Source organism: Hesperophylax consimilis, chromosome 31 (assembly GCF_061612785.1).
Source record: "Hesperophylax consimilis isolate HC1 chromosome 31, BYU_Hcon_1.0, whole genome shotgun sequence".
Taxonomy (NCBI): Eukaryota; Metazoa; Arthropoda; class Insecta; order Trichoptera; family Limnephilidae; genus Hesperophylax; species Hesperophylax consimilis.
This window is the reverse complement of record NC_142866.1, coordinates 10,258,599-10,402,777: the sequence shown is the minus strand read 5'-3', so window position 1 is coordinate 10,402,777 and position 144,179 is coordinate 10,258,599. Positions and strand designations below refer to the sequence as shown.

Sequence of the window (144,179 nt, the reverse complement as noted above, 5' to 3'; positions counted from 1 at the left end):
CAAAGTACTTTCTCAGTCTATTATATTTGTGTTAGGCCTATTGTGTCATTTACGGAACTCCTAATTTTTTTAAGAGGTTCCCAAAGTGTTCTATATGGATCCCCAGGGGTCGATATCGGCATGCTGGGGGTCTATGTCAGCGAGAAAAAAATTTGAAGTCCACGAGATTCAAATGGGGGTCCGCTCGTGTATACCCCTATTTGAATCTCGTGGACCCCCAAATTTTTATCTCGCTGACATAGACCCCCAGCATGCCGATATCGACCCCTGGGGGTCCATATAGAACACTTTGGGAACCTCTGGACTAGATGATCATTTGTGGAAAAGTGTGTGGAAGGGTTTAGTTGGAAGATTTAACCCGGATATAAAGTCGGAAATATAAATATATAATTTTTTTTATATTTTTTACTTTATATCCGGGTTAAAACCTTCAACTAAACCCTTCCACACACTTTTCCACAAATGATCATCTAGTCAATCAACATTATGCAAGTGCATTATATAAGCAAAATACATACAAAACAATACAAGAACAACACGTCAACTCACCAGAGATCAAATGGGAAAATAATTCACCGACTCCAGATATTTTCATATCAGAGGGTTCGGCTCGGTAGAACTTCTAACAGGGCCTATAAATCCTACTGATCCCTCAACATAAATATTTTAAAAATCTTTTGTTATCCTACATGTATTTAAAATTTATTTAATTGCCTATAAAATATTTAAAACTTAATAGGCAATTTCATTTGCATATTATTAAAAATTAGTAGAGTGGATAATATGAAGTAAATATATTAATATATAGTATTTATTGTTTTTTTCTGAAAGAATTATAAATATATTACATTACAATTCAGTTTATTTTTGTAATATTTATATTTTTGTAATACCTGCATCAACTGTAAAGCGCCCCTGAGGTGATATCTCACAAAAGCGGCGCTATACAAATTGTCCAATAAATAAATAAAATAAATAAGTAAAATGGTGTTTTAGTGCAATAGAGTGGTTTCCGTTACAGTTTGAATTTGGTGTCAGCATGTTTTCGATTTCTGGTTCTATGTTTTGGTTCCAGATTACTTATTTAGATTTAAAAGTTATAATATTGTTTTTGAGTTTTTAATGAGACTGTGATTACATTCATTTTGTATAGAATGGACAAAACAAAAGAAAGGTTTGTTTTCCGGGTGCAGCTCGGACATCAATCGCATGAAAGTGCTGTATGTGATAAGATTGTAGAAATAAGTAAAATTGAAAAAATCATTAAATTGATTGAACCATAGTTTCTTACATTTGTATCACTTTTTCACACAATTTTATCGAAAATAATGATCTTGCAGATCAGATTACCGGTTGCAGTTAGAAAATTGGACCAAGAAAGCCGATAAGCATCAATTTTAAGACGGGACAATACCCTAAAATAAAATCGGAATCTGAGCAACGTAAGTGAAGAAGCCGTGCACAAAAATTTGCGACGCGTGGCCCAGGCGTATTAGACAGGCCTACGGTTGAATTTGCTCTAGCAAATATCTAAAATAAAGAAATCTTAGCAAAATAAATGATAAGTAAGTCGCGTCAAAAAAAATTCGCTCTTGGCCTGGCGGGCATTCCTTAGTAGGCCTGAAAATTTTATGAAAAGTGTAATTGAAAACTCAGATGTTACTAAACGAATACCTCGAAAATATCTAATTCATCGCGTACAAAAATACAATCTGGTGCTTACCGCTAATTTTATACTTTAAAAAACATTTTATAAAATTTTCAAATCTTTTTAATGGTAATGTAATGTTTTTAAAAATTGTAAATTTTAAAAGTTTACATCCGTAGGGATCGGTGTAAAAAAATATATATTATTGTTACGAATTCATCGAAATTAATAAACATGTTAGAGTCTCATGTCGCCTTAACACTTTTTATTTAATTACTTAACAATCGCTTAACGATGTAATATCATAACGAATTACAAATATTAACTTAAGGCGATGCCATACGTAGTAATGCAAAATCATGTGTCTTTGGTTTGAAAATTTGGTCGCCTAGAAATATTTCAGATGCTTTAATTAAATAATGCGAGTAGAATACATCTTGGCCTTTGAAATAATCGAGTATTTTATATAAGTCTTTTTATAAGCTCAGAAAAAATAATGTAAAGGCCTATGAAAACTGCTTTAAAGTTCAAAATCTCCTACTTACGAACCCATTTTCGGTTATGATGTTATTGTATAATTTGGAAAATTAAGTTTTTTACAAAATGATCGGGAAAAAAATTAAATATTTATGCCTGAACATCCACAAAATAAAATAAAAGGCACTTTTTGGCCATGTTTTTTTTCTTGCATAAATCAAAACAGGCGGATGGTGTTAAGCGTGAATTTAAATCTTATCGCAATCTACGTAAGGGTTGTTATTGATCGCGGCTCAATTTAAAATATTACACGATGTTGTGCATCGCCTTAAGTGTTTCAGGTGAATCGCGGACATCCATCCCACAAAAAAAAATCTCGTCGACCGTAAAATAATTTGGAATTATCATATTGAAAAAAATTAAAATATGTATTAATTTGAGAACAGTTTCACAAAACTGATTTGAAATGATTATGGTGAGTTTTCCGGGTGTAGCTTGGACTTTAATCCCACGAAACCTAATAAAGTCTGGATGAGAATTGAATATTCTTGAAATGCAGCTGTTTATCCATATAAATAGATAACATTTATATATTATGTAAAGAATGTTGTCGCGGGTGGGTTTTTTTAAAACAAATCTTTGGTTTTCTTCCTAGATTGATGAAATTTTGCACACTTGACATTCAACATCGAAAAAGGTCCACTATACATGAAAAACTACCCAACCCCTCTTTTTGACCCAAATCGATGAAATTTTGCACACTTGACATTCAACATCGAAAAAGGTCCACTATACATGAAAAACTACCCAACCCCTCTTTTTGATACAAATCGATGAAATTTTGCACACTAGACATTCAAAATAATGGGAAAATTACTGTCTTCACCTGATTTCGAAAATACTCTGTGTGAAAATCCCGGAAAAGCAGGGGATTTCACCTAGTTTTGAAATAAAAAAATGAATGTGATAAACGCACATTTTTTAACCAATACTGTCTGACATCTAATAATAATACTATATTATGTAGAGTTTTCAGAATGTAGCTCGGAAATTGATCCGGTAAAGCCATGATGCATTTTTGTTCAACATATTACCACCAGTTATAGTTATGTAAATGTTAAGAATTGAAGCAGACACGTTTGTGAAGCACAGTTTTACATAGAATAGTTAGTTTTCGTGGTGCAGCTCGGACATTGATCCCACGCAACCATTACGGGCGATGTTTCAATCCGCCGGGGCCGGAATCGGATGCGCTCCTTCTGCGCAGCGATGACGTTATCGTAAAGTGAAAACAACGGCCCAGTAATTTGAGTGAAAATTCTCATTCGCCACGGGCCGCGTAGTCGCGCGGGGGGGTGGCCGGCATATGGGGGCCACCCCACCCCATCCACCCTGCTTCTTCAGGGCTGGCAGCCGACTGCCAACTGCAGTATATCGAAATTTGACTTTATGACAAGACGTTGACGGTCAATATATATAAATACACATATTATTTTCATATATGTTTTAATTTAAACGACTCTAGCCGTGTTTTAGTTAGACATATCACAAACATTTCTTCTACAACTTTTTCATTCTAAAATTTTTCAGCCTTTAAAAGCCTAGCTATTTACTTTCCACCATGAGCTAAAGAGCTTTGAAAAGCTTATGAATCAGTTGCGAAGCAATTAATTAATAAGTAAAATGGTTTTCAGTACGCGGTTATTACGTATAAACAAGTTTTGTTAAAACAATAATTTAGCATCGTTTACGAACTAAGAGTGAATCGTTTTGGAATTCAATCACATTTTTGATGATTTATTTTTAATGATTTTATAATTGTATCTCTTATTTTCTACCCTCTTGGGGTGACTTTCAACTGATAAATAAACCTGCGAAAAAATTCGCCATCGATCGTAATGTCCATCTTTGGAAACGCAGCACCCCTACTTTCTATACGGCCATAAAATATACAATATATACACACCGCTGGAATACAGCCTTCGGAGGGAAAGCGAAAGTGGCGTGGGGGGAAATGGGGCGGGGGGGATACAGAGTAAGGGGGAGGGGGATGTGGAAGGGGGGAAGGAAGGCGGGGGGGCGTATTTAGGTTGCCGTGATGGACTTAGCATTTCTCTCGGACCAGGAGGGGCCGCCCTACGGCCGCCCGCTGCGTGCGGGGGGCAGAGGGGAGGCGGGGGGGACGCGTGCCCGGAATGGCGATTCTACAGCATCCCCCGGAAGCGTAAGGGAGGTTCGTAACTTTAAATTCATTTTGAATATTGATTTCAAATTTAAATTTTGTACAGTTCTTTTGGGAGAGGAATCAGCCAACACAAAAGTGTGGCGAGACAGCAGGCGTGTAGCCAAATCAAACATGCATTTGTATCACTGACCGGTAAGGCCATATTAAAATAAATAAAATATGATTCGTTAGAAAATATATAAGGCTACAAGTAATAATCCCGAGAAACTAATTCTGTCTTCAAAAATACAAAATATATCGTGAAGTTTTTTAACACCTAAACATATTATCATATTTACCATTCGAAATGCTGTAATGATATTAGGCTTCAACTGATGCTTTGAGTATCTAAGGTGACTTACACATATATATTTTTTCGTTTTTCTTTTACAACACTCAAAATTTCGAATAATAAATAAAATTTCTCTTATCGAAGATTGACCGTGACCAATCTTCACCCTAAAAGCTGCAGCCCGAAATTACTCATCTATAACGCTGCCTTCATGCCATTCACATAGATTTCAATTTTTATTTTTCATTCTGCAGTAGTATAGACAATACCGTGCATATAAATTACTTCAGAAGTCGCTTAGATTTTTTAGACTTGCAAAATGATCTAAATGATTTATTTAATAATCAAGAGTTAATGTTTTTCCGATGCATTTTCCTTACGAGACGCCCTTTGGTCCGCCCCCTACTCTCCGCCTCTTCCTTCCACCCCCGCTCTAAAATGTATTTGTTGCCACATCCGACTAGGAAATTCTACGCTAAACTAAATTATATCAATTATTTTACTAACGCTCCAAACTATATTATCATCCGTTATAATGAAACGGTAAGGGATTTATTGTAGAGTCGGTGTGTGGGTAACCAGTAATCGTATTCACTGCTCCCTGGATATAATACTACCTAAGTTTTGTATAGATGTAGAGGTACCTTTAATATCTGGAGCGATTCTCTCTATTGGGATATATTTTTTCACCTCTAAGACCTTAGATTCTCGTTGATGCAGCCATGTTCAATATTACACGAGATTGTGAATATTTCAATAAAAATGTACAAATGTTAACTAAAAAGATCGATACATTAAATATCTAAAGCGTTTCTTATCATCTATATAATATATCTTCTTAATATGTCGATAAACTTATTGCTATTGATCTAATTTAGTGAATTTAAAAAGATATGTGAGTTTGTTCGAAGTGAAAATTTTAACGCTTGTTTTATTATTGGGTTAAGATAAAAGGTTTTCTAATTCTGTATATCACATATTTGGATTAATTAGCAAGTCAGCGAAAGGTCAGTGACCCTTAACAAAACATTGGTACAGAACGGAAAACTATTTTATAATTGCGGTTGAAACAAGAACTGACGAACTATTTGTAAATTAATTTATGTACATTTTTAAATCCTATGCATACGTAATATAGACGACTGCATGGATAAGTGTGTAGAATTTTAAGTTGCCTTTTATACCTTTCATTGATTGCGTGTGAGGTGGAGTGTTATCACATCGGCAAGTGTGCAATATTTTCGCTCCTAATTTCATGTTTTTTATTAAATTCCAACTATCCGCCGGCCGTCCGAATACGCAATACGAAAATTTGAAATTTCGGCCCAAAACGTATTTTGAAATTGGAATACGCCTTCGAATCGGAATTTTCAATTCGCAATTCGAATAGAAATACCCTGCCGGAAGGTAATTCGGAGCATGCACCCCCTTCGCCCCCTCTTGGGGGGCGGTCACCCCTCCCCCCCAACCCACTCTCCAGCCCCCACTCTTCTCTTGTCACAGTCTTGGTTCTACTATACTCTACACTTTCCCCTCATCTATGTACAGCATCAGAGTGACCCCTTTCGCAAAGTACAGTCGATCTATAGCTACAAGGGGCTTAAGGAAAAAGTGAAAGTTTTATATTATTTTATAAACTTTAAATAATATATAAATACGTAAATATAAACGACGGCCTCCATGGTCGAGGGGTAAGGCGTTCGAATCCCGGCGTGCGTAAGTAAATTTATTTACCTTATTTCAAAATGTATTCATCAAAAATAATATAAAGTAGAAATACTTTGGTGTAAGACCACCATTCCACAAATGGCAGATCTGAATATTCAAGTTCCCCACTACATTTAACTTCACAACTTACCCCATAGTCTCACTGGCTTCAGACTGTTGGGAGCAGTTGGGACTCTGGTGCAGTATTCACACGATGCATTGACGACATACGTGGTCACGCAACTTAAAATCCTCGGCTTTATGTATATTTTTAGTTTAATTAATATGTAACATAATTCCGGCACTTTCCAGAGTGGGTAGATACTCCCAGTATCGCCCTGGTGATTTCACCAAAGCGATACCGCCACCATCATTCAGAATCAAAAAGTTGCTTAAAATGGTATTAGCCGTATTTAATGACCATATCTGAATATCCAGGTACTTCCACACCTTCCGCTTCCCATCCCCTTCTCTAACCCACTCACTTCAGACTCCCAACATACCCCGATTGGCATTGCCGTAGTCTCACTACTCTCGGGCTCCAGACAGTTGGGAGCAGTTAAGCAGTAATCACTTAAGGCGATGCACTACGTCGTATAATATTTTAAACTGAGCCGCTATCAATAACAACCTTTACGTAGATGGCGATAAGGTTTAAATTCCCGCTTAACACCATCCGCCTGTTTTGATTTATGCAAGAAATAAACATGGCCAAAAAGTGCCTTTATTTTATTTTGTGGATGTTCATTGTTCAGGCATAAATATTTAATTTTTTTCTGATCATTTTATAAATAACTTAATTTGCCACATTATACAATAAAATCATAACCGAAAATGGGTTTGTAAGTAGGAGATTTTGAACTTTAAATCAGTTTTCATAGGCCTTATAAATTATTTTTTTCTGGGCTTATAAAAAGATTTATCTAAAAAATATTCGATTATTTTAAAGGCCAAGATGTATTCTACTCGCAGTATTTAATTAAAGCACCTGAAACATTTCTAACGACCAAATTTTCAAACCAAAAACACATGATTTTGCATTACTACGTATGGCATCGCCTTAAAAACATATCATGGTGGGTAATTTAGTAATATTGGCAAAAAGTCATGAACATAAAAGACATGAACCTTATTATCTTTTCGATTAAGTACGTAAAAATGTACCAAGATATTTTAAGACACGATTATACTTATAAAATAATATTTCCCATGATGTAAAATGATACACTGATACGCGCTGGAACACTCAACATTCTTCTTTATCTTCTGGGACACCATCACGCTGTTTTCCACTGGTATGCGTTGGAACACTCAACCTTCTTCTTCATCTTCTGGGACACCATCACGCTGTTTTCCACTGGTATGCGTTGGAACACTCAACCTTCTTTTTCATCTTCTGGGACACCATCACGCTGTTTTCCACTGGTATGCGTTGGAACACTCAACCTTCTTCTTCATCTCCTGACCCATCATCTCGCTGTTTTCCACTGGAATGCGCTTTGTTTCTTATATTAGAAATTCGTGAATATTTCAGTATAGATTGGAAGAGCGGTTTTCAAACTTTTTAAAGGCAAAAATTTGAATAGAACTTTCACAGAACTTGAAAATTAACTTTGAAATTCGATGAGTTGTTCAAATGCTTTGAAACAACTGACTCAACCTACTTCTTCTGTAAAATCATACTCATTGCTTGCTTTTTTTCATAAAGTAAATAAAACATATGTTTCTAACCGGTCGGTGGCCGAGTTGACATCGCGCTTGGGTCCCTCTCAGGCGTAATGTGTTCAATTCCAATTGGCTAAGTCCTAATAAGCAACATTTTCAGCTTACTGTGGTGGTAGTAGGAGATTTAAAATATTGTCAGGTTATTCGTAACCCGGCAATATTTGTCTTTCTTAAAAAAAAAATGTAATTATTGATATCTCGCTACCTCCAGTTTGAAACACGTTCGATTAGAAAACTTGATTGTTGAAAAAATTGTGGATTTATAACATAATTGATTAAAAAAATATTTTTATGTTTTTTATTTTTATTTTAGCGACTGTATAAAACATTGTACAGAACTTAAGTATAGTTATGGTATGTCTTAGTTCTTCTAACTAGTGTGTCCTGTACTGAGGCGGACTAATTACCTAACTAACTAACTAACCATCACTCCGTTTCCCCGCAGGAAAATCACCACATCGCGGTACCTAGCAGTCAATATTTAGTACTCAGTCGATCAGTCACGTTCAAGTGCCCTGTTGCAACCACGCTGCGCTATCTCGCTCCCGCAACGGTCCGCAGGTACCTACAAGCGTATCCGGCTTCACCCGCGGTTCGAGCTCATAATCATCTAGGTCCACCGTGATTTTGGCTTACTTCACACTGTTGTACCAGGAAGTCTAATGGTCTTCGCAAGTGATGAACACCACCTGCAAGTCCAGTCTCCACCGATGCGGTGTCGAGACACCTACCTCATCGCCGTGATCACGAACCCCGGATTTACATACCACCGTGATGTAACCTACATGCATCCCATCGTCATTTGAGTCAGCAACAATTACTGCTTCTCTGTTTGGACTATGTAATTTGACTGACAATAAAGTCGCTGCTAGGATACCACACACATTTTTCATTCTCGTCCCCTTACCACATCTCCAAATAGTTATTCAAGTATTAAGTTTCAAGTGGAACACCTTTCTCGACGAAATGCGACTGTACTTACGCGTTTTGAACGAGGAAGACCGAGAATGTACGTAAATACGTTATACGGCCCTACCCGTAGGTACTAGGTACTCCTATATACGTTCTCACGTACCCCCTCCGAGGTACTTGCGTATGTAAGTAACGCGGCCGCCGGCCTATTTCACTAGGTAGCTACTGTACTACACACTAACTTTATGTTATTTGAACATGCCCTACGTGGACGGGTCGGAATAGCTATTTCGTCCCGAATAATGTCAAATTGTATCCTTGCACCGTATAATGAAGAATTTCAGCGCGAGATTATTATTCTTGGATATGTAGTGCTCAGTGTTATTTGTAGTGTAGTTGCTTATTTCGCACAGTGTACGACGTTTTGAATTACGGGACGCCCCATGTTAATGCGCGATCTTACGGACGTTGTAACGTTTTAATTAAAATGTCTGTAATTCTTCAATTTAGTCTGGACATTTGTGTTCATTTTTATTAACATAATTAACAATTTACGATTTTTGTACCTTAATGGGTCTTAAAAAATTGAATTGATTGAGAGGTTGTCAATGTATCAATTTCTGACCAAGAACTACAATTTTCAAAAGAAATAGTTTTTTTTAAATATGTCCACATTTGAATTTGAATGAATACAAATCGGGGTAGCGTAAATTGATTCACTTTTCGACATCCGATCGAGCTGACAATGCAATCTATCAGCGGTGGCAAGTACGTACACACACGCGTATAAATACACATTTTTCTAAATTTGGACGATATAACAGCAGTTAATATGCGAAATAAATGTCGGTCCTATACGATCGGCATCTGGCAAGTTCGGTAGCACTGTTGACTCTGGTCTATGGAGGCAAGATTCATTCTTCAGCTAATCAATTCATTTTTAAGTCTTAAAAGACATTTTAAAATAGATGTTTGGAGTAAAAAAAAATTATGGGTTGATTTAAAATGTGTTTTGGTAATAATAATAATTGATAATATTTTATTTGGTTGCTTGGTAATGTTTTCTAATTATGTACTTTTACTAGAGAATCTATAATGCCGTCACAAGTAAAAACACATTAACTCCTTGAGACTCTCGAGGGGAGTACCGTGTTTTTATTTATGACGGCAGTATAAACCCCAAGGAAATTCGATACAGATTTTATTACAAAGAAATTCTACGTCTGAAAAGTGAGTAAGTAAGTCGAAAATTGAGATGATTTTCTGGTCAATCTATTCCACTGCTACCCGACCATTCTACCAACTCTTTTTTTGCATTTCTTCTTTGTGTTTGAAAATTCGAAAATTAAATATAAGATTTTTGTACTTATTTAATTTCACAAAAACTTTTTCCTTCAAATTAGTTAAGAAATCACATTGCTTGGTAAAAGAGCTAAGTATTTAAAGAAATCCCTGATGCGTATGTTTGGTGAAACCCGCTTGCAGACTATTTAGTATTTCCGATAACAATGGACCTCACGTCCAAATAAGTATGTTTCTAATTTTATCTTATTAATATTTATAAGAAGTTATTTAAATACTTAGTTAATAAAAACGAAGATATCACATCATTGCTGATCCTTTAACCCGTCGTGTGTCGACATTAAATTTAAACAGCTGATTTTCGAATTAACTTTCTTGATTTATGCAGAATGGTGTTTTTCTAAATTGTATCGACTTGATTATATTTTATTAAAAAAATAGAATATAATTTAACGCAATTATTTTTTCTCATTAAATAACTACCAATATACTTATAATCAGAAAATATTGTTTTTTATCTTGCTTATCGGCTACTGCGGCGCACTACATATTAAAACGGCCACCATCTCGAACCGGAACCGGAACGTAACAAAAAAAATTACAGACAGAAAATGCCAAATGATCGACATAAATCAGGACTTCGCTACGCTCAGGCAATTAAGATATCTTAATAGAGCCGACAGAGCGCATATGTTGAATAAGCTTAAATAAAGGACTATTCGGTGGTTTGTACATGTGGTGTGAATAAACGAAGATCTTAGTGTTAAGAGAAAATATTTAGAAAAAGTATATAAGTGAAGGAGTAGGGAAGGAAAGTATACGGGTAATATTAAAGGTTGTCTGAGAAAGTCTGCATATCACTAATTCAAATCTATTAAAAAAATTATGTTTATAAAGTAGGTAAATTCATACATAATAAATAATATTTCCTGTTATTGTCAAAAAATCTAGAGTTTTGATTTTAAACCAGAAATCATAGAATTTAGAAATACATTGCATTTACTAATAATCTTTGAAATGCGAAACACTTAATCTTACAAAGTTTATGTACCAAAAATATTATAAAAGTTATCCCGTTGAGTTCGGACAGAATGAAATAATATCTGCACGTGTTTCTGCTGCACGGTATTTTTAAATTGATTACATCGACAAGACACTTCACGTGTAGCCTTTTTGCTTCGTAAATTGCGTAAGCACCTATTATTCAAAATATATTATACAGTATTTTAAAATCACAGTCTACTTGTCTAGAGTGGAAGATACTCTCAGAATCGCCGCAGGTTTGATGACCAGATCTGATTAGCTAGGTATTTCCCAACCTTCATCTTTTCTTCTTTATGGGAAGTATGGTGTGCTCGGAATGAACCATCTACGGGTCAGAAGGGATGTACACATCGCTACACATTTCTTCAGATTGATTCGTGTATTGTTTGAAACCTCGACTGCTATGGAGAGCATTCAGTTTTATGTTCTCAATGTTTACCTCCGTCAGTGATAGCAAAGACTGTTCTATCCCCAGCCTACAGGCTATCTTGCTTATGGTAATGTCGGTGGGTATAATCGGTAATCTTATTGTTGAATCAATTCGGATATCGACATTCTTAGCATCAATTAAGTTGCATTTAAAAAGCAAGCTCTTTACCACAAGTATAGTTGATATATCCATTGTTTATATTTGTGTATATTCCTTTAAGGGTGTATTTAAAAAGACCTAAAATGAACAATTTTGTATCTTTTTTTAAATGATAAACTAATTTAATCGAATTGAATTTATTTTCACATCTCATTTCGTTTTCCACTATTTTTACGTAAATAAATAATATGTACATTTTACTTTACATATATCTGAAATTATTCTTAATTTTTCTCATATATCGCTTTACAAACGTCCGAATTTTTTAAATTATATGTTAAAATGCATTACAATTATTTTACAAGCAATAATTATTCGCCTGAAACACTCATCCACATTGAAAAATCTCCTGATAAAAGATACATGACGCCAACGGGACTTGAACCCGTGTCCTTTCGATTTCCAGTCGACAGCTCTGACCACTGAGCTATGGCGGCTTATCTCTTATCCGCGAAATAATTCAATATATACTAGTGTTTCATTCAACAATCACTGCTTGTTACATTTTTTCACCTGAAAACAACCAACTTTATTTTATATGAGAAAAGCATTGTTAAGTGCTAACTCTCTCACTAGATGGCGTCGAGACAAATTGTCTACATTTTTAGGTGAAATACTAGAACTTGTCAAATATTATTTTTATTTTTTTTGTAAACTAATGTTTAAGACAAGATTTTTTATTCATAGCACAAAGGGTAACAATTATTTTACAAGCAATAATTGTTACTCTTTGTGCTATGCATAAAAAATCTTGTCTTAAACATTAGTTTACCAAAAAAATAATAATAAATGCATTACACTTTAAATTCTTGCTCCACATATTTTTCAGCAAAGAGCAAACGGATTCCGCTTGGTCTTCCCAGCGCATAGCTTCAATCGGCCAATTTCATGATAAGTAGGTACAGGACTGGGTACCGGGTGTAGCGTAAGTTGTGCGTCCAGTCGCCAGCGAGGAATGCGAATATTTCTCCTCCATAATATGTGACGAAGGAATGTGCAGTGCATAGTGGCACAGGACTGAAATAAAAATAGGACACTGAGACCACGTTTTTAAGTTTGATTTTGAATTTAAACAAAAAAAATCTGAACCATTAACCAGGCATATGCTGACGTTAAACTTTCACCATTCGTCAGTTTATTATATTTTGATTTTCGCGAAATGTTTTTTTTTTGTACATTGAACCGTCTTACAAGACAATGGGTCTTACCAGACAATTTTTAAATAAAAGTAGTACTTAGTACTTACTTGCAGAGATATAGTGTTTTTGGTGGTGTCTATCAGCTACTGCGGCGCACAACATACGAAAGGTTAAAACGGGCACCATATGAAAACGGAACCGGAACGTAACAAACAAATTTATTTAGAAATGCAGAACCCTCGAGTGGTCAGAATTCAAACAGGACTTCAATACGCTCAATCAAATATGATGTATATTATTTGACTTGAGTTTTTTTTAAAGGCTGAATAACATCATAGAACATCATATTTTTTTATTATTTTTTTTTTATTTCATTTTATTAACGCCTAGAAGGCTTTAACATATACATGTTATGGGTTTTGTTGTTCAGTAGCATTATAAAATATTTTAATTACATAGCATAATAAATTGAGTATGAACTTACATAACAATGTGTAGGGTTATTGTTATGGTGTTATTATTTTATAAACATAAGCAAGCAAAGTTTATTGTACAAAGTACGTCGGTTGAATATTTTACAGAACATAGGTTAAACTAATACATAAACTTGAGAAAAATATAACAGATATAGGTAGGTAGTTAAGTAGATACAATTCAAGTATATAGTTACGGTGTTATTGGAATTTGGACAATGAGTTCGATAAGTTTATATAAATATAGTGTAGTTACAAGAGTACAATAATGTAAGTAGGTAATACACACAAGACAAGTAAGTTTGTTATTATTATTATAAAGATAAACACTACAGTTTGTTGTGAACCATCTTTGTAATCATCAATCTTTATTTTGCCCGATTGGGAATTTTACAAAACAAAGCTTAGTTAATGAAACAATAAAATATGCGTTTGAAAAAAAATTATGAATCTGTTACAAACATTCTAGTATACTGTATTTTAGTTTGTATACTGATTGGTGATGATAAACATCAATTGAGCTATACTTATTACCGAGTATGTGAAGTCTTTGAATAGGTGAGTTTTGAAAATAATTGTTAGCAGATATGGGAACATTATATAGAGCGGTCTGTCGAGTGTCGCGCGTAGGTACACGGAGCGATATAAGACTCGTCAAATCAATGGCGTCCAGTCTGCCATTCGAAATTTTGAAAAGAGATACTAAGTCGCACACTGTGCGTCTCAATGATAAATCGGTTAAATTTAGTAAGTTCATGAGGAAAGTGTAATTAAGATATTCGTTTGGAATTCCTAATTTATAATTAATAAATCGCAGAAATTTATGTTGCACTCTTTCAATTTTTAATTGGTGAATCTTATAAAATGGAGACCAGATTGTTGAGTTATACTCTAGATTACTTCTAACTAAACCAGTGAATAGCAGTTTGAAGGAATTTATTAATTTAAAATCTTTCGTTGTCCTTAATATAAAACCCAAACATTTCATGGCCTTGTTGGTTATTTCGTTTATATGAGGAACAAATGTTAGTTGCCTGTCAAAAATAATACCAAGATCCTTAATATTCTCAACTCTTTTTAGGAAAATGTTGTTGATGCTATATTGATGCGTAATGGGATTTTTGATTCGGGAAAAATTTATCGTTTGACATTTATCAATATTGAGAAATAGTTCATTGTGGGTGCACCACTCTTGTAGCCTCACAAGATTAAATTGTAGTACGTAACAGTCATGAATATTTGTAATGGTTTTATAAATTTTGAGATCATCTGCAAATAAGAGAATCATGACTCCATCAAAAACCGTAGTTATATCATTGATAAACAATAAAAATAGTACTGGTCCTAAATGAGACCCCTGTGGGACGCCGGTAAAGACTTCGAACTGGTGTGAATAGTGTGAGTTGAGTTTAACACATATTTTTCTTTTATGCAGATAACTCTCAAACCATCTCAAAATATTCCCTGTTATTCCAAGGGCACTAAGTTTATGTATGAGAATTTTATGTGAGACTTTGTCGAATGCCTTACTAAAGTCAGTATACACTACGTCTGTTTGAAGACGCTTTTGCATTGTATTAAATAGGTATTCCTGATAGATCATCAAGTTTGTAAAAGTAGATCTTTTTGCCATGAAACCATGTTGACGATGTGAAATAACTTTGTTAATCTCAGGCGAGAGTTTAGAAAGCAGAGCAGATTCAAATAGTTTAGGGATTGACGATTGGATACATATAGGTCTATAGTTAGAGATATCTGATCTATTTCCTTTCTTAAAGATTGGAAATAGAAAACTGGTTTTCCATTTTTGTGGAAAGGTACCAATTTTTAGAGACAAGTTAAAAAGTTTAGTTAGAGGTAATGTTAAAACTGATAAGCATTTTGATAAGAAAATTGGAGGAATGTTATCGGGACCGGCCGATTTATTAATATCAAGGGATTTTAATTTAGTTCTTATATCGCTTTCTTTGAATATACATTGACATATACATATTATATGTTTATAAAGGAATATGGACTTAAAATAGTGATTTGCTTGAAAATATATTTATAAGAATGTTTTCCGAAGAATTTATGACCGCAACCGACATCTTGAAGACAAAACTAGTGATTGTTTTCTATGAACTTTTGCACCTTGAATTGTGGTCTCTCTAAGATTTTTATATTTGTAGCTCCTTATAATTATAAACATAATTTTTAGCATTATAGTTTTAACTAGGAGATAATTATTATTAAAATTATTTAACTTTCTTTGCGAACCTTTGAAATTCCCAGCCACGCCTTAATGGGTCTTAAAAAATTGAATTGATTGAGAGGTTGTCAATGTATCAATTTCTGACCAAGAACTACAATTTTCAAAAGAAATAGTTTTTTTTAAATATGTCCACATTTGAATTTGAATGAATACAAATCGGGGTAGCGTAAATTGATTCACTTTTCGACATCCGATCGAGCTGACAATGCAATCTATCAGCGGTGGCAAGTACGTACACACACGCGTATAAATACACATTTTTCTAAATTTGGACGATATAACAGCAGTTAATATGCGAAATAAATGTCGGTCCTATACGATCGGCATCTGGCAAGTTCGGTAGCACTGTTGACTCTGGTCTATGGAGGCAAGATTCATTCTTCAGCTAATCAATTCATTTTTAAGTCTTAAAAGACATTTTAAAATAGATGTTTGGAGTAAAAAAAATTATGGGTTGATTTAAAATGTGTTTTGGTAATAATAATAATTGATAATATTTTATTTGGTTGCTTGGTAATGTTTTCTAATTATGTACTTTTACTAGAGAATCTATAATGCCGTCACAAGTAAAAACACATTAACTCCTTGAGACTCTCGAGGGGAGTACCGTGTTTTTATTTATGACGGCAGTATAAACCCCAAGGAAATTCGATACAGATTTTATTACAAAGAAATTCTACGTCTGAAAAGTGAGTAAGTAAGTCGAAAATTGAGATGATTTTCTGGTCAATCTATTCCACTGCTACCCGACCATTCTACCAACTCTTTTTTTGCATTTCTTCTTTGTGTTTGAAAATTCGAAAATTAAATATAAGATTTTTGTACTTATTTAATTTCACAAAAACTTTTTCCTTCAAATTAGTTAAGAAATCACATTGCTTGGTAAAAGAGCTAAGTATTTAAAGAAATCCCTGATGCGTATGTTTGGTGAAACCCGCTTGCAGACTATTTAGTATTTCCGATAACAATGGACCTCACGTCCAAATAAGTATGTTTCTAATTTTATCTTATTAATATTTATAAGAAGTTATTTAAATACTTAGTTAATAAAAACGAAGATATCACATCATTGCTGATCCTTTAACCCGTCGTGTGTCGACATTAAATTTAAACAGCTGATTTTCGAATTAACTTTCTTGATTTATGCAGAATGGTGTTTTTCTAAATTGTATCGACTTGATTATATTTTATTAAAAAAATAGAATATAATTTAACGCAATTATTTTTTCTCATTAAATAACTACCAATATACTTATAATCAGAAAATATTGTTTTTTATCTTGCTTTGAAGAAAATTGGAGGAATGTTATCGGGACCGGCCGATTTATTAATATCAAGGGATTTTAATTTAGTTCTAATATCGCTTTCTTTGAATATACATTGACATATACATATTATATGTTTATAAAGGAATATGGACTTAAAATAGTGATTTGCTTGAAAATATATTTATAAGAATGTTTTCCGAAGAATTTATGACCGCAACCGACATCTTGAAGACAAAACTAGTGATTGTTTTCTATGAACTTTTGCACCTTGAATTGTGGTCTCTCTAAGATTTTTATATTTGTAGCTCCTTATATTATAAACATAATTTTTAGCATTATAGTTTTAACTAGGAGATAATTATTATTAAAATTATTTAACTTTCTTTGCGAACCTTTGAAATTCCCAGCCACGCCACAATAAATATTTTAAAGTTTTGCTTGCCGCTTATTGAAAACGGAGACCTGCATTATTCGCAAAGGAATTGGAGAACTAGTGCTGAAGAAAATACTGGAAGGAAAATCTAATATGGAAAGGAATATTAGGTAAATGATTCAACGAGCGTTATCATCCATTCTTTAGTGCGGACAATGTTAGTAATGATGCTTCTCAAATACTTGTACTTACTTACTGCAAGTATGCTACAATAAATAAAATGTCCCGCGCTTTTCAGTTTATTGGCACCTTTACTTTTTTGGCTTTAAAAATTAAAATTTGTTTTCCTTCTAACATTGTAAGATTATTTTTATGGCATCAAATCCTGGGGTCAATTGCATGCCCATAAATGCATTATCGATTTTTCATCACAGGAAAGCAGAAGTTAAGAGCGGTAAATTTCTCGGCTCTCTTGGCCTTGTATAAAATATTTTCGTTCTATCACAAAACGCACAGACTTTAAAAGTTTACAAGGAAAGCTTTACTAGGATTGCATGAACTACCGTAGGTAAAATAATATCATTGGTTCATTTTAGGTGTTCTACTGAAAAACTATTAGTTTTCATCAAAGAAATTCGTAAAAATTCATTCCAGGATCGCAGAAGTTACCATCGGTGAATGACTTGCTTGCATCCAGGACGGTCGTCTTCAATTCCCTAAAGATCCACAAAGAACTACGTGAAAAATTATACCAGGAGTGCAGAAGTTGGCATCGGTGAAATTTCTCGATTGCATTCAAGGTGCAGTCGTTTAACCCTGATATTGCTGCACTCAGGACTTGGTCGTATCAGAGTTGCATATAGGGTTCATGAAAAGTTTTACACTAAGAGAACAGGAAGATGGACGGGTTAAATGTCAACTAAAAACGAGGAAGTCCTTTCTGTATAGCTTGTATTTAAAGGAGTCGACGAAATCGTACAAAGCTTGTACCAGGAGTGAATATGTATGAATGGATGAAATGTATGTAATAATATGCAAGAAAGGTTATTTTATAACCTAATGTAATGACGTTAGTATTTCTAAGATGTTTACTCTTAATTTATTGATTTATTCCTCGTCTTAAACATTAAAGGCCTTACTAATAAACGTGTTTTGACAATGCATCAATTTTGTGTAAATGGATGATTATCGGTTGTGTTAAATTTAAAACACGTTTATTTGGAAGGGGGTAAATCTTTTCTAGTTAAACTATTAGATTTCATTATTAATGTTCTAGCATTATTTGTTTTCATTAATTGTTTAATTAACACAGTGCAACATTTTAAAGTACAAAACTCTTTTGCCAATGGTAATGAATAATGAATGAAACCCTAGTAATTATTATTTAAAGACTTTTTGAATGTGGTAGAAAGTCTTTCTTTCTTTCTTTCTACCCTGATAAAACAACCGGACTAGAAGATTTAACGATTTAGTAAGAAAATCCAATCCCTGCGTAATTTCAATCCATCTGCAGTGAGACTAGTAAAGCCTTTTAACTAGTTCGCTTAGATCTCAAGAAAGTTCCTTGTTGTTCGTGGGCGCTTGAAGGCGCGACAATTTCATTCGTACACTATTAGTCCCCGAGCAAGGGATGCTTACAAAATAGTTTCAATACATAGAAAATGTATTTCCACGATACAAACCTGTTAAGGCCTATTTATTTGTATTGGAAAATTGAATTTGCTCGATATAAATATGTAATATATTCATTGGAGTACTCGACCAGCATAATATAGGGGTTTTTTGGTAATTCAAAAAAATATGTGTGTATGTTACCAATTTTAACGAAGTGAGAACATTTTTTATTTACTTATCGTGTTTTATTCATACAAAACTCAAAATAATCGAAGCGAACAAAATATTGGACAAAACAAATTTAATTATTTTTCGTAAGATTCTTTAAGAGACAAGATTTTTTAATGATATAAATAAATGATCATTTATAATTTTGTTGTAAATCTTCCGAGAAAAAATACACGCCGCTAACAGGAATTGAATCTGCAGGCTTCTGATTGCCGGTCAGGAGCTCTATATAAATAATATTATTCAAATGATTGGTATTATTCTTACAATAATCATTAGAGTGTCTGCGGTGGTGTAGTTTTGTTTTTATTTTTCATTTTAGGAAATTGACAGTTAAAATTTTATCATTTTTTACAAGTCTTGTAAAACATTAAACAAATCATGGATTTTCAAATTCTATTTTTTTTTAATGTAGTCTTCTTTTATAATAACACCTAAACTTACATAAAACACAAAATTGATTATTATAAAAGTAAGGCAGAATATAACATTAATTAATTTCAATAAAGAATTATTTAAAATAATGACAACAAAAACTTTTATTGCAGTTTTATTCCGAGATTGATAATTTTTAGCACACTTAGGACGGGTTGCTTCGGAGAATTTGAACAATTCATCAAATTTCAACGTTCATTTCCGGGTTCTGTGAAAGTTCTATTCAAGTTGTGTTATTATATCATTATAGGCTAGTTGCTTGACAGAACTGAAATAAAAACAGAACTTGAAAAAATCTTTCACAGAGCATGAAAATGAACGTTGAAATTTGATGAATTGTTCAAATTCTCCGAAACAACCCGTCCTTAATCTTTACATCCGGAAGAATATCACAATCTATATGAGATTTTTAAAAAACCAGCCCATCCCCTTTTCCCGCCCTATTTTGTTACTTCTTCAAGAAATTTGTTAAACTTGACATTAAAATAAGAAAAAAATATATTTATTTCTGATTTAAGAAAAAAATCTTCGTTAAGCCCGGGTATCGCTGGGGACTTCAGTTAGTACGAAAATATTGAATGACGAAGACCGAGACTGATGTATAAATGTGAATGAGGCAAGGAGTGTGTGCCAATACCGAGTGGTTTGGCGGTCCGTCCTCTCTGCCTACTTCTGCGGAGAAAGGGCGCGATAGTTAGTTAATTTGTGAGATCTGCATTGAATACTTAATACTCACTTTTCCATTATTTTTATAAAATTTGATTCAGAATTTGTACATCGTGATATATATTTATAAATATTTCGAAAAAAAAACTAAATAAAATATTCATATTATCCATACTACTAAATTTGTACGGTATGTAAATGAAATCCTCAGCACGGGAGATCCCAGTGAAGATACCACTATCCACCTAAAAAAGAAGATAATAAAACATTTATTATTATATTTAAAAGTTCTGCCTTCCTTATTTTTATCATTACCTAACTTTTAACAAAAGTTTAAGATAATGTTAAGATAATTCCAGATAAATCTGTGAAATACTTTTCACCAATTGAAAGTAATTCTCAAGATTGAGTGATTAAAATTTCGTGATTTTTCGTGGGTGGGTAGCCAATATATCATATATACTAAGTGTGGAGGCACAAAGGCCCGGATTTTCTGTAGCGTTCTCTACTTTACATGTGTGGGTATGCATGTCCTATGTACGTGCCGACCATACCTGTATTTTGAATTCAAATTCAAACCTATATTATTATAGTAACGCCTTTAGTTTGGTAACAATTAATCGACTGACAAGCCTACATCTGTGCGTGCGAGATGTAAGGACCAACGAGACAAGTTGACAAACCCCGCGCTATTAATTCTCAAAACCACACAAAAAGGTATCAAGAGTTAGTAAGAAACCAGCATTAATGCGAAAGGTTTGATTGAACATTTATAAAATTTTCTTTTACTGTTTGAATCTATCTCAGTGGGGACCAAACACAAGATTCATATGTAGAGTGAAAAGGGGATGGGAAAACCGCTGGTTAAACTATGGACACCTAGGAAAAGGGTACAAAACATAATTTTGATTTGAGTAATTTAGCATTAAAATGGATGATTTTTTGGTGTGGTGCCTCTGTTTCTTACAACCGATATCAGATTTGAATACTGGTCCATATATACACAATGGACACGCGTATGCAAAATCACAGATAACAAATTTCGTAGAAGGGTTCTAGCCCCTTCCCTCCCTCTGCACCTCCTCCCCCCCCCCAATAGATTGTGAGAGCTAATGGTGACCATTTGATTCACCCCTTCCCGGCACTATTCTGCTTTATAGTCGCTTAGTAAAATAACAGGCCTTTTACGGCCTATTCGGGCCACTGTCCGGAGTCGAACGGAATCGGTGGTCACCGCGAGGACCCCGACTATCGCCTTGAATATTTTAAACCAAATTAGAATCCTAAAGGCCGAAGGATGAATACCCACGAACATTGAAAATACGACAAACTTAAAATGTAGGCAGAGTTTGATACACTTATGTCAGCCAAAGAAAAGACTAACAAACAAAATGTTTTATAAATCGCCAATTTATTATATTTATATCGAGTTTCAGTTCGATCTAATGTTGGTAAGTGGGTTAATTTTCGCTTCCAAGATTTGCATTAATTTACTACCGAAAATTAAAGGTAAATTCAAATAAATGTATTTAAAGAACAGATTTCCAAATAAAATTGGAAAAGCGTGTTTAAGGAATTAAATGTAACAACTCCGGTTTAATTTCTGTGATTTTAAAAATCGAAACTGATTTTTTGAATGATCAGCCACGCTATAAAGTTGGTTCCAAATTATTTTATTTACCCCAGTTTTTAGTTGCATAGCTTCATAACCATAACTGACCTATTCACATAACTTTAACAATACCAAATATTCATATATTTATTAAAAAAATTATGATATTAGTTAAATAATGTAACTAGTAATTTGTTTGCCTTTATTATAAATATCAAAACATTACAAATAATTTTCGTTCTAATGGAAAAATTTTTGAATTTTGAACATGAATCATGAACACACGTTCCGACATCAGATGATATGATTTATTGAAAGTTTATAAGGAAGCCTGTTAATTCATTCATAGGGCCTGCAAAACAGTTTTTAACCGAAATAATCAATATTCTTATATAATTTTTTATAACTTTTTCTTTTTAACTTATTTTGAAGGTTATACTTATAACTACGAGTATAAAGTTTATACTGTAATATAACAAAGAAGAAGAAGATAATACTATTAAATCTAAACAAAATATGAATCAGTAGAAGACAAGTAAAAATGTCAAGGTATCCCATATAAATAAAAATCGCATATGTTTATCCAATCCAAGAATTCATCACCTTGCAAACAAATATTGTAAACTTATCGACATATTTGGTGTTAATAACTTTGAGAGTTTCAAAAGGCAACTAATTTTAGACCTTTTTGCTAGTTATTAACTTGTAATATTTATTAGCTTTAAAAAAGATCTTGTTTTCATACTTTGATTTACTAAACCATACTATTTTCTAAATACCTTATGAGTAAATTATATTTAGCTATTTTATTAATGTACATGTTACACTTAAATACATATACTGTCAACTTACTATGTAAAAGCCCGATAGGGCGTTAATAAATAATAAATAATAAATAAAAAATAAAAAAATACACTATCTAGGTTATAAACCAATTTCATTAGAAACATTGTTTCCATTTAAAAAGATAGATGCCAAAAATATATGAAAAATTAGTAATAAGATAATATTGTTCACTCTGAATTTGAAATATGACGTTTAATAAATAAGTCCCAATTGTTAAGATTCCTGTCCCGGTAAGAAAAGAGATCCTAGGTTCCTAGATCCCTAGTTGTGACCGTTTTACTATTTCATGTTTTGATTAGATTTATTAGTATTATCTTCTTCTTCAATGATTTATTCTTAATAAATTAACAACAGTCATATATCTCTTTGAATTAATTATATTAAATATGTGATGTAAATATTAATTACATCGATGTACGAGTCCCTTAAAGTTTTGCGTATATAATATAATATTTAACGCGCTGTAGAATTCTAGTTTTATATTACGTGTCAGGTTTCAGAGGTGGGTATTATTTACAATTAAATTAGTACCTTTCGCCCCTTTAATTAATTTGATTAATATTAATATGGCCCGGCAAGGCGGCGTAACCCACCGACTGCGGACCCTTTGTAACGATCGATTACTTTCAACCAATATTATATCTTAAGTTATATCTGAGTCGAGGTGTACCTACCTACAACTAGTACCTACCCGCCGACATCAACTTGAGGAGAGTCGTGATTTCGGTGGTGAACATCTTTATTTGGGTAGGTATTACTTTAGGGTTGATGCATATGTACGAAGCGATTTGATGTGAAACATCTTTTGACCCGCCTAGGGGGGTAAAACCGAATCTTGCGTAGCAAGCTCGGCACGGGACGACGCTCTTGCACGGAACGACGCTTCAATCGGCCAGCCTCGGAACTCTTCGGTTCTTTCCGCCAGGCCGCTAAAACTCTGTGCGGTATCTATAATTTCTTCTATCCTCACTAAAATTGACAAATGAATCTATTCTAAATGTTGATAAATTTTTGATTTTTGTTGTATTTATTTGTGTACATTTTAATAATATTAAATAATAGTTTTGCTATCTTAAATATAAATAATTCATAGTGATTTATTTTAGGGGTATTATACCGTGTTGCGCTACCTCCTTCTTTAGCCAACGTTTCGGACAGCATTCCAGTGTCTATCATCAGTGCAGATGTGTAAGATGTGTTCACACTGATGAACACTAAAATGCTGTACGCAAACGTTGGCCAGAGAAGGAGGTATCACAACACGGCATAATATCCCAAAAATTAATCTCTATAATACTTTTGGGCATGAAAATCGTGAATCAATGCATGATTTAAATACTTGATTACTTTCATTTTCACTTCCTGCAATAAAATTCGATATCGATGTTTCACGTCTGTCAGACATCGCGTGACGGCTATTTAAAAAAATAATATTTATTGTTTTTAATATTGTATTTATTATTTTATATTGCATTTATATATAAGTCGGTACCTAATCACTTCAGGTACATTGGGCAAAGAATTGTGATTTTAGCGGTGAGTGATTTTAGCAGTGATTAATTATAATAATTATTTTCCAAATAAATTAAATACGTGTACTGACCAATAATACACCGTCCTGTGTGATTTACGATTGATTAGAAGACTACCTGCTTGTCTAAAGGCGAAGAAGTCGTCAAATCAATTTTTGTGGGCAACTTCGGTTTTTGGATGGATTGTGGAAATTATGTAGGCTGGTGGAACAGGATCAGGAAATGAAGTGGATGTGGAATAACCTTCCAACCGATATCTCGAATGACCGCTTTTGTAATATTAGTAGAGCAGCGCTGACTTACGGTATGTTAAAAAAAAAACAAAATTTGACACAAGATCTTCAGAAAATTATAATTTCAGGATTCGAAACATTTTTGAAACCACTTTTCCTTCAGTAATCAAAAACGATTTGAAATTCTTCCATGTCTAATGTTATATTGCTTTCTTGTGGATAGATACAATCCAATAGATACATTGGAGCAAAATAATCAATTTTCCTTGAAGTTCTTCCTATTGTCTCTTTATCCTATTGTCTATTATCTCTTTATCCTCTCAATATATTCTTACGGTACTCGAAATGCACATGTTAATATTGTAAGAGTAAGAACGATGGAAGGATTTTCACATCTACGACATTTGCTTAAAGTTTTTCAAGATCTTCCTGCCTGCATAATATTAAAAACTTCAAATGATAACGCAGTCCAACGATCTGCGCAAATAGAGTAAGTACTGTTACTGTGTATAGTTAGGTCATATCGCGCCCAGTCAATCCTCCGAAGTCAGTAGTTAGATATTGCCCTAATGCCGATAACAATGTAGCTTGGGCCGCATACGCGAATATGTATGCGCGTACATGTTTCCATTTCAATTTCACTGGCGATTTCCTTGAAGTCTCCCCTCCCCCGAGGGGGTGGTCGGGGGAACGGACGGGGGGCCAAGGGGGGAGCACATTAACATACGCGCTGGCCTACGGACGTACAATGCATACAGTCACATGTAAGTCTCTTCTGGTATGGACATCCACCCCCTCCCCCCGCCCCGCCACCTCCAAGTACTCCCCCCCGAAAAGCCCTAGCGGACAAACTAAGCACGCATCCGGTGGGGGAAGGGTTGAGGGGAGAAAGGACGCAAGCATCGCAGGGCTGTAGCGGAAGCTGAGGAAATCTTAAATTCAAATATGAATTTGCATACTCGTATTTACATGTTCAAAAAATTTCACTCTCTCTCTGTAAATGGAAATGAACACAAATTATTAGATACGCAGGATCTCTTTTCTTAACGTTATGCAAAACTGCTAAGTACGGACCCCACTTATTATTACATCCTGTATGCTGTGCGTTGTGTGTAGCTACATACTGTTTATTTACATTCTGTTAGGCAAGTAAATTGTGGCCAGTTCCTACGATAAGCACTTAGATATTATTATTTATATTTAATGCGAAGGCAGCATTCTGCTGATGCGCTCCTATCTGGTACCACAGTAACATTGAGAGTAATTAAGTTGTTTTAATTATTAAATAAGTCAATCCTATCTTCTCTCCAAATAAGAATCCAATCGAGATTCAAAATTGGCTTACATTAGTAGCATCAATGGTTGTGGAAGTTTGTTCCATACTTTCACTACTCTATTTAGATACAAATGGTGTTTTTTTTCGTTAGGTAGATTAAACATTAGTTCCATAGTTTATTTAAGAAAAAATTTCTGAGATATCACCTAAATTAATAAAATTTAGCAAATTTTTTTTTCTAACCTTTCTTTAAGTTTGCCTTGTGAACGTTGGGTTAACCCTTTCAGCCCCAGGATTTATTCAAATTAACACGAACTTTGTGATTTTTTTTACCGTAACTTTATAGATCAATAATAATAATAATGTAATCACTACTGATTTAGAAAAGCCGGTTTTTTTTCCTATAGCGTGCAGTCTTCTCTGTGGCGTTTATTTTTTCCAATCGATTGCAATGCTTATTCCCGCTACGAAAAACCGTAAATATTTTGACAGCTGCTGATTATGCGTTAGATTAAATTATATTAAAGAATTATATATATTTTACACATTTTCGACTAGCGACTTTTTAAAGATTTTTTCATCGAATATTTCTTAATTTTAGAATGAAGTTTAGTTAAAATGTTATTTGTTTAAAATCCTAGGGATTATCAGTACATTGTAAATGAATATTTTGGTGTTTGGTTTGTTTTACCTTACTATTCAAAAAAATTCCCCCTCACTTCAAGCCAAATTAACGATCACTGTTGTGTATATGTTTTTATATTTTTAAAACAAATTGTTATTTTTTATTGTTATCACTGTTGTCATTGTAAAATAAGTTTTTATCTTTTTTTGATATTTTTTATGTGAAAAGTTGCCATCGACAAACTACTGAAAAGTAGTTTATTGGAACTTTTCAGTTTTTTTTCTGTATTTTATTTTATTATTTACTGTAATATATATTTTTGTTTTGCTTTCTTTAAATAAAAAAAAAAATAAATAAATAAAAAAAAAACGTAGAATTATTTAATAAAATAAAAAAATTTAATACAAAAAAAATTATGAAATTCTGATGTCATCAATGATTATCAAGCATTTCATATTTTATATATGTGGAAACAATAATGTGGGTATAAAAGGGTTAAGAATTTTTCCTAATTTTCAAAAAGGTTAATTATCTAATTTCCACTTAATTCGACTCGATTGCTCACTGTGAGGTCACAATAATCATTAACAGTATCAGATTTTTAATGAATTTGCTGAAAATATCATGGTCGTTATATTATAATTTCTGTTCATCTCCAATCATCCAAAATACTACTTTCGGTTGTGTGTCTGTCTGTAACTCCAGTTTAGTGAACTCTAGAATTCGGTTTTATTTTGAATTAAAGTTTTATATAATTGGAACTGACTGTAATAAACCTACGTTTCGAAAATTACCTACCTGTAATATAATATTAGATTTGTTTTTGTATAAATTTATTTAGAAGATACTTGAAGTACCTAGGTACATATAAAAATGTTTTAAAAAACCTTAAAATATTACCATAAAATATTTCTTAAAATTAATTTTGAAAAGTCGTATTCGTGATGTTTCAAGGAACTGCACTTGTAAGATTCATGCAATAATAAATTATCAATAAACCATTATAATAAAGTTATGTATTATGTAGGTATATATTATTTAATTATCGTATTATTAAATTCTAATTATAAAAAAATAATTACCATCGTTGCTTAAATATTCAAAATTATTTATACGGAAAAACCTTTTAAAAAAAAACTTGAGAATATAACGGTGTATGATATCACTTATCCGCATTTTGAAGTAAAATTGAATAATTTAAAGGAGATACCAATTTGGTGAGAATTCGCTTCCAAGGAACGTGTCATCTCCACTCCGCCCGAGTCCAGGGCATATCATCTGCGTACGAGGGGCGGGGGGTGGCGGGGGAGCACCCCTGGTCAGGCCACCCTTAGGCTTCCTTCTCTAGCTTACCCCCCCGATCAATACCCCATATATGTACGACTTTATGTAAAAGTTTAGACGTGCCTGCGTACGCAGAATACGCACGCACCGTATAGGAAGAGAACTCAGAACACCCCCCCATTAAACATACTGCCCCTCAGCCCAGGGGGGGATACTCGACGACACGGACCACGGAACGCGAGCCCGACCGTCCACCCCCTCCCCCCACCCACTCCCCCGACCGCCACCCCCAGAGAAGGAGGCAAAACAAGGAATTACAAAATTCAGTTAACAACGTGCGACGGACCGCCGGCCGTCTCAAAACGCCAAGTTAATCGAAGCGCCCGCGCCCAGCCCACATACATACATCCACACATAATATCTCATCACTAAATTATATTACTAAATCAAGATATTATACCCTTTTGCAAATGTTTCATGTAGTTAACTAAATATTGAATTATTTGAAAATAAATTATTACAAACACACATAGTAAATATAAAAAAAATAATATCAGAAAATAAAAATTAATTGTTTTAAATACTTATTTATTTTTGGCCCGTTAAAAAGGCTTTTACATGCACATGTGTATAGTTTACACAATATTATCATAAACACTGCAGGAGATATGAACATATTCAAAATTATATACAAGAAAGAACAAAAAAATTATGTACTAATAGTAGGTAATAAGATAAAAGTATCAACACAATTCGACACCTTCAACCAACGAACCAACGCTCATTTGCACATCCAGAGTTAAAGAGTTTCACCAAGTAAATCAAAACTCTACTGCAGATTAAAACAACTTTATTAAAGTCAGCCTATGTAGTACTGTTGATAATTAAAATACAATTTATTAAACTTAAGAGTATGACATAAACTGTGTCTTAACTTTTTATCTTTGCGTCATTCTTATTACTTACTTACTTACTACTATTAATTAAAGGACGAACTTTAGATAGGTTCAATCATATTACATACTAAGATGTAAGTTACTTTTACGGACGCCAAATGTAATAAAATAATACTCCTAGACTTGAGACATCGAAAGAAAAATAAATAAATCCATCACCAATTTTTCCCTTGTCTTCATTCTCACCTGAGATGTGTCATCTTTTTTTGTATTGACATCAATTTAAAAAAATCACCCGTATGAAAATATTCACAATAAATATTAATACATAGCCACATTCGAACATATACCAAAGTGATTTTAAATATTTAAGACTTAAAATATATTTCTCTTATTTTTTCAACTTTAAAAAATAATTGTCATATCAAAGAAAGAAAAGGTAAAGAATAGCAAATATGGAAATATTATAAAAAAACTTTCATATTTAGTCCCTCTGATATCTGCCGAACCCTACGTGGACGTGTCACGAGTCACCCGCTTAGGGCCGAAAAAAGGTAGAAAATAATGATATTCGAATTCACCACCAAATTCGCCGCATTTTCAAAACATCAACAAACTTATCAATAATTTATTTGAAATACATTTCACAAACTCTTTATCTACCATTGAATGAAGTCGCTGTGAGTTTGAATAAAAATTCCTGGAACGCAATTTTTTCGATAAACGAAAAATTTATTAAGATAATGGATGAAAATATTATTTTATCAACTTCGTAATATTGTTTTATTTTATGGAGAGGGTAATGTTTTTCGACTTTTGAATTTTTTTATTTTTTCATAAACTATGTATCAACAATGCAAAATCTATGGATAACAAAATGCCAGACTGAATTTAAACAATTTAATGACAGTCGCACTGCAAGAAACCGTCGAAGATAAATACGAATAATCGGTTCAAGAATAGGAAAAGAGAATCATTAAGTGCTTATTTTTAAAATGGTACAAATTATTCAAGCACAATTTTTATTTACACTAACCCCACACAAGAGGTCCTTCTTTCATGGTCTATGTCATCTTTTGGGATATTTGTCTTACTAGTCTTTTTTAATGAAATGAAGGAGAGGAAGCTCTGGGAAAGTACAAGGTTTGGGTAGGAATCCAGGGGTCATAGATATTGTGCCTAAGAGTGACGGACATATGAACATAGCAAGGCAATGGGTCGAGAGACCAGTTGGAAAGGTCAAAGGGTCTGCCCAAAAGATCTGGCACGCCACGCAGCTGATAAGCAGGCGCATTCTGAACACACCTCACCCGATGAACCCGGCCCCCCTTGCTAAGTCACCAAACGTAGCGAACCACTTGGGATGACCTATGGCAGGGATGTTGGTTATCCAATATACATGGTTCCCGGGGCGGCGGTAAACAAACCCGCCTCCCAAATGAGGAAGATTCTAACAAATGTCACATCGACAAAGTCACGAGAAGATAATCAATTATTTATCTAATTGCATGGTCAAATCTGAAAAACTTACATGGTAAAATAATATACTTTTCTTCTTAGAACGACCACAAAAAACATATATTTTTTAAATATATAGGTATAGGTACTAAAAGTTATGTTTGTATGTCAATAAGCGACTTTTTGATTAATGTATTTATTTAAGTTATAATAAATACACTTCACGTGGTCTAATGTAAACATAGAAACGTTTTTATGATTTAATTTACCCTTTGCTTATTTCGAATACTTACGAGGTACATCGTATTTTTTAGATTTTCCTTGAATATGCTAAATCTAGTTACATTTTTAATTTCACTAGGAACACAACGTGCTTACTATAAGCAATTCTGCTAATATTTTCTTTCTGTCTTGTATGTGTGTGTGGAAGTCTTTATTTAAACTGACCTTTAATAATAAGCCACATAGCTTTTAAAATTTGTTTTTGTTCTCCTTAAATATTGTGTCAAAGGAAGATATAGCGTTTTGTCTTCTATGTAAGTACCCAACATCATCAACGTTTTATTTTCAAAGAAGACTCAGTAAATTAATAGCAAAAGGGATTGACACAAGAGAGAATAGTTGTGTTCGCTCTAACGGCTTTTTTTTTAATCTGCCCAAAGAAATGAAGAGTAAACATGACTCTAAACAAAAGACATCACCCATTCAACGTGAGAATCATCTCATTCAAAGTGCATCTCCTCCATTCGCCGGCAACCGTTGGTCTATGCATCATAACTTTTTTTGATTTCTTTTATCGTTGCTTGCCGCACAAAAGGAACTTTATTAACATATGTGCACACCACAACGACAAATACATACCATCTGCAATTTAAAAAATACTACTTTTCGTGTTTAACTTTAAAAGGTATAATAAAATGAATCAATTTGATTTATTAAAAAAAAATTGACAACTGGCTTCTTGGAATAACATTTTCATTAATGGATAAAAGTCACATCTAAAAATATGTATCAGAAATATTAAAATATGTATCAAGTTCCAGTTAGATGTAGGTACAAAAATATAAATCAAGTGATAGTTAGATATAGGTATAAAAATGTTTCTATGGCCAAAGCATCGCCAAGGTAGATATTATGGTTATAAAAATGTTTTTTGTTAGTTTATCTTATTGCCGCCTGCGAAGAAAAGTTTTTAAATAAATGTATAAATTTTAAGTCTTTCATATTAAAGGTACATTTTACCCGAGAAAATAATAATATTTACTTAAATTTACGAATAACTGATAAATTTATATTCGTTCAATGAAAATATCAATTCCAAAAAACTATATTCAGAAACGTGTTTTGATAAGATTACTTCTTCTACTTCCATTATTGCATTTATTTCAACTGGAAGATGGCTTGTTGCGATGTTAGATTAGAAATGAAATATTTTGAAGGTATCTTGAAAAATGCTTTTTGCCAAGCGTCAAATCACATCCTCACTAATAGCATTGGAGTTGCGAGGGGTAACCGCACGCGGTGGCAAAGTGTACGCGGCGATGTTTGCGACAAATGCACGCACGTTTCTCCTGCGCTTATTCCACAATTCTGTAGTGCTTTAAGTCGCCTTGAATGCATTGTTGTTTACACTGAACCCTACGCAGAAAATAAAAATGACCGGTAAATTAATTTCAATCACACTTTTTTCGCATTTGTTATCTTTATAATATAATCAATTGTGTCAGAATGGTGTGTTCTATGACATTTTTAGCACAATCCGCACTAACGCGTACCCATATCAGCAGAAGGAGTGCAATACAGGAGTACATGAATGTATTCTAACTAAGTCCTATTGTATTCGAAAAAATTCAAAAATAGTTGTGACGAATTTTTGGACGGAACGTTCTCAAACAATGCACACAATTAAGCAGAACCCCAAGGAAAACAATAAATTAAAATATTATTAGATTAGGCCGAATTTTTGATATTTTTGCAGTCTCAAGTAATTCGACAGCCCCTATGTTCCTCAGCTCTCACTAGGCTAAGAAGAGGACAAAACAGATTAATTTTATTTGTAACTTAATTGAATTAGTAGTAGTGGATGTTTATGGGTTAAAAATCTACGTGACTGGTACTGTGAAGATTGCTTTGATTATAACCAACAGCCGATAGGAAATAGAAAAATAAAAGGAGGTGTTGTTACGACTCGGTTTCGCCTTATATTAACCATATATTCATGACAAAACACCTCATGATATAATATGATAATTTTATAATATTTGAACCACCAAGGGAACTCAATATTATGTTAACATATTGCAATATTTTTGATTGTCTATTTTTCTTTTCGTTTTAGAGAGCTATATTTCTTTAAAATTATATTTGATACGTATTTTTTACAAATGCATAAATATTAACAGCCTTGCCAAGAAACGTGTTTTAAATTTAACACAACTGATAAACAATTCTTTATGATGGGAAAAAATTAATCTAAAAGCTACAGAAGACATAAATAATCTAAAAATATGGTTTCACAATAACCTCTTGTCGTTAAATAGTGATAAAACATATGTCATTCCTTTCGAAATTAACACTAACATTGTACCTCCAAATCTTCAAATATTCTTACATAATCATTCTCTCGCACAACACGATACTAATCACTGCCAACAAAAATGTTCACTTCTGAAAATAGCGGATAAAATTACATATCTTGGAATAATCATAGATAAAAACCTAAAATGGAAAGATCACATCGACCATACAATAAAAAGAGTTAGGAAGTTAATTCATATATTCTTACGGATACGAAACTTTTTATCAACGAAAAACCTATACTCAATATACTACGCATTAGTACAGTCTATTCTTCAGTATGCCATTATCAGTTGGGGAGCAGCTTACAAAACTAATCTGACCCCCATAGAAATTGTTCAAAAACTAATAATAAAAATTATACTAAAAAAACCTCCAGACTTCCCAACTGACAGCATATTCGAAGAATTCAAAGTTCCAACATTTAAAAACTTATTTATAAAAAATTCAATTATACAAATTATAAAAGAAAAAGATAAATACGCATTTATAACTGAAAATCGTACTAGACTTAAACATGTATTTGTGTGCCCCAAATTAAACACTTCTTTTGCACAACACCATTATACTCACCAAGGAAAATTCTTTTTCAATAAACTACCAATAGAAATCAGAAGCATTAGGAACAAAATTCAATTGTTGAACTCCATCAAAAAGTATTTTAGAGAATGTCACACTAAAAATCTTACTTGTTTTTCTTCTTACTGAATACATATATGTTTACATATTTTAGTTAACGGGTCTGATTGCCATGTGTCTATATTACCTACACATACATATATATTGAAATACATGATTATAGTAAATAGTAATTATAATTATATGAAATGTATTAACTGTATTAACTGCATTGTATTAACTGTACACGTGACTTTATTTGTACATAATATGTGAAATGTTAACTCTTCTTCCATCCACAAGCCAAGGCTTTTAATGGAAGACCAGTAAAATTATAATATAAAAAATGTAACTAACTAAAAAAATAATAAAAAAAAAAAAAAAACAGAAGTTTTTTTTTTTTTTAAACATCAACACTAAAAAAAAAAAATATTACGGCTGTTTATCAGTTTTGTAAAATTTAAATCACAGTGTTTAACACAGTGTAGCATAAATTAAACACATATTGGGAAATAATAAAATGAATTTTAATTTTTACAATACAGCAGAGAAAAATATGAAGCAGTTGTGTAATTTTTTGTGCGTTTTGTATTTTTTACAATACAGTACAGAAAAATACGTGGCAATTATGTAATTTTTACAATACAACAGAAAAATAAACGAAGCGATTGTTCAATTTTTACAATTCAGTACAGAAACATATGAGGCAGTTTTGTAATTTTTACTATGCAGCACAAAAAATACAAGACAGTTTTGTTATTTTTATAATACCTACCGCAGAGAAAAACAAGATGATTTTTTGGTGCAAATTTCATATTTTTATTAATAATTTTTTTGTATACTCTTAAACATTAGTAAATAAAGAAAACACGAGGTTTGTGTAAAATAGAAAAAGACATAGTGGTGATTACCGTGATGATCTTTGAATTATTTTAAGAATATTTTACTACCCCTGATCCGGATGGAAGGTAAAAAATCTCTTTGCGCCCGAAACAAAGACCTCGGAAGTATTAAGGGGGTGAGTCAGGTAGGTGAAGCAGCCCCTAGATTATTATTACTATCCGCCGGCTTTATCATTAGCCTTTCTGCCATAGGGGTGGTACATCGATGGTTAAATCCCATCCAACGGCCGAAGGGAGCTTTTTACAAGTTCGAATAAAACAATGTAAATGGCACACAAAAGTCTCAACTGCTCCAAACCGTTTGGAGCCAGTGGTACTTTGGCATCCCCAATTAGGTATGGTGAGAGGCTGAAGGTAGTGGGGATGGGAAGGAGATGGGGATTAGGAAGGTGTAGAAGCACTTTGTTATTGAGATCTTGTCACCAAACACAGCTAAAGCCATTACAACAACTTTTCGATTCTGAATGGTGATGTTTCACCAAGGCGATACTAAGAGTGCTCCACTCTAGAACGTTCCGCAAATATTATAAATATTATTTTTAATGAATGCAAAACACAAATTAATTAAACAAAATTTACCTGCACACCTGGGATTTGAACCCGTTTAACTTCGCTAACGTACTACCTATTTATATGACTATTCTATTTTTGATTTATATTTTAATTTTATGTTTAGGTACCTGCCTAATATTTTTTATCTTATTTTTATCTTATTTCCATTTGTATAATTTTTTACTTTATTTTATTGTTTCCCTGTTTTACTGCATTTCATGTAATATGGCAGACTGGGATTGCACTATCATCCCAGTCCTGCTGGATTAAAACTTAAATAAATAAAAAATAAGATACTTAACTACTATTATTGTTTTAAAATAAACAACACCACTATTTCTAACATAACAGAACCCAACATTATATTTAGTTTCGTTTTCTATTTACTTAAAAATTTAACCATCAGAATTCATTGGAAAGCAGCAACAACAATACACCCTAATATTTAATGATAAAACCAAGATTTAGTATGCTAGCGCAGCAACTGAATTTCATTAACCTATAATTCCCCTTGTCCTGTTCGGATCATTGTCCCATCGCTTCGATAAGACGCCTCCGGGAGTCTGCCCTGATCAATTTCAGCGGCCTCCGTCCTTCGTAGGCCCGGCCTGTCCTCGCACGGCCTCTGTATTCGAGTCTACTGCTTTGTCTGGGGCTACCAACAGAATTGTATGTAGATAATCTTAGTAGAAGTCCAAACCACCTCACCTGCGATTTTATTATGAATAATTGCAGGGATTCAATGCTAAGTACGTCTCGGATAGTCGAGTTTCAAGCAGACGCATATAATCATAATCCCCAGTAGAATAAAAATTATTCCAACCACAACATATAACTAACTAACTTGCAAATCAACACGACATTTTCCGAAGAAGTAGCAGAAACGATGGAAAACAACACACATCTGTCTGAAAAAAATTGCTAGCAGAACCACGAATTAAGGGAAAGGAATGAAGCAACCGCAAACAACTATCTTAATTCCTTTCTTTTTCACAATTTTTCGTTCTGACAGAATAACTGACAGTAAGTATATTTACTGTTAGTTATGCACCCCGCCCATTTTGTTTAATTTGCAGAACTACATTTATTTATTTAAATCAAAAAATTTCATATGTAATGATTTTATTTTTAATATTTTAGTTTTTTATTATTGTGATAGTTGTTTCTACGATTGGGGCCATTATCAAACCGTTAGTAATAATAATTAAAACAAACTAATTTTCGATTCAAATTTAAAAAAATTGAATACTTTGAAAAGAAGCCAGAATCCCATTGATTCTGCATGCACCTATTATCGGTCCAAACGAAACAAGATATTAGTAATCTCAACCGTTTGATAATGGCCTAATAGTAATAACATTATTAAATTTGATTTACTTACAAGTAAATAAATAATAAGTTTTGCTAGTCAAATACATATTTAATTAAAATAAATCACTTTGTTACAGTTGAGGGGAACCACTGCTTTCCCGACCTGTTATAAGTAACAAATGGTTATTCCTTCAAGGCTGGCCTGCTACAACGACTCTAATTTTTAACCACATCTATGTATTTCAATTTCGATTTTATTTTGTGAATGATTGAATGCAAATCTTGGAAGTGGAAATCAACCAACTTCCCGACATCCGATCGAACTGAAACTCGAAGGATGGACTCGTTGTCGATGACAATGAGTCTATATATGTCGAAATCTGTCTTATACCGAGGGACGAATCACATTTAGGAAAGTGAATTCTGATCAAAACCTTGTTCTGTAGTAACTAACGCCCAGCATAAATTTTTCTTTTCCTTTCCTAAACACGCTCATTAAATAATATAAATATATATTATTAAAATAAATACTGGAAAGTCCAATTATGTCCAATTTTCCAATTATGTCCTAAATCCTGTATATAAATTTCGCTAATAAATAATTAGTTAATGTTAATTGAGTGTCAATCTCAAGTGACCTACCAGGTAAGTATGGTACAGTATATTATCTCCAACTTTATACTATTAGTAATAACATAGGTCATTGTAGAAATGTATTATATATTTACACATCCTTGAGGTGATTTTACGAAAAAACGGCGCTATAAAAATCGTCCAAATATTAGTATTATTATTGCATTCTATCATATTGGTAGATGGTGGTAATCATGCATTCACACGCAGACGTATGCCAATTTCTCTGAAATTTGATGACATGTAAAACAGTTAGTATCCGAAATAAATGTCGGCCCTACCCAATCGAGATTTGGCTTAGCCCTGATTAGGAAGGTTCAATACTCAGTAAACATTTTTTTTTTTTTTAAATCCATCTATTAGTAAAAATAGATATGCTATAGTCAATAAATTGTTTTTAACGGTTTATTTTATTATAATAAATGAAATTACATTAATATACAAACACGACTATATAATATCAAGTATAAGCAAAGCAGGAATTAGTAACCGTGCATGTAGATTAGTATTTATACACTAGTGAACAGTAATGAAATTTTAGCAGAAAACAAACTTTGAACAACTCTGGGTTGAAGCAGGTACGAGATATACATAAAACTATAAAAATGGTGGTTACTGGTACATTTCAGTTAAGTGTAAAAAACTATGTATAGTTATTACATATGTATAGTGTATAGTTATTAATATTCCTATGTAAAAACCCTTAAAAAAGGGGTTGATAAATAAATAATATATTACTATAATATGTATTTATCAATATTTATATATATGATAAAACTATCGTAAAATTTCTTGTTTTCATATTATATAGATAATAAGATAAAATGTGATTCATAAATCTTGAAATCTACTCCAAAATCGTCGCCACTTACATTTAATATGTATCGCCAATAATAACACGTAACATGTGACGATAATATAATCATATATTATATTGTAGAAACATAGTATAAAAAATCTTGAAATCTACTCCAAAATCGTCGCCACTTACATTTAATATGTATCACCAATAAGAACACGTAACATTTGACGATAATATACTCATATATTATATTGTAGAAACATAGTATAAAAATCTTGAAATCTACTCCAAAATCGTCGCCACTTACATTTAATATGTATCGCCAATAATAACACGTAACATGTGACGATAACATACTCATATATTATATTGTATAAAAATATACGTCCAAATAAACAAAGGTCGCTGTTTCAATTCCAGAGTGGAAAATGATGTATTAATACATATATGTATTCAGAAATGAAATGTTGCGTGAAATGGTTTTAGCCGTCTTTGGTGACCAGATATGAATAGCCAGATACTCCCCCACCTTCCTCTTCCCTATCTCCTTTCCCTACCTATAACCTTCAGCCGCATAACATACCCCAATTGGGGATGCCGTAGTCTCGCTGGATCCATACAGTCGGGACTCTTGTGCGGTATTCATATATTTTTTTTAAAAACATGTAACGTCGTAGTTCAAAGAGCTTGATACATAACTCGATCATTTGGCTTTTCATAATTTCATCTGTCCATAAATTTGTTTATTACGTTCCGGTTCCGGTTCAAGATGGTGGCCGTTCGGTAAAGTTTATTTTTGAAATTGTTAAACCGCCGTGTTTATTAAGTAAGCACACAATGTACACTATATGTACACAATATTACTTGTGTGTGTGTTTTAAAAGATAAATATTTTCCGTTTGGTTAATTTTGTTCACAAATAAAGTTCGTGAAATCCGTTGGCTCTAACGTCTTCAGATCGTGAAGCAAACTCATCCAAGTGTCCCTCGCGCATATAATAGGGGAAGAGCGACTATACTGTCACTTCGCTCTTTATTTAGTACGGACAATGCACTCTTCAAAGGGGGATATCTCATGCCTAAAGGGGAAGGGTCCTTATTTCGAGCTAAAACAAATTAGTGCAGAATAAAGCACCTATGGACTCAAATGATCGCAATATTTAACAACTGTTGTTTCACCGAAACAGATGCGGGACTTTTTTTTAATCAAGTGAATTGAATGGAATTGCTTTCCCATGAGATTTTTAGACATTATTAAGGGGTCGTAGGTATTTTCAGTCGTGGAGTTGAAGAAGCCTTTGTTTGAGATAACTGTAATATCGTATGGACCGAATAGGTGCTTGCAGGTTATTCGATGCGATTCTATTCAAAGTATTCAATGATTTTTTTTTGTTTTGTTAGTACGTTTGTTTATTTTTAATTATTATTTTAACTGTCATCATGAAATTGTGACCGAATAAATCTAAATAAATTGTCCGTCTTTAAATTTGTGTGCACGTTCCGTTTCCGATTCAGATACAAGATAGCGGTCGTTTTAAAGGTTCAAAAAAATCTTATCATCGGCAAATGGCCGTGTTTATTTATTTTTCGAATTTATTTTTTTTCTCAATATAATGCCTTAAGGCCCCGTAGTAAGCGTTCAAAGATTGTTTGAAAGGGAGATATGTAAATACGAATGTTAGAGGGAACGCGCTAAAATAATAAAAAAACGATAATAATTTAGCGAAAATTGTGAAAATATTTAATAAAACACGACTCGATTGAAATAGAGCAAAAATCACTAGAAAAATGTTTTATTTGCATGTTGCATTTCATACCTACAACATATTAAATAACAGAATAAAACGTGTTTTTAATAATTTTCGGAGCTTATTTTGCGATTTTTTTCTATCGAAGGAATTTTTTGTTATCTTCAAAATAACTTTTTTTTTGGAACTCAAAAACTTAAAGAGCTATAAATCGGTAGACATTGCGTATGCGAGGGGCTTGAGAAAGTTAAAAAAAAACGTAAAGAGTCATAAATCGGTAGACATTGCGTATGCGAGGGGCTTAAGAAAGTTAAAAAAAACTTAAAGAGTCATAATTCGGTAGACATTGGGTATGCGAGGGGCTTAAGAAAGTTTAAAAAAATTCTAATTGTTATTGGACAGATTGCATAATTATTATTTGATTTAAATAAAAAGAATGATGCATAAAATACGTGTTTCATAATTCAGTAGCTATTTATTATACGTATTTGTACCTACTTACAAATCTTAAAATTTCAGAGGAAATTTGGTGTTAATTTATAAAATAGGGGTAAATTAAAAACATTATTATTTGGACACGAGTTTAAATAGGTAGGTACTACAACAAATGTATTATCCATTAATTTGTCCCAATAGATCTACTTTGAAAATTGTGGAATGTAACTACTTCACAAATGTATATGTTTAGTTGCAACCTGATTATTTATGGCAATACATTTGATTCCTCGATCTAGTTTTTGTTCGTAATAGGTTATTTGTACTGTTTTTTTAAAGTTAAAGTTAAATACGGTAACGCTTTTTAAAGTTTAAAATTACGATAATGAAGGTATTTTTATATGTTTACGAATAAACTTTCTATGGCGATTTAAAACGTTTTCGACTTGCCGCCAAAACGACATGTTCGTTTTTATTCGTGAATTCGGCAGCGTTGACGTCACCCGGGGCAACGTTGGTGACAGCCGTCTTACCAGACATTGGCGTTTTCTATGTCATAATGACGTTGTATCCAGTTGGAACCGTTTTGGAAGGTGTGGTTTTTCAGATCACTAATTACGAATGTTAATATTAAAATTACACATTTTTAGTACAATGATCTTAATCAGAAAAATAAACTTTAAATCTTCCTCATTATTTTAACGGTATTTATTTATATATTTGTGAAAATACTCCATTAACCTGTCCGACAAACCGTTCATGCGCTACTAGCATTGGAATTTCGCCCTAGCTAGAAGTTTTGATATACGATTTAAACATGTATGTCATGAGAAAGTGCTTTTAAAAAAAAATTTTGAACAGAATCGCTTACACTTGAAACACTTTACACATAGATTCCTAGATTCCTACGTAACCCTCATACATAACCTTTCCCAAAACTTCCTCTTCCTCCTTTCCTTAAAAAAGTCCCTCCATACAACATACCAAAAGATGAAATAGGCCCTGATAAAAATAATTTTCCTCAGGGCCTCCTTTGTGGGGTTAATTAATTTTTATTTGACTCTTAATATTTTTATTTTTCTGTGTCTTATTCTGTATCAAGTTTCGCTTGGTTTATTAGTATTACCTATCTTCTTCTTCAACGATATATTACATTTATGCGAGTGCATGTAACGTAGATTATTCGTGATTTTTCACGCACTAGGTATCTTATAATCGTATCCATATGTTAAACGTAAAAACTTGAACTTGTTGACAGGAGCAAAAAACATCGAGCACGGAAATATGAAAGAGTATTTCCATTTGGGGATTATTATAAACATTTAATTCTCAGTGAGAGTAATTATTAAAAATAACATAACTAGGAACTATTACATAAAAAATAAATATTATATGGATATTTACTTCTTTTAAATGTTCTAGTGTAAACATAAAACAAAATCAGTCTTACAAAAAATGTGTTTCATATTTCACACAACTACAGACAAACAACTGCTTATGCAAAAAATTAAAACGTTTCCATTATTACAGATGCATGGGTTTTACAAAGTTTACGGTTTTTGGGGTCATTTATAAGCATTCATATTTGTCAAAATGCCAAAACTATTAGAAGCCTAGGTAGGTGATTACTGTAATCATTAATATTTGGATGATTTGTTTTTTTTTGTATAGCGCAGTTTTTATTAAAAAAATAATCTCATGTGGTAGAACTGTTAGGTGTTAGGTATTATCAGTGCTTGACAAACTGCCTTGGAAGTTGAGCGGTTGCTTGTAACGGAGAAAAAAAAGGATTATAGCGTTGGTTCCTTATTTAAATTCGATAAACTGTTTGTTATTTCAGTTCCATTTTTTTCAATCAAAATGAATTTTGAAGGTTATGCCCAGTTCAGACAGAGCGATTTTAGTTGAACGATTTTTATTGAACAATTTAAGTCGAACCGATAGTGTTAATCAAAATGGCGTCAAGTAAAGTTATCGCTGCGTGCGTCCCTATGATTTTGGACCTTTTATTTGAAATATGAAAAAGCGCAAAAAACTTCGTATGTAGGCCCAGAGGCGGATTTGCCCTTAGGCCTATGTAGGCCCGGGCCTAGGGCGGCCAGATATTAGGGGCGGCCAATCGTGACAAAAAAGTCACAGATGATAACAAGAAATTACTTCCTAAGTACCTAAATATTCTACGTACGAAATAGCGATATGCAAGAGCGTGTTCACACACAGCACACAGCGCGCCCCAACGAATACATCCATACATGAATACATCCCTCCAACTGCGGTGCAAGGCGATGGGTCAAGATATTCCGGCTGGAAAGGTCAAAAGGCCTCCCTCACCCAGTCTCTCTCGATCCGGCCCGCCACGCAGCAGGTGGGCAGACGTATCCGCCGCCAAGACCTGGACAAATCTCACCCCATGAACCATGAATGATAATGGCAGGAAAATTAAAACGGTTTTGACCCTAGGAACTTACTGAAAAGTTTGGATACTCCTGGTCAATATGATGGGTACTGAGAAAGGGGCGGCTACATGGTCTGGGGCCTAGGGCGGCCAATACTGCAAATCCGCCTCTGTGTAGGCCAGAAAATGGAATATAAGGAGAAAAGAGTTGGGTGCTTCTAACACTATATTGAGATGGCGTTAGAAGATACCGAAGGGTATCGCAATCATTTGCGAATTTCGGAAGAACAATTTGATGTACTGTTGTCTAAGATTGAAGAAAAAATCCGAAAATAGGACACAGTTATGCGAGCGGCTGTCCCTTCAAAAACTTAGTTACAAATTATGCTAAGAAACCTGGCAACGGGGGATTCTTTTTCAAGTCTGGCTTATATGCACAGAGTTCCAAAAAATACGATATCATTCTTTATAAAAGAAGTGCAAAAGGTGATCCACTAAATTGTGTTATGAAGGTAAAAATATATATTTTTTAAAAACATTCAGAGACGTATTATTTAACCCTTCGTCAAGCGCACCCATGGGCAAACCAAAATCGGGCGCACCCGGCCTAAGAGGCCACCCATATATTTTTAGCCCCTACCTTCCATTATATTAATTCTAATACAAAATACTTGTTGGGTAGTCTTTACTGGGATCTGTAGAAAGGAATTAAACCAAATATAACACAAAATAACCAATTTATTAAACATTACCAACCATAAACTTAAATAATCAAAATAAACCATTTTAAAAAAACAGTGTTCAAAATAATTGGTCCGAGCTCCATAAAAGTAATAAAAGTTTTAAAGTAATAAAAAATTAATGGTTAGGTAAGTGGTAGTCTCTACTGACTGCAGCCGTAGCCAGATACGGACGCTGAGACTCCCAAATCAGCAACCGAAAAACAAGTTTGGCACAGCGCGTTTACGTGGAGTAAACAGATCTATTGATGACAACCTAAACATTCGTAATTCGTCATCCTCCTAAATCCTAATACAAACACGCATATTATACACTTTCGCCTTTTGGGAGGTGTTGTAGGGGATATTGGGGTTTTTCACGTTCCTCGTAGGGCAAAAAACTTTTCAAGCGAATTTGCAGCTGAATCGGCATTCCACTTGTATTCGCCGAGCTAGTTGTCTGATGTCGCTCTCATCGCCTAAATCTTCAACCAAAGCTAGATCTTCAGAAGCATCATCATCGAGAAGAAACTTCACTATATCATCAACATCATTGGGTTGATAGATATAAAATGCCTGAAAAGAGGAAAACTTATAATTCAATCGGGCGTACTCTGCCTGAAAGGCCAGGGTCCAATACAGCACTTATTTCTCAAGATACTGACCAACTTCATACAGAACAGGCATATTTGAGTATATTGAACAACGGCAAATAAAAATATCCTGAAAAAACTCACCATCAAATTGTGATGCAATCGAGCGCAGGCGGCTTGTGAAGCCAGGGAATGTGTACATGAGCTGCGTAAAGACCGACGACTGACTGAAGACGGGCGGCGTGTCTGAACGCCGTGTCTGGGCGTCGTGTCTGACTGAAGACGGGCGACGGTCCCTAAAGTTAGACGAGTAAAATGAGAGAAAGGGCGGGGGGCCGAATTTGAGAATTGGAGAGGAAAAAAATGTCTTTTTTTGGCCTCTGAGGCCGACTGCGTCCGACGGAGGGTTAATAATAATAACTAAACCAAAGTTACAGTATAATATTATCAATTAATATTATTAATTGCAGTGTCACGGGTATTCTTATTTTGTAAACTTCTTGCTTTTGATCCCAAAGATAGGAATGGCTTTAGTATAGGTCCATAAATCTGAACATCATATCATCCGACCACTTAATACATTTTTTAATTGAAGTAGATGTCATGATGGTAGGTACTAGGTACGATTAAATAAACCACTCACTAGGAACGTCTTACGTATACTTTCGACCGTAAGGAACTAAAAATGGCAAGCGACTTGAAACATATGTTCACACGTTTTGATTCGGCAGGAAAATCGAACGATGACTCATACTTGAATAACATAATTAGACGGGCTTTTAACTTTCGTCGCTCAACTATATACATAAATAGACTGGACCACACTTACAATACTCGTTTTACGTTAAATGAAGGACTAATTGTACCTAAGCATTTAAACAAATATGGACAAAGAACACTGGACAACATGATACCTAGGTGCTTAAATATGTTACCTGCTAAAATAAAAAAATGTACAAATGTAAAAACAAATATTATGTTGAAAAATTGGATCGCTGAAAGAAATAGTTTGTATTAGAGTCTAATACAAACTATAGTTAGATACTATCACTGTTGTGTATATGTTTTTATATTTTTAAAACAAATTGTTATTTTTATTGTTATCACTGTTGTCATTAAGTAAAATAAGTTTTTATCTTTTTTAAATATTTTTTTATGTGAAAAGTTGCCATCGACAAACTACTGAAAAGTAGTTTATTGGAACTTTTCTATTTTTTCTGTATTTTTATTTTATTATTTACTGTAATATGTATTTTTTGTCTTGCTTTCTTTAAATAAATAAAAAAAATAAATAAAAAAAAACTAAAAACTTGATCAACTCTGTTGAAAGGTTGTTCACGTTTGTCGATTAGCTTTCAAGTGTTATTCAACACAGATTTGATCAACTAAAATCGGTCTGTGTGAATTGGGTATTAGAAATAAATGGATCTTTAAAGAAAGGGATAAAAGTGCAACGGAATTCGACAAGTTTATCTTAAATTATAAATAAAAGCTAACGTAAATCATTTTTTTTTCAAACCAGGATTTTTATTTAAAAAAAAAAAATTATTTTTCCCCTGAAATATCGTTTCAGGGGTAAAAAGGGGTAATCATTTTTGGGATATGGCATCACTGTTTATTGCCCGGAAGAGGCTTGTTTATGTTTATTTGTGACAGTGACAGCGCGGTGACAGCCGCTGTCAGTTTCGAGTTTCAAATTATTATAGGCAAATCTTTTGAAGATAACCGGACGCTATAGAACTTCCACTCAGTTTTAGTTCCAATCGGAACTAGTATCATGGATCTTCATAACCCAAATAGTATCACCGTGAAGGTAGAATCAGGGACTCACGGAGAAGACATGGCGTTCACGGACATAGACACAGATCTTCAAGGTGTTAAGAAGGAATTTTTGGAAAACACCGAGAACATCGGTCACGTTGTTGGTAAGCACAGTGTTGAGCGCCCCGGATATTAATCGTCAACAGTTAATCCAATGTAAATTGTCGATGTTATTGACAATATTGAGACTTCCCATTGACGGGAATGATGTGTATTTTGATTGAGCGCATAGATGACGTAGACAAGCGCCATTGACAAAGTGGAATGATCGTTTTGCTGAGCAATTGATAATCGTTTATTCAATTGCTCTATCTATTCTTCTACCCTTTGGAATTCAATTTAATCGCGGAACAAGATTTGTTTTACTTATTGTAAAGAGTTATGGAAAGTAAAATCAAAAAATTATCATGTGTTTCCGCAGTCGTACACAAAGTAACTGGAGCGAAAATATTGTCAGGTCGATTGATGCTCTGTTCATCGGACCCCAATGTACAATGACAATTGACATTGATCGTTTCCAAGCCCTTTTTTTCCGTGCTCTGTTTAGTTACTTCTAAACACGTCCAGATTATTGAAATATGACTTTGTTTTAACTTAATTAGTACAATAAACAACTGGTCGGGGTAGATGGAAAAATATGCAAAATATGATATTAGGTTCTTAGTTTGAATTGTTTAAATAATTTTTGTGTAGTTATTTGGATTGAAATAGAACCTTTCGTCAAATGTCACATCATACTAACAATACAAAAACATTGCATCAAAACGATAAAAACACAGGAAATTTAGAACTTTGAAAAATAATGGAATGTTAGTGCATCTTTTACTATCTCCCACGGTGTTTTAATCATTTCTGCATATTAAGATTGAAGCAGGATTCTTGAATTTTACCCACGTTTTCAAATAATTTTATTTGAATTTTCTCAATCCAGATAGTATCACCATCAAGATAGAACCAGGGACTCACAAAGGACACAAAATTGAAATAGCATGTACAGAGATGGACATTGACCGTCAGGATGTTAAGAAGGAATGTTTAGAACACACCGAGAAGATTGGTCATACAGGTTGGTAAGCACAAAGTTTAAAAATTATGGATTTAATGCTTAGAATGGTACTTCTTATACTTATCGTAATGACAGATAGGTCAAAATATGCCCTAAGCTTTTACATTATTTTACTTTGAATGGCTACATGAGATACCTAGGTATAGATCTGTTGCTTCTGTGCCTGATGGTGTGTACTGCTTTCGAGATCAATACGCAATAGGATTCAATTGAAATCGATAAAGTTTTATTTATTTTTTCAGAAATGCAGTACGAGAACGAATATAACAAATATGACGAACCAGAAAAAAAATCACCCAAGAACATCAGAGATGAAGATACGGTTCATTCAACATATCCTACTTACACCTCGCCAAATTGTTCTAGTTTGCAAGATCCTCATTTAAATAAACACCAACCGACTCATAGTAGAGAAAAATCTTTCTCTTGTTCGATATGCAACTCTTCATTTTCTCGAAAAGCTCATTTACATGGGCACATGCTGACTCATGGTGGAATAAAACCGTTCTCATGTTCCGCCTGTAACTCTTCATTTTCACAAAAGTCGCATTTACGGAGCCACTTTCTGATTCACAGTGGAATAAAACCATTCCCTTGTTCCGACTGCAACTCTACATTTTCACGAATGTCACATTTACGGAGACATATGCTGACCCACACTGGAGAAAAACCATTCCCATGTTCCAACTGCAATTCTTCATTTACGCAGAACTCACATTTAAAGATACACCAGCTGACTCACAGTACAGTTAAACCATTCTCATGTTCCGACTGTAAATCTTCATTTTCGTTGAAGTCTGTTTTACAGAGACACATGCTAACTCATAAAGGAATTAAACCTTTCCCGTGCGCCGATTGCACATCTTCATTTTCACTGAAGTCACATTTACTCAGTCATATTCTGACTCACAGTAAAGATAGACCATTCTCATGTTCCGAATGCGACTCCTCATTTTCACGGAAGTCAGTTTTACAAAGGCACAAGCTTATTCACAGTGGAGTAAAAGCATTCTCTTGTCCCCACTGTAACTCTTCATTTTCACAAAAGTCACATTTACAGAGCCACTTTCTGACCCACAGTGGAGAAAAACCATTCTCGTGTTCCAACTGCGGTGCATTATTTTCACTAAAAACACATTTACGGAGGCATATGCTGACTCACAATGGCATCAAATCTTCGGCATTGTAACATTTAGTTTAGTTATGCTTTAAAAAAAAAATAGCATTGATCTATTGTTGTAACTAAATAGCACACTAGGCTCCATCTCAGGTTTGTGGTAAGAATTGCATTATCATCTTATTTCTACAGAAAAGGTTTTAGTAAATAATATATATTATTAGGTAATTTCAATCACTGCATTTACAAAACTAAGTTTTTTTAAAGGTACTCAACAAATAGACCGGTCAGTGGTTGAGTGGGCATAGCGCTTGGGTCTCACCCGAGCGTCGCGTGTTCGATTCCTCGGCTGGCTAAGTCCTCCATCACAACACAAGCAACATTTTCGGCTTTCTGTGATGGTAGTAGGAGATTTTCAAACATTGTTGGGTTATTCGTAACCCGGGAATGTAGTCTTTCTTTTAAAAAAAAAAAAAAAAAAAAATATAGCATGAAAAAAATTTTGCATGAAAAAAAAAGACATATAAATTATAAAAAAAACTCCTACTGAAAATATAACTGTCTAATCAAAAACATAAATTTAATAAAGGTGTTCTACAGAATATCTCAATAAATGTTGTTTTTCTTTATAAAATCAATAATTCCCTTATGGACAGCCCTGCATTATTCCAATCGATTTCATTTCATGTTCCTAAAAGAATCACACCAACTGAAAATATCTTTCACTGCAACTATAATGTCAATACAAATTCGTTTATAAACTCCCTCACACCAAGCATACACAGCTTAGATAACCAACTTACAAAAAACCATGATGAAATGTGATTTTTTGTACCGTTACCAGAGATGCTGCTCTCATCCCTAGCGGCAAGGAAGGGAGTGAACTTCTCGACAAACTCATCAATCCTCTAGCTCTGCAATTTGGATCTTTGATAACACCACTTTACCTATTGTTATTTAAAATGTGAATACAATGTAATTTAAAATGTGAATACAATGTAATTTAAAATGTTAATACGATGTAATTTAAAATGTGAATACGATGTAATTTAAAATGTGAATACAATGTAATTTAAAATGTGAATACGATGTAATTTAAAATGTGAATACAATGTAATTTAAAATGTTAATACGATGTAATTTAAAATGTGAATACGATGTAATTTAAAATGTGAATACGATGTAATTTAAAATGTGAATACGATGTAATTTAAAATGTGAATACAATGTAATATTTAATTATAAATATTTATAGAGTTTTATTCATAGCTATCACTAGTTATTTAATAAATGTAGACAACATTATCATCTGCATGTTATTTGATTACAATGTGGTTATTTTAATTTAATTTTAATGGTGACATCGTATGACATACTTTTTTCTGACAATGCCAAAAATTATAATTGGGATGATCTGTAGATATTACTTACAATCTGTCGATTTAATTTGGCCAATCAGTGGCTGGGTTGACAATGCGTCTGATTACCACCCAGGCATCAAGAGTTCAATTCGTCAGCTGGCCTAGTCCTCCTCAACCACAAGCCAAATTTACGCATGATGGTATTTGGAGATTACCAAATATTGTCAGGTTATTCGTAGAATTTTCATCTTTAAACAAAAATGAGTGGCAAATTTGCATAAAACGTTTTGAGCGACTGCTTGCCATAATGTTTTAAATTTATAGAACCTAAAAATATGGATAAATATCGAAATCTAGGTGAATTCATTAGCTTTAAACCGCAGTAAGCAGTTCATATAGTTCCATATTAATTATATATAAGTATATATATATAACTAATCGTTCAAGTGGAATATTTAATTGTATAATTTATCATATTATATACATACTGCGTTTTTCGTGGAAATGCTGCTTCTATATTATAATAATAATATTTGGATGATTTATATAGCGCGGTTTTTTTGCAAAATCACCTCAAGGGCGCTGTAAAAATATATAATACACATTTACAATGATCAAATCACCTTGAGGGCGATGTAAAAATATATAATACACATCTACAATGATCTACTAACTATATATAGAGATAATATACAGTACCATACTTACCTGATAGGTCACTTAAGATTAACATTTAATTAACATTAACTAATTGTTTATTAGCGAAATTTAAATACAGGATTTAGGACATAATTGGAAAATTTTATGTAATTGAACTTTCTCTCAGGAATGGTATATTTAATTTAAGGGTATGACAGCTTAAAAATGCAAGTTTTTAGTTTAGACCGAAAGAAAGGTAAGTTCACTTAGAGAAAGGTAAGTTTTTAATCTGTTGGACTTGTTATGGATCTTAGTTCCGGAGGGAGTTTATTCCGAGCCTTCAGCCCAGATGCTTAGAAAACGCGATCACCAAACTTAGTATTTGGCTTGCGCTTAGGTTCCATCAGTCTGCCTACAGCTGCTGATGTTGCTGATCTAAGAGTTGACTACTTCAGACTAGTGTTTTTAAAAGGTGGGGCCATTTCATTGATGGATTTAAACACCATCCAGCACAATTTGTACTGGATTCTTTCAGGGCACTTGAGCCAGTGAAGATTACGAAGGTGTCCTGAAATGTGCAAATATTTAGAAACCCCGGTTATGAGCCGTGCTGCTGCATTAAACACTGATTGAAGTTTGTCAATTTGATATTTTGGAAGGCCACATTAAATTCCATCGCAGTAATCAAGACGTGAGACTACGTAAGAGTTGATAAGTAGTTTTGTTGTTTCTGTAGGAAGGTTTCTTCGGAAAGACTTGAGTTGTGAAAAAAACCAGTGCTAACAGTCCTATTTATTTGACTTTTAAACGAAAAGTCCGAATCTACATTGACACTGAGAAGTTTGACTGTTGTTTTTAGGATGATATCGCTGAGAAAATACAAATAGAAACTATGCATTACGATATGTATCCATTAGAACTTTGTAGATCGATATTTTTTATTGTATTATCTACGTAATATTCCAAATTTAATTATGTAATTATTATGTATTTGTTTCATGTGTACACGAAGCATAATATAACATGTGTGTTTTCATTAAAATATTTCAAAATTGTTTTTTTTACATATGTTTTAATATCTCTACATAATATAATATTTGGTTGTCTACAACTGTTTGTATTTATTCACCTTAAACCGGCTACAAACTAGGTTTTTGTGGCTTAAAATTTGATGACAAGTGGAGCGGCCGGGCGGGTATTTATTTTTAAAATCCTTCAGCCAAGAAACGAAAATAACAAGGCAACCAAATTTAAGTACTTGAAACAACATACAAGCGGAGCATTAAATAAATAAAATAAAATCGACTAAACAGAGTAGGAAGAGAAAATATTCAAACAGCCTTCACTACAATATTCCGGTTATCTCACCTTTAGAACCATTCGCAAATACGGTGTATGTAATTCGCCATGAAAAGGGATCTATACTACCTGTTTTATGAAAACTTCCATTGAACGGAGTCGCAGCCCTTTGAAGTGATTAACAGTCTTTTTTCAGAATCCAAATCCTGAAAATATTTTCTGTTTGCAACTACCATTATTTTGCTAAGTTCTGATACTATTTTGCTACATATTTCATCATGCTCCTACCGTAACACACACTGAATCCTTGAGTAAAAGAAAAGAGTAGACTATCGCACTCAACTACACCAATCTTTCTTACAATATTTACGAAGTTGGATTAATTATTTGCGAAATAGTTTATATCGCAAACTATAACAGCCTTAAGTACATACTAATAAATTTTAAATTTTACACAACTGTTAAACAACCATTTATGTTTCTATAAATGGTTTTTAATGTTAGAAAAACCCACAGAAAAGAATGAATGGTTTATTCTAATCTAGTTTTTCTTTCTGTGTGTTTATCTAAATACATATTTATGTTTCAATCAAACATACTAATTTCGGTTGACGAGGATGTGCGTTACTCCTATGTGAAATTTTTCACATTCAATGAACTAAAATTTGCTTTGAATATAAGTAGTATTATCAAAATTGTTAGTGCTTACGTGAAGAATAATTCAGGCAAGCGATACCTACAGTATAATATTTAAACATAATTTTTTTTTTTCTATATTAGAATTATAATATCCTGTGATATTTCACCGGTCTGCGCTAGTAATTTATAAAAGATAACATTGTATTTTGGAATTAATTACTTGGGTAGTGGCAAAATATATTTATTATAAATATTTATACATATAACATTGTATTACATCGGTGAAATACATTTTTTGACTAAGGCCCTTCATACACAGGAATACTTAAAAGCTATGTGAGTGCGATGCAACCAACCACAAGTCGCCTACTGATATGCTACATTTAAAGCTGGTTTCAGTACACGGCGCACTGAAGACAATTTCGTTCTTCTTTATTATTAGAAGCATAAAAAACAATCGAAAAGAACAACAAAATAAATATTAATTATGGGGCAGTCGTCTAATGATGTAAAATTAACTTTTTTTTCCAACCTCAATCCAACTCCGCTAAATCCCTTCTTACATATTCTGGTAAATTATAGTTTTATAAAAATGGATATTTTCCCACCCCCTGAACAAATTTAACATTCAAATCATGCTCAGACACCATTTCTGTCAAACAAGTAGTAGATTCGTATGCAGCTAGCGTAGCGTGCTACCAGCACTGTCAGTAGCTTGCAACTGATGTCAAACCCGTTTTCGTAGCGTCGTGTTATGTACGAACACTGGCAAAATAGTATGGCAGATACACTCAAGTCGCTTGTAAGTATCTCCATGTAAGAATGGCCTAAGATTCAGCTGCTGACAAAAATACCAATTATTATAGTCAATGACAATTTGGATAAAGTTTTCTTTGATTGACCTCCAAATTTGGCTAATATTTTTTTGTTACAAATATAATACATACTAGAATAATATTAAAAGTTAATAATTTATCAAGAAAACATAAACCTCAATTTTTATTTTAATTTGTGTTAAATTTCTCTATTATTTTCTTACCCCTAATTCTAAGAATTAAAATGCGGAAGCAATGAAATCTGCATTTTGAACTAGCAATAATGGTTATACATAATTATATGCTTCTATTATTTTAAGTATACATTTCAGTTAATAAGGTGAATAAACATAAAATAAAGTGCATATGAAAACATGCTACTGTACATTACACACAGGTAGAATGAAATATTCATTACGAAAATTCTGATAATATTATTCTGCACCAACTATGAATTCACAATCTGCGTTCAAACATTACTTCATTATAATTCATGAAAAGAATACTGTTAATCCTAAAACAACATAATATTAAAATTTGCTGAACTCAAAGCCTATTTGATGGGCAACGTTGCTGGGTGGACTTAAAAAGAAAATTTAAATATTGTATTTGCAGACTCATGAACAATATGGAGATCTATGATAAGAAATGTTTCTTAACTTTTCCAAAATATCAATTAATTTTATCACAAAATGAAAATCTAAAGAAAATTATGTATGTACAATGTACTTATTAACACAATTCATATTTTCAGCGAATAATAGTACAAATATTAAATATTTTGAGCTAGCATAAAGAATATTTGGAGTGCACAAGCGAGTTATAATTATGAATACATATTTACAACGAAATCAATAAGTCACTAGGTTCTGTCAGTGTTAATACATACATAAGTTCATATTTAGAATCTAGCTAAGTTACTGAAATTCTTGCTGAAAATTCAATAATATGAGGGTGATTTGAAAAGTTTCCGGCCTCATCGACATAAAGTTCGTAAACATAAACTAAAAAAACTCTAGAAAAAAATTTCTATCACCGTCCGATAGATGGTCTTGACATGTGTAAACTGTACAAATTTCAAGTCATTCTGATCATTACTTTTTCTATGGCAATCTCCCAAAGTTGTCACATCGCAATGATAAAATTCCTTCATTTGAATGGAAAGAAGACTCAGGAAATAATCTATGTGTTAGACTCTGTACATGGTGACGCCTTCCCTACATTCACAATGGTCATTTACATTTACACTGGGTGGCCAAATATAAACGTGGTTGTACGATCATTTTAGACGAGGAACATTCCAGGCGCCCGAAAACCGCTACAACTGACAAAATGGTCGATTTAGTTCATCAAACTGTGATGGAAGATCGTCGATTGACTGTTAAGGATATCGCTGAGGCATGTGCGATATCCTCTGAACGAGTACACAAGATTTGCTGTGCTTGTTGACGATCGATCAAAAGAACATACGGACAGACATGTCCCGGGAGTGTCTTAGACTCAATCAATAAAATCCAGTTACAGGAGACTATGTCAAGAAATAAAATTTGTTTTGTTTCGAAATATGTGTTTTTTCTTAAAAGAGGTTGGAAATTTTTGAAATTACCCTCGTACTTCAAGTGTTATAATCAGAAAGAATGATAATATTAACACGCATATAACTAAATTGAATTATCGAGTTCATTCAAATGTTTAGGAATGTCTGGTATCAAATGAAAATAATATTACAATATGACATCAAACATATGCATTAAAATTATAATCAAGCAGTTTTACAATACTTTTGATTCCCAATACCATACCTACTAATTATGTCTTTATGTTGATCCTAATAGAAATAGACAAATTCATTTTAAATTTTCAAACAATATGTTTTTATTGGATGATAAACATAATATGTACACAAAAATCCAAATATGTACACATTTTTACAGTTTCATTTTCAACAACATTTTATAACCAACATGATTTACTGATGAGGAGGTAATTATTATTTTTAACGATGAGTTTAAAATTACAATATTTTTATTCGACATAATCGTTGAATGTACTGAAACAATGATTTAACTTCTAAGCTAAACCGTTGTTAGACAGATCTATATAATGTTTTGAAATGTTAACTAATCCTTAATACAAACTTAATTAAACATAGACAACAGCAAGGCCATCTATGCTTCCTACATAAATAAACTATTAAGTTCTTCCAAGAGATTAATTTATATGCTGCGCTCTTGTGACAAGTTGTCAAACATTATTTGAACCAGCGCTAGAATGAAATATCTCTTTTATAAAAGCAATTCAAACTAATGTTGTAAATAATATACTTACTATTAAAACAGTACATAGCTTAAACAATAAAAATAAATAATGACTTTATATAATTATATTATGTACAAGTAACGCAAAAGGGCTATTTATAAATTAAAGATGATGTCCTACCATAAGTTGACATCTCCAAACTAAAGAACAAAGCGTTAGCTACCGTTAACCTCAAATGTTACTTTCAATGTTTATCATCTCATACATTCCTGTCTCTCTGTATCATATTCATTCCTTCCATAGCCCAGTGGTTTATGCGTATAAAAAAAATGGTTATGGTTCCAAAGTGAAGAAATTATCATTATTTACAGCGCCTTTGAGTTGATTTTGCACAAAAACGATGCTATACAAATCATCCAAATATTATTTATTTATTTTTTCAATTAATTCATTGACACCAGAACTCAGGGCAATTCCCCATAAATATAAATATGTTTCTTTTGTGGTTTTTAATCAATGATTTAAATCAATTAAAATCATTGATTTAAATTTTAAAATAGTGTATAAATAATCTATGTATTTCAGAATTTAATATTGATAAGAGACTGGTGGTGATTTTATAATTTGCTATTATGAGGTACTAATTCATAAAAAGTACATGCCATTATCCCAATATCAAAGCATTCTGAAGATGTTAGAAGCTGAACCAAACAATTGCAATTCTCCCCACTTTGGAATTGAGTATTGTTGCAGTGTTATGTTAAAATAAAACATTGGTAGTTCCTAAAACGGCTGCAACATTATCGTGGGGTGGGAGTGAGGGATCGCCTCGCAGCCTCCACTTTCTCATCACACAGCGTCCTGATCTGCTTTATTGGTTTTATCAGATACACCGGGACGTCGTCATCTCGCCTCTGTTGACAAAACAAAAACAAAACATCCATAAAGTAAAAACCAATGAAAATAAAATAAATATACAGACATACATGCCAAAATAACAAAAATATAAAATAAATTATGAAGCAACGCAATTTATAGACATTTGAACCATATTGCAGAAAGTTGTGGGTAGTGTATATAGAAGAATGACATGGATGAAACTGTGGATTTTAAAAAGATTAGATTAGAAAGAATTGTATACGCAACGCCCTGGCCTGACCAACGCTTTTGACAACTCAGCTCCTAACCGATCTTATGATTATGTTCATTATTGTTTATAATAGTTGAAGTTTAAGTTTAGACTTACGGAATTCAATAGTAATTTCATGATAAAGTGAATGAATAAAAATCTTTACATCGATCCAATAATAATAACAAGCATTAATGAAACATATTATTTTAAATATCATCAGTGTTATAAAACATTAATTGCAAATGGAATCGCAAAAATAACATTTATTTTTTTTGTTAACCTTTCCCTTACTGTGATAAAAAAATCCACACGTTCCGGTGCTGTATAGTCAATACACATCTCAAAATAAGCGATTTAATATAGGAAAAATATGAATATTCATAGTTAATCGCTTATGTTTACTATATTTTATATCAAAAGTGATAATAATTGTAATTTAATTGCTGAAAACATGAAAAAACCATCGGCAGATGCTAAACAAACGTGCAAGGAGTCCTTATCTAACGACGGACCACGACCGACTGCCTGCGGGTGCTTGATGGACGCTGTGCGCACACACACAGCTATGCAGTTGTAGGTATCGATGGTCTAAATACAATTGCGGACGTGTGGATTTCTCATGTTACCACATAGTGAACTAAACAGGACATTAATAGCGTGTCATTTCCTCGCACACTCTTCGCGTAGCAGCGTCACACGGTTGATTGTATTGGTGTATTTTTTCCCGATTTTTAACAAAACTATCTGATTTTTTAATTGAATTTGAAAACTATGTAAAATATTATTTTTTTAATTCAGTGCATAAATGTATAACAGAGGAATACCTAAAATCTGAACCCAGGATTTATTATATCTATAGAGTTATTAAAGTTATTAGAAGCAATGTGTAGTAAATACACACCATAGATAAGGAAAGGTTAAAAATTACTTAGAAGATATGTTGAATCTTGAGAAAAGATAAAAATAATTAGATTACGCACTATGCAATTTTAACAAATATTGGTACATACAAACAAGCAATATAGTATGCAGTTTATATTATAAGTAGCTGTACTTTGTTATACATAATAATATTTAATATTAATTATTCTAAAGATAAACACTACAGTCGCCGAGCAAAACACAGTGAAGATTGTTTATTGTTTCACAAACAAATTAATGTAAATAAACTTTTTAATATATAACAACGCACTCATCTGTAATACAAACTTAATGTGTACTCGCTAGCATTTCTTAATGCACTGAGAAAAATCAGTAATTTCCTACCAATTTCTTAAAATTGGCATTAAATATTAAATTGCTAATCTCTAGAGTCCAATATCGCATGACATTGCTGGGTTAGACAGAACCTTGTTGTTCCAAGGACAAGATAAGTTGTGACATTTTTTTTTAATATATACATATACCCTAAAATGAAAGCTGAAATCAAAAGAATGATACCACAAAATCAACTCCAAATGTGATGTAGATTCACCAGCTTCACGCTTGGAGTGTGAGTTTATGGATACAGTGTACTATAAAGAAAAGCGTATGTAGTTGGGTTTATTTTTTATACAAATCTACAATTTTATTCTGAGATTTTGTTGATAAAATTTTGAAGAGGTAATGTGATTATTTCGTGAAATCATCCACCACCCATTTCCGATGGAAAAGTTGAACATTGAAGACAATATTAACAATTTTTAAATGAATGCAACAGAAAAAGATATGGTCGCATCTAGGTCCTAGATGTGACCGTTCTGTTTTTTTTTTTTCAAATTTTCGTTTAAAATAATTTAATATTGTTCGCTAATATTGTATTTCAACTTGAGGTTAAGTTTCAACTCCTCAAGTTATTCGGATAATAAACATGTTATATTATACAGGGTGGAACGAAAGTCCTCACTCGATTTCCCAAAGCTGGCAAACTTTATTTGTAAATAAAAATAATTATTAAAGTACAATTATTCCAAATCTGTGGGGAGTATAGTGATCCATGGTTTGTCCTCGTGTATTTTCTTCTGTTTACTTAACAAGTGTCAGAGTCGGGATGACATAAGTAAAAATTTAACACTGCCGTCTATATTTCTATGACTTGTTTCTTAGACAGTGTTAAATATATTTTGGTCTGACTAGAAGTGAATTACAATATTTGATTCGCTACAGTAAATTGTATAAATCGCACATAAAAAGTATGGACACAATAATCTCTTAGTTTTACCCTGTTTTGGCGCTACCATACTTTTATGTTTTAAATCGTTACCTGGAAAAGGCACTCTCCTTCGAAATCTAGGAACTGATGCTTCCTTGCCCTCAGTAATAATCCAACCAGCTTGTCATTGATGCGGGTGTAAATCTGAAATCAGTATTTAAATCTAATTAATTTCCAAACAAAGGCGGGAAATCAACAATTTTAGTTAATGAATATTTTCAATATCCCAATCGTTCTACATTAATAAATTGTGACCATTTTACTAACAATATTTTCGGATAGACAATGTAAAAATTTGACATAGTTCTGGGAATTTTTGAACATGAAATTGAATTTGAAATTATTATATTATATCATTCTTTTACTAGAGGTTTTATCCTCATTTTTTATCCTTTTTTTCTTTTTTTAACACAACCACTATGCTAAAGCTAACAATAAAAAAAAAATTGGCGGTGAATCTGTTGACGAAAAAATGAATTTAAAAAATCTTCGGTGAAATTTTCTTGCATCGCCATTCAATTATTGCTTTTTCCATTGTTTTACTAATGGATTGTGTTTTTAGTATACCCAACTTATTATTCACCATAGGGTTTCAATTGCAAATAAATATACATTGACATATAAAAATAAAACAGTCTTAAATGACAGACATATGATATAAAGAAAAATGATTCCAACGAATCTAAAATGGTTGGAATGTTTGGCATTTGGCAATAAATGATTTTCAATAATCATTTTCAAATTTATACCTGAACTTGAAAGACAAAACGCAGCTTAGCTACGGCTAAATAGCAATGTACGCCACTGCAATACATAATTATAATTCTTTAAAGTTGTTGAGAATAAAAGAAGTTAAAGATTGCTTTCTCATCAAAAGATCAAATCTTTAAGAGAATTCCACTCAGAACAAATAGGAAATTGCACTAAATAATAAAAATAAATATTACATCAAATAAGGGTCCAAAAGCGATGACTCGAATCTGGTCGTCTACGATCTCTCCATACTGGTTGATGACCTCGCACAGTTCGAGCATCTCCTTGCAGACGTGTGAGAAGGCCTTCACTCCGCGCGCCTCACTGGCAGAACCGGGGGCGGGTCTGGAATGGTTAAATTAACCAGTAAGTATACAATATCCTATACAAAATAAGAGATTAGACAAAAGAAAAGCAAAATGATTCGATAGAATATGACTAATTGAAACATTAGTTCTAGATTTCTCTGGGAAAGACAAATTAAATGCTGACATTGAATGTTGACTGAGCGTAGCAAAGTCCTGTTTCAACTCAACCACTTTGCATTTCATCTGTTTGTGTATTATATAATTTTTTTTGTGTATTCCAGAACTTCACCCAAAATGACCCAAGACTCAAAACGCATCGAGCATGCCTAATTATGGAGGCAACAGAAACCTACAAAATCCCATTAACATTAAAAAAGAGGACGAGCTAAGCTTGATAGTTTTTGGTATCCAGCAATTGATGGCTACCAAAACTAAATGCTGAAAACCTTTTTAAATGAACTAATTGTACTGAAATACCAGGCCTTAGAGGATAGAAGTGTGCAACACGGAATCGCATCTATGAGAAATACTGTATTTCTCATACGTTCGTAGTATCCTTGAATATGTATCACAAGTGTGGAACCCAGGCTATACAATACATAAAAATAGAATTGAAAGTGTTCAAAATAGATTTTTAAGGTACCTTAACTTCCGCTCTTTCCGATCTCATATTAGTAATGAAGACTCTGCAAAGTACTTCAATATACTTGCCGAAGAAATAAAGCAGATTCGGTAATGTTATTCAAAATTATACATAACTTAATCGATAGTAGTGGTCTTTTTCAACGCCTATTATTCCATGTTCCTAATCGCAACAGCAGACAGTCGCTTACATTTAATCTCCCTTTTTGAAAGAGCAATTCCAAACAATACTCATTTATTTACAGATCCACACATTCAATTAACTTAAATTATTACCATATTGACATTTTTAACTCGACTTTATGCAACATAAAACAAAAACAAGAATTCACTAATCAACATAACTCAAACTAGAAGTTCAATCCCTAATCCCCCTTTGCCTCTTAATCATAATCCTATGTTTTCTCCTTTTCCTCCCCCCCCCCCCCCCCACCCCCCGCTTTATGTTCATATTTTGTATCTAAACAAAAAATTAATTTAAGAAAACACTTCTATACATTGTACTATTCATCAGTGGAAATTTCATAATTGGCATAATTAATTATATAATTATTGTATTGTTGTATAATTACAGATTTGCTATCAACTTTTCCTAAAATATATAAATAAATAAATACATATGTGCAAACTTCACCACCATCTTGTATTACATATCTACCATGATTATGGACAGTGTAATGCTGTCCGAAATGTTAGCTAAAGAAGGAGGTAGCATAACATGGCATAATACCGGGAAAAGAAATCACAATAAAACTTTTGGCCGTGAAAATCTCGAATCATAAGTAGTATTATTATTATTATTATTTAATAAATCAATCCTTTCTTATCTCCAAACGACAATCCAATCGAGCTTAAATTGATTTATATTTGTAGTATCGATGAATGTCGTAGAAGTTTGTTCTATGCTTCCACTACTCTATTTGAAAGGAAATGTTTTCTAGGATTGGATGTAAAAATCGTTTTGTTCATTTTTTTTAGTGTCCACAGAAATTTATATTTGTATTGGTGGTGAATATTTCTTGAAAACCGGGGCAATTATATAGTATAATGTCCAGATAAAATTATCAAAGTCTTAATTAAGTCACGCCTTTCTCTTATTTCTTTTAATGTTGGTAATTTTAGTTCTTCGAGTATATCTTCATATTGCTGGTCTTTCAAAGCCCTTGGTATTTTTGTGAATCATCTCTGTACGCCTGCAAGTATGTATATACATAGTTAAGAAAACTTTAGTTGCCAATATATTTTGGTAAGAAAGAATGAATGTTTTGGAAACACCAAATTGTTTTTTATTGGCAACGGAAGTAAATGTGTTAAAGTATATCAGTCAAGTAACATGATGAACTTACTTTCCGTAATCTTCTCTGCTGAACTTGGGTTTGAGGAGTCCCTTTCCACCGGTGGCGTCGGAGAAGGGGTTGAGCAACTGTCCCTCCTTGTGCTGTGCCACGGCAGTGTTGAAGCGCGCCACCTTGTCCTTCAGGGAGGAGTCCTGGAAACACAAGTACAAACAATCAATCACAAATATCTCCTCATAATAAGCCTTCCTAGGCAGGTGAGTCCTAGAACCACACTGCCAACGCGAGTCACAGACAGTATTTATAGTATATAGTTTAAGTCTAGATATCAGAAGACACTGTACGGATTTAGAGTTTTGTATTGACTTGAGGATCTGCAAACAGTGAGTACTGGTGATATGATGGTGGTTTCTTTTTCGACTAAATGGTTATATGACAAAGGGAACAAGGATAAGAACTATACTAATGTTGTACAGTCTACAGTTCCCAAGCTGTTAATTAAATCAAAATATAAATATTACAAATATGAAAATATAAAATGCAGATAGTTGCCTTTTAAATTAAGGAGAAGCGGAAGGATTTTTTTTTTTAAATTGCTTTGAGCGTGGCCAGCGATTCCAAATATTTACCATATGAATCCTATAATTTCTATACCCGCTATGTATATCCGATTTTTTGACAAAATGATCTGAGTATGACATCTTGTTCACATTTTTGCGAGCAACAAGAGGAGCCTAAAATTGAGTTTCAAAACCCTCCTTATCATGACCAAAAACCATGTTAAAACTGCGAGTGAGAAACCAAATCCGCTATATCATACAGAAAGTCACTATCAAAACCCGCTATATCGGATTCAACGAATCACAAGCAGTTATTTTGCCAAAATACAATATGGCTGCCGCTCTGACGCCACGCTCGTATGTCAAAATGATCTACGCGTGAGTTTCTAAACCCGCCATGTCGCCTCAGTTGACTTTCAAAATCACGAAGTGAGTATCAAAATCCGCTATATCCATTTTATTTATCGAAATTACTTAATTATTGCTAGACATATATAGAAAAATAAAAGCTTTTCGAAATTTTATTACTCCAATTCATTATATAAAAAATTTTAATGCATTTACTTATGTACGCTAGAGATGTGACAGTTTTTTGCGGTTTTCTCCAATTCAATGAAAGTTGATATAGCGGGTATAGAAATTACACGACTCATATATACAATTCATTTACATTTCGCTCCCTGCAATTTGATAGTTGTCTCAAAAAAATACTAGCACCATTTTGAATGCTTCTGTTTAGAATAGGTAACCATGTAATGCAACATATACTATTTTAGAAGCTTGCAAGATTGGGGACAGTTAATCAGTTAAACACATCAGCTGAACAGTTGAAGACGTAAATTGTTACAACGTTGGTGGACAGTGTTGATTATAGAATTGTTGTATTGTATAATTTCAGGTGCTACTTTACTTACAAAATTCTAAGGTTCATTGGAGTGGCTTCATATCAACGTATCGTTAATTTCACTTTATACGCCTTTCGAGAAAATGTTTAACTATTCAAATCTGTCCTTCATTTTGACTTTTGAGATTCTGGTTGCGATAATAAGCAGCTTGTTATAAATGGCTTTCGTCATTTATGATACCAAACAGAAACTTCAATTATTATTTAGATAAGTAGATCCGGAATTATAACTTTTAACTTTCCTAGAAATATTTTATTTTATTTTCAAGGCAGAAACAGAAACTAATCAGAAACGCAAATTTTTGCGCACAGGCCGTTTTCACGGCACGTACAAATATTCTAAGGGAATGAATTAATTTTTAAAAGATTATTTATGCTATCCACTTTCAAGATGTAACAATGGCGATCATGGCAATGGTGATAAAACTATTATCTATTTGTACACAAATTTAGTATGTATTATTATTGTCGGCAGCAACAGCCATTGAGCCATAGCTGTCAGCTGTCAAATTAGTCAAATACATAGATAATATAGATATACCATTCACGTCAAATGGTCGAATATGACAAATCATAGATAAGCCGGCGGCTCACGGATACATCGATGACGGTTCAGACGTTTCAATTTTAGTTAGTCAACTTTTTTTGAACCACAGGACTTCTAGGAAAAACTTGATCAACTTTGTTAAAAGAAGGTTCACATGTCAATTTACTTGTAAGTTTCGAGTTGATCAGCAAAATCGAAACTTTTGTGCCGCTAATTTATTTATTTATTTATTTATTTATTTATTAAACGCCATAAAAGGCTTTTACAGTAATGTGAAACATTGGATTATAAGTACACAGTTCAGGGCTGTCAGAGACTTGACAATTAGAAATAGCATTTTTCATTAAAATAATACATCCACAAGCAGTTTTTATTGATGCTATACATATACATTTCACATATATGTATATATGTGGAATGTATATGTATAGAACACCATATATATGTTACACATAAAGAAGAACACAACAGTCAGTATGATGCAGTACAAACAGACATTTAACATTTCACAAACATATCAATTACATTCATAACCAAGTATTTTTGCCTTGATGCAAGACGGTGAGGTTTTGAAAATATCAAAAAGGTCTGTATACGTGTTGGCAGTGCGGTGAAAACGCGCCAACGGTGAATGATACAAATAGTTAGTGCTATGATTGTCACTGTGGAAGAGATGGTGGAGTCGAGTTGATTTAACAGGGACACGAAAATTTATAACACTTAACATTTGAGGGCAGTCTATGAGATTGTTCAGTAATTTAAAAAGTATAAGAATGTCATTAATAGTTCGCCGGGTAGAAAGAAGTGGTAGATTTAGACCAGACATTAATGTATTATAGCAGATATCAATTACAGGCTGTTTCAATTTGAATTGAACGTATCGAAGAAATTTTCTTTGTACTTTCTCCAAGCGGTGTAAGTTACAGGTATAAATCGGAGACCATACAGGAGATGCATATTCTAGGTGCGATCTCACAAGAGAGCAGTAGAGTAATTAATTGACTCAATGTTTTGAAAAGTCCTTGTGTTACGCATTACAAAACCTAGAATTTGCATGGCCTTATTGGAAATTGTTTCCCAGTGACGATCAAAGGTAAGTTTTCTGTCAAAAATAACACCAAGGTCTTTGATAAATGGTACTAATGCAATTTCATTATTGTTAATTGAATACGATATGGTTATTGGAGTCCGTGAACGGTAAAAACACATGTGGAAACACTTTTTTACGTTTAGGAATAATTTGTTTATTTCACACCAGCTAGCAAGTCTATCTATATTATGCTGAAGGATAAGTGCATCATTTAAACATTTTATAATCTTAAAAAGCTTTAGGTCATCTGCAAATAGAATGAATTTGACATTTTCGAAACATAAAGATAAATCATTTATAAACAATACGAAGAGAAGTGGGCCCAGATGAGAGCCTTGAGGAACTCCAGATGTTACTTTAAATTTATATGAGACTTTATTATTTAATTTTACCATCAGTTCGCGGTTACAGAGGTAACTATTCAACCATTTTAGGAATGATCCATGTATACCAAGGGCTTGCAGTTTCGCGAGAAGGATATTAATATTTACTTTATCAAAGGCTTTTGAAAAGTCAGTATATATTGAATCTACTTGTGCACGAGACGTGAAAGCTTCACAGATATAGTGTTCATACAATAGAAGATTGGTTGTGGTAGACCGACCGGTCACAAAACCATGCTGTTCTGGAGTAATAATATGCCTAAACTTAACAGCAATTTTATCTAAGACAATACTTTCAAACATTTTCGGGGTGGTAGACAGTATGCAAATTGGTCTATAATTTAAAACACAATTTTTATCACCTGATTTAAATACAGGTGTCAAGTGATTAAGTTTCCAAGGATCAGGATATATTCCAGTTTGAAGTGACAGATTGAATATGTGTTGAAGTGGAGCTGCTATAAACTGAGCGCATTCCTTTATGAATACCGGTGGAATTTTGTCAGAACCTGACCCTTTCTTACAATCTAGAGATCTGATCTTTGTATTAACATCATCCAGAGAAATGTGGCATGTTGATATGTCAGTTACATTGGTGTATTTAAATTCAGGTATAGTTACATTATCATTTTTCTGTACATAAACACTTGAGAAATGATCAGCAAAGAGGTCAACTATTTCTTGATCACTGTCAGCATGTTTTCGCCCTGAATACATTGATCGAGGACAGCCGTTGTTGTCTTTAAGAGAATTCACATAATTCCAAAAATGTTTTGGATTTGACTTGATAGTCTGCTCTACATCTGTAATATAATCTGAATAGCATTTTTTAGATAGACTTTTACATTTATTTCGTAAAACAGAAAAAATTTTATAGCAGTCAGTGGAGTTATCGGATTTAAAGTTAATGTGGGCAATTTTTTTACATTGAATGAGTTTTTTTAGTTCAGTACTAACCCATTTTGGGTAACAGTCGTTACGTTTTACAATAGAAGTTGGTATGCAATTTTCAATAGTATCATAAAGGTTTGAGTTGAACACATTTGTTGCTTCTTCTACGTTTGTAGACATAAAAATGCGGGACCAATTGAGCGAAGAATAATAATAGCGATGATAATTTTTTAATGCGCTTGACTGAAGCGTGCGGTTATTTATGCTATATTTTTCCTAAATATGGTAAAAAATGCTATCTATATACGTAATAGGCAATAATAACGTATATTATATATTATTACTATTTTAACACAAAACTCTATTTTTCGAAAATATTCTTCCCTTCTAGAAAACATACATACTCTTCCTTCATGATTCTACCAGTGCCAAGTTCTAACTAACCAAATGTATTATCAGAGCAAATTATAAAAATAAAACAAATTAAATGAAAAAAAAACAATTTTCAGTTAAAATTGATGAAAAATATGATAATTAATGACAAACAGTAGTTCATTATATTCAGCTTGTCTGAATAGAATGTTATTTTAGAGGGTGTCTCGGTTTTTGACTTCGCACGTACACAGTATAAAAACGGTTGGCATCTTAAAATGTATAAAATGTTATGTAGGTTTTTTAATGCGCGCAAAACATCTTATTAATACATTTTAAACACAAAGTAATTGAGATTAAATACCGTCACACCGTGTCAGACAGGAGTTCTGACGTCTTTTACCCAGCACAGTTAGATATAATATCCACAAACATGCGCATGTTATCATCGGGCATGAACGAATTTTTGGACGTAAATAAATGGACACTAAGAATCTCTAAAATAATGTAAACATCATAATATTTTGTCTCGCACAAACGGGCTTCTTGTTTTTGTAGAGATCTATTCTCGCGCGACTTACGTGGGTGTCTACGTGTCTATGTGCCTACATTACCAAGAAATAATAAAAACATTTCTAAGTAAGGTGTGAGATAAACAAGTTTTTTGTTCAGCTTTACTTTAAAAGTCTTGATGGCAACACCGGTGCTGGTGGCCAGTTATAGCGATTCAGACGTTTCAATTTCAGTTGTTTTAATCAAGTTTTTTTTTTTAAATCTTGTCGGTCAATAAAAGTTGGTGGACTAAAATTGAAACGTCTGAATTGCTATTTGCCGCCAATTTGTTATTCTTATTGGCTAGTTCAGACGTTTCAAATTTCAACTCGACACTGCATATTGACAAGTCCGAATTTTATTTCAACAAAGTTGATCAAGTTTTTTATTATAAATCTTGACGTTCAATATAAGTTGATCAACTGATATTGAAATAACTAAATCCACTGATGTGACGAAAGTTGGACTATAAAAGTTTCAATTAAAATTAATTGTTTTTAAAAATGCTCCCCAAAAACATCGAAAACATAATTAAATAACATTCTCCCGCACTCCGAATTTCTAAAGATTTATTACTCTTGAAAAATTTATAACACTCTTGATAAGTTTTAAAGTTCCTAAAAAATAAAAGATAATATCTATAAATTTGTGGGGCCGGCCGGAACGGGAATTATACAAAATTTCCTCGATAGAAAAACATCGGAAAGTGTGCCTCGAAAATTATTAAAAAAATATTTTGTTCTGTTATTTAACTTGTTAGGTATAAGTCTGAAAAAATTACAGTGTATCTTTAAATGCAACTTAGGCATCTGTCGACAGAATTTCGCTCTTCTTTCGAGTTCACAATTTTCGTTAAAATATTATTGTTTTTTTTTTAAATGAACACTCTAACATTCGTGTTTACCCCTTTTCAAATCATCTTCTTCTTCTTTTTGAACGCTTTCTACGGAGCATTGAGTTAACAGTTAAAGTGTAAGACAACAATATATAATAAACAAAAAAAACATTTTGTAATAAAAACACATAAATTTGTTTTTGACCACTATTGTTTTATTTTCACTCTACCGGTTTCGAAAGAACCCTTCCTTCGTCAGGAGAATATTAAAAACTGACAGTTTTTACAGTTTTTAATATTCTCCTGACGAAGGAAGGGTTCTTCCGTAACCGGTAGAGTGAAAATAAAACAATAGTGGTCAAAAACAAATTTATGTGTTTTTATTATAAATTATGATGAGCCACGAAGTGAATGCTTTTTACAATTAAAACATTTTGTGTTCCGTGTGAAGATATAAAACAATATAGAACGAACAGTAAAAAAAATGTGAAGCTTCTGTAATATTTTTAACTATAAGTTCAAACTAATTTGAATAAAAGCGATATTCTATTTATAAAAATTATGCAATAGTAGGTACCGAGGTACACCACTTTCAAAACTTGACTAACCTAACTTTTCAACTCAGAGAAAATCTCTGAAAATTGATATTTTTCTCTGTACGACGCCAATCTGAAACAGCGGCAAAACTTATTTCTGTAATCTTTTACCATTGCTGGCCACGCTTCACGAGAAGATTTTTTGAAATAACACTTCAATTCAACTTGATCTCTATAAAACCCAACTAATTATATACAGGAGAATGAAAAAAAAACTACATATAAAATTACAAATACATTGAAAATTTGCTTTTGCACTAGCCAATTTTTTTTACATCGTGATTTATTTTTGGGATCTTATGCCGTCTTGTGCAATCTCCTTCTTTAGCCAACGCTTTGGACGGCGTTACAGCATTACCGTACCTCCGAAGTTTTCGTAAAGATGGGCCTAATATATTGGAAATGTCAAAAGTTGGAGGTATAATGAATTAATTCAAATCTTGGAAGCGAAACTTCCCGACATCCGATCGAGCAGCACCAACTCAGCAGGTTTCGATGTCAATGTCGATGACATCTCGGTAACATGACGCGTTGTCGATGACAATTCATTCTATTATTTTATTTTTCATCTTCATTATTTTTCATCTTTTTTTGTGGGAGTTCTTTGGACTTACGCTATTTAGAGAAAACCTCCATTGCCGATAATGATTTTATTGATTATGTTTTCCAATGATGAAGGCAGGCCGTCTGCCCATTAATTGATTAAATATAACTTATGTAAGTATGCGTAGGTAGATACACTTAACTGCGATACTGATTAGATAGGGTTTATCCGTGCAATAGATAGAGAATAACATAATATTTGATAAAATTACTTTCCACAATAAAGGGTAACTTTTATAATTTCGAGTATATCCGTGTCGTACTTGCAGGAATATTACTTGTATATTTGTACTAGGTATTGCATACATAAAGAACTAGAGGTGTATATCTCTACATAATTAATTTATAAGTATTTTCTTTCTCCACACATAAGGTGCTGAGGAAAATATTTCCGTCTGGGCTAATGTCACCTTTGAGAATGCTGTGTGTAAGGTCTTTTATTTGAAGGGGAAGGAGTGGACATGGCTCTTGGATAGACCCAGTTGTAGGAGAAATTAAAAACAGATGCCGGACAGTTGTGAGATGAGAAGGCTGACAGAGATATTAAAAGAAGGGTAAATGCAGGTAACTCCATTAATGGAGGACGCAGATGACGCTAACATGAAATGTCCAAGGAAGCGAAGCCAGCAGACTACAATGAAGTGCTGGTATCTACCCTGATGTATGAGTATGGCAGTGAGGCCTGGAACTGGCAGACAAAGGATGAAAGTAGATAGAATGCCGTAGAAATGAGATCCCTGAGGCGTATGACTTGTAAAAACATATATGATCGTGTTAGAAATGTGGAGATTCGCAAATGGTTTGGGCATATAGACTATACAGTTCATTTTTGTTGAAGGGCAAATTAAGAATTTCTGGCCCCCGAAAAGCGATAATTTTGCCCATTTCATGCTTCATTTTTGCTAGACAGCGCACTCACTTTTTTGAGGTTATGAAAACGTGATTGCGCGGAAAAAAAAGACCGCGCTGTTGAAAATTTACGTTAAAAACGCGGTAAATAAATGTTGGAAGCTTAATCAGAAGTCGTAATAACATAATATTTTCATGGAAAATATTTCACCGTAACATTTGATGAAAAAAATCGTAAATGGAGGTGATCGGATCATTGAAATTTTAAAATATCTGTGTTCAGTTAAGTTTGAACATCGTAGATAGATTTGTTTGTAATTATCGACTAGGCACTAATTCGCCTTTGAGGTAGAGGTGAGGCGTATTTATCGTACCCAGTAAAAGTACCGGGTATTTCCATGCGATACTTTGTACTTGTGACAGATCTCTAAAATACCTGGTTCCAAAATACTCATGAGTATTTTATACCGGGACTAAATATTTTTAATAGGTAGGTACTTTTACCAGGTATTTTTGACAAGTATTTTTAGTAGGTATTTTTGATGGGTATTTTCAGTAGGTATTTTCGATGGGTATTTTTGATGGGTATTTTTAGTAGGTATTTTTGAAGGGTATTTTGGATGGGTATTTTTGATGGGTATTTCTAGTAGGTATTTCTGGTAGGTATTTTCGATGGGTATTTTCGTTGGGTATTTTTAGTAGGCATTTATGATAGGTATTTTCTTGACCTGATATTTTTTGGAAATGGAATTCCGTAGCTACCCCCCCCCCCCCATGGAATTGTTCAGCGAATTTCTGTAACAACCCCCCCCCCCATGGATTTCAAAATTTTGTGGGGAGTACTTAGTTTATTTTTTGTGGGGAATAATGATTTTCAGAAATTCTGTAACAACCCCCCCCCCCACGGATAATAAAACGGGGAATCAAGCTCCCATAGAATATTTGTGGGGAATATGTGGGCAGAATTTATGCGAGTTCATTAGAATTACTTATTATGAATTAATACTTTTGAGTATTTTGTCACCGGTATTTTTTTGTAACTGTACTCATTGTACCCAGTAACGAAAAGTACTCATAGGACCCACCTCTACTTTGAGGTGCGTCAACATCGCAAGAATGGTAGTTACTTAGAATAATAATATTCTCGGGTAATGTTGCCAGATGGACGGTTTCGGAATGGCGAAATCAGGTACGAAGTTCTTGAATTTCAAAATGTCTTCATGACAAACACCACTGTAACAAGTTACTACAATTGGTTTTACTAGAAGTGCTATCTATAATGCTATGTATTCATACGCTAGCCAAACTGCCGAGCTGAACCTAAAGTGTCAGCTACACTACTCGCTTCGACGCTTCGACGAAGTCCTCGACGAAGTTAGCCGAAGTTCGAAGTGCGTGCCCACACACTCGTGCAACTTCGCGAGTAACGCTTCGAGTCCTTTGACTCGGGCGCATTTACCGACAACAATCGGAAGTCGGGCGAAGCGAAGCGAAGTTGCCCGAAGCGAAGTGAAGTTCGTGCCCACACTATCGTATTCGGTCAACTTCGATCAACTTCGCGAGTAGTGTAGCTGGGCTTTCAACTTATGGGAAATGAACGAAGTATTCGAAAATGGCGCGAAACGCCGCTTGCAATTGCTTCGTTACTTTCCCTATTTCGTAGCTCGGTTCGGAAATATATACGTACCATTACGATTAACAAATTTGCTGTTTCTATGTGACGTTTCGCAATCATTTTAACAATCATAATATGCATCAATACACACAATCCCAAGATCGTGTGTTGTGTCGTAGATACCGTAGGTAGGTATAATAGGTAGGTATTATAGGTATCGTAGATAGGTATCATATGAAGGTACTGTATATGCATCAATACACATAATCTCAAGAGCGTGTGTTGTGTTGGTACTGTATGTGAAGGTAGGAACTGTAGGTGTAGTTAGGTACCTTAGGTTTTACCTAAAATATTTAATTTTCGGAGCCGAAAAGTAGCCGATATGGGTATCATGCTACGCGTGTAGAACTACACAATCCGATTGACTAACTACTAAATTGAATAGCCTTGCTTCATCCACATTCAAACATCAGATCATAAATACAACAGTAAGCACACACCCCTTGCTTCATCCTCATTCAAACATCAAATCAAAAATATAAAAGTAGGAACACACCTCTTGCTTCATCCACATTCTAAAATTATATCACACACCATTTTTTAAACCAATTAGTTGCCTGCAACGGGCAAACATCCAAATTAAATACCAAAACCCATATTATTTTTGTTTTTACATCAGTTTACATAAATATTTTAGTTGCCGGAAACGGGCAAATACCGAGTGGGAAAGTAAAAATAACACAATGTCCACACTAAATCCATTTTTAACTGTGAACATGAATATGCACGGTGAGAAAGAAAGCAATGCAAATAATAACAATTATCAGCCGTGGGAAATGATGCATCTATAATAATGCAAAGGCTTCGTTCAATGTATAATTATGGCCAGGGCCTTATAAAATAACCCATGCAATCGATATTCCAACCGGTAGACAAAATAACCTTTTGTCTTTCCTTTTCTACATATCTTATTTTCGCTATGTATTTATTTTGTATCGTAAGCCGTGTACAGGGTTTTCCAATAAGAGGTGTTAGTTTGATATTCAATCGTAAAAGATCAATGGTTTCGTTGCTTGTGTGGCACGTAGCGCCGTCTTGTTGAAAATATACGTTGTCCAGATCAATACCATCCAATTCCGGCCATAAAAAATCATTAATCATCTCTTAATAGCACAATCCATTCACCGTAACTGTTGCTCCAGCCTCATTTTCGAAAAAGTAAGGTCCAATGACTCCACCGGACCATAAACCGCACCAAACAGTCACACGTTGAGGATAAAGAAGCTTTTCAACAATAACTTTTGGGTTTTCCGAGCCCCAGATGCGACAATTTTGCTTGTTGACGAAGCCACCGAGGTGGAAATGGGCCTCATCACTCAAAATGATTTGCGTTTGATTCACTCAAGTGAATTTTAATAATTTCAGTGCGTTGTTGAAGCGTGTATTGTTCCATTTTTATTGCATGAAAATAAAACTTTTGAACACCTTAAGTAAACAAAGGAAAATATTAGCAGGCGTTCCTCAAGATTCCATATTAGGCCCAATTTTATATATTATTTATGTATCTTTTATCAAGTACATTTTTAAACATGTAAAACACTTTGTATATGCGGACGATACTGCATTGGTGATTTCTCGCAGTGATTTGCAATTATGTATTGAACTATTACAAAAAGATTACATTGAACTTTTGAAATGGTCTCACGACTCTGGTTTAATTATAAATGCCAAAAAAACTAAATTGATACATATTAGATCACCCAATGCTAAGGCAAATATTATTACACCTGAAATAAAGACACACACTTCAAATTGCCTACATGTTGGTATTCCTGCAATATGTAAATGTGAAAATATTGAACTGGTCACAGAGTATGTATATTTAGGTATTATTATTGATTGTTTTTTCAAATGGGACTTACAAATAAATCAAGTCTGTGAACGTCTGAGATCTATTGTTAATAGATTATATCAATTAAAAATCGATGTTCCAATACGTACACTTAGAATAATTTATTTATCACTAGCTGAATCTATTATAAGGTATGGAATCACAGCTTGGGGACTTTCATGTACAACAAATATAAACCATGTTCAATCAGTTCAAAATTCACTAGTTAAATTATTAGCTCATAATAGTTTATACGAACAAAGGCATAATGTTCCATACCTTTATCAGAATCTAAAAATTTTCTCAGTAAGATCAATTCTGTGGTATGAAATTATATTTCAGCATATGAATAGCCCTATATACATAAATAGACTGGACCACACTTACAATACTCGTTTTACGTTAAATGAAGGACTAATTGTACCTAAGCATTTAAACAAATATCTACAAAGAACACTGGACTAAATGATACCTAGTTGCTTAAATATGTTACCTGCTGAAATAAAAAAAATGTACAAATGTAAAAACAAATATTTTAATGTTGAAAAATTGGCTCGCTTAAAAGAAATAGTTTGTATTAGAGTCTAATACAAACTATTGGTAGATACTATCACTGTCGTCTGTCGTGTATATGTTTTTATATTTTTAAAAAAAATTGTAATTTTTTATTTTTATCACTTTTGTCATTAAGTAAAATAAGTTTTATCTTTTTTTAATATTTTTTATGTGAAAAGTTGCCATCGACAAACTACTGAAAAGTAGTTTATTGGAACTGTTCTGTTTTTTTTTCTTATTTTATTTTATTATTTACTGTAATATATATTTTTGTCTTGCTTTCTTTAAATAAAAAAAAATTAAATAAAATGGCGTAGTTTCTACTTGTCATATGTCAAAAAATGACAGCTTCAAAAGTAACATCTACCGAAATAGCGGGCTATTCAAAATAACACCTCTTATTGGAAAACCCTGTATTTGTCCAATTACCACTTAATAATAAAATATTTTTTTACATATCATATTTATATACCCGTGTTCAATAAGGTATTATCACTGTTTTTTTTTAATTCTTCAAAATAAATTACTTTAGTTAAAACATGTTTTATTTTATTATATATTTATATATTATATATTGACCATAAATTTTCTATGACGATTTAAAATGTGCCATTTTCTTTGTATGTTCGTTTTTATTCGTGAATTCGGCGGCGTTGACGTTGACGACAGCCGTCTTACCAGCCAGTGGCGTTTTCTATGTCATTATGACGTTGTAGCCAGTTGGAATCATTTCGGAATGTGCCATTTTTGAACGTTTTTAAAATCAATAATTACGGATGAAAATAATAAAATAACACATTTTTAGTACGATGATCAGAATCAGAAAAAATAAACTTCCACACAATTTTAACGGTATTCATAGTTATTACACATTATTGTATTTCAATACTGATGTTTTAGCATACGTTTTTTTTAAATATCTTATACATTTGAATTTATTACAATGGTTTTTAAAATCCATGCATTATTGATTATTGTATGTTGTGCACTAAAAATGCAATTTTGATAAATATTCCATTAAATACCCTGTTAAATTTTATGTTCTATTTCTAAATGTTGATAAAAATAACAATTTCGCAAACGATAAAATATGGTCGCTTTGAGTTAAGAATATACTTTTCTACTGATGGAGGAAGGTAAATTTGTGGCTTCTCGTTATATGTGTACTCTTGTTGTATGATTAATATTGTAAACATGTTACTATTTTCCAATTATTATATAAAATGTAAAACACGAAATGAGAAACATTCTTTAGATTTCTACCCACCCCTCCTACCCTTTTCCTTCCTAAAAATTTCTCTCCTTCCTCCCCAAAAAATACCCCACACAGCATCCCCAAATATGACAAAGGCCTCGAGGGATTTTTTTTCCTCAGGCCCACCTGTGTGAAGCTAATGAAAAAAAGAAGATAATGTTAAGTATATCAACAGCCCTTGAATTGATTTTTCACGACAAAAATAAAAAGTGCTCTACAAATTATCAAATTATTTTTTAGAGATAAAAGGTATTCAAGTCGATGCCTGTAGAAGTTTTTGATAGAGTGCATGATTTAGACATATCTTAAAATATAAAAATCACGTGTCACTGTGTTATCACACGCTAATCTCCGAAACCGCCGAACCGATTTTAATGAAATTTTATGTATGATTAGTTCCAGTTTTAAATATAGTATATTGAAATTTTGAACCCGATAGGTGGCGCTGTTGTCAAGATCTAAAAGAAAAAAAAATTAAACGAATTTAATTTTTTTTTCAGATTTCTCATCCAAAAATAGATACAACCACAAATTTTAACTTCAATATACAGATGGCGGTCTGTGGCAGGACAACGTCTACCCAAGCCTACTAGTAGAATTAGACAATTCTTTCATGTTTATTTCCGTCAAGAGCGATACAAATAAAAATGTAAACAATGTTTGATTTTTTAAAATTTACTAACTTTTTATATTATTAATCATTATAATTAACAAAATAGAAAATTCCAAATAAACTTGAAAGTTACAATAACTGAATTAAATTTAAGTTAATTTACACTTCGTTCTAGATTGAAAGGAAAAACACGATTATCACCAAGTTCACGAGTAGAAAGAATGATATGACATTACACAGAAACGTTAAGCAAAATGGAATCTCTAAATTAGGTAGTTAAGATATTATATATGCCGGTTTATTATTAATCCATGATAAAGTTACCAAAAAACAAAGACAAGGGAAGAAATTTTACCCAAAATGATATATTTTTATTTTTGCCTTTTGTGCCAATTCAAGTGTCAAGGGTCAAGGTCAGCATCTATTGCACTGTTAACCAATTAAGTTCCCATTGAAAATCTATTTCGGCTAAGTATTGTTCATATTGCTCTATTTGGAGCAATAATGGTTTTATATGGTGATTGTGGTTTTCTGGATTTTTTAAAAAGAAATCTTCTAATAAAGAAATCATCTTTCCAATTTTCATCAGCTTGCATGGATAGAGTAGTTACAGTGGAAAGAGTAACACCGGTCCTTTGACCGATGCAAAATTATAACCGGTTCGCTGATCGAAGTTTTAATCTAACAACCGGTTGGCGCGAACCGGAATGAATATCTGCATTGCCTACCCGGTTCCCTTTTTAAAGAAATCTGGAACACCAGTTTTAACTGGACTACAATCTTATTTATGAAATATAAATAGATATTACTGTTCTAATAACCGTTTACTTAAAACTGTATCATACATAAAAGTAGTCTAATTATCAAGAAATTTTCGTTCGGATAAAACGAAGAAAATGGTCACCGCCCGCCATTGTTGTCATTTTGTCAACACGTGACTGATTTATTTTGTGAATTTCTTTTGACGTCTTGATGATGCTTCAATCAATGACAGTACCTACTTCTTAATTAAAAACGCAGTTCAGTATGCAATTTGCTTGAGGGCCAATAAATCACAGCAGACATTTTAAATTCCGATCGAATGATCTCTCTAGAAATCTGCCAGATAACTAAACGAACTGGCAATGTGTTCAATACCTTCATATTATTATTTACGTAGGCCAAATTGTATGAGTTCTTGAGATCAATATTAGGAAAATTAACTTAGGAAGGTAGGAACTTATTATATTCATGCGAAACAATATTGGTCGCGAGATAAGACAAGTTTGTGAAAGGCAATGCAACGTTTGCAGCAATTAAGACGAGACAATACCCTTAAATAAAGTCAGAATCTTAACGACGTAAGTGAAGCAGACGTGCACTGGTGTATTGGACAGACCTGCGGTTGAATTTGCCATATCAAATATCTAAAATAAAGTGAGAATCTTAACGACATAAGTGATAAAGTCGTGTAAAAACAATATTCAGCAATAAAGCAGGCCTAGAAAATCTATCTCTTCTTGGGGTTATTTTAATTATTTTTTATGAACGTATTACTAAAATTTCTAATGTTTTTAGAGGGATTCCTCGAAAATCTGGTGCTTACCGCTAATTTTATTTTATTCATTTTACTTTAACCATTTTACATAAAATATTTTAATGGTGAGGTCCTGTTTTTATCAATCTTAAGTATAAATAACTTACATCCCTCTAGAAAAATTAGAGATTATAGTAATACGTTCATCAGAAATAATTAAAACGTGAGCGTCGAGCGAACCCCGTTATTAAAGCACTATGTCGCCTTAATATCGCCCGAAAATTATCCCCAATCGAAGTCATTGATAAATATTCTTACTGTGAAAAAGCATATCAGCGATGTTTAACTCTTTCGCAAACTGTCCGGACCGATGAAAAGTCGGTAGGTATGTATGTATCAAACTCCTGGTTGAGTAAGACGGTTGATTAGCAGTCGGACGGACTGAGTTAGAAACTCACACTTCTTTGTCTTAATTATAAATCTTATGGTTAACATGAAAATACTGAAATTTACAAAATTTACTTCAAAATTTACAAGAAAAAACATAGAATATTAATATGTAAAAATTAATTAGTCATTTGTAAACTTTAATGTACAAATTACTAAAATAAAATTAATTAAAAATTAAAAACGATGCTCAAAGAGATTAAGGACGGGTTGTTTCGGAGAATTTGAACAATTCATCAAATTTCAACGTTCATTTTCGGGTTCTGTGAAAGTATTATTCAAGTTCTGTTATTATATCATTATAGGCTAGTTGCTTGACAAAACTGATATAAAAACAGAATATCTAAAATCTTTCGCAGAACTTGAAAATGAACGTTGAAATTTGATGAATTGTTCAAATTCTCCGAAACAACCCGTCCTAAGTGTTTTTGCATTGTTTTTAAATATAAGGTAAACTCCAGCAAGAATTGTAATTATTTTAGAAATTTTACCAATTGTTTATTTATACGAAAATACAACAACAAAAACGGCCGCATTATGTTCGCGAATCAACCAATATTATTGCTCTTTTCAATCTTACCATGTACCGACCCGAATCAATACACATGGCGATCGGCTAACGTTGTTTACCCAAATATGTAATTATTTTTGCAACAAATTCGCAGGAACGTATGAAAAGTAAATTCGCATACACATTCGAGGTAAAATTTAAAAATATTTTCACTTAATTTGAAAATGATTTATGTGCCCAGCGTGAAAAACTAACCCAGCGAGTGCCAAACGTCTTGATAAATGGATTATTTCCTGCTGAATGATTTACTTCGCACTTGAGATGTTGAATGGTATTTTTTAATGTATTCACGCTCACTCTACCTCGTTTTGGTCACACCGTAAACTCGAGATAGATTCGCAATTTGTTTATCAAAACATTTGACTAAAAGGAAGCAATAATTATCGGATGGATTGCGAATACCTCATAAATTTGCAGCTATCGTGACAAATGATTTGTAGGAAGTCAAATTCCTATCTGGCAGCCATGTTTGTATCTGGGACATCTACATACCTACGTCATGCAATTATCTATTTAAGATATAGTATTAATTGTGATGTAACGTCTTCCAGGGCAAAATCTTTCTTTGTTTGAATGTTAGAATATTAGTAAGTTCTAACACCAATTTACGGTCTGCAAAAATAAAAGATGCATAAATAAGGGCACAAGTTTACCGAATTTCTGTTGAAATTTATCGTTTTCCGGAAAATTATTTTTAATTAATCTCTTCTTTAATGAAATTTTTAACCTCTTTATTTTGAATTGATTTGAAAATTAATAATGCTCCTCCAGGAATAAGAAGCTATCGAAAGATGAATTTGCACGGAGAAAACTTACTGATATTAAATATTGTTAATTTATTAAAAATCTAGTCAAATTATTCTTTTTCCTGTTGAAAATGGGACTGCGGGCCTATAACGAATGAATTGAAAGAGTTCCTAACAAAGTATCAGTAAAAAGCAAATATTTTATGAGGAACTCGTTTTCATATAAATACCAATATTGTTACCGACATACTTAAATTGTAGAATTCAGTCTAGTATTTGGAAAATAACACGTGCTCTTGATATATTCTGAATGACCAATGTTTATCAGGAAGTTAGCATGTTGGCACTTTTTTAACAGGATCGTTTTTATCCGTGTGGATTTGAAAGAATTCCGGAACTTGTGTGAATTTTTCCTTGGATCAATTATTTATGGTCTCTCAGGTTTATCCTTCGTATTGGTATTAAAATAAATATAATTTTATATCAACATTAATTTTGAATGAAAAAAGTATCCCGGAATGAAACATTGAAGGAAATGCGCATTAAATTAATACATATTAGCGAAATAACGCAAATGAAATGCGCTTAAAACGTACCGGCCCCGTGTGTTAAATTAGGTAAGAATATACCGCACTCCTTTAGCTACACATCTTGACCATCATTGACCTTTTAAACGGGTTGCGTAAAGGTATCTATACAGGCGCGTCGCGGTTCAGTGCAATCTCCAAGGCCAGAGCATTGTTTTAGGGGTGGCTAAAGGGTAAACAATAGGTCAGAATAACCATGGTAGGTACAAACTATCACAATACATTCCTAGTAATTAGTACCCACGTTTAATGTCATAATGTTGGTTAAGAGAAGGGAAACAAACCATCATGTGAGTAGGGCATGGTGAACAGGAGCGGGCCCGGCGTAGCATGGGGTCGGGGGCCACGGCAGTGGGGAGCTCCAGCCGGGGGCACAAATAGGCATCGTTGGGGGGTGTCACCACACACGCTATTTCATTCCCGTTCTGCATCTTGATTCAATTCACAATTCCGACAAATTCCCAACAAAGACGCACAACAAACAAAGCCTCGAATGTCTATTCAACTGCCTGAACCAATCTGTGAAATTGCACAGTCACGCGGATCCCCACAAAATACTATCAAGGAGATGTGGCTATAATTCGCACAAATTCCGAACAAAAGCTGCTTCGTTCACCGCGACAGAACTGGATCGAATGAAGCCGAACAGCGCGCGCGGAGCTTCTTGAAGTTTGATAGCACAAAGTTCACACCGGCGAATCACAATAATAGTACCGACTGCGACTCCTGCAATGTATCCGTCGCCGGGCTTCGGTGATAGTGTTAAGTGGTAAGTGATAAGCTTGCTGCTCCCCGGGGACTGCACGTATTCTCAGCGCGGTCTTCACACATCCACTGATCACTGGTCGCCTTCAGAAATATCACTTTGTATTGTTTTCGTTCTCACCATCAGCGCCCGGTGACTAACGTGGGTGAGACTTCCCTGAACCCGTTGCGTCACATCCGAGAGTGACCGGGACGTGTTTACAGAAAGGTAAATTTAGCCAGGGCTGAACGGGGACGCACGAAATACTCGGTGGTCATTATTCACGCGATTCAAAATCTCCCACTTCTCAGACGATACTCATAATATTATCTAGCTTCCCACTTACTGGCTTTACTCAATATGTTGACAAGGTAAGCTCACCGTTACCAGTTACGGTCGATTTATTTATAGTTTAAACGTTGGCACTCTGCACAAAGCGATTTCCGCCATGCACTGGCTAACTGATAATGGCTAGGCGATACGTCTGATAATACAAGTTCATTGGTGGAGGTCAGCTTCCTTGGCGGCGCGTCACCGGACTTCTAGGAAGTCATTAGTTCTGTCATTTGAATAGTTCTGAATATAGGGCAGACGGGCAGGAGTGTGCAATTTCCAATCTAACACATAATAACCGCATAATATCCAAGACCATTATTTCATCAATCAAAACTGCAGATATCCAGAACTGGGACGAATGAAATACACGAGAACCACAACGAATCAAATACGATAATAACAGTTCTAAAATATTTAATTTATTGTTTAATTAAATTGTTTCAATAAACATTGTTAAGAGAACGTAAACGAAATCGATAAATAACACTTTCTAGAGTAAAATTCAACAATTATTTTAAAATTCAGTTCATTTGGCAATGAGATTTTTTTCTCTGTCTTGGCAGCGCACGCGGTTCCATTATTTTTGTGCATTTAAGCGCGGATTAGCGGCAGGTGATTATTGTGTAATAAGTTTCTTACGAAGACGTAAAAATTTCTAAAGCCTTGAAGAAGTGCGGAGTTTCCACTTGGTGAGATCTCAATCTGATTGCTTCTCACGCAATACAATGGTAAAATCATATTGTAATCCGTGTGAACAGTTGGCCGGAATCTTTTACTTTCAAATATGTTCAACTCAATTTCTTTTCAGATATTGTATAACTGTTATTACTTTAAAAAATTCTCCAAATGGATTCATTATTTATAAAAATAACAATAAATAAAAATCGGATATGTTTATCCGGGACACAATCTAGATTACAAACCAATTTCATTGGAAACTTTGTGATTGTTTACAAAGGTAGCTGCAAAAAATATGGGAAAAATTAGTTGAAAGATGATATTGTTAATTCTGAATTTGAAATATGAGATCGGCAAATATGACGTTTAATAAATAGGTCCCAATGGTCGAGTGGTTTAAGACGCCTGTTCCTGTAAAACAAGAGATCCTGTGTTTGATTATTGGTTGTGACCGTTATGTTTTTTTATGTATTCGCATTATCTTCTTCTTCAATAATAATTATTTTTTTATCTTAGTTAGTTTTAGTATCTAAAAAAGGCATACATCGGGAAGTCAACGTCTGGCTGTCAGAGAGTATATTTATATAGCTACCTGTATACATACATATTTTATCAATTTTTATTGCTTGCTAGAGTAATTCCGATGAGTTACAAAACTCATTGTAGGACAAGAGGAACTTACAATACGTAGATGGGAGTTAATAGGTACAATTTTAATTTTCTAATGGTCATAAGTGTATTACTTATCTAGCTTTACATTACAGGTTCGTCCGATAAATAAGAATTTAATTTATTTTATACCTTTTTGTGGTTTGAGGTGTTATTTTGATATTCAATCGTAAAAGATCAATGGTTTCCTTGCTTGTGTGGCACGTAGCGCCGTCTTGTTGAAAGTAAACGCTGTCCAGATAACTCTTGAGTTTTCCGAGCCCCAGATGCGACAATTTTGCTTGTTGACGAAGCCACCGAGGTGGAAATGGGCCTCATCATTCAAGATGATTTGCATTTGATTCACTCAAGTGAATTTTAATAATTTCAATGCGTTGTTGAAGCGTGTATCGTTCCATTTTTATTATATTCTATAGTTTCTACTTGTCAAATGTCAAAAAATGACAGCTTCAAAAGTAACATCTACCGAAATAGCGGGCTTTTCAAAATAACACCTCTTATTGGAAAACCCTATATAAAGACAGATTTTGACTTTTCTCGGAAACCCTTGTTTTTGGGCGATCTATTATGACTTCTTCATAAATAAACTGCGGGATGAGCTCATACGGAAAAAAAATATTAATGCTAATTTATTAAGCCACCGCATTCCCAATTTCTACCGATTTATAACATATTTTACTTTAACTCTTTAAGTTTTTAAGTAAAAAAAAAGTTATTTTCGAAGATACTATCTATACATTTGTAATGTCGTAACGGTAATTCTATGAAATTCCCTCGATAGAAAAAAAAACCCAAAATTAATATCCGAAATTTATTAAACACACTTTTGTTCTGCTATTTAATATGTCAACTAACTAAATAACTAACCATCACGCCGTTTCCCGAAGGGGTAGGCAGAGAGGACGAACCGCCAAACAACTCGGTCTTGGCACACACTCCTTTCCTCATACACATTCATACATCGTCTCATACATACTCTTCTATTATTCTGACTCTTGATATGGCCTGACTCAGGTATCTGATTCACTTGGTCGTGCCATGACTTCCTCGCGCGTCCCCGACTTCTGCTACCATTCACATTTGCATCGTAGGTATATTCTCCTTACACTACTTTCTTCGCTCATTTGCTATACATTCCCAAACCATCTGAGCGTTGTTAATATTTTGAAGGTCCGAAAAGACTCATTTGAAATATTAAATATTTTCACCAGTTTTGCATAATTATTTTCTTTTTTATATTAGCGTGCTCCCTCTAACATTCGTATTTATAATATATATCCCCCTTTCAAACCATCTTTAATCTACGGGACTTTAAGAATCTCTTCAATTTATTTAAAATTCCTTACCAATGAATTATACAGGGTGTATCGGCAATAATAATAATAATTGGCTAATTTATATAGCGCCGTTTTCGTGAGAAATCACCTCAAGGGCAAGTACCCGACAAACTTTAACCAGCTATTCCTCAGCACATTTGGAGTAAAAAATGTTATGGGCGCTTGCTGTCCGGTAACATTTTTTTTCCATTAAAAACAAAAAATAAATAAAAAATCCACACTCCGTCACTGTCATTTGCATTGTTTATCGTGTTTAACAGCTGTTATTAGCAAGTGTGTCAAAAAGTGTCCTCGCTCTTTCGTACACACTAAATAATAATAGTTAAAAATGAGACGAATGGTGCCGTGCCATTTCGTTGTGATTGTAAAAGCGCGCCAACGTAGGTACGTACGTACATTATTCAACGAAACTCGAACAAAATATTGCCAGACGGGTTTTCAAACTTTGACAAAGGATAAAACATTGGTGACATGTGATGAAAATATGAATAATACATTTTTTATTAAAAAAAAATGTTACCGGACAGCAAAGTACCCATAACATTTTTTACTCCAAATGTGATAAGGAATAGCTGGTTAAAGTTTGTCGGGTACGTGCCGATACACCCTGTATATCACACGTGTTTATGAATATCCGAATATTTTTGAATTACAATGAAATTTACTTCTATCGTCACGATAAATTATCAAGGCAAATCGATAAAATATTCTTAAAATTAATGTTTTATTAATAAGGCCTGTAATATATATTTTATTGACAAGACTCCATCCCTGACAAGGCCAATCGCACAAATGTTTTTCATGCTCCATCCCTGACTAGGCCAATCGCAAAAATGTTTTTCTTGCTCCATCCCTGACTAGGCCAATCGCAAAAATGTTTTTCTTGCTCCATCCCTGACTAGGCCAATCGCACAAATGTTTTCGATCCATGTGAAAATAAAGGATACCTATCTATTTTTACTGCCGCGAACCTTGACGCGTTCACAAAAAATATTTATCGTGGCTAAAAATAACAGTCGGCCTGCAACCATATCCGAATAGTTAAATTTAGAAATATATAATGTAAACTGTTATTTCTTTTTGAATGAACGAATTCCACTGTGATTCATTGGAGCGGCAATCATCTCGGAAAGAATGCATACAAAAAAAGAAGTTTATAAATAGGCACCAATCTCCACCCGCGTATAAATATTCCCTCAAGTAGACGTGCCTACCAACAACGTTATGTGCAATGTATGTTTAGTCGTCATGTTTAGGTGTGCAAAGATCTAAGAATTTTTTCTATAAATATTTTTTTAGCCAAAGAAAAAAACTTATTTATTCTTTAATCCAGCTTTACAATCTTCCCATTCTATAAACATGTTGAGTAAGTGATCTTAGGCGCTAAATTTAGTTCTGTGTGCATTGTATTGGTAGTCCTGGCTGGGTTAGTACAAATTTTGTATTATTTTAATTAGTCCACATAGTTCATAACTAACCTCACATAATGTTTTATTTTTAATTGTTGATCAGGTACGAGATTTACACACACTTGAAATAAACAAAACAATCTAACCTCACCTAAGTGATAAATTAGATGAATTATTAAATTTAATAAAAATTAAGGACAGGTTGTTTCTGAGAACTTGAACAATTCTTCAAATTTCAAAATTAATTTTCAAATTCTGTGAAAGATATTTTTAAGTTCTGTTTTTTATTTCAGTTCTGTCAAGCAACTAGCCTATAATGATATAATAACAGAATTTGAATAGGACTTTCACAGAACCCGTAAATGAACGTTGAAATTTGATGAATTGTTCAAATTCTCCGAAACTACCCGTCCTAAATGTTCGATATTAAAAATTACTAGACATTGGACTAAATTAAAATTTAAAAAAAATCGCTCTGTAAGGTGTCGTATCATTCTTTCAGAAAAAAGTGTTAGTAAGTACCCATGTATTATTGATAATAAAACATATCAATACAAATAGATTTAACTAACTAACTTACAATCACACCGTTTCCCGCAGGGGTAGGCAATGAGGACTGAACAACTCAATCTTGGCACTCGTTCCTTGCCTCATTTACATTCATCCATCGTTTTATCTTCTGTTATTGGGACTCTTGACATTGGCCAAACTCAAGTATTTGATTCACTTGATCGTGCCATGTCTTCCTCGGGCATCGCGAACTTCTTCTTTAATTCACATTCGAGCAATATATTCTACTTACACACCTTTCTTCGTTCATTCAACCATCCATGTTTCCTTTTATAAATCTTACTCATTAGTCCGCTTACATCAGCCTTGTATTCTTTACGAATCTTCACATTTCTCACACGATCATACGTGGCCTCAAAATATGTGTTAACCAAACCAAACGGAATTTTAAATACTTCGTAATAACATAATTATGCAAAATTATTAAAAAAAATTGTATTTAATGTAAACATATCAGTGCCGTATCATAAAGCATTGTATAATTGCTGTTGTCAGCTTGCAAGATCAAAGGTATTCACGAAAAAATCTTACCATAACTCTGTTTCTCCGCAGTGGAGGCAGAGATGATATCACTGCACAGTTTTCTGACCTTGTATACATCGTTCGAACACTTCTAAATAATGGTGTGTTGAACAAAATGTAATAACTACCAAAAAAACTTTCTTTTGTTGTAGAAGTGAAAACAGAAAATTGATTTTCTTTGGATTTAAAAACCTCCACTTCATCAGGACCTTTTCACTTCACTGTAATACTCAAAATGCAATATACTGGGGAAAAAAAAATCAATGAGGACCGGCGGAAATCGATAACGATCAAAGTAAATAGCGCGATTACTATATTTTTTTATCTTCTGATTCATACATGGATAATATTGATTGCGATAATAATATGACTAATATTGACAATTATAGTCACTGGAGATAATATGAATGACTAACAATTCACTTTTTGAATTTTTTGATTGATAGAAAAAATTAATGCCTCAGAAAAGCAAGCCCGAACAGTTACCATACAACCAGGACATATCAACGCAGGAGTAGGCAAAGAAGATGAAACAAAATTTTTGGTTAATTCACATTCGGGGCTCAATCGAAGCCAGTGTCGAATTAGCCTGTCAGAAGCTGGGCGTACTGTACCGGGTCCGCAGATACTTTAATAGTACACAACCCTGTACAAATCACAAGTGCGCTTCACTACTGAATTTGGCAGCCACCTCTGGACTGAAACCCCAAGTTACTTGAAATTAACTCTTGATTCTGTGCTGGAACAGGCGGTCTATTTGATGTATGTCCATATATTAACAAACGGATTGCAATCTTTACAGCACAGGCGTCAGGTAGGAATGCTGTCGTAATTTTTTTTTTTTTTTTAAAACATTTTTTTTGTGAACTATTCTCAACCGTCTGAATTCAGTGAGTCTATGGCATCCTCGATTGGGGTATGCTGTGAGGCGGAAAGTAGTGGCGAGAGGAAGGAGACGGGGAAGGGGAAGGTTAGGACTATTCCTTCATTACCTGACTATTCAGATCTGATTGGCAAACATAGCTAAAGCCATTTCAAGCAACGTTTCAATTCAGAATGGCGGTCCTACACCAGGGCGATACTGGAAATATCTTCCACTCTGGAACGTGACGCAAATATACCCTATATTAATTTGAATTATGAAATAATACAAATTAGTCAAATAATATTTATTTACGCACGCTAATATTTGAACCGGCGACCTCCGGATTACTTGTCAAGAGCTTTACCCATCGATCGACCACCATTGATCTGGTGTCATTGATCCCTTCGGCACAGGTGCATATTCGGGAATCACAATCTTTTGTATCTTCAACATTTGAACACGGTTGACATCTGACATATGAGAACTGGTCGTTTTCTAAGACTCGTTCTTGAGTTTGAGAGCTGGGTTGATCATACCTAAAGTATTAAAATGAACCATGAACTTGCTAATCTTATCTACTTATCCATTGTTTCCCAAACTACGGGTCGCGACCGTGCACCGGGCCATGAAAGAAAAATGCAAGGTCGCATACATTCCGTCACGAACGACGCACTAAATCTAATGTATTTGAAGAAAAAAAAATTTCAACGACCTGTTTCAAATTTTGTACTTCATGACGCGATCTGTACAAGAATGAAATTGTTCGAGATTTCATTTTTCAGAACATTGGAGTGATTTTTCTCCCGACCGCCTTTGTGCCTTGCAATTGTTAATTTTTGGCTTTTCAGATGTTAAAGCTACTTTAATAACATTGAAATGTTTTATTTCCAGAGCTAGCAAGAACGTGATTCTTTAAAAAATATTTTAAAAACAGCCTTGCCATTCCGAACATGAAAATGGTTTTCTCAACGAACTTAAGCAATTTCAGCATTAAAGTTGATTTTTCGATATTAAAACACTTCATTCTGAATACAGGAACACAGGAGTGCCGAGAAATAGTTTTAAAGTGTTTTTTAGATAATCATAGTTTTTTTATGAAATCATACGCAGTTGCATTCAGGACATGTAAATGGTTTCACTCCTGAATTATTTTTTAATGATAAACTAATGTTTATAAGTCAAGGTTTTTATGCATAGCACAAATGATAACAAATTATTATAAGCAATAATTAGTAAAATAAAGTTGGTTGTTACACGTGAAAAAATATAATAAACAGTAATGGTTGATTGAAGTACTAGTACATATTGAATTTTTTGGCGGGTTGGGAACAAGCCGACGTACCTCAGTGGTCCAGAGCACCTGACCGGACATCAGAAGGTGCGGGTTCAATTCCCGTCGGCGGCATTTATTTTTACTCGGGAGATATTTTCAATTCGTATGGATGTCTCTCAGCGTTACACTGAGAGTGAAAAAATTGTTATATTTCACGATGATGTTGATGATCATTATATTTTTAAATATTTCTTATAAATTGGCGAAACATTTTATGGCTTTTGAGTGGAAAAACTGCGGAAGTCGGAACCAAATAATGGGATGTGCCAGAAAACTGGCGGTAAATTTTTAATTTTTATTCTTGGAGTCATTAAAAAAGTCGATGAATTGAGAGGAAAGTCAATGTAAGCCGATATCAATGATGAGAGCTGTTCGCGAAGTTGTAATAAATGTCGTCTGGTCCGTGTTTTATAGATATTTAATGTATATACATTCTAGCGGAGTGGTTCCACTGTCGTAATGATAAATATACTATCCAACATTAGATTATATATTATCCAACATTAGATTGATATAGATTGTGCCAGATAAGCGTTGATGGTATAAAAAAACCTCGATATATTAGTCTGGTGAAAGCGATCAGATCATGCGACCTGAGATATTTTATCTTATTGTCAATTCTGACGTTAGCAGATGTCAATGTTTTATTTGGACATTCTTATCAATATCATAAACAATACCGTCCTTAAACAAGTAGAAATGAGCCGCTGAAAATTGTACAAAAACTCAAAATGATTGAGTGAGGACTCTCTGCAAACGCCCGTGTTATGGCAATATGCCGTATCTATAGATACAGAAATTTGGCTATACAGCGCTCAATCAATTACATTTGTCGAGTTACATCATATGGACTTACTTTTATTTGTTTATTATGCTTAATTTTCAGGGAATTGTCAATTAACAATGCTGAAAATAACACTTCTGTCATGGAAGAATATTGCAACTTAAAATACAGTACTCTGCCAGGACCAGCCCATAAATACGCTGTTTTGCCATTACAGTTCAGGAAACTGGATGTTTGAGTTACAACGCATTGGCCTCATGTATATATCAGCTATCTGTGCCACGTGCGTTTCGTGTGACGTGTCAAAATGCTGTATCTCCTTTATTTTTTTGACATTTGTCTGTATGATTGAGGATTTATTTGAAATGCTAAAAAGAAAATTCAAATATACTTTTAATATTAAAATACATGATACATTTTTATATTTCTCTCAAACTATATAACTATAACTCTTTTAATTAACATTCAATTTAACATTTGAAATTATTACCCTTAGTTTGCGAGGAAAGTAGTAAAACATCCAAAAAGTGTAAAGTCATTCATCTGAAAACTTTTTTTTTTGAGATACAGTATATTGCCAATACATGGGCGAGTCTTAAATTGCGAGTCGCAAACCTAGATGCCCTAGTCTGACCGCCCACCATACGAAAGAAGAAGAAAAGAAAATGTAGGTAGTAGAAGTGGACTCAATTAAAATCGAATAAGTAATAGGGATCTCATCTAATTTCTTCTATGTCTTTGGTAGTCGTAAAATTAAGGGGCTCAGTCAAGTTTGTATCGACGTGTCTAAAATAACTAGAGAGATTCGTTGATAGAAATGCAATAGCGACGTCAAAACGTTGTTTGATCGCGATTTCCTGGTGCGATTCGAAACGATAATTGTCTGCACATAATATAAGCGTCATAGGATTGTGTACAGTGATTGCATAAACAACACTGTCTAGGTAAAGACTCTCGCTGGCACATGAATGAGAGTGATTGTGTACATTTGTACATTCTTGAATCAAGAGTCTGCAATTAACGGAAAACGAAATTTCGAAGGTGAAACATTCATTTGCTACATCACAATATCACAAGTTGAGTGCAAAACACGTGGCATTCAAATCTTATGTTTTAGTTCTGACTCCAACTGGTCAATATTAATAATCTATTTTAGTTGTCACTTTGAATACATTTTGATGCTGGATAGTCAAATGTGTTTAAAATTGTTGGGAATACATTTTTTCATACATAAACCCGATTTTTTGTAAGCTTTTTATCCACTTGAAATATTGAATTTCTAAAAAAAGTCTTTTTTTATACACTCATGTAGGTACGTGTACCACCTATTAATGTTTTAACTGAAGTAAAGAATTGAACAAACATTTTTTTTACAATGCACAATTTAACGATTAACATAATTAGTCTTTATTTTGGAAATAATCAGTTTACAAGAACGACACGTATTTATAGCAATAGTAATAGCAATAGTAAATAAATATTAAGTGTAATAAACATTAACAAGCACTTTATAGGTTTACTGAGGAACAGGTTACACCTGCATCAGTCCTCCCTAAAGAAACGTAATATTATGTTCTCTGAACCCTTCGTTTGACAAAAAAGGGTTTCAACGAGTATTTTCTTCTTCCGGATTAGTTGAACTCATGAGCAGACGGTTTACGAAGCGTCTATTGGGTCAGACCCGCCAGAGGTGACTGAAGTTAGGTAATTTGCTTTCTGGGGCTAAAACTTGTCATTTTATCGGTCATCACAGCCGTGGCATCCCTTCCATCAGTAAGCCTTAGCGGCGGGATGCAAAAATGCAGTTTTTTTCTCCTAATTGGTAAGATGCCATGCAATACGGGAACGAGAAAGTATTTGAGATCGAAGAACTGATACGCTAGGAAGTCAATATACTATTAATACATGGTTTGTGTTAATTTACAGGAATTCAGAATTACATTTTTGAGTTTTCGAAAGTACCACAAAATGTTGTGCTGTTCACATTCGAACATTTAACCACCACAGACAATTTTCAAATGATCGCACTAAAACTGGGAAGAGATCTTCTTGAGAAGAATAAGAATTATTGTCTCGGTGAGCTCATCTACTTTTATTTTTCTTGGAACATTTAAGCGACTTTTTCTTGGAATCAATTATAAATGAGAATATAAAATCGTATGCAAGAAATACGGAAAGACATTATTTAGATAAGCATTTCTCCTCCATAACCTACAATGTCCTTCTGTGCAAAAAAATATGAATGCGAGTTTGTTCTCTGATATTTTTATGGCTTGTTGTTTACAGAACTTGAACAATTCATCAAATTAAAAAAATGCTCTTTTTTTGTAAGATAGGTACAATCGAGTATTACTAGTTTGTTAAATACAAATTTTATTTTACCTAGGTAAAATACATAGTACCATATTATACCCCCTTACTGATAAATTTGTTTTGAATTTTACCCGACTGATAAACTACCATTTATACTATAATAATGGTTGTATAAAATTTGAATAAATAAATATGGAAAAAAATAGTTGCAAGGCAATATTTTTAATTCCAAATTTGAAATATGAGATCGAAAAATATGACAAAAATCATTAAATATAATAAAATCATTAAGTCCTAATGGTCGAGTCGACAAAGACAATGACCCGGTAAGACAGCTATCCAGGGTTCGATTCTCAGTTGAGAAAGTTATTTTCTGTGTCTCGTTCTGTTTCATGTTACGTTTAGATTTGTTAATACTAACAAATTCTTCTTCTTTTAATTATTATTTAATTAATTTAATTTAAATTTAAATAGTGTCTTAATGAAAATACAGTTGTTAATGTTGGGTGTTCTTTACCCATACTGTGTAGCAAAATATTGCTTCAGAGTAATTATTTTTTCTATTTAAATAAATTCACTTTTCTTTAACTATAAATTGATGTTTGCTTTGACAAAAAAAAATTATCACGTTTAATAAATATTTACCGCATGATATTACACCGCGCAGGACACATTTTTCAAGTGAGGTGGCCTGGGGTTGAAGACATCGTAATCATAATATTGATGCAAAGATCTTCCATCTAAACCATTCGCAAAATGCAACCACTTCTTTGCAACCCCACATTTCAGCACCATCTGTTCACGTTTCATGAAGCCAGGGCTCACTTTGTGAGTTTTCACCGAGACAAACAGATTTTCCGCTCTACAGTATATGGCACGATAAACAAATTATTCATTTGATTTATCGACATATTTTCGCTCGGCAACGTTACAAGTTGTTATTTCAGTAGGTCAGACGAATAATATTGGTAAGTGCGCGTATTTCCTGTTTCCATTTTGTGCGTATGTATTTGAACATACGTAATTTATTATTATGTAGGTACATAACTCACGAATTCTCGGCCCCGTTATATTTAGCGAAGTTATCATTGAAAACAGATGGCGTTTCTTTATAATTATTGGTTTCCGGAGACGTGGCAAGGTCAGGAAACCCATATTTTGATTTCCAGAGTCGTAAAGCCGGAATTCAGACCGGATTGATTGACCCGACCATGCGCCGTCCCGTCGTAAAGGCGTTTTAGAACCCTGCATGATTTTATCGCGCAATAATTCTTGAATAATTATTACACGATAGTGGAAACTTTCGCAGTGTTGTTTGTTGTAAAATAGAAACTAGATATTGTATTCATATCATCTTTTTACATCTCATCATAGTTATAAAGTACAGGGTTTTCCAATAAGAGGTGTTATTTTGAATAGCCCGCTATTTCGGTAGATGTTACTTTTGAAGCTGTCATTTTTTGACATTTGACAAGTAGAAACTACGCCATAAATAGAAATGGAACGATACACGCTTCAACAATGCATTGAAATTATTAAAATTCACTTGAGTGAATCAAATGCAAATCATCTTGAGTGATGAGGCCCATTTCCACCTAGGTGGCTTCGTCAACAAGCAAAATTGTCACATCTGGGGCTCGGAAAACCCAAGAGTTATTGTTGAAAAGCCTCTTTATCATCAACGTGTGACTGTTTGGTGCGGTTTATGGTCCGGCGGAGTCATTGGACCTTATTTTTTCGAAAATGAGGCTGGAGCAACAGTTACGGTGAATGGATTGCGCTATCGAAAGATGATTAATGATTTTTTATGGCCAAAATTGGATGGTATTGATCTGGACAGCGTTTACTTTCAACAAGACGGCGGTACGTGCCACACAAGCAACGAAACCATTGATCTTTTACGGTTGAATATCAAAATTACACCTCTTATTGGAAAACCCTGTAGTATATTTGCTGATGTTAGAAAGGAATGACGAACGCCTGCGCGCCCTTTTTCATACAAAACTTAATTTTGGATTTAGAGAATATTACGAAATAATGCTATTGTTTGTTTTAGATAGGTACATTAGGAATATTATACTTTTATATGGATATTATTGTGACGTTCTTTCGCTTTTTATTACTATACTATCCAAAAGAAGACATCCAGTAGTCGGTGGTCAATAACTTCTAGTGGAACAAGAAGTTTATCCACCTGTCTATCTCACTCATTTAATATGAACCTCTTCAAAATCAATTTCTACAGTCTTACAACAACGCCCATCGCATCAAATAATTTATTTGATTATACACCTTACGATAAGACGAATGTGTCACATAAAAAAAAACAAAGGTAATAATGGTTTTAACGGACAATTAGAAACTTATGTGGATCCATTGAAAAATGATCTCATAAAACTGTCATGTCGTCATTTGACAAATACTTTTTTGTGAAATTTACTTATTATTTTTTGATAAATTAATGTTTTTAAGACAAGATTTTATTTATGCATAGCACAAAGGATAACAATTATTTTTATAAGCAATAATTGTTCGCCTGAAACACTCATCCACATTGAAAAAATATCCTGATAAAAAATACATGACGCCAACGGGACTCGAACCCGTGTCCATTCGATTTCCGGTCGAAAGCTCTGACCACTGAGCTATGGGGGCTTATTTCTTACCCGCGAAATTATTCAATATATGCTAGTGTTTCATTCAACAATTACTGCTTGTTACATCGAAATAAAAAAAACCAAAAAACTCGAAAAGCTTTCGACCGGAAATCGAATGGACACGGGTTCGAGTCCCGTTGGCGTCATGTATTTTTTATCAGGATATTTTTTCAATGTGGATGAGTGTTTCAGGCGAACAATTATTGCTTATAAAAATAATTGTTATCCTTTGTGCTATGCATAAATAAAATCTTGTCTTAAAAACATTAATTTATCAAAAAAATAATAATTAATATTTGACAAGTTCAAGTATTTCACCTTAAAAAAATGTAGACAAATTTGTCTCAACGCCATCTAGTGAGAGATTTAGCACTTACAATGCCTTTCTCATATAAAATAAAGTTGGTTGTACTCAGGTGAAAAAAAAAAAATGTAACAAGCAGTAATTGTTGAATGAAACACTAGCATATATTGAATAATTTCGCGGGTAAGAAATAAGCCCCCATAGCTCAGTGGTCAGAGCTTTCGACCGGAAATCGAATGGACACGGGTTCGAGTCCCGTTGGCGTCATGTATTTTTTATCAGGATATTTTTTCAATGTGGATGAGTGTTTCAGGCGAACAATTATTGCTTATAAAAATAATTGAAATTTACTTGTTTTGTCTATCTGTTGATATAATCATAACTACCTATTTAACCGCAAAAATGTGCTTTTGTCACCGTGCAATCACTATTTTTTGGAGAATTGTTCACAGGCAATATGTCTTATCAGTAATTCGTCATGAGACATAAATGGCATAGATGATTTGTTCACGAATCGAATATTTTAGCTATCAATTTTTTTTTTGGTTTAATACTTAGGTATGCCTAACCATTTGGGTAAATTCGCAATTCGACATATTGGCATTTACATTATTAAATAGAGGTTAAGCCATGTAGATATACGATGCTTTACATTATATATCTATATCATGAAATTGGATGCTTTTGACTGACATCAGGTGCTGTTTGAAATCGAGCATTGATCAAGCAAAAGTTGATCTGTACTTAAGGCGATGCCATACGTAGTAATTCAAAATCATGTGTTTTTGGTTTGAAAATTTGGCCGCCTAAAAATTTTTCAGATGCTTTAATTAAATAATGCGAGTAGAATACATCTTGGCCTTTGAAATAGTCGAGTATTTTTTAGATAAGTCTTTTTATAAGCCCAGAAAAAAATAATGTAAAGGCCTATAAAAACTGATTTAAAATTCAAAATCTCCTACTTACGAACCCATTTTTGGTTATGATTTTATTGTATAATGTGTAAAATTAAGTTATTTATAAAATGATCGAAATTTTTTTTAATATTTATGCCTGAACATCCACAAAATAAAATAATAGGCACTTTTTGGCCATGTTTTTTTCTTGCATAAATCAAAACAGGCGGATGGTGTTAAGCGGGAATTTAAACCTTATCGCCATCTACGTAAGGGTTGTTATTGATAGCGGCTCAATTTAAAATATTACACGACGTAGTGCATCGCCTTAATACAAGATCTTTGAAAGTATGTAAATGCAACAGAAATAGGTGCAAAATAGAACAAAGTATAAAAAAATAAGAAAAAACTATCATTAACAATATAAAAATAAACTGTGTATTGTGAAGGTATATAGAGAAAAATTACCATTGTTGATTTATTAAGAATCTTATTATTTTTAATGATAAACTCATGTTTACGAGAAAAGGCTTTTGTGCATAGCACAATGAATAACATATTATTTTTAAGTAATAATAATTAGTTTGGAAAATTTATATGAATTAAAAAAAATCTTTTGAGAAATGATACATGTCGCCATTGAACCCGCAGCTTTCTGATTGCCGGTCAGCTGCTCTACCAATTGAGCAACGTTGGGTTCAATTCCATTTGGCGGCATGTATTATTTCTCAAAAGATTTTTTCAATTTATAATGGTATTTTAGTAGGTAACCATGTAGATATAGAATGCATTACATTTTAATAATTTAGGTGTTTCAGACTGACAAATATTGCCTAAAAATTAAATATTAAGAATCTCTTGAAATTATCAGTAAATTCGATTAAAAACGGGATTACAGGCCTTACGAATGAATTACTAGGTTTTTTGATAAGTAAATTACAAATATATTAACGTGATGTCGGAACACGTTTTCATGAAAATCCGAATATTTCACATTATAACGAAAACTCTTTGTATCATCATAATATATTATCAAGGCAAGTCGATAAAACATTCTTAAATTTATATTTTATATCCTGTAAATTTATTGTGATGGCGAAAATCGATTTCTGTCCGTGAACATTGTATTGAAGGACATTTTATGGATATACTTATCTACAGATGTAAAATACGTGGACAAGACAGTATGGACAGGATATCTTCCTAAAGTTGTTTTCATCGCTTATTTGCTATATCACCCGACTGATTGTCAAATTTCAAGTATACTTCACTAGTTCCAAGCAGAAACAAATACTGTTGATTGTTATCATACTAATTATTTCATAACTTAACGTCAAAAATCATCAATTTTTTATTTTATTTTATTTGGTTTTACGCCCAGCCGAGCTTTTACATGGATTTTAAGAACAGAATATACCTAGTGAGCTTACGAGCTTAGTTATATACAAATTTTTCAAAGCATGAAATAACAGTTTACTGATAAACTAAATATGAAAAAATATTAGTAAAACATTTAACAGTAACATAAAATAATATAGAAACTAGAACAATACTACATATAAGACAAATCATTAAAACTATAATATTACCAACGCTACTGTAATTTGTTGGATTCATCAAAGTTCTGTATAGTTTACGCTTAGTTCAAATGGAGTCAGTAAATATATCAATAGTATCCCCAAAGTTGTTGCCCTGATCATGTATCATATTGGATAGTGAGTGTGTCTGATAGTTGGTTGTGTATGTATTGTTGAAGAATGTTACATTTTATCATGTGTTCAAAGTCGGCACATTGAATTTAATAGTGGCAACGATGGCAGGGCTGTCAATTAGTTGTTAATGACATATTTTTAATGTTAGCATCAAACGTGGAGGGATCGGTTCATAAGCTTGCTTGGGTGGTGCGAAGTTTGTCGTCATGCCAAAGCATCTGTATGTCTATTTATAGACCAGTGTCTAGGTACTATGTATACTATTATGGATAGGTGGTTACAATAGGTGACTCTTCTATCAAACAGACTCGTCGATTCTTCGCGCCCATGATCCGTAGACATCGTCAATATTCTTGACTCGGGTCGTCCCATTTGGCGCACTTGCATAACAATACAAACTTTTACTTTGAAGCGTATTTAATTTCCCCGCAGAGCCAAAAGGACGGGGCGCGACATTGATGTACCGTTTAAAAAGTTTATTTAAAAATACAAAACAGCGAAGTAAAATGTTTTGGCAAGCGCTCACGGCCGTCGCCATCGGAATCGCAGGAATGCGTCCGCCTTGGCATCGACAAGAGCCAACACTTATGACGCGAACGATGTTTTTTACTGAATGGACGGCACCCGTCCTATATACAATGTAACCTCTTTTCTTGCTCATCGGCGTTGTTTTCCACCCGTCACCCTCCAACAGCACGCGTTGTGGGGGTGCAGTTAGCGGGCAAGCGCGCTCCTTCCTACCTCATACCTACAATCTTCTGCACATAGGAGCGAAATTGAGTCACGAAAGTGTCGAATTTTAATGTTATTGGAGGTGTCCATCGTTGAAAAAATCATAAAATGCAGAAAATCTGATTTTTTGACTCACAAACGGTGTGCTTTGGCAGCATGGATTTGTAGAGATTTTGCTCTCTGCTAATTTTAAGCTAATGCAACTATTTTCAACTTGCATCGTCATTCATAAGATCATAAGCCATGAATTTTTCAAATTACTATAAAATATGACACATTACAATGGTCAAATATTAAAATAAAAATGTAAAAAGGGTTTTGAAACTAGTGTGACTACGGACACGTTTAATAAAAATAAATGTATTTATCTTTCAAACAAGTTTATTAGACAGCCATATTATTTTCTTCTGAGCCGAGATATTTTAGAAAATTATTGGAAAAGATACGTAGGTGTTGACCCGTTTTTTGATATCTTGTTACTATGGTATAGGTTGCATATACACACCATAACTTTACTATACATGGAGGGCCGGCTCTGTGCAGGCGCAATTGGAGCAGGCCGCTTCTGGCGCCGAATTGTCAAGGCTCCAGGGAACCAAGGAGCCAAGACGCTGATAATACATATTGGTCGGTCAGTGGCTGAGTTGGCATCGCGTCTGGCTCCCACCCAGGCATCGTGGGTTCAATTACAAAGATGGCTAAGTCCTCCATCACGACATAAGTAAAATTGTCCACTTACTGTGGCAGTAGTAAGAGATTTTCAAATATTCTCAGGCTATTCCTAACCCCCTAAAATATCACCTAATGCAGCACCCTTGTAGTTTTTACTAGCACCATTCACAGTTTGGTTCAGAGCCGGCCATGTATATATAACTTCACCGCTAAGGACTGAGGAATGTGTTTATTATGCGCGAATTTATCCTTGTTGAGGCCTAACATGCATTTTGTATGGATGAGTCAGACGATAAACTTGTTATCTCCCCTGAATTTGAATTATTTACGCATGTGGACCAGACGGATTCATGAAGAATTTGGCAACATTTGCCCACACTCACATGAAAGCTATTTTCGTTGTTTAGTGTCCAATTATTGTCAATTGAAAACTCATATTTTTAATGAAAAGCATTCCATCAACAAATAAACCCTTATTTCATATACTTCAACTTCTCTGGAGAGCCACAGTGTATGGCTGCTCCGTAATTATTACATAGCTCCCGCCAAATAAATAGTACGTGAAGCAATACATCAACGTGCACAGTTTTAAGTTGTTAATCGCCCAGTAAGTGGTTTTTCCATTTAAATATTACCAAAATTAGTAAGATTGCTATTTTTAATGTTTAATTCGTAGAACTCCATTTTTGTGTAATTTAAAGTTAATCAAATTTAATAGGTACCTAGTGTTAAGTATTATGACAAAAAATTATTTAAATTTGTAAATTATCAGTTTTTTTAGCCCACCTATATTAATGTTGATTTACTTTGATGTTGCTACCATTAGATCAAGGTGCCCTGGTATGTATTACTGTAACAACCATACTACGGTTTCAGGCTACAATTCTGTTATAAATAGATTAAAAACTATTGGTAGCTCTTATGCTATGTGAGCTGAAGTTTTTAATGTGCCTTTATTAAAATATAAAGCTGGACAAACTAAACATTTCAGCAGTGAATATTCTAACAGGTTTTTGTTTTTATTTCTTTAATTAACTTTGTACTTTATGAATATTATTTTTTCTTTCGTCTTGTTTACTTAAGGCGATGCACTACGTCGTACAATATTTTAAATTGAGCCGCTATCAATAACAACCCTTACGTAGATGATGATAAGGTTTAAATTCCCGCTTAACACGGTGTCACGGTGTTTATATCTCGCCAGGTAAATCGATTACAGATATCAAAGATTTTATCCACCATGTACTTTTGCCATACACAGAGGGTGGTTCAAGGTTATTAAATACAAATTATCACGAAATTCCGATGATTATTTCGGGAGATTTTAATGTAAATTTAGCGAAGAATGAATCTGTAGAGTTATTGAACTTTTTCAAAAACATCCTTTATTTGGATATGGTTAATGATAGGAACATTAGTACGATTAGACGGGGGACAACAATCGATGCAGTTTTTGCACGATTCATTAAGGATTTGAGTGCTAATGTATATATCTCGCACTTTAGTTACCATCACCCAATTATCACGACATTAGGAAATAATATCCGTGAAAGTGACAATGAAAATGTCACATGATTGGTAAATCGTAATCGAAATTTTTAATTGTAATATTGTTGTGTATGTAATATTTAATAATTGTAAATAGTATTGCATAACTGTAAATAAATTGAAAATTTTTGGAACTGTACTTATATCGAAATTCATTCATGTATAAGAAAATATTAAAAAGAGAAAATCTATGCTTCGTCGTTCAGTTATTTGACCAATAATCTTCAAACTAACGTAAGACAGAAAAACAAGAGAGAATGAAATGAAAAGAGAGAGAGAGAAGAATACTAAAAGTTTCACTTTCGTCGTGCGTAGGCTTGCCACACACTGTATTTTTTTTTAAGAAATGGGGTTGATTCACGGTTTTTAGGTTTTCAGTGATAAGGTTAAAGATTTTAGGAGCTAGGAAGAAAAATTGTCTTTGAGCTGACGTAGTATGTAGTGAAGGTACTTTGTAGTGACCGTTGGTTATTGTTCTGGTTGTGTAGTTGTAGTTGTAGTTGTGTTGTAAGAGAGTGTTGTTTTTATATTTGAACAGGAAATGTATTAGCGAAAATTTTAGGTGGAGTTGTCGTACGTTTAAGACCTTATACTCTATGAGGAGTCGAGTTTTTTTTTTTTTTTTTTTTTATATTTACTCCACACAGGAGGCCCTGAAGAAAATAATTTCCCTCGGGGCCTATGTCATCTTTGGGGATGCTGTGTGGAGGGTCTTTTTTTGGAGAGGAAGGAGTGAACATGGGTCTTGAAGAGTCCCATGTTGTAGGAGGGAGGAAACACAGAGGCCGGCAGTTCGTTCCACAGCCGAGCTGTTGAACTTAAGAACAAATCGTAGAAGCGACCCGTTCTCATGTGACAAGTGTCAACTGTGTACAAATGTTGGTCGCGCGTTTGGCGTGTAACCCGACTACGCACCGGTGCCGAAGGGATCAATGACGCTAGTTCCTCAGAGCATCTTCCATTGTAATACCGATAGAAAAAGGACAGAATACCTACCTGACGCCTGTGCTCTAAAGATTGCAGTCCGTTTGTTAAGATTGGGGAATCTATCAAACGGACCGCCCGTTTCTGCACAGAGTCAAGGGTTTTTTTCAGGTATTTTGGGGCTCCAGACCAGAGATGACTGCCAAATTCGACAGTAGGGCGCACTTGCGATTTGTACAGGGTGAGCAGTTGTGTACTATTAAAGTATCTGCGGGCCCTGTACAGTACGCCCAGCTTCTGAGAGGCCAACTTTACTCTGGCTTCGATGGAGCCCCCGTACCTGAGCTGGTCACTTATAGTTACACCAAGCATATCAATGGAAGGCCTGTTCGGAAGATTGCTTCCGTTGAAGGAGACTAGATTATCATTTGGATCCCTTTTAGACGTAATCAGACAGGATTGGGTCTTTGAAACATTAAATTCGACGAGATTATTTTTACCCCAGGAGGAAATACTCTCGAGATAACCGTCCATTCTCTGCTTCAAAGCCCTCCGTGCCCTTTGGGGGCTTGTCAAACAAAAAGCTATCATGAACTGTACTGTCATCCGCGTAGCAATGAATCGGTGCACATGTCAAAAGGTCATTGATGTGCAACAAAAACAAAGTCGGAGACAGAACCGATCCCTGTGGGACGCCAGCATTTATGGAGTGCGAGGAAGAGGTGAAACCGTCAGCAACCGCCTGAATCGACCTATCCCTTAAAAAGTCAGCAATCCACGTACACAGGGATGCGGGAAGTCCGTAAGAATGCAATTTGTTGACAAGTCCTCGGTGCCAGACCCGGTCAAAGGCCTTGGATATGTCTAGTGCGACCGTTTGGGTCTCACCGTGACGTTCCAGGCACCGCCCCCAAACATGCGTCACATACGCGAGAAGATCACCGCACGAGCGGTTCCGCCGGAATCCGTATTGACGGTCGTTGATAATTTTGTTCTTCTCGAGGTATGTGAGCAGTTTGTCGTTGATCACACGTTCCATCACTTTGGACAGAACTGATGTGATCGCTATGGGGCGGTAGTTGGCCGGGTTGGAGCGGTCACCTTTCTTGGGAATAGGGTGAATTACCGCTTTTTTCCAACCAGAGGGCACAGTGCCACACTTCAGGGACATTTTGAAGAGCTTTGTCAAAACTGGAACTATTTCCGCAGCACACCTCTGCAATACCAGGGCAGGTATTCCATCAGGTCCACTAGCTTTGTTAACATCGAGCCCCCGTATGACGTGGAGTACATCCCGATGCCGGATCCTCAGCTTTTTCATATAGAAGCCGCAGTGAGGAACCGACGGCGGAACAGCACCCCCGTCGTCGAGGGTCGAGTTTTCCGCAAACATTTTCCCTAATAAGTTAGCCTTTTCGGTGGCGGTGTTTGCTAGTGAGCCGTCAGGTCTGGTAAGAGGTGGCAAACTGGGTTTGCAAAAATTTCGACCTATTGAGCCCGCAAGCGACCAGAATGCTCTGCTGCCATGCGGGCAGGCAGCCAGCTTTTTGCTGATCTGCAGGTCGTGTTCGAATTTTGACCTATTGATGATTCTCTTGCATTCATTGAGTGGTGGGGTATCATTTAGAATTTTTTTCCGGAAGGTTTAAATATAGAATACATGCATGTTATATTTTATAAAAAGTAGAGAAAAGTCGATTTTTTATAATCAAGTCGTATAAATATATTTTCAGGCACTAAATTGCTAACCCTGGCTAAACTTCTTAAAATACATCACAATAATGTACTACGGAATTGTATATCTTTAAAAGGTCTACAGAAAAGTTCGATATGGTGCATGTCTATCTCCTAAAGATAACCCCCAGCAACTCCAAGTACACGTCAGCTAGTTCTAAATAAATAGATATCCTCTCGAAATATATGTAATTTACTTTCCTAATTGTATCACAAATCGTACGTTCAAACTAGTTCTTACTAAAAAATATATATCGTAGGCCTCAACACATATTTCCTTTCCTAAACATATGTATCATATAAGTTAGTATGTCTTATCGAAGGAATGGACTTGTTACTGATATTTTACTTGACAATAAAAATTAAATAATAGTTAGAACTAGAATGATGGTTTTATCGTGTGCAATGTCGTGTCGGTGCCATATTGCACAAACCTAAACGAAACACACACTCAGCACTGGAAAATTAAAAGCTTATTTTGAAGAACTTAGTACGTTATTTGAACAAAGAACATTTTAAAAACGAAAGGAAAATTTCGAGAATATTTCGAACCGTGTTTTAAGAAGAAATATTTGTTATGATTACATACGTCTTTCTGAAAATTTCGGGATGTTTGACCACACTTCCGTTGTAGAAAGAGTCGGTAAACAGATAAATAATAAACAGAACTCTGCCAGATCTGATTCAAGCCTAATACGGTTTCCCTGATTTGCTACTCAGAATTAACATTCCGCGAAAATTAAATTAATTGGCAATGGGCGTGATCAAGGTTCTCGTGGAAAATAAAACATACGACTTGATCATGCCAAGATTTCGGCACCAGATATCTTAAATTCGTTTAATTTATTTAATCCACATCCGGCCGCCATGCTGTTTCAGGGATAGATCGGCCATTTATTACGTTAAATTCCCGCCAAAATAAATCATCGGCGGCACTAAATTCCGCATCTTGACGCCAATTACGTTGGAGTGGCATGCTTGAATCCAGTGAAGAAATAAACTGACAGAAGTGAAGTAAGTTTGGTTTTTCCTTACTTACTACGAGTAGAAAGGTTCGCTTTAGATCCCGCTTCTAAGGATAATGTGTTCAGTGCTTGAATCACAAGATGACATACGCGGGGCGCACTTTATCGTCAACATTCCTGGGTGCTGACGTCCTGCAGACTTAATATAAAATAAATTTAACTATTATTTTTGGAGGGCTTTGTATTAGGAGCCTAAATATCTTTTTTTTATAATAGAGTGCTCTCAAAAATAAACTGATAGCATAACTGTTTTTCAATATAATTTCTGAAACTAAATTTCGTTGCACAAGGCATTTGTGGCGTAATAAGTTTTTTATGTACCGTAAAAAGGGGCGAATTTGAAATCGAAGGGCGACTATGATCATCGCGGATATTTTCACAACTCTCGCAACTTGTATAATTAGTTAGTTTCTAGTTATATTCAATCATAATTTGTATTGTAAAGTATATTAGTGTCTATTGACTATCAATATATTTATATATATTATTTTACAACTATTTTAATATTCAGAAACGCATTTTTTAACAAATTTCCTTGGGGTTGTCGAATTATTGTAATAATGCTTATGAAAAATAGAAGTCACCATATTTTTGTTTGACACCATTTACATTTTAAAAATGAAGTTAGACGTAAAATTTTCGAATTTGGTAAAAATAAATAGCCGTCGCGGGACGCCTAATTGATTTTTATTGAAGGAAGTGAAAATGAAACTAAACAAGTCTTCAAATGATTGATTGAACAATTATTTTAGTATTATTAAAATATACAAAAAACTAATAATTAGAAATAAGAAAATCATTGTCATGTAGGCAATTGAGAAAAAAAGCAAATATATGGAATGATTGTTACAATGTGTTTAAATACTTGTGGTACCTAGCATTGTTGTACCTTGTACCTTTTCTTCTGATTCCTACCTACAATATTATTGCTGTCCACCTACCTAATTCCTACCTCCCTATGTCGACTACAATGTGTGTGCAGCAGTTGAAATTCAAAAGTCATTCTATTAACCTGTCTTTGATTACGGAGCCCCTAGTCGATGTAAACAAACAAAAGTATAAAGTGGATGTATCAAGAGTGAAAAAGAATTAACTTAAAAATATTGTTATATACAAAGTTTTATTTTATTTTTATTTTTTTTTATATTTACAATTTTTTAACCTTTATTGTGGACTGCTAACATCTAGTACAACTAGTACTGGACACCAACTAGAGACATCATAAAACTAAGCAAATAACTTACTTTTAACATACTTACCTTAGAATTATTGACACGTTCAAAGCTAGTTGAAAATAAACTTCAAATTAGATTACAAATTACAAGTGTTAGAACTGCTGGTATTATGCAACGCTTAGGTGAACCCGTCAAAAAGGGTTGTCAGTTGTCACTGCGGTTCCAGTTAACTGGGAGCGATGTGGAACTCAATCAAAACCATCACGCATTTCCCCGCAAGGTAAAAAGGCTTGACGCCAAACAACTCGCTCTTGGCAAATACTCTTTTGTTACAATTTTTTTTATTTTCATTTCGGTATATATTTCAAAAGGAACCAGTTCGAAAAATAATCAGTTCGAGTGACAGAACCGATTCCTTGTAACCTGGACTGGAATGTCGACCATCGCTAATAATCTGTCTAAAATCCTAAAAGACGTAGGATAAGTAAACAAAAACCATCGTGGCTTACTGAAAAACGTGTTAAGATTTTTTAACAAACTTGTGAGTTCAATAACAACGACTAAAGAACTTTGTAGAAAACAGATTGTTTCTTACAGTTAAGAAAAAAAATTAGTATTTTGGAAAGCAGGGTGTTTTTTTATGCATTAAGTGTAATTTGTCGTTGATATTGTATTACTAACATTATTTTTATGGTTATTGTGTTAAATTAGTAGAATATCAATGTACTCTTCTTAGGACAACTGTAAGAATTCAGATTCTGCGGAAAACGTTTCTAAACGCATTTCAAAATAAAATACTGTTCTTGAAAGTAAATGAAAGACTTTTTCAGATTTTAGTATTACAAATAGACATTTGCCAAATGTTAAAACTTTGACGCAAACAAAGATAAAGTTTTCAAAGTCGCTAAGCGATGGTATTTACCGTATAAACTGTTATTACTACTTTAAACGAAACTGAAAACAATAGTTTTTGTTTTATCGTGTGTACTGTTATTACTACTTTACACGAAACTAAAAAAAATAGTTTTTTATCGTGTGAACTGTTATTACTAATTTACACGAAACTAAAGTCGCTAACGATAGTTTTCATCGTGTAAACTATTATTACTACTTTACACGAAACTAAAGACGCTTAACGATGGTTTTTATCGTGCAAACTGTAATAACGACTTTACACGAAACTAAAAAGCATGTAAGTTATTTTAAAAGTTATTGTCACTTCATTTTTTTTCGTTTCCTATAAAAATATTTCAAAAATAAAAACCTTGTCAAATATTTTTAAATACTAAATTTTGTGACGTAGAATTATTTCAATTTTTTCGGGAGGGTTTATGGTAAAATTTTTGATACAAACTGAAGGCGCGATATTCTCTCTTTCAAACACTGTTTAAATCGTATTACAAAATATGATAATACAACATGAGATAGCATTACATGTATGAGACCGTGTCATGCTGGAATATATATCTTCCTAAAAGACTCAGTTGTTTCTTGTCTGTGAAGAATATCGTCCAAAATTTGCCGAAGGGGTAAAATCGAATTTAACAATGTTATTATTAAGTTCTGAAAGTATTTCAGTTTTTTTATAATTGTGACAGCTGTTTCGGCGTTTTTATCATTAAAACTTGCATAAATTAATATTGGCATGTAAACGTTTAATTATCGATCTTTAAATTTAAAAAAAAATGGATTGCGAAATAAAAAGCAAAAGACCCGTTGCGTTATTTCAGTCCAAACGGTCAAAAGCCAAAAGGTCCAAATGCTGCAGTTAATCCATTTTCTATAGCTACCTATACTAAGGTACCTACCTACATTATCGCACCGAAAAAAACCGATAAAATAAATGCGCTTGCCTTCATAATAGCACAGTGAACTCGTTAAATTGCAAATTAATATTCATTGAAGGGCGAGGAACGAAAGACGGATGGTTCACTTTACTTTAATTATTTTTTTAAAAGGAAAGACAAATATTTCTGGGCAACGAGTAACCTGACAAAACTTGAAAATCTCTTACTACCTTCCCACTAAGTAGAAAATGTTGCTTGTGCAGAGGAAGCAGAGGAAACTCACGATGCTAGGGCAGGAACCCGATGCGATGCCTACTCAGCCACTGGGCGGTTAATTAAGTCCAAAAAGAATAAATATTATTTACGTATGTGGTTGGGATGATATTACACCAAGTGACTTTTAATAAGTAATAACTTGTCGATTAATCAATTAACTAAGTTTGATTTCTGAGGCAGCATAAATTCATGAACTTGAAAAAACATGAAAAGAGTATAGCTCTTTTTTGTGTGAAAAAACAATCTTCTTTTTGCAGTGTCAAAGTTGATATATGTCAAATAGCTTTATTATGTTTTTTCGAATGCAATTGAGAAAATATATCATTTTCTACTCATTTAAGTAAATTGCACATGTATAAACCAACCATATTGTAACTGTTGATTCCCCTAAAATAAAAATAAAAATAATATTATAAAACGTAGGGTTGAAATTTCTGGCGATAATCTAACGCTATTTGTTTTGGTAGAAAAAGGATGTCAAAAATAGTGACTGCAAGCATAAAAATAAATTTAACATTTCTCTTCGAAGAATGTCTTAATTTTAAATAATTCGTAGTTCTGTGAAAAGCTAAATCATGTTGTTGTAATTTTTTTTTGTAAATTGTAATTTTTTTCTAAATTGTAATTTTGTTTTAAATTGTATTTTTTTTGTAAATTGTATTTTCATTTGTAAATTGTAATTTTTTTGTAAATAGTAATCTTTTTGTAAATTCTAATTATTTTGTAAATTGTAATCTTTTTGTAAATTGTAATTATTTTGTAAATTGTAATTTTTTTGTAAATTGTTTTTTTTTATAAATCGCAATTAATTTTTTTTCGTAAATGAAATGTATAATGTTCCATGAGTATTTCCCCCAGAATATTTTATTTATTTGCGTTATAAACAGTCTTTATATATTCATATTTGACAGTGTTAGGAATTTTTATAATATTACCAATAAAAAGACGACATTCAATATTTAAAACCAATGTAAAAAAAATAACAACTCTGATAAAGTGTATCCACGTAAAGAAAACTTAAAGCTACAAAAGGTGTTTATGAAATATTTCGTAGGTTTACATTTAAACGTAGAATGGGTATTAATAACCGGAACGTGACAAACAAATTTACAAAAAGACTCAATTATATTGTATTTTGCGAATAAGTGGATATGTAACCTTTGAATCCCAACTCCTTCGATAGTAAACATTAATGCACCTCAATTAAGCAACCTTGTAGATATAGGGCAGTATTTCATATTCCCAGCTGTTGCCTCGCCAGTTTGCACTACCTTAGGGACGCTTTACCTTTTATTATGTCATGTGACATGTCTCGCTAACAAACGTTAGGAAATTTTCCTTGCTATTAAAATATATTGTTTACTGCTTATATATATGTATGATAATACATACATACATATATATGTCAACGAATTATATGCTAACTAATTGATCATCTTTGACTCTACATCACTTTTTAAGGATGTGTTTAATTGTCATTTTGCCAAATTATAAAAAGGGGGTTCGTAAGTAGGAGCTTTTGCACTTCAAAACATTTTTATAACCATAATACTTTATTTTTTTCAATTTTTATAAACAGATTTTTCAACAAATGCCATATCATAGCAAAATTCAAGCTGTTTTCTACTCGTAGTATTTAATTAAATGATCTACACGTAATTTTTCATGGTTTTTGGCTATTTTTATTTACAGTTATATTTGCATGTATTTTAATTATTTGATTTTTTAACTCTTTTCGTTTATGCATCTAATTTGTAATTGAAGTTTTTTTTACTTAATACTTAATTTTTATTTGAATTTATTAATCTCTTTTATTATCCAATATTTAATTTTACTCACATAAGTATTTTTTGTTATTTGAATGCAAATGCTATTTTTTGTTAATAAATTGCAACTTTAATAATAATTATTGGATAGAGCCGTTTTCGTGAGAAAATCGCCTCAAGGACGCTTAACAACTTAATTTATGCATTTAATTTATTCCTATCTTTCGTCTGCATATAAATTTATTTGTGTGTTCGGTCTCCGGTCAATCGTATCAAGATGGTAGCCAAGCCATGTTTGATAGTACATTTTCATTCATTGAGCCGTCAAGTCGGAGTAATCAACATTACGCGAAGTCTACTGTTCACTTTATTTATGTATTTATTTCTATATAATATTTATAGTGTTCACATAATTATTTATATTTGTACATGATATATTTCAAACTTATAACTATAATATGTTGTGTGTAAGGTAAGTTTGAGAAGGTGAACCTGTATGTGAGTAATATTGTATGTTTCGTGAACACCTCACTAGGAGAACCTGTGCTGAGGTGTTTACGTGGTTATGTATAGGTGTGACAAGTATTTATGTGTTGTAGAAGAAAGTTTTTGTTTTTTATAAGTTTTAAATTATTAAATATGATTTAATATTTTCACGGCCAAAAGTATTTTTGCTATTTGTTTTTGGGGTGTTATGCCGTGTTGCGCTAACTCCTTCTTTAGCCAACGTTTCGGACAGCATTGCAGTGTCCATCATCAAGGCAGATGTGTTATTTGAGGTTGTGTTAAAATGTGAGCTTATAACACGGTATCACAACCTCATACATAAGCTCACATTTTAACACAACGTCAAATAACACATCTGCCCTGATGATGGACACTGCAATGCTGTCCGAAACGTTGGCTAAAGAAGGAGTTAGCGCAACACGGCATAACACCCCAAAAACAAATAACAAAAAATTTTAATTATTGTTTTTTTTTGGTTTTTGTAAATTGAATATTCATAAAATTTTAATGGTTTTTGTAAATTCATAATAAAAATGTTAAAAAAAATAATATATATTAACATATATGTAAGTGCATATATTTGTATTGTAAGTGTGAGTATAGTTGGTAAAATCTCGAAAAACTTCACTGATCTATTAGTTTGCTTTAATAAAAGACAACTAACTTTTTTGAATCTGTGATTCATACGCTTATTCAGGACGCCACCCATATTTCAACGCGATGCCCTATTTAGACTTACGGGCAGTACGAACACCTATGTAAGTAATACTTACCTACCTACATATATACCGCAATTAGCATCTAAACTACCACAAGTGACCTATGTTTAATCGCTTGCTATATATATACACCGGATGCAATTCCCGTACAAATTCCTAAAACGAGATAAAATAATGATTTGATCCTTATACGGTATTGTCGGCGCTGGCAGTACTGAATCTGTCGGAAACTTCAAGTCATGGTCAGGAGGTACGACGGTGAGTCACGATTAAATAACATTTTTACTTCCATAACATCTTGTTATTACTACGATCGTGTGTATGCCCGGAATGGTATAAAGGAAAAAAGAAAAACTGTAGATAACAAAGGTCAACTGTATACTAACACTTGAAAGTACCAACATTTGTATATAGCTGATGGTTTAACCCATGGTTTCTACGCCAGGATTAACATAATAAAATGAATATTTAAAATTAAACACGTATTATCAAACAAGTACTTAAAGACAAAAATACCATAAAAAAATCATTAATCATCTCTCGATAGCGATCCATTTACCGTAACTGTTGCTCCAGCCTCATTTTCGAAAAAGTAAGGTCCAATGACTCCGTCGGACCATAAACCGCACCAAACAGTCACACGTTGAGGATAGAGAGGCTTTTCAACAATAATTCTTGGGTTTTCCGAGCCCTAGATGCGACAATTTTGCTTGTTGACGAAGCCACCGATGTGGAAACTGTGCCTCATCACTCAACATGATTTGCATTTGATTCACTCAAGTGAATTTTAATAATTTCAATGCGTTGTTGAAGCGTGTATCGTTCCATTTTTATTAATGGCGTAGTTTCTACTTGTCAAATGTCAAAAAATTACAGCTTCAAAAGTAACATCTACCGAAATAGCGGGCTATTCAAAATAACACCTCTTATTGGAAAACCCTGTTTATTAACTAATTATTTTTTCATAATTTAGTTAATTGTTACATTTAGGATATAGAGCAAAAACTTTTATAGACTAACACATGTATTCATAAAAAGTTGTATAAATTTTCATTAGAGAATCAAGCAGTAACTGAGATATCTATTTAACAAAAAACATATTATTTTAATTATTTTCAATTTAAGATTTAAAAGGTGGCTATATAAAAAAAAAATGAAAAAAAAAATATTTTGCATCTTAGAACAGACACGAGTCAGAAAAATCCACTACCGATTCAGAATCTACAAGTTGCATACTTGAATCGTCTATACATCTGCGTTTAGTGATAAAATATATTCGTCGGTGTCTTTCAAATATCCCTCTTCCCTATTTACGTCTGCCTAACAATCGGTAGACAAATTCCATGGTTCAATCTTACTCGTTATGCCTCACTACCTAAAAAAGATTGACTGTAGGTACTCAAAAGCTTTCTAAAATCAGTGTTATCTATTCGAAAAAGCAATATGTCTCTAATCATATAATAGTTCCGTGTTCACGGTTCCAGTTGTTCCCCATGTGACACCCTAGGCCCTGAAGTGTCACGCGCCATAGGCGGGGCGAGAAACATATACAAGCTTTGAACCGTCACAATCGGCTCGCTGCCAACATGAGCTATGACTCACTTCTCTCTGTACCTCCATCTGTCTCTGTCGGCTATTATAAGACGAGTGAGTAGCTCAGGCTCATCTCACTCACCTGCGAAGGTAAAGGGCATCGTAAGTCGTAATATTAAACACAGACGATGAACATTCCCCGCGGATAAACGATCAGCAGACGATATTTGACCAACTCCCGTCAAGAGACGCATTATAATAATGTGTAGCTTGCGGTAATGCAGAGAGTTTACAGTGGGTGATACCAACTACGAGTATATGCTTAACTACTCCGCAGCAGATGGTCTTACAATAAAGAATTTGTGTTGATTGTGTGTAAAATGTATGGAACAATTCGTCGAAACATGCCGATTTCGAACTTGTATTTAATTGAGATCAACATAAAGTTTTTACGATTTATCAATTTTGAGTCCATTTAGGCATAAAGTTCACACAAAGGATCCCCTAACGGTCCCAAAAAATAGATGCCATGACTTTTCCGGCTGAATGGGTCGTCTTGAACTTATTTTTGGCTGGCAAAGATGAATGACGTCACTGAAGAGATTGTCTTTTGGATTCTGGGGTGTAGTGACGCGAAATGTCTCATCCCCCGTCATGATAGAGTCCAGAAAAGCTTCTCCCAGCTGTGCAAAACATTGATGTATTTAGTCTATGGTGCAAAACGATCCGGAATTTCACGCGGATCTCACACCGAAAGGAATTCACCATCGGAAGAATTTACTGTGACTGAACAAAGTGGCCGACAAACTAGCGGGACCTTACAAACTTACCGTTGGAATTCCCGAAAAATTCCTACGGTCTCAGGACCTCTTGCAATCTTACTTTATGGATGGCCCTCGTATAAAAATGAATTATTCATTTTTTAATGCAACATGTTCGACGTTTTAAACATAACTATGTACAATTTTTTTATGTCAAGAAATTTATTGTTTCTGAAAATTTCAGTTTACAATTAATTTAAAATTATTTTTTGCAACCATTGTTATAAATCTTATGTACAAAATTGTTAATATTTCAATGAACCCAGAAAAAAAAGAAAGAAATATCGCAAGAGTTTTAGACCACCAAAACCGTTTTGATCGAGATAGCTGAGTTGACAAACATACTACCGACCAGTGCGTTGAGGTACCTGCACCTATAGCTCAATGTTAACACGAGGTTAACCTCTATAACACCAAAATCGTATAACACCATACAAATGATGGAAAAGTTTTCAGATAAGCCTAGGTAGATTCATGTTTCTTGATTTTTCACCAAACTAGGCCTGTAGTGCACAGACAAAACTTTGATACGCGTAGTGAATTCTACTGTTGTTTCAATGGAACCTGCTGGAAGGGTCTATTCTAGCTGAAATGATACCATATCCATCGGTGCAGGTACCTAAATAAAAATCTATGGACATCAGCAACCCATCACAGAATTTCCTCCTTCCTAAATATAATTAGGCTAATTAATATCCCTAGAAACAAAAACAAAACACAATTTTACAGCGAACACAAACATCAAAACAGAAGTAAGGGAAGGAATGACCTTTCCGTTCCAACAAGCAACAGAGCGGCTTATCAAAAACTATTCTCATCTATCTCTATCCTAACAACTGAAACTGTATGAATTGTCATCCTTCGGTCCAAAAATAACAAAATGGTTATTAGATCTAGGCAGGACTGATTCCGAAATATTACTAAAAAAGGTAATCTGATAATTATTTATCACAAACGCCTAGTTGTATCTTCGCTTTTACAAACTTGTTTTCTCTATTCTTAAATCCTGTATTTCTCTATCATAATTTGAAATCACTTAATTTGACTGTCCTAAAACAGGAAAACTTCCAAGTTTGACAGTCAAAAGCTTCCTTGGATATTATTAAATGAATATTATAAAAAATAAAGAGCATTTGTTTGACTATTTACAAACATATTTTGCCTTTTATAGCGGGCAAAAATTGCATTTATTGATATTTAGTGGACAGATGACAAGCCAAGTGACTTTGACAATGGACTTCAATGGCCTCTAAGGCTCTAAGAATAAGGAAAAGTCAGAAATGTGAAATATTCCGTTCGTAATAATGCTGTTATTCTGGCAACATGATCTACCGTGTCACCGGTGGAACTGCGTCTCCCTCATGATGGCCATATTAACTCGACGAAAATACAGCATTGATTATTTTGGCACTCTGCAGTACTTTATGGCGTTTTATCGTAATTAGCGAGATCTCGTTGACAGGCGGGCGTTCGCGAAAAATACCACAAATAATTTTCTATCAATAACGCCTAACAGTTGACGCAGTCGCAAGGGGCCGCAACAAAGTTTTTTTTATTCTCTAAAATATTACGAAGTTGATGAATGTATTTCAATTTTATTTTAATGTTGACGAATAAATTGTTATATCGATTGAAAATGTGCCAATTTCGATTTGCCTCCAAAACGACATGTTCGTTTGTATTCATGAATTCGGCAACGTTGACGTTGGTGACAGCCGTCCTACCATCCAGTAGCAGTTTCAACGTTTAATGAAGTTGTAGCCAGTTGGAACCGTTTTTAGTACAATGACCAGCATTACAAAAATAAAAACTTCTTCCACGCATATTTAACGATATTCATAGTTTGTAAAAAGACACAATTGATGTTGGGTGACACTAAACGATTTTTTCTATAATATATTAACTTCCTGTTTGTTTCACATGAACACATTTATCAACTTTATCACTGTGTGGAAAATCGCCAAGAAAAGTATGCCAATTTCAGCATCAGTTTGTTTATTTTTCGTTTCAGTCGTAGTGCTCGACGTTATGCTTGTGTTATTGAGTTTATGGTCTTGTAAATGTTCTTATTAGTCCCGTTATGAGTAAAACAGCTTAATTTTAGCTGTTGTAAAATAAGTGTTTTGAGCATCTCTCTACGGATCAACATTCATAAACGTCACACTACGTAAAAGTTCAAAATACTAATAAATTGACAATATCGAATTGAAATAATAACTTCAATATACATAAGCAGTCCGAATGTACTTTTTGACACTATAAAGAGAAAGTTCATGGGGTCTTTAGTCATAGCTAATATTTTTGGTTTCGCCAGGCTCCATCGGAATCAATTGAACTCGTTTTATATGAATGAATTAAGTGTTTGGATCGTGTATACGATTACTGTCAATTCTACGAGCTTAGTTAGTTCACATTCATTCACTAATAGACGTTGTTTTGCATAACAAATGACAATATCTAATAATGTGTGTGTATTGACAGATTATCCGAAACCTTGAAAGCCGCGCTAAAAGCAGCGGTTTTTGTCCATCGACTGTCGGGATCACATTCTGACCGTGCTCGCAAATATCGCAAACCTACCAAAGATAACGGATGTCGTCGATATTGTATTGACATGGAGCTTTATCGATTATCCTTGCTAGACCTCCTGTAGGCAGAAACCATCGTTTATTGATGACTAAACACAACCAAGATTCTCAGTGGAATTCTCTAAAATAAATTGAAAAATATTTTGTGGATTTGCTTCAGTTTAAAATACACCAACAAAACAGGAAGCCGCCACACAAAAGACAATAATGGACCACTTCCAAAAGAAACACCTAATATATATATATACATTATTATAATTACACATCAGAAAGTTTCTCCGCTCTCAACCGTCTGCTAATGACGCACTTTAGCACACGCCGATCTAGAGCGGGTGCAAGACATTAATATTGTTCATTGAATAAATACTCGCCAAAAATCTGGATAAATGTCTAGAGACCGCATTACACGGACTGCTCTCGTATTTAGGGGCGCGCGTGACGGACACGCATTCCGCGCGTCCATTTTACATGAATGATGTTTATAATGGTGCTGTTTATAGGGAACACTCCAAGATGTTTACGACGAGGCGTAGAAGATTGCGCGGCTGTTTGTTCTAGATCGGTGTTTTCCGAAGTGGGTGATGACGCTGGAGCATCGATATAATAGTTTGGAGAAACGTCGGAGCATGCTGAAGGCATCCAGGGGGGCGGTGGTCGTATCAGGAGCATTGCGGAGCGTTGAACAAATTTGGTTGAATAACATATTTTTCCAGTTAACTATTCATGTAAATAAGACGTGTATCCTCGCAAGAAACAAAGATACGAACCGTTCGTTCATGTTTAAATAATGAATGATAGAATTTAAAAAAAATGTTTTTGACAACAGATCGACTTTTAAGACAACAGGTCTAATGCACTTTAAAATCATTTAACTAAACTGTACAGGGAGAAAAACGTGACTGCATTACCATTTCCTAATAAAATATTAGTAATTCAGAATATATCTGAATACGTATTCACACAGTGTTTTTCGGACCAAATAAATATAATGGACGAGATTCGACAAAAGTATTATTTTAAAGAACACTTGTTCGGACTTCCTCATAATACAGGATTTTCCAATAAGAGGTGTTATTTTGAATAGCCCGTTATTTCGGTAGATGTTACTTTTGAAGCTGTCATTTTTTGACATTTGACAAGTAGAAACTACGCTATTAATAAAAATGGAACGATACACGCTTCAACAACGCATTGAAATTATTCACATTAGTCACATCTGAGGGCTCGGAAAACACAAGAGTTATTGTTGAAAAGCCTCTCTATCCTCAACGTGTGACTGTTAGGTGCGGTTTATGGTCCGGCGGAGTCATTGGACCTTACTTTTTCGAAAATGAGGCTGGAGCAACAGTTACGGTGAATGGATTGCGCTATCGAGAGATGATTAATGATTTTTTTATGGCCGGAATTGGATGGTATTGATCTGGACAACGTTTACTTTCAACAAGACGTGCCACACAAGCAACGAAACCATTGATCTTTTACGATCGAATATCAAAATAACACTTCTTATGGGAAAACCCTGTATATTCGTGCTTTACTGATAATTTGTTATAAAATTTGTCAATTCATTTTCCATAGGCCTCCTGTCCCGTTTTCAACAGGAAAATGAATAATTTGACTAACAATATTTCATATCAATAAGTTTTCTCCGTGCACTCCAAATTTTGTAGAACGTTTTGGTAAGTAAAAGCTTCGTTACGTTCAAGAACGTAAGGCTTTATCTAAAATTGCTTTCCCTCTATTGAACTCATCTCTTTTAAGTCTGAACTCGTCCCAGATCTTCCACATAATTTTGAAATTTGCTCATTTAAATAAAATTAATATAAAAATTCACCTTCCCTCTCTCCACTATTTTGAATTGTGGTTTAGAACGCCCTTGAAGGGTGAAAGCCAGAAACATTTGATAAAAAAGATAAAGGCAAAACAATAAATGTGCCCAAATTTTCAAATGTTTAAAAAAATATATATTTTATGAATTGCATTTTCAAATAACGTTTCCAATCAACACTGCCTAGGTATATTTAAAGCTTACCTTTGGTAAGTCTATTAAAACCGCTTCCTCTATCTTATAATTGACTTATATAAAAATAAGTACTACATGGGTATATTTGCATTTCTGTCTGCTCTACAAAACTGTTACCTCTCAAAGTAAATTACATCACTAGCTATAGAGTTTTAACTGTCAACAAAATAGTGAATACATCAAAAGTATTTTCAATCAAAATCTTGGTCGAAACTAACTAACCATCACGCCGTTTCCCCGCAGGGGTAGGCAGAGATTACTGACCGCCAAACAACTCGGTCTAGGCGCACACTCCTTACCTCATTCACATTCCTACATCGTCTCATACATACTTTTCTATTATTCTGATTCTTGACATGGCCCGACTCAAGTATCTGATTCACTTGGTCGTGCCATGTCTTCCTCGGGCGTCCCAGACTTCTGCTATCATTCGCTCTACATGCCCAAACCATCTAAACGTCTCTTTCTTGATCTTACTCATTACACTTATATATAAAAGAAACCAATTCATTAATTTGCGTTAATAAAGCTAGCATGTACATAATATACATTCACCCCGAGTGCTACAATTTTATTCCGAGTTTGATGATATTTAGCACACTTTACCTACAAAACAAGAGGAAGGTCAGTTTTCTACACGACAGTTTTGGTACTTCTTGATAAAAATCAGCATGCTTAACGTTCAAAATAAGACGAAAATTACTGCCTTCATGGGATTTTCAAAAAATCTACAGAAATCCTGGGCGACTCCGCTAGTCTGTTTACATATCTACAGTTTTATTCCGAGATTGACGAAATTTTGCACACTTGATATTCAAAACAGGAGATTTATGACACTTGGAAAACCCGCCCTATCCACCACCCCAAAGCAGAGACTATAGCAGTTGGTAAAATATTGCACATTTGACGTTAACCTAAGAGGAAAATTACTGTCTGCATATTATATCAAACAATACTGCGCAAAGACCATGCAACGCAGGGGACTTGAGCTAGTTATTGCTCAAGTCCCCGGCGTCTATATGTAGGTATAGACAATTTCCCTCTGGAATAGAGTTATGAGTAGCCAGGGAAAACAGAAGACGGATCGAACGTCATCTATCATCAATGGTAGCCCACACATTTCCTGTATTTCCCACGTATTTCCCTCGCCTAATAATAAGTTACTTATTCAAGTTCATGTGAAGCACTGAACCTAAAATAGTCATTAGAAAGTGGAGTCTTCTCAGAGTAAACAACTTTTTCTGAAAATTCCAAATAATGAACAACTCGTATTTATTAGTTTTCTCAGTGTGGGAACTTCTCACATTATGAATGTGATGTTGGATGGAATATTCTTCACGTTTTTATTGTCTGTAACCTAGTGTCTGAACTGCGTTTAACATTCTTCACGTTTTTACCCAATTATTAAAATGATTAATAATGAGTTTTTTTTTACTTTCTCCAATTATTTTATTTTATTTTGTTTTATTTCAATATTGTTTCGGATAGTGGAAAGTGTAATTCAAATCGCGCTCTCGGAAATAATATTTTTCACGCCTGATTTTCTGTGCTCAGAATACCGAATATCATTTTTTCGAAACTCTTCTACACTTTTCTTGAAAACTGATGAACTAAAACATTTAAATAAATATTTTTAAGATTGATTTTGGAATTAAATATTGTTCTTTAAAGCATTATCCCGTTAAACTACAATTAAGCAGTTTGTCAACAGGATGTACAATGTACATATCCAATTACAATGTAAGTGTTTATATCACAATATTATATCTAAATATTATATTATAATTCAATAATATAATATTAGGCTTAATAATATTATAAAATATTATTTATATATAATATTATATACAAAATATTGTTACTACTTATAAGAAATTCAGATTATTATTATTGGCACACATAATTTAAAATAACACTAAATCTACATGCAAATAAATAACAACTATTGAGTGAAAGTGATGACTAGTAGGTATACAGTATTTATATTTATGAGCCATGTTTTCATGTACCAATTTCTTTTTATATTCAGAGTCAAATATATGCTGAATCAATTTTTGGTCACGCAGTAAGGCCTCCACAGGCAAGATATTTAAGTTTCGATATAACAATAAAATGTTACGTCTCTGTGAAAATGTGTGTGTAAAAAAATCGGATACGTTTATCCGAGACACTATCTAGGTTATAAACCAATTCTTTATAATTTTTTAATCATTCAAAAAGGTATCTGCCTAAAATATGTGAAAAATTAATAGCACGATGATATTGTTAATTCTGAATTTGAATTAGGATATCGACAAAAATGACGTATAATCACTAGGTCCAAATGGTTTTGTTTAAAGACATTGTCTCGATAAAACTTATGTCCTGGGTTCAATTCCAAGTTTAAACCATTATCTTTTATATTTTTCCGTGTATTGTTCTGTTTCATGTTTCTTTTAGATGTATTAGTATTAGCTTATGCAATATTATTATGCAATTATAACTTTTAACGTTTATTACTAACCATGGGAATCAAGGGAAAACGAACGAATCAACCGCAAACGGCGGTTTGCCACTAGCCCAGTAGGGCGGCACCCTTTGCATTTGGGTAACCCGATAAAATAATAGCAGTCTATTAATTCATGTAAGGTTTAGATGTATATATTATTCTTTACTTTTCTTAAATGTTTTGTTTTATTGTGGAACCGTTCATCCCGATGAGTTCTTGGTCGGCTTCCTCCGGAAATATCCGGGAAATTATCCGATTAAATGAATTCAGTTTCCCGCCCAAAGCAGAAGCCGCGTGCGTCTGGCGACCATGAAAGCTCGCGATGACATTGCGGACACGCCGCCGACCACCGAACTTATTTCTGTACAAGACAGATCGCGAAAACATCCGCGGCATGTACCTACATATGTATAAAATTACATACGTACCTACACGTGTACGATGTTTGCTAACTATACATGGGACCACTGAACAGAAATTCATTAGAATTGTGTATTATGTACTCGAGGCCGGCTCTACGTGGGCGCAATTAGAGCTGTCCGCTCCGGGCGCCGATTTATCACGGCGCCAAGGCGCTGATAATCCTAACACCAAACAGTCCTAACATAGTGCCCTTAAGATTATCTTTCACGAAAAAGGCGCCACATAAAATACAAATCATCAGGAATATTAATGATTACAGTGATCATTTACATAGGCGTCTACTGATTTTGGCAAGGGGCGTCAAAGCCAGGCACCGTTTAGCTGATGTGGTCAGTAATATTTTTTTACGTACGGCCTTTCAACTAGGAAAATACTAGTGATGAGTCGTTCATGAGCGAGCCGCACAATGGAGCTAGCTCATTTTGATGAGCCGTATTCCCACGACTCCCAGTAACCCGTACCACGGCTCAATAGAACGGTTACTCATTTCATCAGGAGTTATTTTAGAAAAATAGCGCCATTATCATTATCCAAGTATTCATTTTTATTACATACTCAAAGACTTCTGACAGTCCGACATCTGGAGTTGGACATATGTAACTACACCTACGTACAAGGCGGCGTACCGGTACCAAAAGTCGCACGATCATCATACGCTTACGCTGGGAGCCGTATTGCCGAGCCGTATCGGGGGAACCGTAGCGAGGGAACCGTACCGGATTAGCCGTATCGAGCGAGCATTATAATCTCTTGCTAATTGCTCATGCGCTTTGAGCTCCTGTTTAATTGAGCCGTCGTTCAATTGAGTCGACTCTTTGAGCCGTACTAACATATTGAGCTGGTACACGGCTCCCGCTCTTAATCAAATGAGTCGTGATGCCAATGATTCAATTTTAGTTTATTGGGGATAATAATTTCGCTATTTTAAAATATGTGACCAGTTCTACCCGAAGTAAAATAAAACTAGTCTGTCTTCTGGCGCACAGACACGCTCTCAACATACCTCTACCGATTTATTTCAGTGATTCATAAGAACTATGTTCTGCATACATTTAGAACTGGCCACTTGTGGGACGACTTGTCCGCGCCACGAGGTATTTTTTAATTAACGCAGACATTCTTCAACCCACAGAATTAAATAATATCGTATTACATAATTATGGAAGAAGACAATGATTTCTGGCATGACTCTTAGTCCTAGACATTGGCATGGAATGTCCTTTATTTATAAATGTTTTTCAAAACAGGATCCGCGTATTGTCTTGTATTATTGAACTAAGTATTATCATGTGCCTACCAGAACCAAACTTTTCAATTTTGAATAAACTTAAATTAAATAAAGTAGTGTAAGGAGAATATATGACGAGAAAGTGAATGGTAAAATAAGTTGGAGACGCCCGCGAAAAACATGTGTATCCCTAATTTATTAAAAATTTCTTCTAATTATTGGTAATCCGGTTAAAAACGTGATTGCAAGAAGTTTCCTGATAAACTTTTAGTAAATTCACAATATATCGGAAAAAGTGTTCATGAAATATATTGACGAAATGCGAAAATATTTTTTATGAATATGTGTTTCGCAATCGTGATAATACATTCGTATATTTCTAAAAGTTTATTAGAAAACCAATAAATTCATTGGTTAAGGGCCTGCAATCCCGGTTTAACCGGTTTACGAATAATTTGAAGAGACTCTTAATAAATTAACAATATTCAATATTAGTAATTTTTCTCCGTGAAGAACCGAATACTTGAGTCAGGCCATGTCAAGAGTCAGAATAACAGATGAGTATGTATGAGACAAGGTATGAATGTGAATGAGGCAAGAAGTTAGTGATAAGACCGAGTTGTTTGGGCAGTTCGTCCTCTCTGCCTATTTAATTAATTAATTAGTAAATTATTAAAAATAAAACCAACTTAACCTAACAAATCTATTTACGCAACAAAAAAATGCTATTCGCAAAAGCGTTTTTCTCATATAATTTTAGTTATTTATTTACGATATTTTATTTTTACTTACTTATATCACTTTATCTAATTAAGCTAGAATTCCCTTACCAAACACAAATGTCTTGTTTCTATATGCTGAGGAATGGCTATTCTTATTTTCCTTTATGACATGTAAAAAATTTACATCTATTGTAAATAATTAAAATATTAAAAATATATGAATTAGCCACCAGCTTTAAAGGTCTAAGCTTTTAATTTTCATTATTGTATCAAATATTACATTTTAAAGATATGACGTTTTTTTCTTTTAGATTATACATATTATTTTAATGTTTTTTTAAACATGATTTAAACATAATACCCTCCGTGATGTTTAAGTATCAGATTTCTTATTTTGAAACGAAGACATATCAAGGCATTATCACAAATATAATTATATATTTTTATTTTAAACTACTACAAAAATCACTAATTTATCGTGAATGAATATCGACTTAGATATTAAACCACAAAAAACAGAAATTTACTCACAAAACTTAATACTTTACGAAAAATAATAATACTATGTAACTCAGAAGTGAAATTCAATAGCAACATGGTGTTCAACAAAACTTCAAATTTTAATTACCAACATAGAAAAAAATAATAATTAACCTAAATCTTTGTGGTCAGTCTCGTTAATTTTTAAACGGTATGTCTCAAAGTTGCCTTAATCAACGGATTTTATTGAAGGAACGGAATACATATATAAAAATAAAAATAAATTAAAAATAACAAAAAGTAGGTACTTACAACAACGTATTTGATTACGTTTATTTCATGATCCACCATCTTGCTTTATTTTTCTTCAAAGTTTGTAAAAAAAACTCACTCAATTTTTTCCACAAAAACACAACTCACTATAAAATGATTTCTTCGCTCAGACTTTCTTCTAGCAGAATTTCTTAAAAATTTTTAAAATAAGTTAACCATAAATTTTATTTTATTTTTTCTAATAGGCTGATTTTGACGCACTGAAATGCCTGCTTACAATGCGGATAGCGGATTGCGCGCTGCTGTTGAAAGGGTGACAACCAGATTGTTACGTAGTAGCTTTGACCTAGCGATGTCTGCCTACGAGAGAATGTTCTGATTCTAACCAGTGAAATCTTATAAATGCTTATATTTATAATCCGCGCCGGTGTACGTATTGTAAAAGCAAATGCAATGTTAAATTTTCCATGATTTTATCTCGTAGTAGCATGCATGGATACGGCTTTAAATAAAACACATTGCGCCATGAGAAAATATTATATTATTCCAAAGATATAAATTGTTGGGACTAAAGAAAACCGAAAGAAAAGCCAAACATAATTTATATGCCTACTCGTAATAATTATTGGACTATGGACTCCAATGCATTGGATAGAATTAAAAAGTAAAAAAAACCATCATACAAACAATAAAACCTACTTACTTTGTGATTTCATTATTTTCGTAAACTTACGTCAAAAACTATAAACATCAAAAACAAGAACAGAAAGTGTAAACTTCGTGTCAATGTATTAGAATTGTCACAACCATGCTGACTTTATATCACTTTTTATAATTGTGTTGAATTGTCATTTTGATGAGTTATCCGGCCACCATAAATATGTAGGTATCTAATTCTGTCTATGAAATTATTAGATAAAAGTTAAGAAAAGTTTCAAAGATTAACCTCGCTTTCAAAAAGTTACTGTTGGCAGTTTTTTAAAAATTTGTTAATTATTGATTTGAAACTTTTGCACATTCCTGCAAATATCTTTATCTGTTACTAACAGAGACATAATAATGGTTTTATATAGAGGTATTGACTTAATTTGTTAATCATTTTATCAGATGGGTACTCCAAGGCGAGGAGTTTGGCAGCTCCCTGGAGGCACCAGTCCCTGCGTACTTCGTCATCTGCAGTAAGTTTATTGATATAATTTATTTCCATTCTACTGTCAGGTCAAGACAAGCTGGGTGGAAAGCCAGGATTTGTAAAAATAAACACCGACTCTGTAGAAAGCGAAGCAAAATGTATTTTTCTGTCGAAATCTTATATTATTTGTATATTTCTTGCAGGCTCCTGAGATGTTTGAGATTGAGACCTCATCGTCGACAACGGTTCCATGATAACTCAACATAACGACAACTCAACACACCTTTCATGACTTTATATCACTTTTTAACCCTCGACGACATGGTAAGTTGCCGAAGAAATTCGTAGATTAAAATTTTAAATAATTTATTTTAAACCTTAGTTTATAACCTAGTTTATAAATTTTAGGCGTCAGGTAGGTATGCTGTCCTTGTTCTATCGGTATTACAATGGAAGATGCTCTGAGGAACTAGCGTCATTGATCCCTTCGGCACCGGTGCGTAGTCGGGATACACGCCAAACTCGCGCCCAACATTTGTACACAGTTGACACTTGTCACATGAGAACGGGTCGCTTCTACGATTCGTTCTTAAGTTCAACAGCTCGGCTGTGGAACGAACTGCCGGCCTCTGTGTTTCCTCCCTCCTACAACATGGGACTCTTCAAGACCCATGTTCACTCCTTCCTCTCCACAAAAAGACCCTCCACACAGCATCCCCAAAGATGACATAGGCCCTGAGGGAAATTATTTTCTTCAGGGCCTCCTGTGTGGAGTAAATATAAAAAAAAAAAAAAAAAATATGTATAAAATATTTTCAATTCAAGTATGCATATTGTTTTGCTGATTAAAATGTGACGCTAATAACGAGTTAAGCAAATCAACCATTATAAAATAAATATGTAAAACATAGGCAAAAAAGAGGAGTTTTTTCGGAATTTGATTTAAAAAATAGATTTGGTTGTTTTAAGATGTACACGGGTCCATTAAACATTACACGAATCTCTTTTAGGTCTTTTAGGAATTCTCGATCTCTAATAGGTATTTTTTATGGTGACCGGGTATGACATCAAAATGACAACTAAACACACCTCCAAAAAGTGATATAAAGTCATGAAAAGTGATGAAACAAAAACTAGGTTAAATAGGTTACATAGGTAACTATTAAACCTAGTTTTTGTTTCATCACTTTTAATGACTCTATATCATTTTTAAAAGGTGTGTTGAATTTTCCTTTTGATGAAATATCATGGAACCATTTTTTTATATATTTAGACAGTTCAACAACAATACATTATTTGCACACAGCAATATCTAAAATTACCTTTTTTCGTTTATATTTATTATAAGATTGTTGTATTATTTGCTGATGGCTTACGAAGAAATAGAAGCTTGTAGCACACATTTTCTATAAATTTTGCCAATATTTGACAAATTTCTCTAATCAAAATACCTATTCTGAGAAGAGAATTTGGGACTGTTCGTTTTAAGGGGGTATTTGCAAAAACCGAAATAATATTTCGGGGTGGAGAGGAATAAAGTAAGTTGGAACGGGGAACACGCTACGCGCGCTTTTCAACTCAGTCGGAAGTCAGAGCAGCGATGAACTCCACTAGATGGTACCCATGAGTAAGGTTTGAACATGAAAAGCTTAATAATGGGCGTCTTTCAAATTATGTTTATTAAGTTGAATGTGCATGAAGTCACCAGAAAGAGTTGCAAAGCGAGAAACAATAGTCCAACACGTGCCACAATAAATAATAATAATAACAATAATATATTAGCACCGTCCGAGTATACATTTAGGCACAATCAAGTTTTAAAAATAATTCACCAAAATTTGGTAATTAAACATAACTTGATTGACTGCCGTAATGTAGTACCATATTATGAATACGAACCAAATTCATTTTTAGAAAACGAATTTTATAAAATATATTATGATAAAACTATACTAACAGACCGAGCGATTAGTCATAATAGACCCGATATAGTTTTACATGACAAAATTAAAAAAATAACTTATATCATTGATGTTGCTATTCCAAATTCCTGTAATATTCAAAAATCTGTTAGTGAAAAAATAAGAAAATACACAGATTTAGGAAATGAAATAAAAAGAATTTGGCATTCTCAGACTATAAAAATATTACCATTCGTTATTTCGGCTACTGGCATTATACCTAGCTCTCTAATTAAAAATTTAGGCGTATTAGATCTATCAAAAAATTTATATATAAAGATGCAAAAGTCGGTCATTTTGAATACATGTAGGATAACAAAAGATTTTTTAAATATTTATGTTGAGGGATCAGTAGGATTTATAGGCCATGTTAGAAGTTCTACCGAGCCGAACCCTCTGATATGAAAATATCTGGAGACGGTGAATTTTTTTTCCCATTTGATATCTGGTGATTTGACGTGTTGTTGTTCTTGTATTGTTTTGTATTTATTTTACTTATATAATGCACTTACATAGTGTTGATTGACTAGCTGATCATTTGTGGAAAAGTGAGTGGAAGGGTTAAGTTTTTCCTTTGGGGAAGACTTAACCCGGACAACTAAATCGGAAGTTTATAAAAATTAAAAGTTACTTGAATATGGAATTCGAGTCTATTTTTAAAATTTATTTTGTCAACATTTACATTCAAACTTAAATACCAGTTTTTTTCCAAGTTTAAATATGTTTTAGCCCGCCAAAACGTTTGCAATCCGAGTGGTAAGAAGCGGGAGGGTGTGTGACGTAAATTTTGCGGTAGTTACCCGCCAAACAACCAAAAACTACGGACCGCCAAACAACTCACTTCTTGCCTCATTCACATTTAATACATACTCTTCTATGTTTCTGACTCTTGACATGTCCCAACTCAAGTATCTGATTCACTTGAACACCTCGGGTGTCCCTTACTTTTTCTTTTTTTTAAATATCAAAATTTCAAACTGATATAATTTGTGATTCTCACCCAAAACATCATCAGAAAAAGCCCGTATACTGAAGTCTACACGGTATCGTCAAGGTACCTACGTAACTCACACCGCGGCAGTACGGCGGGTTTTCGCCAGCGGGTTTGTCATTGTTTTTACGTAAATTTCCTACTTACTCATTTTTACAAAAACTTTAAATTGCCATGTAGGTGATTTTTGTCGCGATCGCGCTAGATTGTTTGAGTTGCATTATATGAATAGGTTCAACTTTACCGCTTTGAATTTAACTAAACTTTCTAAAATGTCAGAAGATACTACAATGTAAATTAAAACAGTCGATAGAACTAAAAGACAAACACAAAAAACTTAGATCAACAAACCTAACTAAACAATTCAAAACTGTACAGCGAACTCTCCCTCTTATTATCAAAGTACGCATACAACAGAAAGAGATGTTTAATAATTACGTTGCACAAACTTCCAACAAAAGCGGAGTACATTTGGGTTCCATGATAACTCAACACAGTGACAATTCAACACACTTTTAAAAAGTGATATACAGTCATTAAAAACGATGAAAAATTTTTTTTTAAGCTTTCTTTTTGTTTCATCACTTTTCATGACTTTATACAACTTTTTAAAGATGTGATGAATTAACATTGTGATGATTTATCCGGTTACCGTACATTTGACATCACATTTCGTTCTACCAATCATGGAGCGTATACACGGTAAAGCTTTTAGATCATTTTTCAAGAAAGATTTATTAATTCTGAGAATAAAAATATAAATATATATATAATAAGTATATTCAGAATCGGTGTTTTTTGATTAACATGAATATATTAAAAAAAATTCTAAATATTTTTATCTCAAATACCTTATTGCGCTTTGTGAGAAGCACTAGTAACATGGACAATTTTTTTTTAAAATTTATTAAGTAATTTAAGGTTATCCGCGCTCCTGAAGATGTCATCACAGGTTAATAAAATTTTGGGTTTTTCTCATAGGGTATAGGGTGAACGATTAAATATACAAGGATTTTGATAATCTAAAAATGAAAAAAATCACTTCGGCCTGATAAACAGTATTGGAAAATTTTTGGGCCATTGCCCACTTCTCAAGAATATTTTTCTTTAATAGATGTATCTACTGAGTTTTAGCTGTTACGTCTATACAAAAAACATCTCGCAAGCTTGGTGTTTGGCAGTGTTTGGTCACAGCACGGGGAACATGTGTCCGTGTTACCTCTACTCACTTAACATTTTATTGGAAATATTATGTTGATGAAAACTAATCAATTTTTTAATTTCTGAAACGTACAGAAAAATATAATTTTATTTATTTTGTGTCTTTGGTTCAATAATGAGACTGAATTTGGTTTGGTTGATTGACGATAAATTTTAGCTAGTCAAATATATGTCTAGTTAAGAATTAGATCTCACATGTACTGTGTTTATTCGTTAATTTGGAAAATGTACCTATTATAATAATACAATTAATATGTGCCTTCTCATAATTTAGTATTTTTATGGTGCTGTATGCATTTGGTTGTATATTGATAGTGTTCACAGGTACTCGATTACCACAGGTGTTACGGGATGAACTTGACTTATTTTAACCAGTGATTCCTGACATTATTTGGGGTAAAAAAAAATATTTTGGAATCCGGTGACATTTAACAACACTACGATCGGGGCGAGGCGTTGGTCTGTTACTAGGCTGCTGAACAGTGACGACATATGGTTTTGAAATATAAACAAAAGTCAAAAAATAGTAACCAGATTCCAAAATAGAGAACCTACAAGAACCAACTTAAACTCTCAGATAGAAGACTTATTTCCGATTTGACTTTGTCAATGGTATTATAGACAGCCCTGATATATTAAGCCTAATTACCTTCCATATACCCACTAGAACCACTCGATCCAAATTTTTTTTTAATTTTAATAACAATATCAGGACTGCGTCATTTAGAAACTCCCTTATACCTAGATTGCATGCAGTTGGCAATGCTTTCTCAGAAGTAGTAGATGTGTTCAACTGCACGGAATATAGCTATAAGAAGGCTATAATAACATACCTCTGTCGTAATTATCAATGTTATTAGGCATAAAACCATTCTATTCATAAGTTATCACAGAACCTAAACAATGCACTTACATCAGATATCAGACAGAAGTGTGTTATCTAATAATTTTATATACTTAATTAAAACTATAATTTTTCCCAAAATTGTTATGAAATGTCTTACTGACAGCCCTGATTCAATAGAGCTAACTCTTAGTTCTCAGCAAATTCAACCAAATTCAATATTGAAGGTAACAATAACCTCAATACTAAACTACTGTACGGATTGAAAATAAAAATGCTAATGTACCTATGTATACCAGATGTTATTTTTGTTTAATTTTCAACATAATTTCTCAGTAATTATTCTGTTTAACATAATACTGTTTCGCTCCTGTGAACCACTGTAAACATAAATCATGTATATTGTAAAAGCCTTTTACGGCGTCTAAATAAATAAATAAATAAATAAAATTTAATTTAAAATTGTACTTAAATAATGTCAGGAATCACCTGAACACCCTGTATACTTTATGTTTTGTGTGTGCGACGTGTTTATAATTTTAATTATTACACTGCTGAACGATTGAAAGAAGTTTTTCTAAGGCTTAAACATTTATTTTATTGAATTTTCATTACATAATTGTACATTATTATTATTGTTAGGACGGGTTGTTTTACAGAATTTGAACAAATCATCATATTTCCACAATATTTTCTGTGAAAGTCATTATTGGGTAGTGGGTTCACATAACTTTAATAGAACTTTTACAGAACTAGAAAATGAACTTTTAAAATTGATGATTTGTTTAAACTCTGTGAATCAACCAAAGATATTAGAAGAACGAGATGTGCTATGAGCAGTTCATAGTGTGTGGAATTGTTTTGCCCAGTGTCGCCGGTTTTGTTCACCAATACTACTGCACACCTTCGCTTACGCTAAGGTATCCGCACTAATACATAGAACAGATTTCTGTGCGTACACGTCCCGATACCGTTCAAAGTACCCTAATTAGGTAGTACTCCGGCTACGGTCCGGCGGCCAACATAGCATATCTCGTTCTTCTAATATCTTTGGAATCAACCCAATACATTATTGATGATGATGAATGACTCTTGCTTGAAGATAATCTTATGATTTTTTTGATAAAATTGTTTTTAGATATAAATTTTAATTAGTATTGATGACATGTTGATAATATATATAAGTTTACTGATATTAAAATACTCAATGCGTATGTAGTTTTAAAACTATATAACAGGTTTTTGTTTTGATTTATTTACTACTAGCGCAGACCCGAAGAACAGAAGAATTCAGACTATCCCATGAAAAATCTTAGGATAGTCTGAATTCTTCATAAAAATTCAGTTCCAATTTTGAAAACACAATTAAAATTATAAAAAAAAAATTATATTACAGGTCACCTACTTCAGGGCCGTCCTTGTGTCAAACGGTGCATAGCGCTAGTAAAAGCCTCAAGGGTGATGATTGTGTTAGGTGTTATAAGTAAGTCAGCTCACGGAGCGGACTGCTCCAATTGCGCCTGCATAGGACCGGCCCTGACCTGCTTTATCGCTTCTATGATTTCTTCACACAATCAGTTCCAATTTAAGAAATTACGCTTAAATTCAAAGTAAATTTAAATTCATTGTACCAAATTTCACACAGGACTAACGCAAACAGAAATTAAGCCCGTCGTCCCACGTGTCGGTAAGCAATCGACTTAAATCGTATTATGCGTGACGCTACGCAGAAAATTAAGTTCGCTATAGTAAGGTAACAGTCTCCAGCACAGTTCATTGTGAAGCATTTCTACGCAGGGTCTTGCAACATTATTACCGTATCAACTTACATCAGTATATGTCGGCTGCTTACCGACCCGTTGGACGACAAGGTAAGTTTGAGTATTTTTCTTACCAGTCAAAATTAAAGTTTGGATTCTATGAAATTTAATTGAATTAAAGCCTTTTGGAAAAAAGTAAAAATGACTTTTATTGTGGATGGAGTTCACCCTGAGGGCCCTTTGGGAGATGGTCAAATATTGTCCATAAACAGCTACTTAAATACATTTTTGTGTTTAACATTTTTTTTGAAGTGAAACTTCTTTAGGCGCGTAATGAATTTTCGGGGACGGAGTAAAACCGAGTCAGGATCGACACGAAAATGCGGGTACCCCCACCACCGCTCACCGTTCACTGTCCCTCTCTCACCATATGCGCTTGTTGAGGTGGGGGAGCCGCTCACGAACGTTCTCTCCCGACACGGGACAACAATCGATGCAGTTTTTGCACGATTCATTAAGGATTTAAGTGCTCATGTATATATCTCGCACTTTAGTTACCATAACCCAATTATCACGACATTAGGAAATGATATTCATGAAATTGACAATGAAAATGGCACATGATTGGTAAATTGTCATTGTAATTTTTAATTGTAATATTGTTATTTATGTAATATTGTATACTTGTGAATAAATTGAAAATTTTTGGAACTATACATTAATCGAACGTCATTCATCTATAAGAAAATATTAGAAAAAGCAAATCCATGCTTCGTCGTTGAATTATTTAACCTCTAATTTTCAAACTAACCTAAGAGAGAAAATAGAGATGATGAAATGAAAATAGAGAGAGAGGAATACTAGAAGTTTCACTTCTGTCTTGCGTAGGCTTGACACACCCACTTTTTTATTTCTTTTATCTTTGGTTTTCTGTTTTTATTTTATGTGCCTATCTATATCTAATATATTTGTCTGGTTTCTTTTTTGTTATTTAAAAATATGGAATATATCGCATTGCACTATCCCAGCATACATTCTGGAATAAACTATAATTATTTAATATGAATGTTTTATTTATTTTGTAAAATGGAGTACCTCGGCTGATTTGATGCGTATGACACATTGTCATACAGTAATAGAAACTGTGATCTTTACAGTTGGATTTACGCATTATAAAATATCATATGAAAAACAGAATGGCGACTCTTTCATTCAAATGACATATTGTAAATCCCAGCAATTTTCATATGACCATCCTTCTGACTTCCAAATGACCATCGATCAATTAAAAATCAAATTAGCAAAAGGAACTGTGATGCTTATCAAACTGCTGACAGCGAAGTATCATCACAATAAGTTAGATATCGATATTGATAATTAACAAAACATTAATGAATTATTCAAAAACAAACAATAAATGCCTTGTTCAATAAATACAAATTTGGGAGGTGGGTATGGGTACAGCTACTCCAGGAACCATTCATTGGATAACCAACACCTCTGCCAGAGATAACTTCAAGTAGTTCGTTGTGTTTGACTTACCATGACTTAGTAAGCGTGCCTAGGTTCGTGGGGTGAGGTTTGATCAGTAGCGGCAGATGCGTCTGTCCACCAAGTCCAGTTTTACTCGATGAGTAAAAATTAATCTGCGTACTAATCTTCTTACTTTATTTTGGTATGAACAAAATAATGATTGCGTAATGCAAAGATTTTCAGGTTCCGCTTCACAACGTGGGTTCCGATACGGTTTCCATATGTAGTCGGTATGGAAATATGGATTGGGTAAAGCTAGGTTTAGTGGTCTCTCTGCGGTGCAACCTTCATATTATTGTAAGCCTCACCTGCTCCAACATATATAAAAACATATACAGTGTCTAAAGTGCACTAAATTTGGGAAGTGATTCTACATGATGGTAGAAGTATACATAATATACATACATATTAACCGTTTGAGTGCCAAAAAATTCATACATTTGCTTGTAAAATGCCACCAAAAAAACATTATTTTTTATGAAACTATATATTTTTTTAAAACCCCATAAATTCTTTGAATTTTCAAGGATTTCGATAAATCAAAATATGATATTGGTTTAGAATCACGCGGAGGAGGATCCCGAAGTCCAGGGGTTTCGAAAAAAATGAGAATTTTCGGTAGAAAAATTGGTTCCGGGAGGTAAATTTGAAAATGAGTAATTTCCCGTGTTACTCTCCATTTCTTTGTCACGATCCGAAGAATTACTGGAAATTCGCATCCTGCGGTTGGGAAACACAAGTATGACATCACTGACATCACTCTCATCAGAGCTACTCTTACTCGAACTTGAATTAGAGGAGTGGAAATCGTCGCTCCCGCTGTCAGACATTTCAGAGGACGCCCTCGACGTTATATTTTTTCAATTAACTAAAATAAAAAAAATAATAAATGAATCTGAAATTTAAACGGTTTACTACGATCTTACAACTATTAAGATAATATTAGAATAATATTCACCAACGCCGCAGCACCACACCCGTCGTACACGCGAATCAGAACACGACTGACGCAATCGACGGAAATCGACGATCGGCAATCTTCGTTAAAACACGAATCGACGAAAGTCGACGATTGGCAATCAAACGGTTAATATACACATTTCCCTATCTAGCTATCACACCGTTTCCCAGAAGAGATAGGCAGAGAGGACAGACCGCCACACAACTCTGTCTCTGTACACTACTTGCTTCATTCACAATAGCCAATGTACAGACCTACCAATTCTTCTTTGTAGGTACATTTCACTGATTGTAGAAGTCTTTGCAGCACCCTTTGCTGATCTGACATTGTGGATGTGATTATGGCTGTGGATGTGATTATGGCTGTGGATGTGATTATGGCTGTGAATACATTACGAATTCATTGTATTTTTAATACTTTTTTGCGAAAGAAAGGGGAATAAGAAATAACGAGAAATAAATTAAAGAAGGATCTATACCTTGAGGACTTTATTGAACAATACAAGATTAGGGAATAAAAAATAAACACAACTTAACTCATAAAAAGGTAATTCTCAATCCAATTGATATGGCGTGTGTGTGTTGAACCATTAATTCCAAATGTAAGGTGGGTTCTAATTAACATATTTGTAACAAACTAAAGAGCTAGTCAACACTAGCAAAACAATCAATTTAAAATTGCTTAAATTATATTAAAAAAAAAAAATAGAATGAAACAACTCTCACCACAACTAAAGTAGAAAAATATACAATTTTTTATTCTGCATCAACTGCTCTGAATTTTGAATTATGATAAGTACATAAATGTATGGATAAAATGTTATTAGAATACAAATCAGTGGTGCGAGGGATTAATGTGAAAACCACTTCCTAATCGCATACCTATAAAAAACACATCAAAACAATTCTAGGGCTTAAAGTCAAACAACGATTTCTACAAAAAAACCATACCAATAATTGAAGAGTTTAAATTCAAACAGCATTATCAACAAACAAAAAAATACCAAAAATTACAATTGGTATGTTTTGTAGATAACCTTGTTTGATTCTAAGGCACAGAATTACTGTACATTTTTTGTAGATAACGTTAAGACGTTGACATTGCCATGAATGCCAATGCTTGCTAATTATTGGGTTAAAAAAATGCAACCCACTTTTTACTGTTCAGTTATAATATATTTACAGTCATCATTTTACAACAGAAACTGAGAACATGTTTTTATTATTTTTAAAAGTAATTTGTACAAGAAAGTTTAATTTTAACTATAAAGCAGGAATCTGCATACCGTAAAAACAAAAAAAATTCCAATAGTTCAATAATAAAAATATATGGAGCAAAGTGTGATGCAACTTGAACAAAGCCAGGTAGTAACTATGTACAATATAATAATGTCCATCTCGACCTAAATTAAAATTTTCTTATTCTAAAGCGATGCTGTATCAATAAAATTTTATAAATGTTTTGTATGCAAGAGGTTGAGTAAGAAAATAAATGATGCATGAGGATGGACAAAGTTGAGTTGGAAAACCCGCTCTGGAATTTGTAAGAAAATGGAGATATTAGCGGAAAACTCTTTGGAACACCTTGAAAATTGATGTATTTTTTTACTAATTATCTAAATAATTTTACATGAAATATTAGTACATATCAATACCATGTACTTTAAAATGTGTAAAAACTAAATTTCCAAAGCAGGTTTTAGGTATTATGAACTATGACTTAACGATTATTACAACTCCAGAAACACGTAGTATATGAGGCAAACTTGTGAATCTACATTGCAATATTGAGAAGCTTTTAGATGTGTTTGTTTTTTACTTTTAAATAAAAAAAAGGTTTTAGGTTAAAAAATACTTTTAGAATCGGGTCTACATCAGAGGTGTGTATATTTTGCTTTTTGCCGGAGACCTCTGAGGAGTGCTTTCTTTTAAAAAGAACTCAAGATGTAGGAGTGGTTCCCGGTTCTTGGTTTGAGTACTAGGTGCTACAGCGGGTGCCGGGATGGACGGGTTCAGCCTCGGACCAGGACCCGCTCCCATACCCGCACATGGACCTATGCACCTAATCTTAAAATTTATTTATTTAAAAAGTATACAAAACATATGTATATGAATTGTATTCCTAACAGTTAAGAAACACATTTAAATTAATAAAATATTAACTGACACTGAAAATTTGTTTTTTTTTCAAATAATTTATTGTTAGTATAGGATTATAAGTCCGTGTTAGTCGATATTATTATTTAACTAATTAACTATTCGGTATGGATAAATAAACCCACAACCGCATATAACTCCAACACTACTGAACAATAAAGAAAACTTTCTTCACTCACCATTAAGTCTGTAAACAGAATTGACCGCTATATAAGCAAAGGCTGACGTGTGACCACACCAGGAGAAACGCGAGTGACGCGGACGCAGGGGGAAGCAGGTGCCGGTACGTGAAACGGGACTACTTTTGCAGATGAAGTAGTGAAGGTCTGAGTCCGGGATGCGGATCCGAGTAGTTGATATGAAATTGAGTAGGATCTGCTTCCCGCAAAGGAAGCCAATTCCAGCTAAACCTACAGCTAATCCATACTTCAAAGTTGTACAAAGAATTAAGCAATTGATAATTAAACCCATAGTGACCGATTTTTTAAATTTGATCTAAAAAATCCCATCTTCCAACTCGATTTACTGGAAAACTAGAGCTCAAATCAAAAAAGTTATATGTACCACAAAATCGACTCCAAACGTGTTATATATTCACCAGTTTCCCGCATGTACTACGAGTTTCCGAGACCGTGTATATTATAAAAATATCTTTACTCTACTTTGGAAAGATTTTGCAACTTATTTTAAATTTAAAACATAGCACAGAATGCAGTGAAACTCTCTTAAAAACTTTTCCCAGGGACCGAGGAAAAACATCTTCTTAAGCACGAAAACTTTCATAGCGGAACATTTTAAGTGCATTCCATTGTGATGATTAAGTTCAGCAGATCAAAAATGATTTGTAAAATGTTGAAACGGAATTTCTTGACCAACTGCAAAAAATATCCAGTTAACAGGGTCCAATTCAAAGCAGTCAATGAATGAATGAGAATATGACTATCGCTTAACTTGTGGTGAGAGCTGTACATAATAATTAAATACAACAATAACAATTTATTATTATCAGCTAACTTTTGTGATGTTTAGTTACTACATACACTGCTCTTTTAAAATGGCAGGAAGAAGAATTCAACATTTCAATTTAGGGTATTTTCACTGTTTATTTTATTCTCGTAAATATTATTTTAATGATGTCTTATAATTTGCTGCCAAAATGACTTTTTTTTGTTCATGAATATGGCGGCGCTGACGTAAGACCGTCTAACGTCGGTAATAGTTGTCTTAACAGATATTGGGGTTTTCTATGTCATAATGACATTGTAGCCAGTTGGAATCGTTTTGGAATGTGCGGTTTTAGTTTGTTTTTTAAATCAATAGTTGTGAATGAAAATATTAAAATTATATTCATTTATTATATTTAGTACGAAGATCAGAGTCAGAAAAATTGACTTTGTATCTATTTTCCGCACATTTTTAACGTTTGTGAAAATACCCAATTATTTACTTTGTGGTAGTAAATAATTTTATGTGATGATAGCTTTATATTGATAAATAGACATGTTAACGACATCAACTTACTAACTGAAATTTCAAATATATTTTGTAAAATTATATTAGGTACACAATTTGTAAATTTGTATTGTGATTACATATTTATTGCTGCCAGCTCAGAAGTAAATTGATTTGAAGAAAAAGATTTAATTTGTGAATTTATTTAAAAATACATTTTATTGAAAGAATTGAATGAATTGCAGATAATATATATGTACCACAATGCATATTTTATTATAATGTGGTAATTTGAAGATTACACGACAATGTAATGTTTATGTATAGTGTAAATAAGACATTTACATAAATTAAATAGGTACATACACAAATAATGTTTTCGTAATATAAGAGCAAACATACTGCAAATACCTACTTGGATACTTTAAAAACAGAACAAATTTTTTTTTTTAAATATGTGGATAAAAACACAAAAATAAAACATAGTAAGTCACTTTATTATGAAAATACAAACATATATCTTACTTACTTTAGTTACCTTCAGGAGTGATGTTTAAAATTGTTTGTGATAATCATCAGATTAAAATAACGTAATTATAAATGAGAATTAATTCATTAATTAACTAAGAAGTGAATACACCGTCAAGTAGTTTAAATCAGAACATAAAACCTAACATAAGCCAAAAGAAATCAATTTAATAAAAAAATAAATTAAAATGAAAACTTAAATATTATTATGGTATCTACCGCTGAACCGAAAAAGTAGATTATAAAAGCCATACTTTCCGTTTCGGTGTTTTTTACAAATAAATTTAGTTATCGACAACCAATAACACGAGGAAAACTATTATGACCTTAACAAAACAAAAAACAATTAATTATAAAAAAACATAAATTAAAAGCGAACATCTAGAATGAATAAAAACAATAAGAATGTCAAGATAACATATATAGTATTCAGAAGAAATAAAAAGTGTTTAGTTTCCTTAATTTAAGTTTATAGTGGTTATTGCTTTGGTTCTAGTAAAATTCATCAGTAACCCAAGTTACAGAATAAAGCTTCATCAACACTGGAATAGTGGGCAACATATTATTTTTTTTGCAAATGAGTTTGTATTAATATTATGGAGTAAAGTGACTAACTTAATGTGACAATTACAGGAAACATAATAAAGTGATGAACTGATATTCAGCCAAAACTTAAACATACTTACAGTATGAACGTGAATTCAGTCGACATATTAATGTTACATTAAATCTAATGCAGCTTAAGATATGGTTTATCTAAAAATATATTTTAGGCAAGTTATTTTGACTGCAAATATTATACATAGTCGGCAGTACTTTTTGAAAGATTAGCACTATGTATTGTAGTTATTCATTTGTCCCTTGAACAAACATATTGGAATAATAAGTATTATCCAAGACGACACGGAGCTGAAAGCAGCTGACTAAAATTAAGCAAATAAATATTTCAATTTGTGAAATTTAAGTAGAAATCCGCTAATTAAAACACGAGCAGATTCCACATGTAATAAATAAAAGGATCTGGAAAAGGTATCTCAACCAGAATGTGAATATTCAAATGAGTTAAAGCTTGTACATTAAATACAACACTATGTACCTACCTAATTAATTTAACACAATAAGGCTTTTATACAACAAATACATCTTATTTGTTCACAACAGGCGCTGGCGGACAGATGGGTTAAGTGACAATTACTTTGTCTCATGGTGAAATTAAATTGAAAGGTGATTTGTGGTGTTGAAAATTGTGAAAACTGGCACTTAACATTACAATGTATTTGTTTAAATAGTGATCAATATAAAGTTTTATATTTTCATTAAATTACTATTTGTTTATTGTTTAGTAAAATAAATAAAATTCTTTTATAAAGCAATAAATAGAAAGTTATAAATTTGTGATGATTTGTAGTAATTGGATTGCTTAGTAAATACAGTAAAACATCTTTTTTTACGTTTTTTAAAGGAATATTAAAAGAATGTATAAAACTAGGGAAAATGTTAAGGTAAAGAAAAAAAAAAAACTGAATTATTATGTACCGAATTTTCAATTTATAAAAACCATTAGGGTGAAACTACGAAACCGTAAGGGTTGGTTTACCTCGTTTTAAACGGATTACCATTGTATTTACATGTGAATATCATAATAAAAATTTTACTTTGCAGAAAAAGGCAGATCCAGGTAATCTAGTTTTTTAGTTTTAGCGATAATTTCAAGTAGGGTCTTACTTGAAATAAGACAGTTTATTTTTATAAATCATCAATTGCAGGAAATATTTGCATAAACAGCAGTAACGGCCATGCAATTAAAAAATATTAACCCTAAATAAAATAAATAAATATGGACAAAATCCATTTTACGATTCTTGGTATGTGAAAATGTATCAAGTAGTCTGTTGTCCAAGTCGAGACTCTATTATTATTAACCCGGGAGTAGTGAGTGGCGTGATGACAAAACAAGACTGAAGAGTTACCATATCACATGAATTTATGAGATCATCAAAAGAACATTCAACAAGTACTTAGTCGGGAAAGCCTTCTCTGATCTAACACCGGACATGATATTTAAATATACAAAACATGTGTGCGACCTCTCCTGGAACATGCTTTCCAAATATGGACTCCATGAGATAACATTCAAATTACATACTGTGAAATTAGATATGAGCACATTAGTATTACGCTGCCTGCTCATTAAATAATAATAATTAATGTAGTCAAATAAAATCAAAGGCCATCTGACATATAGATCAATTGCCATTTGCACTGATGCCAATGTAAAGAATGAATTGGGACTTTGGCATTTTGGCATAAAAAGCAGGAAAATGTGAAAAGGGGAAAACGTAAAACTGACATTTTACTAAAAACATTTCAAGAAAAAGGTTTTCACAATCTCAGCACACAACAAATCGATTTTATTTATTAAAAATACCTTTTTATTTCAGACATAAGAGAAAATTAGTTCTAGTGTTCATGGCTTCGGAATATTTAATGCAAATTGGTGAAAAAGACTTATCGTCAGGATTATTATCTAGGTTCATTATTATAATTTCAGTCTTTTTCAAAATTTGTGCAAATGCACATTTCTTATTTGAGAGCAATTTAACACAGCGAAACTCCAACTGATGTTTGGTTAAATACATATTACAATAAAAATAGATGCTTTAAAAGATTTTATACTAAAATAGATTTCACAATATTGTACGTAGCTTGTTCATGTTTAGAATAAACGCTTTCCAAACGGCATTCAGTAATGAATAAGCGCATAAAACTAGCGAGGTAAAATAATTGGTTTGAAACTAGGTAAAATCGATAATGAAAATGAATAGCTACATAATATTATTCACCAGATAAAAAATATAACAGCCCCATTGTCAATCGATTGCAAATAATTGCTGAAATGATCAGATTTACCTATTTTCAACCCAAAATTTGAACTAGGCCAGTTATATAATAAATTTTATGGAAAATGAAAATCCTGTTTTTTAATTTTTTAACTTGGAGATTCGCTACGTCACCTGATGTTCTTTCTCATTGAAAGTCTTCGCATCTCTGGCAAGCCCCGGGAACGTCAAAGTCCAGAACCATGAGTTTAGTTTCCTCAGTTCCGTTCCTGGAGCCCACTGCACAGACCAGCTTAGTCCTGGAGGCTCTGATCCTCCATACCACTCCGCCCGAGCCTCCAGATTCCAGTGTCACCAAGTTGCGGATGAACTCTCCACTCCGAATGTCCCACAACTTTACTGTACCGTCGTCTGAAGATGTTATGACAAATCGGTTGTTTGATTGGAGGCAAGTTACCGCTGACTGGTGTTTGTTAGGGCCTAGAATTGTATGCACACATGTTAGTGCCAATATGCGCTATGCAGATGCGTGAACTGCGTAATGGTTCCACCACAAAACAGAACATTGATAAAAAGTTTTAAAAAAACATATCTAACCTACTCTATTATTTTATCACTGTTCTATTATATTCGGTTACCGTTCGTAATAGATGTTAACCAATCCCATCCAAAGTTATTTTTAATGAAACTGATCACAGCAACTGAATTAATTTTTGTGCAAACCAATGAATTTATTGATGTTGTAATTATGACACAAAATTTTGTTTTTGTATTTATTTAATATAAATTAATTCTTTAAGTTTTTTTTAATAATTTTTTTGGGAAATTAATAATGAAAAACTGTAAGATGGCAATGCATAAATTATAGTGGCCAGAGTAAAGGCTTTCGAAGATAGCCTTTACTTACGCCTTAAATTGTGGCGGCTCGGAGGGAATGGATTAGTAAAAAAAAAATAATATATGTAATTTTCAGTAAACTAATGAGATTTTTCGAAATTCTTATTTTGGGATATATGTACACAGTTTTACAGCCTGCGTGTATTTCACACCCCTAGTGACACTCACATAATACATTATTGGAAAAGGAGTCACCGGACCATGTTATCGATTCTAGTAATAAATTTAAAATTATGTGAAACCCACTTATAAGGTACTATAGAAGTTTTAAAAAAATGGCCTAAATTTAACCCATGTAACCACCGATTATTGGCATATTATTATGGCAAGTTTACAAAACGTCTTGAGTGTGCCAAATTTATGTAACATAAATATATGGAATAAATTAAAAATCTATGTGGATCGGAAACCGCAGCAAGCAGTTCATATGTTTCCATATTATTTTGATTTGGCCAAATCGAAAACCAAACACCCATCGCTTGAGTGGTTATAAAGTTTTTTTCCCGGTCCCTTGGAAATGTATATAATTCATCCAAGCTTGGAAAACCTTATAAGCGAGATTCACTATATGAAAAAATCAAAATTTTAAACTAATTTGAATTCTAGGGCAGTTGTTTGTTTTCTTGACAATAAGCTTCAGTTAATGGCTCACAAAGAAACATAATCTGCAAGGACAAATGTGCATAAGAATGTGAAATAATTACCAGACAGTGTGTGGAGGCATTGGCCAGTGATAATGTCCCATATTTTGACAGTACTGTCCGCATTTCCAGAAACTAATATGTTGGATCTAAGCTCCATCCCAGAGGTCAGAGACTGATGACCCATGAGTGTATGCTTCTTGGCACCAGTTTCCACATCCCACACCATAATGGAGGTGTCAAGTGAACCACTTACGACATGGACTCCGTCAAACTAGAAGGAGAAAACAATTCTATAATTTAGAAAGAGTTTATTTGTTTTAGACAAGAACTGCGAAAAAGTTGTTAACAGCATATAGTTTCTACATGCGAATGTTAGCCGTTTCTAAAACAGTCCAATAATCTACTCTCGCCCATCTTGCCCAAATAAAAATAGTCGATCATGATGACCCACACATTGGGAAAATTTCCTGGCCCAGAAAACAGTTATGACCTTCTTTAGTATTTCTTTGATTCACCTGGGGAAGTCTACTGTTTTTTGTATACAGGGTGTATCGGCACTAACCCGACAAACTTCAACCAGCTATTCCTTAGCACATTTGGAGTAAAAAATGTTATGGGCACTTTGCTGTCCGGTAGCATTTTTTTTCAATTAAAAACAAAAAAAAATAAAATTTCCACACTACATCACTGTCATTGGCATTGCGTTTCGTGTTCAACAGCTGTTATAAGCAAGTATGTCAAAAAGCGTCTTCGCTCTTTCGCACACACTAAATAATAATAGTTAAAAATGAGACAAATGGTGCCGTGCCATTTCGTTGTGATTTTAAAAGTGCGCACATTTTGGTACACACGTGCATTATTCAACGGAATTCGAATAAAATATTTGCCAGATGGGTTTTCAAACTTTGACAAAGGATAAAACAGTGGTGACATGTGGTGAAAATATGAATAATAAATTTTTTATTAAAAAAAAACGTTACCGGACAGCAAAGTGCACATAAGATTTTTTACTCCAAATATGCTAAGGAATAGCTGGTTAAAGTTTGTCGGGTACGTGCCGATACACCCTGTATAGTGATGCATCCAAGTCTCATCCACAGTTAAGAATCGTAGAAAAAGATCGATTGAACATCGCTAAACATTGCTGACGTTGAACATTGAAACGTCCATTCGACAGCTTTTTCAAATAGGTATTTATGCTATCATCCAGTTGGGATGGCTTGTTCAGGCTCGACGGTTTTAAGCTCATTCGAACATGTCATACCGCGTGAACCTTCTCACGCAAAAAGTTTTTATTCGACATCAAGCGAACAGCTCGATGTGAAAAAGATTCAAGGTCGATAATTGTTGCTGGATGTTTGACAGAAATTTACAGCAACAACAAGCATAGTTCCAAGTCAACATGTTCGATCGAGCCAAACTGTCTATATATACAGGGTGTCCAGGGGTAAAGTGCACAAACTTCAGAAGGTGATTTTATAAGATAGTACTAGTGTAAGGGTTGGTAAGGAGACGAATGAAAGATGGTGTGTAATATCACATTGTTTATTGAAGCCAGTGTAGATGTGACGATGACTCCAGACCAATGCTCAACGCAGTTGGTGGACGTTATCGGTGGTGAATTTTCCAGGTCGATAGCCAACACTGTAGAAGAGGAGATGGACGGTTGTGGAGTGGTTGCGGTGGTGAAGTCGGTAGCTCGACAGCGTAGGAGCGGAGACCAGTCTGATGACTAAATTCACCACTAGTGGTGAAGACCATGGGTCTTCCAGGTGCTCCAATGAGATAAGAGTCGAAGATGCTGTAGATCTTGACGGCTAATGATGCAAGCGTGAATGGGCTTGCTGTGCGGGGTGGTGCATGGCGCTGTACCGGCGTGCGAGACGGGGCGACCGCCCATTACAGGTGCCGCTAGATACTCGTGTAGGATTGACTGACTTCTAAGTACTGAGCTCTAGCACAGCGCAGCCACACATTTATAGGAATTTCTAAAAAGGTTATTTATACTTTTTAATTCTACCATCATCCCAAAGTTGCGCACCTTACCCGCAGATATATGGGTACATATCTTCAGGCTCATGCATTCTGCGATCGTCTAACACAATATCATGTATTTTATCAATGGTATCTTTAGTGACGACCTCAATGGGAGCATGGTTCATCGTTTTTGGCATGTTTTGTATTTAATTGTTTTTATTTTAAATTATTGCTTCATGGTCAGTAAAAGTAGCGTGACTCTGACGATTGTCAAACGCTAACTATGTGTCGCATACCTGGTTGAAGATCTGTCAGACCTTGTTTTATGAATCATACTTACTAACAATGGAAGCAATGTTAAATTTGTTTTTTTTTTTTTTCATTTTCAAAACGCCCTCAAACTAGCAGAAATTCTTTGTGTAACAAAAATTGCTATCCTAATGTGTTTTCTAACAGGAATACATGAATATTCATTATGGGAGTTGCAACCTGATGATTTTGCAATTTTTCCAACCGTGGATATAAAGCCCCCTTTAATTTAGATTATGTTAAGTTAAAGGTTAAGCTACAACTGTCATTTTTCATATCTTATCAATAATGACTGAACTACATACTTTGAAATAATGAATTTCTCAAACTCGCCATATACATAAACGAAAATTTTGTTAAATCGTGAGTAACGTCATTTTGTACTGCAAGTGTCAAAAAATGAAAGCTTAGACGCCAGGTGTAGACTACTTGACCTCACCAAACTATTGACTAATAAATCATTTTGTCTGTTACTAACTGTTTATCAGAGTTCCATTAAAAAAAGGATAGTTATAATAATTCAATGTTCACTTACATAACACGTTAGGTTAGGCTAAATATTACATATAAAAATTATTTTTTTAAAGACGTACCTGCAGGCTGTACACCCTGTTGGTATGTCCGGCCAGTGTGTGAAGACACTCGCCCGTGTCGGGGTTCCACACCTTGACGAAGTAGTCGTAGGCTCCGCTGACCACGAGGCGGCCGTCGTACTGCACACAGCGTACGGCTGCCATGTGTCCCACTAGCACGCGAAGGCAGCGCCCGTCTGTCACGTTCCACACGCGGAGGGTCGCGTCGCGTGACCCCGAGACCACCCTGCAACACATGCACAAGCATTCTTCTTTCCGTTCTTCAATCTCCTACTTCCGTCATTTGGTTACCGAAATCAACTAAACTTCACGGCCCGGATTGCAGTTTCCTTTGATGCTCCAGATTGAGCTATCAAAACGTATGGCGCAAAGAAAGCAATCCGGAATCACTGTGAAGTTTTAGTGCATGAGGAAACAAGATATTAACCATAAAGTAGGCCTGTAACAAAGGGTATAATGAAACTCTCAGCGGTCAATTGTTTTACATTTAATTTCCACTGTGTGGAACCAAGCTAAAAAGCGGACAAAATTTTTTTGTTTTCCACATGATAAACAAAGATTTTTTGTTAATTTAAAAAAAAAAATTTTTTAGTAAATAAACCAAGAAAAATATTAATAAATATATTTACCAAAATGTCGATGACTGCTATTATATTTTTAAATTATTATCACATAATAATGATGTGAGCTAACTCAGATTAATAAATGACATGAAACCCCCAATTAAGCAAATGACAACTAAACAACATGTTCTTTTTCTTGGATTATTATTATTAGAAATAGCCATTGTCAACGCGATTCCAAGCTTTTGTTTTGGGGTTATATCTATCAATAAGGGTGGGGGGTACAGTTTATTGGATAATTAACTCCTCTGCCATAGGTCACCCAAAGTGTTACGCTGCGTTTGGTGACTTGGCAGAGTTGGCCGGGTTAATGGGGTGAGGTCTGTCCAGGTCGTAAAATGACATCAACAAAAAGACAAACCAATAATTAGTGTTATTTTATATTAAGGTTTTTTTTGTAGATAATGTTGTTTGACTTTAAGCCCTCAAAATAAACACATAAAAACAAATAA

The 144,179-nt window shown here is 33.6% G+C and overlaps 3 protein-coding genes and 1 non-coding gene across 6 annotated transcripts in view; 1 reads left to right on the top strand and 3 right to left on the bottom strand.

The window, feature by feature from the left end:
• Positions 1-12,284: 12,284 nt before the first annotated feature.
• TRNAS-GGA (transfer RNA serine (anticodon GGA)) lies at positions 12,285-12,357 on the bottom strand. Its single transcript has one exon. It is a non-coding gene; the product is annotated as a tRNA-Ser (tRNA).
• Positions 12,358-45,050: 32,693 nt separating this feature from the next.
• On the top strand, positions 45,051-47,695 carry LOC149409441 (uncharacterized). 2 transcript variants are annotated; one of them, XM_089649840.1, is made up of 3 exons: positions 45,051-45,341; positions 46,169-46,303; positions 46,546-47,695. In XM_089649840.1, exons 1-3 carry the CDS (start codon positions 45,194-45,196, stop codon positions 47,490-47,492), a joined length of 1,230 nt encoding a protein of 409 aa, XP_089505966.1. In that variant the 5' UTR covers positions 45,051-45,193; the 3' UTR covers positions 47,493-47,695. The 2 variants fall into 2 exon arrangements, with proteins under 2 accessions (XP_089505966.1, XP_089505967.1); XM_089649841.1 differs by having other exon boundaries at positions 46,169-46,307; positions 46,546-46,681.
• A 3,888-nt stretch (positions 47,696-51,583) lies between these two features.
• Positions 51,584-121,568, bottom strand: LOC149409440 (actin-binding Rho-activating protein). 2 transcript variants are annotated; one of them, XM_089649818.1, is made up of 5 exons: positions 121,345-121,568; positions 60,805-60,947; positions 58,703-58,853; positions 57,807-57,899; positions 51,584-55,346 (listed from the first exon to the last, which is right to left on the bottom strand). In XM_089649818.1, the coding sequence occupies exons 1-5, from the start codon at positions 121,381-121,383 to the stop codon at positions 55,233-55,235; spliced, it is 540 nt and encodes a 179-aa protein (XP_089505944.1). In that variant the 5' UTR covers positions 121,384-121,568; the 3' UTR covers positions 51,584-55,232. The 2 variants fall into 2 exon arrangements, with proteins under 2 accessions (XP_089505944.1, XP_089505943.1); XM_089649817.1 differs by lacking the exon at positions 121,345-121,568 and adding an exon at positions 79,016-79,595.
• A 14,111-nt stretch (positions 121,569-135,679) lies between these two features.
• ago (F-box and WD-40 domain protein 7) overlaps positions 135,680-144,179 on the bottom strand; it is a 21,294-nt gene continuing 12,794 nt past the window's right edge. Inside the window, exons 9-11 of the mRNA XM_089649891.1 lie at positions 143,105-143,330; positions 140,286-140,496; positions 135,680-139,164 (exon numbers count right to left, since the gene is read on the bottom strand). Coding sequence (XP_089506017.1) covers positions 138,872-139,164; positions 140,286-140,496; positions 143,105-143,330 — 730 coding nt within the window. The 3' untranslated portion in view covers positions 135,680-138,871. The remainder of the gene's footprint in view (positions 139,165-140,285; positions 140,497-143,104; positions 143,331-144,179) is intronic.

Coding starts and splice junctions, on each gene's coding strand:
- LOC149409441 (XM_089649840.1), top strand. CDS start 45,194: ATGGATCTTCATAACCCAAATAGTATCACCGTGAAGGTAGAATCAGGG. Junction 45,342..46,168: donor GAACATCGGTCACGTTGTTG/GTAAGCACAGTG, acceptor TTCTCAATCCAG/ATAGTATCACCATCAAGATA. Junction 46,304..46,545: donor CGAGAAGATTGGTCATACAG/GTTGGTAAGCAC, acceptor TTATTTTTTCAG/AAATGCAGTACGAGAACGAA.
- LOC149409440 (XM_089649817.1), bottom strand. CDS start 79,162: ATGCAGAACGGGAATGAAATAGCGTGTGTGGTGACACCCCCCAACGAT. Junction 60,948..79,015: donor CATGCCCTACTCACATGATG/GTTTGTTTCCCT, acceptor TTGTGTTTCCAG/GACTCCTCCCTGAAGGACAA. Junction 55,347..57,806: donor AAGGAGAGTGCCTTTTCCAG/GTAACGATTTAA, acceptor TTTTGTCAACAG/AGGCGAGATGACGACGTCCC.